Source organism: Ranitomeya variabilis, chromosome 5, assembly GCF_051348905.1.
Source record: "Ranitomeya variabilis isolate aRanVar5 chromosome 5, aRanVar5.hap1, whole genome shotgun sequence".
In the NCBI taxonomy this organism is placed as follows: domain Eukaryota; kingdom Metazoa; phylum Chordata; class Amphibia; order Anura; family Dendrobatidae; genus Ranitomeya; species Ranitomeya variabilis.
Window position 1 is genome coordinate 11,911,089 of NC_135236.1, and position 136,352 is coordinate 12,047,440.

The following is a 136,352-nucleotide window of genomic DNA, read 5'->3' on the forward strand; positions in this document are numbered from 1 at the left end:
CAACAAACGGGTCATGCTGGATGATGCTGCATTGTGCATGGAAGGGTTAACTGTTGTTTGATTTGTGGTTCTCCATCCCTTCAATTCCAACTCAAAATGTTTTTACCACCAAGTGTCAATTGTGATGGACCCTACACCTCATCCTAATCACTTATATGAACACTGTTCCTTGTTCACTTGGAGCTCCAGGCTTCTCTGAAGTTCTGTGCCCATTGGGTTGTAATCAGATCTGGGGGTTATAAAAGCTCTATGTGTGTTACTAAAGCAGGTGTAGATTACTCTAGATATCTAAGTGTTTGCTCCACTCATTGAGTTTGATTTTATGAATATATACTTGGTTGGGATGTATACAGTAGTATTGTTCATCCTTGCAAGATGAGCGCCAATAGATAGGAGGCATTTAGTAGCAGAGGTCACCTGCAAGATGGATCCCAGTCAATAGTTGGGACTGAGTCATCTTGTTTAAAAGGCACCCTTCCAAGGTGCTAAGCAATGCACTAAATCATTAGGTAGTGTGGTAATCTACTAGTGAAGTTGTGAGGTCCCTTGGTCCTGGTGTGGCCAGAGTCCTGAACCCATACTCCCTGGTTCTTGTGCGGCCAGTCCTGATCCAAAAGTCCTTGGTCCCAGTGTGCCGAGTCCAGAACCCTAAGTCCCTGGTCCTGGTGCGGACAGTCCCTGAATCAGTATCCAAGACCTGTGTGTCTGAATTTGTACCTACAGTATGACTCGTAATATAACATATTAGCATAATATAGATTATAATTGCTGTTCTGTTTATACGTAGACATTTTTATGAATCACATATCAATTATAATCAGCCGCTGCCTTTACAAGCTGGATGTTCACTCTGCAGATAAAACATGAAAATCTGAAACACAACATATACAATGAAGCTAAAAGCATTAATGGAGACAATTGGTTAAAGGAAGGAACCAAAGGACTCGCTCAACCAAGCACCTTTGGACCTATCCATGAGAACGGTTCCCATTCACCCATCTTAGGTTGAGCTTTTTTCTTCTTGAGATGCCTTGACACAAAGTTAGAGCTATCAGAAATGTACTGTACCTTGAAAAAGTCTTCATGCCCTGTGAACTTTTACAAGTTTTTTTCACTTTTCACCCACAAGCTTATATGTATTTTATCGGGATGTTCTGTGATACAACGCAAAGTAGCGAGCATTTGTGACGTGTAAACAAAATTATTCAGAGGTTACTAATTATTGTAAAACTATAAATCTGAACAACGTGACGAGACACCTTAAGTACAGTATTCTTCCCCAACAAACACACCCTTTGGTTCTGGTGAATAATCATCTGTGAGCTTATTTTGTAACTCTAATCTATTTCTATGCTTGAGCAGTGGAGGAAACAAGTGGGGAGGCCTTCACCTTCCTCATCTTCACCCAAAGGAAGGCTGCCAGAACCAACAGTCCTGGTCACTTAGTCCAGAAGGCAGCCAGTATGGTAGAGAATTTAATGTTGCTCACCAGATGAGCACTTCATGCCTCTGACTTGGGGTAAGGGTCCCACGCTGGAAAATTCTTGGTCCTAGGAGGTCTCTGGGCAGAGAGGAGGTGAACTTTTTTGCAGTTGGATGCTTTAATCCAGATGATCTTACCTTTTGGCTTGTGTAACCTTGTGTAACCTTCTATGGTCCTTCCCATCAAAGTGGCAGAGATCCAGGTGGAGACAGAGATGCGACAAGGTCAAGGAGTGAAGCAAACACAGTCTTATACCAATCTGTTAGCGTCCAATGTGTCTGCACAAATAATCAGATGCTCGAAACAATAAAGGATATAAAACTGGAGAAAAAGCTGCTGCCCAAAGCGTAGAATTTCAACAAAAGTCAATGTACTATAAAAGAAGATAAAGGAAAACCAGGAAAAATAATGAGTGCAGAGCAGAAAATAAGATCTATTAAAAGTGTCCAAAAGTCTCATCATGAGGATGATAGTCAAAGTCGGGATTTTAAAAGAACTTTGAAGCTGTCAGAATCAGAGATCTTCGTCATTTGCATAAGTAGCAAACATATTCTACAAAACAATACATTACAGTTTACAGATTACTATAGATGATGATTAAGAAATGATTCAAACCTAATTGTTTTGGTTCTCTAAGTTATGGATGTTTGTACAGATCGCCCCTTATTGTGAATACTAGGGTGTAATACTTCCTTTGTGTTACTAGATGTCCCTGTGGTCCTGTTTTGACATAAGACGCTGGCGGCATACTGTAGTGTTGGCTCAGATCTCCGTCTCCTCATTAGTGGTGAGCGCTCGCACTTTATATATCCAGAATTCTGTACTGACTTGTGTAAACTCATCAGCATAAAGTTTACGTGATCCAAAAAACTGCACCGGCATCTAATGCCATGTGATGTGAATCCCAACAATACCACCCTCTAATAGAAAAACACGACATCTCTAAGAACGAACAACTAAGACTCAACAATAAAATAAAATTATTATTATTATTATAAATACTATTCGATTTCACACAAACATTCAGCAAAAGAAAAGCCTTTACTAACACACAGAAGAACCGAACGCTCCACATCATGAGCCCCGACTAGTCTCTCCTCGGGGTCTCCTTACCCTCCCTTGTCTCCTCAGTCCCTCTAATCCCACATTTCCAGAACTCACCCACCATCCACCACCCCATTGTGATCACTGATATCACGATTAGTGTTGAGCATTCCAATGCTGCAAGTATCGGGTATCGGCCGATACTTGCTGTATCGGAATTCCGATACCGGGATTCCGATACTCTTGTGGTATCGGGTATCGGGTATCGCAACAACATTAATGTTAAAATGTGTAAAAGAGAGAATTAAAATAAAAAATATCGCTATACTCACCTCTCCAACGCAGCCGGGACTTCAGCGAGGGAACCGGCAGCGTTGTTTGTTTAAAATTCGCGCTATTACTTGGTTACGTGAATTCCCGGCTTGTGATTGGTCAGGTCGGCCACGTTGCCGGGACGCGGACCAATCACAGCAAGCCGTGACGAAATTACGTCACGGCTTGCTGTGATTGGTCCGCGTCCCGGCAATATGGCCGCCCTGACCAATCACAAGCCGTGACGTCACGGGAGGCTGGACACGCGCCCATTTTAAAATGAGCGCGTCCAGCCTCCCGGCTTGTGATTGGTTGACCGCGGCGCAACCAATCACAAGCCGTGACGTCACGGGAGGCTGGACACGCGCCCATTTTAAAATGAGCGCGTCCAGCCTCCCGGCTTGTGATTGGTTGACCGCGGCGCAACCAATCACAAGCCGTGACGTCACGGGAGGCTGGACACGCGCCCATTTTAAAATGAGCGCGTCCAGCCTCCCGGCTTGTGATTGGTTGACCGCGGCGCAACCAATCACAAGCCGTGACGTCACGGGAGGCTGGACACGCGCCCATTTTAAAATGAGCGCGTGTCCAGCCTCCCGTGACGTCACGGCTTGTGATTGGTCAGGGCGGCCATATTGCCGGGACGCGGACCAATCACAGCAAGCCGTGACGTAATTTCGTCACGGCTTGCTGTGATTGGTCCGCGTCCCGGCAACATGGCCGACCTGACCAATCACAAGCCGGGAATTCACGTAACCAAGTAATAGCGCGAATTTTAAACAAACAACGCTGCCGGTTCCCTCGCTGAAGTCCCGGCTGCGTCGGAGGGTGAGTATAGCGATATTTTTTATTTTAATTCTTTTTTTTACACATTTATATGGTTCCCAGGGCCTGAAGGAGAGTTTCCTCTCCTTCAGACCCTGGGAACCATCAGGAATACCGTCCGATACTTGAGTCCCATTGACTTGTATTGGTATCGGGTATCGGTATCGGATTGGATCCGATATTTTGCCGGTATCGGCCGATACTTTCCGATACCGATACTTTCAAGTATCGGACGGTATCGCTCAACACTAATCACGATACATGATACCACCACTAATACTGAGGGAAAGGAGTGCGTTGAGATACCCACGCCTCCAACAGAGATTAGCGAAAGGTCGCCAATCTCAAATTCGGCATGCACGTAGCATATTCAGATTCGTGCTCACTTTCACGAGCATTTTTACTCAAAGTCAGCAAAATTCGATCACAGTTCGGTAAATCATTGCGTTTCCACTAATGCTTTTGTTTTGACTTCTGCTAGGATATGTATGTAGTGCTGTATGATGAGCGGGTGGATGGGCGGACGTGTTTGATGAGGGGAGGGGATATGTCTAGGTCATGATGCTGCAGAGAGTAATTTATTTTTCTTTTTTTTTCAGTAATAACTTAATGTGAACATTCCGGCAGCCAATCAGGGTGCATAAACCATTCACAACATCATGACACAAGGTCTTCTGTGATTGGCTGTCAAAGTCACATGTCCCTGTCCATATAAAAAGTGGACATCTTGTTTTTCTGGCGCCATATTCTCAGTATAACAACACAGAGAGGGCGCTCCTCCTGCTGCTTCTGCAAGTTAACTTGTCAGTTATCTAGATAGGATCCCATCCTGTGTGAAATTGATCTTCCACCATCTAACTAGATTGTACTAAAACTGTGCTGTTGTCTCAGGAGGCCCGATTTGCTCTTAAAAATTGTTAGGTCTAATATAAGGGTTCAGTGAGGAGGTCCAATTTACTAATACAAATAATTTGTGATAAAACTGTGCTGCTGTGAAGAATCAGGAGGCCACATTTGCTCATCAAAATCTTTTGGTATAACAGTGATGTTCAGGCACACTAAGAAAATAAAAAGTGATTGGACATTTAGTGACAAGTGCCTGACAACTGTGGGCCCAAGGTTGTGAAACAACAGGTTACAAGAGGGGAAGGGTATATACAACATGAGTGGGAAAAAGCGAGGTCATGTTGGAAGGGGGAATAGGCTTGGTGTTCGACGTGTATGTGGGTAAGGTGTTAATGTTAATGAAAGCTCAACCGAACAAACAACATCTCACCCTATGCAAAGACCATGGACACCATCTGTTACTTGACGGTCTACTCCACTCTCTTTCTTTGGCAGCTGCACAGGGGTATGCCTTGTAGATGAGGCTCAAAAAAGCATGTGCTGCAACGGATGACAAGCGCCGCATCAAGTGGCCTCTAGTCTTCCTCCTCCACCTTAACATCATACACAGAACAATCCTCAGACGTCGCACCCCAATCACCCTTGTTTCCTCCCACGTCACAATTTTCCAAACACCCAACTGACTGTGGGGATGTGGAGAACCACAGATGGGCCATTCTTCAGAGCTGTTCACACATTCTATTAAATGGACATCAGAGGTTTGCTCCAAAGATTCACAGAACCCAGAGGAGGAAAGCATCTGCACTGATACCCAAATTTTCTTCATGTTAGATTTGGAGCCGGACAAAGTAGAGTTTGAGCAGATTCTTGACTTTCATCATCAGGCATTAACCACCTGGGTGGATGTGATCCTGATGTGATTCAGATACCAGAGGCGCACGTGGACTGTACTGTGGTGTCAGGGCAAGAAGAGGAAGAGGGTGGCTCTCAGGGTGAGGAGTAGGAGAACAGAAAGGCTGATGATGAGGTTTTAGATCCCAATTGATGTGAACCCAGAGATACTCAGCTGAGTTGCACAGTAGAGGAGGAGGAGAAGTAGGTTGATGAGGAGGTTTGCCAGCTGTTGCCAGGAGTGGTTGTGAGTCTGCAGTTTGAAGGGGCAGCAATGGTTGCCTAGCCTGGGCCTTTTTTGAGACCGCAAAGGATAACCCAACTCATGTTATCTGCCAAATTTGCCAAAAGAAAAACAGAAGAGGCAAAAATTGCAATAATTTGACAACATGCATGAACCGGCACATGCACGATCAACATGTTTTAGTCTGGAAATCTCACCGCGCTAAAATACAGACTAGCAGGCTCGCCAACCACCAGCTGTCCCATCAACCACATCTGCTGCTTCTTCCTCCTCTGTCACCATGCCAAGTGTGGTCACACAGGTCTCTGGCCACAGAAACTCCACTTGTTCACCTCCTACACTTGAGGTGAGTGAGAGCCCATCAGCTGTTTGTAGGTGGACATGCCTAATGTTTTTGTATCACCTAGCACAGCACATCTTTCTCAATCCACCATAACATCTCTGCCTGCACCTTACTCTCAGTCCAGCATTTTGTCCTGTTCACCCTACTCCACCCTCTCTCAGCACAGCAGCCATCCCTCGGTCCCACAGTTGTGGTCACATAAAAGAATGTTTACTCCTACACATGCCAAAGCTAAGAGCTTGAACTCTACCATCTTCAATCTGTTGGCCATGGAAATGCTGCCTTTCCATCTGGTGGATACAAATGGTTTCCAAAAGTTGATTGCTGTCGCAGTCCCACCGTACCAGTTGCTCAGTCACCATTACTTCTCTAAGAAAGCTATGCCTCCACTGCACCAGCATGTAGCAGACAGAAACACCCATTCCTTGTAAAAATCTACCAGCGCATCTCACAAAATTAGAATATCATCAAAAAGTTAATTTATTTCAGTTCTTCAATACAAAAAGTGAAACTCATATATTATATAGAGTCATAGCAACCAGAGTGATCTACTTCACGTGTTTATTTCTGTTAATGTTGTTGATTATGGCTTACAGCCAATGAAAACCCAAAAGTCATTATCTCAGTAAATTAGAATACTTTATAAGACCAGCATGAAAAATGATTTTAAAATCTGAAATGTTGGCCTATTGAAATGTATGTTCAGTAAATGCACTCAGTACTTGGTCGGGACTCCTTTTGCATCAATTACTGCATCAATGTGATGTGGCATGGAGGTGATCAGCCTGCGGCACTGCTGAGGGGTTATGGAAGCCCAGGTTGCTTTGATAGCAGCCTTCAGCTCTTCTGCATTGTTGGGCCTGGTGTCTCTCATCTTACTCTTTACAATACTCCATAGATTATCTGTGGAGATAAGGTCAGACGAGTTTGCTGGCCAATCAAGTACAGTGATACTGTTGTTTGTAAACCAGGTATTGGTACTTTTGGCAGTGTGGACAGGTGCCAAGTCCTCCTGGAGAATGAAATTTCCATCTCCAAAAAGCTTGCCAGCAGAGGGAAGCATGAAGTGCTCTAAAATTTCCTGGTAGACGGCTGCGCTGACTCTGGTCCTGATAAAACACAGTGGACCAGCACCAGATGACATGGCTCCCCAAACCATCACTGATTCTGGAGACTTCACACTAGACCTCCAGCAGCTTGGATTGTGGCCTCTCCACTCTTCCTTCAGACTCTGGGACCTTGATTTTCAAATGAAATGCAAAATTTACTTTCATCTGAAAGCAACACTTTGGACCACTGAGCATCAGTCCAGTTCTTTTTCTCCTTGGTCCAGGTAAGACGCTTCTGGCGTTGTCTATTGGTCATGAGTGGCTTGACACAAGGAATACAAGACTTGCAGCCTATGTCCTGAAGTGTCAGAAACGAATCAGTTTTTTTCTCTCTTCATCATTTTAATCAATGGAGAAGCCAAAGTCACTCTTTCATTCCATTGCTTCTTTTGTTCTGGTCCAGTTGTTGGGATCCAGCATTATCTAAATGGGATTGTGAGGGATCATAGGTGACTTCTGATAGCACTGTCCACATTTCCAACTGTTGTCACAGCGCCTGAGCTTGGTGAAGTCTCCATGCTGTTTGTTTTTATATGGTAGTAATGGACTCTGGTTTGGCTTTAAGCTCCTTTCGCCTTGGCTTTGTGACCAGACTTGCCATGAGATGTTCTCTTTACATCTGTACATAGGCAGAGCTACTAGCCCCATACCTTATACATTCTTCATCATTCCCAGGCATGTTTATATTATAGGGGAGATGAGCTGCCACCAGAAACATTGATTAACCACTCATCTCTTGATAAAGCAAATGACAAGATTATCCATGACATATAGGAATTCTTATGAATAGCTTTCTTTATGATGTCCCCAGGCGTTTCCTCCTATAATCAGCTCTTTGTTTCCTCATTTGATTACACTATAATCTCCTATTGATGCCACATTATATGTATATGAATAAGCCAAGCCTCACCCCAGAAAGATAAATAACATGACAATGATTTATTAAAATGTCAAATGTTGTTGCAAAAGATTAGAAAATTAATGTGAAGAAATAATGAGGCGCGAGGCTCCAAACTGTCCTACATAAATGAGGAAATGTTTCATCCACAGAGGAAATGACTCACTGGGATTAACATAGGGTGTAAATAAAAACAACTTAATCTGTGTCCATCAGGGAAAAGAGCCCCCAGTGTGAACAGGACTTACTCCACTAGTTGCCTCAGTCTGAACAGTGAGGGGCAGCGCTCACCGTATGTGTTGGGGGACACTCTCTTGGCAACGGAATTAAGGCACACAGGAGCAGGTTCTCATTGAAGCAGTCTATTCAGTTTATTTACACACCATAAAACGCATAACGTAAAGTCCAGTCCAGTACACCAACGAAACATATTATGACCACCAGTCTGTGCATGTAGCAGATAAACCTCTCTGCCTTTCTTACAAACCCCTAGTCTGAGGATACCTTCCAGGAGCTCTGCTCCCCACACTGACTTCTTGTCAGTCCCTGCTTCTAGGGAAGCTGCCATACTAGGATCACTGTCCCGTATGATGACTTGCTCAACAAGGTCCCACCCGACAGTTCCAGACCCTTAGAAGGTAGGTAGCTTCCCCAGCACAGTTAACCATCACAGGCATTGCAGGTACATGGTCTCAGCCTGTGCTTTTCAGGAATCTGGTCCACTCGCAGGCCTTCCAACACACAGAGACCTGTCCTCTTTCAGGACCTTACAACACAGCCCATGTGACCAAGAAACAGTCACAGTATGTAGCTGAAACCACCCCCATAGGTGGGAGGTGTGTGTGGCTAGCCAGTTCTGCCCAGCTCTCCGACTAACCATGTAAGCCCAGCCCCTTAGGAACTAAACAAAGCTCGTAGAACTACAGGTCCCAGAGCAGCATTTCAGGCTTACAGCGCAGAGGACCTCATCCAGCCATTTACAACAATGCCGGTCACTGTCTCACAAAAGGAAAAGTTAGTCTACATGTGCTTTTAGAGTCAAACTAGTTACTTCACTAGTGCTTCTTGTCTGAACAGGACTAGTTAATTCACTGGTACCACTAGTACAAGCAGGAGTAGTTACTTCACCGGTACCTCTAGCGTGACCAGGACTAGACACTTCACCTGTACCCGTAGCATGAACAGGACTAGTTACTTCGCCGGTACCCCATAACGTGAACAGGACTAGTTACTTCACCGGTACCTCTAGCGTGAACAGGACTAGTTACGTCACTGGTACCTCTAACGTGAACAGGACTAGTTACTTCACCGGTACCTCTAGCGTGAACAGGACTAGTTACTTAACCGGTACCTCTAGCGTGAACAGGACTAGTTACACCACTGATGCTTCTTGTCTGAAAAGGACTAATTATTACTAGTAATGAGTGATGACCGAATTGTGAAATATTCATATTAGGGAATTAAGGTCCACAGTTCATTTTTGCCACCGGATCCCAATGGAGCCACTGTCATAGCGGGTGAAGCCACTGCAAGGTGGATATAATACAGGAGTTGGGGGGCTGTATGATCAATGTCAGGAAATTGGATTCTACCAGACACCAAAAGCTTTAGAATTAAATTCTGAATACAGTGTAACAAGCGAGGGCCAGTATTGTGGTCAGTTAGTCAGGCCTGAAACTCATGTCAGGAGCACGTACAAGCCTCATTTTCCTTGGAAGCAGCCTCCTCAAGGGAAAGAGCCAGGAGTGCCATTGACCAATCTGCACAAGACCAAGCACTTCTTCTGGAAACTACCCAACCAGGCAGAATGTAACTTTTGCATGGTTTTGAGCAACAATGGAGTTTACAGGATCTGTCCCTGAGAGTGTCGAGGTCTGTGGAGTGTATTACTCTGGTGACAGCAGTGCTACAGAGCTCAGGTAAAGGCCTTATCGTGGCATTGACCATGTTCCAATATGTGTAAGGCTGCAGCCTGAATAGGTCTGTGGAACGTATTAACCCAGTCTCTTAGACGTGCTTAAAATATTCACAAACAGAAAGAAAATGGTTTTGGGGCTAAAAGCCCTAGCCATCTCACCAACTCCGGCCACAGGTGTACGGGACTTCGTCCGGACTCGACGTGAAACAGAAGTAAATGAAGATAGATGTCCCAGCTCCTTAAATGATTTTTTTTTATTGTGGAAGCATTAAAACATGAAGTACGGCTTGATCCTCACAGCGTGGAAGTGCACATAACCACCGACAATTCAGCAACACGTTTTGATGTAGCTGGAAAAAGATCTTTTAGATCGAAACGCATTGCTGAATTGTCGGTGGTTATGTGCACTTCCACGCTGTGAGGATCAAGCCGTACTTCATGTTTTAATGCTTCCACAATAAAAAAAAATCATTTAAGGAGCTGGGACATCTATCTTCATTTAGTGCTGAAAGTATAAATAAACTTGCCAATACCCCACCACCATTTTTTGTAAAGCACAAAATTTAGAAGATGTAAGGGAAGCAACAGTTTAATAGAGACACAAGTATCATTTAGGAGCCTGGAAAAGTCGGCAATGGTCTTTGTCCAGCAGCGGACAATATAAATTGCTAACGAATATGTATGCCCTATCTAACTAACAATTTTTGAACAGATATGTACTTTATGCTGACAAGGGACATCTGAAAGCTGCGCTTGGACAATGAACTGGATGTGGTTGCTGACTGGTGTGTCTGTGCAACTGCAGCTTATGGACAGGAGGCATCAGCCCTTCCTTCCTGGACAGGAGAGTGGGAATGAAGTAACACAGGGGAAGGGCCAATGGTTTCACAGTCAGACACAGATTTAGTAGCCAGTAGTGATGGCGAGCACTAAAATGTTTGGGTGCTCGTTGCTCGGGTCGAGCAAATTGGAATACTCGGGTACTCGACCCAAGCAACGAGCCCAATGTAAGTCTATGGTAGACCTGAGCATTTTTTCGGCGGCTCCCCGCAGTCTGCAGAGGGACTAGAAATTGCGGAAATCGATGGGAACAATGCTCAAATGACATGGTAACAGCACGGGGAAGACCACTGGAAGCATTTATGACTCCCAGGTCACTGCTGTGATCAATGTTCTCAGAGTCTTGCGCCACTTTTACATATTCACAATAAAACATACAAAAACTGAACCAAAATGGAGTTTCCTGGGAAATATGTTCAGGAACATCATTTCAAGGGTAGTGACTTGTATACAAGGCCAAAAAATAACCAAAACCAAAAATATTCCTCCAAACCTTGAGCTATGTTCACACGCAGCGTTTTTGATTCATTTTTGAACTTTAACATTGTTTTCAACCAAGACAAATGCATTCACTGGAAAATGTCATTGTAACATTTTACACCCTTATCTGACCATGTGGTGTGTGACACATAAGGCTTACTGATGAGCGAACGTGCTCGCCACTACTCATTACTCGCCCAAGTATCACTATTCTCGGCGTACTCGGCGAGCACTGAGCATTTCCGATATTACTAGGTGGTAGCTGCAGTCTCCACCCAGCAGTTTTGGCGGACTTTAGAGACCCAATCACGGTGCAGGGATTGTCTGCCAGGCCATGAAACGCCGCAGCCATCTTTGTTGTGGTCGTGCAGTGATTGGCTTGGCCGCACAGCATCATCCCGAGTATAAGAGACCTGACGCCACCCTGCTCGCCTCATTCTGTTTCAGCGAGAGGAGGGAGAGCTGCTGCCGAGATAGGGTCAGAATCTTGGTTTTTGAGTTAGTGCAGGTCTGCAACTCTTACATCTACAGCTCCGCAGAAATCAAAATTCCTTTTTAGGGCTAATTCGTGGGTCCCGATATTGCAGCGCTAGGTAGGCAGGGCACAGCATATCCACATCAGTGCAAGGCCTGCAGGCACTGCATGTGCGTCCATTGCTCCCACTGCATCTTTCCTAAAGCTCCATAACTGCCTGCTGCTGCAGCTTATTTACTGTCTATATACCTATTTTTTTTCCAACCCCCCCCTCCAAAAAAAAAGACAGTCTGTTCTGTAAGACTGAGGCCTGTTGAAAAGTGATAGTTTGTCAGGCATACGTAGCATAGTTGTGTGTGCTACCCTTGTGCCCTTTTTTTTTTTGGTGTTTTAAATTCACGGAAAAGGGCCTCATGTATCTGCGTGCTCCAAGTTCGGTCACTGGAGGCCGGTGTACTTATTTTTTGGCTGTCTGATACTCAAATTTTATACAGCACTATTTAGCATTAAAAAAAATTCAAAGGCCACAGATTTGCCAGTGAGGTATTTCTGTGAGAGCCCTCATATATCTCTGCTCTAAGTTTGGGCATTGTAGGCAGGCGTACTTATTTTTTGGCTGTGTGATACTCAAATTCTATACAGCGCTATTTTGCATAAATTAGTTAAAAAAAATAATATTGAATACAGTCTGTTAGGTCAGGCTGAGGCCTGCCTGATGATTGGGTTTGAAAAATCGTAGATTTGCAGGCATACTGATCACATATTATTCCGCTACTAATAAAGACATTTGTGTTGAGCATTTGAAATAGTGCAGTAGTTCATTTAAAATGGTTAAGGCAAGGGGCAAGGGACGGGGAATTGGACATGATGCTGATGGTGCATCCAGAGGCTGAGGCCGTGGCCAAGGTGAAAGTGGGAAACAACAAAGACCCACATCTTCTCTCTCGACCTTCCTCTCCCAGTTTCTAGGGGACCGTAACACACCACTATTGAAGCCAGAACAGTGTGAAACGGTTGTTGGTTGGATAGCGGATAATGCTTCCAGTCACTTAGCCACCACCACCACCTTGTCTTCCACACGGTCAAGTCTGAGTAGCCGTGAGTGTGGCCACAATATTCCTCACCCTGATCATCCTTCCTCCCACCATGCCAAATGCCCTGAGACAACTGATCACACACTTGGACACTCTGAAGAGCTGTTCAGTTTTCCATTTCAAGATTCAGAAATCTCTGCCGGTTAACTTGAAGTGGGGAAAAATGATATCGCATGTAGAGCTGCCCAAAGCTTTGACCAGCCCCGGTCACATGAAGGTGATGGTGGGAAAGTGTCACACGAGGTGGACGATAATGAGACACAATTGCCAGAAAGTCAGGAGGAGGAGCAGGGTGTGGATGTGGAAGATGAGGTGGTGGATGACATAGTGACTGACCCAACCTGGCAGGAGGACATGCATAGCGAGGACAGCAGCACAAATGGGGAAGGAGGCATATCCCCAACAGGCAGGAAGAAGCAGTGTGGTGGCCACAGAGAGAAGGCGTGCATCCGTTCCCCGTAACACCAACATGAGTGAAGTTGCCATTCCACCTGTGAGATCTTCCCGAGTCTGGTTTTTTTTTAAAGACTCTGCCGATAACCCCAAACAGGCCATTTGCAGCACCTGCCATGCCCTCATCAGCAGGGGTAGCAAAATAACCAGCCTGACCACCACCAGCATGATCAGGCACATGCAAGCAAAGCACCCAACTCTGTGGGCCGAACCCCAGGCTCCAGGACCACTGCCTGCTGGTCACACCATTACTTCTTCCACTGTTTTGCGTAGAAGCCAATCCATAGTACACCGTGCATGTGAAGATGCCTCTAGCCCTACACCTGTTGTGGCCCACAGTCAAGCAGCTCCATAAGCAAGCCTGTCCACGTCCTTGTCCCAGCACAGAGTTCAGTTGTCTATAACCCAGTCTTTGGAACTCAAGCGGAAATATCCAGCCAATGCCTCACAGGCCACAGTCCTAAATTCTAATATTCCTCTTCTGCTTGCACTAGAAATGCTGCCTTTTAGGCTTGTTGAGACAGAAGCTTTCCGCAACCTCATTGTGGCAGCCATCCCAAGGTACTCAGTCTACAGTCACCACTATTTCTTCCAGTGTGCCGTACTGGCATTACACCAACATGTGTACCACAACACTACCCATGCCCTCAACAATGCTGTTACTGGGAAAGTCCACCTAACCACGGACATGTGGACAAGTACTTGTGGGCAGGGACGGTACATCTCAATGACGGCACACTGAGTTAACATAGTGGAAGCTGGGACCCAGTGGGACCTTGGGATGGAACACATCCTCCCCACGCCGAGGATTGCTGGCCCTACGTCAATCAGGGTTGCCCCCACAGTCTACAGCTCCTGCACCTCCTCTTCATTCTCCATCTCTGAAATAAACACATCAGTCAGAAGCAGGAAGCACTGCAGCACTGCCTCAGCCAAGTGGCAACAGGCTGTACTGAAGCTAATCTGTATAGGTGACAAACCACAAAATGCAGAAGAGTTGTGCACAGCCCTGAAAGAGCAGTCAGATGTTTGGATGACACCGCTGAACCTACCGCCAGGCATGGTCATGTGTGACAATGGCCATAACCTGGTGGCGGCTCTGAGGCAAGGTGAGCTCACACACATACCTTGCTTGGCCCATGTGTTTAACCTCGTGGTTCAACGTTTTCTGAAAAGCTACCTGGAGCTTCCAGATCTGCTAGTGAAAGAACGCCGTCTGTCTGCCCATTGTAGAAAGTCAGCTACAGCTTCTGCCACCCTTGCCGTACTTCTGCAGCGTTTTCAACTTCCAGCTCACCACCTGTTGCGTGATGTTCCTACGCACTGGAACTCTACGCTGCATATGTTGGAAAGGATTTGTGAGCAGAAGAGGGCCATTGTTGACTACCAACATTAACAAGGCCGTCGAATTTCAGATCAGACTCTACACATAAGACCTCAGGAGTGGACATGGATGTCAGACATATGTAACATCCTCCAAAACTTTGAGGACGGCAACAAGATGGTGAGCGGTGATGACGCCATAATTAGCATCACCATCCATGCTTCTCATCATTCTGAAAAACTATCTGCTCACAATCAAAGAGGATGCATTGCAGGCGCAGCACGAGGACATGGAGCAAGGAAACATACAGGGGGATTACACTCAGCCCAGCCTCATGTCTTCTCAACGTGGATTGGAAGGCAATGAGGAGGAAGAACGGGAGCTACCGTATATACTCGAGTATAAGCCGACCCGAGTATAAGCCGACCCCCCTAATTTTGCCACAAAAAACTGGGAAAACTTATTGACTCGAGTATAAGCCTAGGGTGGAAAATGCAGCAGCTACCGGTGAATTTCAAAAATAAAAATAGATGCTCCATACCATTCATTATTGCCCCATAGATGCTCCATATAAAGCTGTGCCACATATACAATGCTCTGCACTGTTCATTATGGCCCCATAGATGCTCCACATAAAGCTGTGCCATATACAATGCTCTGCACCGTTCATTATGGCCCTATAGATGCTCCACATAAAGCTGTGCCATATATAATGCTCTGCACCGTTCATTATGGCCCTATAGATGCTCCATATAAAGCTGTACCATATATGCTCTGCACCGTTCATTATGGCCCCATTGATGCTCCTTATAAAGCTGTGCCATATATGCTCTGCACTGTTCATTATGGCCCCATAGATGCTCCATATAAAGCTGTGCCCTATATGCTCTGCACCGTTCATTATGGCCCCATAGATGCTCCACATAAAGCTGTGCCATATATGCTCTGCACCGTTCATTATGGCCCCATAGATGCTCCACATAAAGCTGTGCCATATATAACGCTGCTGCTGCTGCTGCTATAAAAATAATAAAACACATACTCACCTCTTGCTTGCAGCTCCCCAGCGTCCGGTCCCAGCGTCTCTCTGCACTGGCTGATCAGGCAGAGGGCGGCGCGCACACTATATGCGTCACCGCGCCCTCTGACCTGAACAGTCAGAGCGGAGAGACGCCAGGAAGACAGAGCGGCGCCCGGCGTGTGGATCATGGACAGGTGAATATGCGATACTTACCTGCTCCCGGCGTCCCGCTCCTTCCCCCGGACAGCTGGTCTCCGGGTGCCGCAGCCTCTTCCTCTATCAGCGGTCACCGGCACCACTGATTAGAGAAATGAATATGGGGCTCCACCCCTATGGGAGTAGAGTACATATTCAGAAGTTTAATGAGCGGTCCCACGTGACCACTGTACAGGGGAAGAGCTGCGGCACCCGAAGACAGTGTGACGGGCAGGGGGAGCGTCAGGATCGCCGGGACTAGGTAAGTATGCCTCAGCGCTCTCTCCCCCTCACTCGCCGACCCTGCCACAGACCGTGACTCGAGTATAAGCCAAGAGGGGCACTTTCAGCCCAAAAATTTGGGCTGAAAATCTCGGCTTATACTCGAGTATATACGGTACTTTCATGCACTATAGACGGTACTACAAACACATCTGTATTAGTGTCTGCTCAGCAGGGATGGCCTGAGGACAGGGAGGAGGAGGATGATAATGAGGAGTAGGAGGACAGCATGGTTAGTTGTCCTGTTGGTGGTGAGGACACGGAAGTCTTGCCTGTTAGCAGTCTTACATGCATGGCTGACTTTATTTTGCGCTGCATTTCACGTGACCCTCGGATTATCAAAATTTTGGGTGACACTCATTACTGCATTACTGGTTGGTGACACTTCTAGACACACACTACAAGGAGAACTTTCAATCTCTTCTGCCTAAGGCAAAGAGGTGTACAAAAATCTTGCAGTACCACAGGGCCTTTGTAGCGGAATTAGTTAGAACATTCTCATGTGAGAACGCTGGCAGCAGACATCAGAGTTTGTTGTACAACCAAAGACTCCAAGCGAGAGAGACAGAAGTACAATCCAGCTCAGACAGGGGAACAATGGCCAATTTCTGAGACAGTTTTCTCAGACCCTCCCATTGTGGCGGCACAGAGGCAAGGGGTGCTGTCATAAGAAGTGCAATGTTTGGGAAGATGGTGAGGGAGTACCTTGCAGATCGTACAAACGTCCTCTGTGATTCCTCTGTGCCTTTTAATTATTGGGTATCCAAGCTGGACACGTGGCATAAACTGGCTCTCTACGCCTTGGAGGTCCTGGCCTGCCCTGCTGGTAGCATTCTGTTAGAGCGGGTTTTTAGTGCCGCTGGTGGAATTATAACAGATAAGCGCATCCGCCTGTCAAATGAAAATGCTGTCAGGCTGAATCTTATCAAAATGAACAAGGCCTGGATTGGGAAAGACTTCTGTACACCATCAAGTGAAACCAGCGAAACATAACCTGAAATACATTCTCTGTTTTGGGGAGGTGTATTCTCATGCACCTCTTCACAAACACACATGAGTATACGCTTCCAGATTTGGTCTGTTTGTTGGTCTCCTCCTCCTTATCCTCATCCTCATCATCCAGAAACACTAGATGACCAGGTGAACGTGCTCTGTACTGTTATAGGCCGGTGAGTTTTGGGCACAGGGGCTGTGAAGGCACTATTTAATTTTGTAAAAACAGGACCCCACATTAGGGAATTGGGCATTACATTACATTGGGCCTACTTCTTAAGTCTATAAGCACAAGGATGACTGACCTCGGGGAGATCAAAACATCCAACACCGCGGAGACACCATCACGTGTTTCTCAACGCAGTGATCCAGAACACTGCCCCCATCCCTTATGGGAAATATGCAAATGCATGTAGAAAAGCCGTGGAGACACCATCACGTGTTTCTCAACGCATGCAGTGAATAGCCAGGTCTTTCACCGGGAAGGAACAACCACGGGAAGGGCAGCATCCAATAAAGGAAAACCACCTATGCCAAAGCATGGTATCCATCCACAGACAGCTGTTTCAGGGTATTTGCCCCTCATCAGTGTGGAGTAGGAAACTGGCTATTAGGAGCAGTGCCTACTGAAAGGACTATAAACATAAGGATGAATGACCTCGGGGAGACTTCTTAAGTCTGTCTCTTGCAGTGTGTCCTTTAACTGCCACTAGATGACTAGGGTGCACGTGCTTAGTACTGTTATAAGCCGGTGATTTTTGGGCACGGGGGCTGTGAAGGCACTCTTTTATTTTTTTCAGAAAAAGGACAACACATTGGTGAATTGGGCATGATATTACATTGGGCCTACTTCTTAACTCGGTCTCATGCAATCTGTCCTTTAACTGTCACTAGATCACCAGGGTGAACATGCTCTGTACTGTTATAGGCCGGTTAATTTTGGGCCGGTGATTTTGGGGCAAGGGGCCTGCGATGGCACTAGAATATTTTGAAAAAAAGGTACCCCACATTGGTGAAACGGGAGTACAAAATGCATACTGTGAAGTGGATTTTCCTGGGCCCATCCAGTATGTGGGTTCCAAGGCCTAATGGGGTGCATATGACTATGCAGCAGGGCTGACCTTGCTGCCAATGTATAAAACAAAGGAGTACAGAGTACAAAATGCATATTGTGAAGTGGATTTTAATGGGCCCATCCAGTATGTGGGTTCCAAGGCGTAAAGGGGGTGCATATGAATTGGTAGTAGGTCAGGCTTTGCAGTCAATCAATCCAATAAGTAACCACTTGTATGTAAAATGATTGTGTCATGCACCAATAGATACATAAATCATATCAAATAAAAAGTGCAACTAAAGACGTGTTAAAATTATTTTTATTGAAAATATTATAACATAAAAAAATATAATATAAACAAAATATAGCTGATAAAATTGAGCCCAATATAATGGTATGATAGGACACCAACCAAAATATATCATTAGCCACCACCCATATGTGACATATCCCTGCACTATTTATCCCTTGCGCAAAAATTACTAAATATAAATATAATTAATTAAATGGTGCAAAATAATAACAAATAATATATATATGTTATGTGCAAAATTAGAAAAAAGTATATATATATATACACTCACCGGCCACTTTATTAGGTACACCATGCTAGTAACGGGTTGGACCCCCTTTTGCCTTCAGAACTGCCTCAATTCTTCGTGGCATAGATTCAACAAGGTGCTGGAAGCATTCCTCAGAGATTTTGGTCCATATTGACATGATGGCATCACACAGTTGCCGCAGATTTGTCGGCTGCACATCCCAAAGATGCTCCATACAAGGCAGGATGGATCCATGCTTTCATGTTGTTTACGCCAAATTCTGACCCTACCATCCGAATGTCGCAGCAGAAATCGAGACTCATCAGACCAAGCAACGTTTTTCCAATCTTCTACTGTCCAATTTCGATGAGCTTGTACAAATTGTAGCCTCAGTTTCCTGTTCTTAGCTGAAAGGAGTGGTACCCGGTGTGGTCTTCTGCTGCTGTAGCCCATCTGCCTCAAAGTTCGACGCACTGTGCGTTCAGAGATGCTCTTAGGCCTACCTTGGTTGTAACGGGTGGCGATTTGAGTCACTGTTGCCTTTCTATCAGCTCGAACCAGTCTGCCCATTCTCCTCTGACCTCTGGCATCAACAAGGCATTTCCGCCCACAGAACTGCCGCTCACTGGATTTTTTTTCTTTTTCGGACCATTCTCTGTAAACCCTAGAGATGGTTGTGCGTGAAAATCCCAGTAGATCAGCAGTTTCTGAAATACTCAGACCAGCCCTTCTGGCACCAACAACCATGCCACGTTCAAAGGCACTCAAATCACCTTTCTTCCCCATACTGATGCTCGGTTTGAACTGCAGGAGATTGTCTTGACCATGTCTACATGCCTAAATGCACTGAGTTGCCGCCATGTGATTGGCTGATTAGAAATTAAGTGTTAACAAGAAGTTGGACAGGTGTACCTAATAAAGTGGCCGGTGAGTGTATATATGCAATTCATCCGAAAAAAACTTTACAAGTGCAATAATTAATATATATAGAAAAATGTGTAATAAATGCAAAACAAATCGCAATGGTGCTATTAAAAGTGCAAAAAATTAAGAACATTTATAATGACACCAAGAAACTAATATTGCACAATATATATTGCAGCAAACCCTAACCACCAAAAATATAAAGTGCTAATAGTGCTGTAAAAAATCTTTATATGCAAAATACCAAACAAGGCTATAAAGTGCAAAATATCAATAAAACACCAGCATTATTGCACAATATCAACAATAAATATGCACTCAAGCCCATAAAAACAAAATAATAGTACAACTGTGTGCTTGTAAATAAGATTGTAGAGTGCTAAAAATACTGGTAATTATCTTATATTAATATTGCACAGTGTATGTAGATATATTGCACATAAGCCCAAGATATAATGGTGCAGATAGTGCTGTAATGAACAATGCCACAATAAGGCAACAAGGTGCAGAAAGTACAAGTACTGAATAAAAGGCTGGTATATAATCACAATGGCGTGGATGACATAAATAAAATCAAACAACCTCAGAGGCTCCACATACCTAGAAGTGCTCAGACTCTACGCGCGTTTCGGCGCTTGCCTTCTTCCGGGGGGCGTAGTCAATGCAACATTTTTCAGGAGTCCCCCCTGGACATCTTATGACAGGGGTATTGTGCTGTGTCGTAATTCTTGGCAGCCCATCCACTCACAGCATAGGCTACAACAGCTTAGGAGACCCACTGTTTAATAATGGCCCTTTAAGAAAATTAATGCACCTGATGCACCAGTAAATATAGTCTCTGTGACTTTAAGAGTCCCTCCTTCGTACATTAAACAAGATGGGTCTGCTTATGTGTCACCCACCACATGGCCAGCTCGGGGGGTTACATGTTACAGTGACATTTCCCAGTGAATGCATTTGTAGTGGTTGAAAGCAATGTTAAAGTTGAAAAAACGTTTCCAAAATGCTGCGTCTGAACTAAGCCCAAGTGGGGGAGGAAATTTTCAGTCTTGGGTGAAATATTTGGCCTTACAGGCAAGTCATTAACCTACAAAGGATGGACCTTAACATATTTCCAAGCAAAATCCGTTTTGGTTTAGTTTTCATGTGTTTTTTGTGGCACCGGGAAAAATGGCATGAATCTCGGAAGCAAATGATAAGGCTGTGATCTCGGAGTCAGTTGTAAATAAGCCCCTGTAATTGGTGGCACCCCCACCTCATTGTAGATTGTAAGCTCTGAAGAGCAGGGTCATCATTGTTTTTGCTTTGTTTGATTGTCTTAAACTTGGTAACTTTTGACTGTTTTATATGTAATGCTGGCTCGTAAAGCTATGCGGAATGTGTTTGTGATCTATAAATAAAGTTTATTATTATTAGTAGATTGAGGATGGTGAAATTCAAGCTGTTAACTATGCATGTGTAGGAGTGAAGAATCTTTTATGTGAGCACAACTGCACAAACGAGGGTTTGCTGCTGTGCCGACACAGGGTGCAGTAGGGTGAATACGACAAGCCACTGGACTGTGAGAGGTGCAGGCGGGGATGTTATGGTGGATCGAGAAAGTTGGGGTGTGCTTGGTATATAAGATCAGTCCAAAACAGCAGGCATGTCCAATTCTGTATCAGCTGACAGGCTCTCAATCACCCCAACTGTAGGGAGTAAATAAGTGGAGGTTCTTCGGCCGGAGACCTTTGTGACAACAGTTGCCATGGTGAGGGAGGAGGAAGAAACAGATGTGGGTCATGGAGTGGACGGTGGTTGGCGAGACAAGGTAGTCTGAATTTTAGCACAATGACATTCCCAGATTGACGCATGCTGACCGCGCATGTGCCAGGTCATGCATGTAGTACTGAAATGATCTCATTTTTTTTTACTCTACTAGGTTGCTTTTAAAAAAGTTGTCAGAAAACATGATTTTTTAGATTTTTGCCGGTCTGAAAAAAGACCCAAGCTAGGCAACTGCAGAACCGGGAACACTTCTGTCCACTGCCAGAGTTGGGCCTAAGGATGCATTGGTTGTCGTGGTTGCATAACTCTGTACCTATGTAACCTCCTTGCCTTCCTCCTCCTGTTCTGAGCTACTCTGCTGTATGCCTCTGGGTTTATACCAAGTGTGATCTACTACCTCATGTTCTCCCACTGTGTGATGTTAAGGTGGAAGAAGAGGAGCAGAGGCCATTGATACAGCGCTTGCCATCTACTGGAGCACATGTTCTTTCTGGCCCTCATCTACAAAGTGTACTGATGCACGGCTGCCAAAGAAAAGGAGCAGAGTTGCCCATCCTGTAACAGAAGCTGTAAAAATGCTGCTCAAATTCTGACTGCAGCAAAACAAACCAACTTCTCATCCCTCATATCATAACTGCCTCACAACCCTAAACAGCTATTCAGTACTTTCAATTCTTTCCTGCGCCCACCAGTTCCCTCTCCCTCTCCTCTCATCTCAGCTGAATACTTTGCCTCACCACCTGTGAACTTGACACAATACCGTCCCACCTCATTCCAAGCTTTACCACAGTCTTCATCACATGCATAACCCACCTCTTTAACTTTTCACTAACAACTGGTGTCTTCCATCCAGATTGAAACAAACCTCGATCACAACCATCCTCAAAAAGCCCACCCTTGACCCATACTCTGTGTCTACCTATCGCCCCATATCATTTCTCCCCTATGCCTCCAAACTACTGGAACAACACATCCATTTTGAACTGTCCTCCCAACTCTCCTCTTGCTCCCTCTTTGACCACTTACATTCTGACTTCAGACCACACCGTTCCACTGAAACTGCTCTGCTCAAAGTCTCCAACGACCTACTAACCGCCAAATGAAAGCCATTTGTCCTCCTCCTTCTTCTGGACCTGGCATCTGTCTTTGACACAGTGGACCATTCCCTCTTACTACAAACTTTCTAATCTGTTGACATTACAGACTTGGCCATTTGTTGGATCTGCTCGTATCTAACACACAGGACATTCAGTGTCTCCCACTCACACACCACCTCCTCATCTCACCCCTTATGTGTCGTTGTCCACCGAGGTTCAGTTGTACGACCAGGAACTATGCTTAGAATGCGAACCTGTGCGCTCACTCACTCTTAAAGGGATCACCTGCAGCAACCTAAGGTATTTCCAACCTATAGCTGGGCGACACCTTCTATTTAAGGCTTTTCTTCCAATATGGAGGTGCCTGAACTACGTTGTTAGTTTTCCTTGCATGTTAGCTAGTTGTCAGGTTCCCCAGGTTCGCCTGTCTGCTTGTCTACCCAGTTTCTGTCTTCTCTTACCTGTCTGTGCCCATCTGCTCGTACCTGCCTGTGCTCTTCTGTCCATCTGCCGGTCCAGATCGCACCTGCCATCACCCATCTGTCTAACATTCGGTCCGGCCCATACCTGCCAGTGCTTTTCTGTTCCTCAGCCGTTCCCATCTGCACCCGTGATTCCAGAGTCCCTACAGTGCCTGCCTGCATTTTTCATCCATCCTTTGGGCCGTAGCTGCTAATCCACTGTAGGGGGTCAGCTGCCACATTCTGTAGGTCAGCCATGGAGTAGCACCTAGTGCCACCTCTTTCTACCTCCTTGGGTTGCAGTTTTTGCCTTCTTCCACTTGTCCGAGTAGGGATTTGATAGGCCACCTAGTTATGCCCCTTCCAGGCTTTTAGAGGGATATGGAACAGTGATTCCAACACCTTACCCATTACAGTCTCCATCTGCTGGGTTGGTTGCAGTGGAAAAGGTGTCGGTCCCTGCTATACTAATTCTACTTTGCTGCAATTGTTGCCACTTTGTTGGAGTCTTCCACTAATATTTGGAAATGTGTAGACTCCTGGTTGGGTGTCCTTAATGCGTGTTGCCTGTAGCAGTAGGCCTCCGACACCCTCAGGCCTCCACTTCCTTGGACTCAACTACCCTTGTTACTATCCTTAGATTTTTCTGACAATGGTTGTCTACAAAACTGATATTTGTGCCACCTGAGTGTGGCTCAGCATGAAAGCAGGTAGAGGTGTTGCATGTGGTATCAGGGCTCCCAGTACAGGAGGCCTACACCGATCCCTCACCAACCTCATCTTTCTGTGATGTTCAATTGAAAGCTGTAAATGCTATCCTAGACCTCATGCCTGGCTGATTGCTGCGGTTCCATGCTAAAATCTGCACTGTGGGTGAATTGAGGCCACTTCCTGTTGTCTGTCCCTCATCTGATGTGTTTTGGCAGCATTTGGGGCCATTATAAAGTGTTGTGCATGCGTTTGTTTTTGCCTCCCATTGAGATGAAAGGCATTTGGTAATGTTCGGTGAATACTTGACAAGTTAATTGGCGAATATGGTACATTGGGCGAATGTAATCCAAACCGAACATCGAAATATTTGCTTATCTCTACCAATAATGCCAAGAGGCAGAAAAAAGTGTGAAAAACTGTGCTCTGCAATAAACAATACAAACTACTGGTTTAATAATCTTCAGAATATATAGCTATGTATCTGTCAGGAGTTAAAGGGGATAGAGTGATGTTCTGAAGATGTTTAGAGTTGAGTGGTGTAATAATTTGCTAAATATTGGTCAAGGTTTGATGGCTTTATACATATTAGATTATTATATTATTCAATGTCCTTCATTATACCTATTGAGCTGAGGTATGAGAAGCATTGGGGATGATCTTGACGCTCCATTATCATCCAGCTCGCTCCATCTGTATTTTTAAATATTTATCTTAGTGGAATCTCATGTGACTGTGAAGTTCCTCAGGAACATTGTCCAACTTTGAGATGTAATATGCCCTTCAAATGCATCTGAGTATAAAAGTAAAATTCTTTGGGCATTGAATGGAAACCAGGTTTGGGCATCTTGTTGTCATAGTAGTGGTGAGGAATGTTGTCTCCTTCCAGATCTTCGGAAAATGGCCAAAACCCATAAAGAGTGATCTTCTTACAGAGCTCAATAGCTGCACTGACCAGCATGAGCCCAGACGACAAGCGCTTTACCTTCAGTCCTTTCTTCCTCCAGTGCATTGAGATATTTTTTAGGTATTCTGGATGAAAAAAGATCACTTTGTTTGGCAAATCAAAGTCTTGTACCGTATGTAAAACACGGAAAGAGACATCCATGTTTTGCGTGTATGAAAAGGCTGGTAAGAGGATCATGGCGGAGCTATAGTTCTTCAAAAGGTCAATGAATGGTCTCCTTCTCTCATGGAGCTTCTGAAACCTGGAAAGAAATACATAAAAAAATATGTTACCGTAAGTGAATAGCAAAAAAATAAAACATCATCTATATAGTGGAAACATGGATAAAAGTGACAAGAAACCAGGGATTGAAGCTTGAGGAGGATAATTTGCATATTCCAGGTGCCTTCTGGGAAATAGCGAAGAGTCTCCCTCAGCAAGAAGATCGTTGGGTACAGCCGGGACCAGCTGCTTGGAAAGCATCACCAAACCTTACGGCACGCAAATTTTTGCCTGTAGGACATTATTGCAAGAAAGCTTGGCTGAGTAGATTACACAAGAAGGAAAACACACAGCAAGTCAGCAGGATCTAGGAGCAACATGGCAGATGTGACAACCTACATGGTGAACTGCAGCATGTGCTACATGTTCACAGATCAACCAGAAGAAGAATCCAATTTCACCTGTCAGAAGTGTAGACTAGTGGCCCTTTTAGAAGAAAAGGTGCGGGGTCTGGAAGAAAGAATAGCAACTTTGAAACTCATCAAAGAGAATGAAGACTTCCTAGACAGAAGCATCTCTACTGGTCACAGAACTAAGAGAACTAAGTAATGTAATAGATAAACCATTATTTCTTATTTTTAGGGACTCTATAGCGACGGGGTCTGTTCCGCAGGACTGGCGCATAGCAAATGTGGTGCCAATATTCAAAAAGGGCTCTAAAAGTGAACCTGGAAATTATAGGCAAGTAAGTCTAACCTCTACTGTTGGTAAAATATTTGAAGGGTTTCTGAACGATGTTATTCTGGATTATCTCAATGAGAATAACTATTTAACTAGCAAGTGGTAGAAAAAGAACGCAGCACTCACCGGCACCGTGGTCAGAAGTCTTCTTTATTGCAGCATGAAGGGGTACAACTTCACGGCACGGGGGAGTTACAGAGTGAGGAGCATGTGAGGCGGGACGACGGCCATTTCGCGCTGAACGATATCGCTTCTACGGAGAAGCGCTATCGTTCAGCGCGAAACGGCCGTCGTCCCACCTCACATGCTCCTCACTCTGTAACTCCCCGTGCCGTGAAGTTGTACCCCTTCATGCTGCAATAAAGAAGACTTCAGACCACGGTGCCGGTGAGTGCTGCGTTCTTTTTCTACCACTTGCTATTTAAGACTGTTTCCATTCCAAACGCAAGCACCTCCGTTCAATCACGTCTGGATTTTATTTCCTACACACCCTCTATATCCTCTGACAGGGAGTTGTGCCACTTACTTGTTTTTCCTTGTGACTTGGTTATAACTATTTAACTCCATATCAGCATGGGTTTATGAGAAATCGCTCCTGTCAAACCAATCTAATCAGTTTTTATGAAGAGGTAAGCTATAGGCTGGACCACGGTGAGTCATTGGACGTGGTATATCTCGATTTTTCCAAAGCATTTGATACCGTACCGCACAAGAGGTTGGTACACAAAATGAGAATGCTTGGTCTGGGGGAAAATGTGTGTAAATGGGTAAGTAACTGGCTTAGTGATAGAAAGCAGAGGGTGGTTGTAAATGGTATAGTCTCTAACTGGGTCGCTGTGACCAGTGGGGTACCGCAGGGGTCGGTATTGGGACCTGTTCTCTTCAACATATTCATTAATGATCTGGTAGAAGGTTTACACGGTAAAATATTGATATTTGCAGATGATACAAAACTATGTAAAGCAGTTAATACAAGAGAAGATAGTATTCTGCTACAGATGGATCTGGATAAGTTGGAAACTTGGGCTGAAAGGTGGCAGATGAGGTTTAACAATGATAAATGTAAGGTTATACACATGGGAAGAAGGAATCAATATCACCATTACACACTGAACGGGAAACCACTGGGTAAATCTCACATGGAGAAGGACTTGGGGATCCTAGTTAATGATAAACTTACCTGGAGCAGCCAGTGCCAGGCAGCAGCTGCCAAGGCAAACAGGATCATGGGGTGCATTAAAAGAGGTCTGGATACACATGATGAGAGCATTATACTGCCTCTGTACAAATCCCTAGTTAGACCGCACATGGAGTACTGTGTCCAGTTTTGGGCACCGGTGCTCAGGAAGGATATAATGGAACTAGAGAGAGTACAAAGGAGGGCAACAAAATTAATAAAGGGGATGGGAGAACTACAATACCCAGATAGATTAGCGAAATTAGGATTATTTAGTCTAGAAAAAAGACGACTGAGGGGCGATCTAATAACCATGTATAAGTATATAAGGGGACAATATAAATATCTCGCTGAGGATCTGTTTATACCAAGGAAGGTGACGGGCACAAGGGGGCATTCTTTGCGTCTGGAGGAGAGAAGGTTTTTCCACCAACATAGAAGAGGATTCTTTACTGTTAGGGCAGTGAGAATCTGGAATTGCTTGCCTGAGGAGGTGGTGATGGCGAACTCAGTCGAGGGGTTCAAGAGAGGCCTGGATGTCTTCCTGGAGCAGAACAATATTGTATCATACAATTATTAGGTTCTGTAGAATGACGTAGATCTGGGGATTTATTATGATGGAATACAGGCTGAACTGGATGGACAAATGGCTTTTTTCAGCCTTACTAACTATGTTACTATGTTACTATGTAAATTGAGAAGCAGCTTTAACATGAGTTGAATGAGGTGACTTTATGGCTGCATCAGACACCCGAGACTGGATGATTGCAGAAGACCACACATAGATATCGCAGCCATAATACGTAACTAAACATGGGCAGATGTCACAGACTGCATGACTTGGGGTCTAATTTGTTCTGAGTATGCCTTTGATTGGTAGGAAGTAGGCAGAGGTAGAAGGGAGACAGACTTTGGTTCTCGTACATCTGGAGCTGAAGCTGCCAATGGGCTCATTTTTCTTTATGTTGTGACCATATTTGCCAAGAAGATAAAATGTGAGAAATTAATTTTACAATATCCTAGTCACTTTAATTCTACACATCTCAACAACAAGATTGTAATTCAAAAAAAAGTGTCCATCTCACCTTTGCATTAAGATACTCGGATTTGCACTGACAATATCGGACTTGGTGCCGATATCATTGGCTATGGTCATGGGTGGCAAATTAAACCTGTAACAGAAGGAATGTACGAGTGAAGAGATGATCCGAATCAGGTCATGGATTGATTTCCCAATGAAGTGTGCAGAGCTTCTTTAATTGTGGGAACATTATAAGAAGACATCGGGTAGGAGAGAGATGATGAGAAAGAGGCTGAAGACAGGAGATTGACTGATGGCAAAGACTTGACACAAGGGAGTACTAGTGCTCATAAAGACAAAAAAGCCTGAAAGTGGTTGTCCCAACTAGACAGCCACTCAATATGCTTTAGTCCGGAAATTGGACAAAATGAGTCCCTCTACTCAAGGCTACCCTGTTAGCTGCGAGTGCAACCTCTAGAGGACAATGCAGTCAGTAATGCTACAGTTCCATTGCAACATCCACTCACTGGGGGCGTTTTCTAGTGTTCATTTGGTTCTCTTGGTTGTAGTCCATTTCATGGTCTCACCAACGCTACACCTGTATTTAAGCCTTGTAATATTCTTTCCACACCCACTATTGACCTACTTCTGTAAGTCAGAGTAGAGCACTCATGTAGTGCAACATATCTGTCTGGTGGTGGCTTACAATGGCAAATTCAGTTGTTTGTCAGGGGTTTACATGAGCTGGGGTCATCATTGACAGTGCGAAAGCAGTTAACTCTTATAACTCAATCTCTTCAAAAGGCATTGTACCCAACTGAACTAAACCTGCATTGTAGCTGCGCCAGAATGCATTGAGCTGCTGAAGTCCGCAGGGAGTGACCCCATACATAGGACATGTAGCATTGCAACGTGCACTTTAATTGATTGAACAGATCCATGCTTGGTGGGCATGTGGGAGGTTGGATGATCAGAAGCTACATTTCAGTCTACTGAGTACAATACATACAATCATCACTTCTTTACCTGAACACAAAATCGTTTTTGTCAATTTCATCCCCACAAAAGCAGTTTAGTAAAATTCCTCCATTTCCAACGATGGCACACGTGTCTAAAGGTTTAGTGGTGAGTGGTGAAACCTAAAATAAAATGGGCAATCATACGTCAGTGTCATTATATCAAGAGCAGGGACGAGTACATACTTCTCATGAGACCTTGGGAGTAAGGGACTTTTGTTTGTGTTTTTCCCCAATCTAATTTGTTTCTGGACTGGTTTTATTGTCTCTGAACTGAACAAATCTCATAACGTTTTCCTTAGGTCAGGTGTTTGCTATGTGAAACATTTCATATGAATTCACCTATCATGGAATGAGCATTCCTTCTGCTAAATACATTTTCATGCCTCATTAGGTGGCAATCTCTCCTCCTTTGTATTCATGGATGAACGCAAGTCAAAGAGGAAAAAGGAACAAAATAACTTACTAATTGGGATTCCCCCAGTATTTTGCTAGGTCAATGGTTTCCAACCATGAGCAAGCCACTCTTAGTTCCCAACCAAGAAGGATCCCCATAAATGGTGTTCTCGTCTAGGAGATCCCCTGCAACTCACTCAATCTCGTAGTAAAAATCAAGTTTGTTTTTTTTTTGTGAAATCTATACTTAGCATTCCTATAACTATGATAGGAAACACCGCTCTTAAATTAGCCAATAAATATGAGTGAAGTGTATGTTCCTGGTCTTGCAGGTCGTATATCCTGCTTTCTCCGGGTAGAACTTAGTTCACCAACTAGAGAGATAAACTTCTACTGCCTCTTGATTTATGTCAGTAGTAGTGAAATCTTAGTAGTCAAATCTATGAGTCAAGAGAGAGATATGTGACATTGCAACTTGTACAGTGGTAGATCCAGGCAGACAAGGAGCTGACCCTCCTTTATGCTGAGAAAAACAGCTGCAGCTCCCTGTAGGAAAAATTCAATGTAATGAATAATAAATCCACAATTTAATTTGTCATGTAATTACCCATTAAGGCTATACTTTCTGATTAATCTATGATATAGACCCATGTAGAACCAACAATAAAGTCACTTCCTGCCCCTAGTCTCTTCAAGTTGCCACTGCACCCTGAAAACATTGGTCCCCATGACATATTCAGCTCCTCAGCTTGCCTATGAATGAAGATACCGCAAGGTTCAGTTCTAGGGCCCCTGCTCTTCTCCATTTACACCTTTGGCCTGGGACAGCTCATAGAATCTCATGGTTTTCAGTATCATCTCTATGCTGATGACACACAGATCTACATCTCTGGACCAGATATCACCTCCCTACTGACCAGAATCCCTCAATGTCTGTCCACTATTTCATCCTTCTTATCCGCTAGATTTCTAAAACGTAACATGGACAAAACAGAATTCATCATCTTTCCCTCATCTCACGCGACCCCCCCAAAAAACCTATCCATTACAGTACATGGCTGCCCACTCTCCCCAGTCCCACAAGCTCGCTGTCTCTGGGTAATCCTTGACACTGATCTCTCCTTCAAACCGAATATCCAAGTCCTTTCCACTTCCTGCCGCCGCCTTCAACTCAAAAATATTTCACGGATCTGTACATTCCTAAACCAAGAATCTGCAAAAACCCTAGTCCGTGCCCTCATCATCTCCCGCCTTGACTACTGTAACCTCCTGCTCTGTGGCCTCCCCTCCAACACTCTCACACCCCTCCAATCTATTCTAAACTCTGCTGCCCAACTAATCCACCTGTCCCCCCGCTATTCCCCAGCCTCTCCCCTCTGTCAATCCCTTCACTGGCTCCCCATTACCCAGAGACTCCAGTACAAAAGCCTAACCATGACATACAAAGCTATCCACAATCTGTCTCCTCCATACATCTGTGACCTCGTCTCCCGGTACTTTCCTGCACGCAACCTTCGATCCTCACAAGATCTCCTTCTCTACTCCCCTCTTATCTCCTCTTCCCACAATCGCATACAAGATTTCTCTCGCGCATCGCCCCTACTCTGGAACCCTCTACCACAACATATCAGACTCTCGCCTACCATCGGAACCTTCAAAAAGAGCCTGAAGACCCACCTCTTCCGACAAGCCTACAACCTGCAGTAACCACCGATCGACCAAACCACTGCACGATCACCTACTGTATCTTCACCCATCCCTTGTAGATTGTGAGCCCTCGCGGGCAGGGCCCTCTCTCCTCCTGTACCAGTTGTGACTTGTATTGTTCAAGATTATTGTACCTGTTTTTATTATGTATACCAGTCCTCCCATGTAAAGCGCCATGGAATAAATGGCGCTATAATAATAAATAATAATAATAATAAAGATACCTTGACTTGGACCCTGATCTAGAACGTTGCTTCTAGTTTCTGTCTGTATCATATTCTTTTGAATTTGTCAATCTGTACGTATCACTGAACATTTTTTTTTCATTACTGGCCCTTCTAGTATTTATAGTTCTTTATGTAATTCTCCAGTTTGTTGCATTCTATCCATTCCTCTGGTGATGACTCATCGCTTAGTCCTTGAGTTCTCCTCAGCTCCATATGTTGCGAACATCGTAGTTTTTGCTACTTGGTGACTATTCTGTTCTCCGAGCTGGAGAATCTCTGGATCTCACTTCAGAGATGGCCATACTGGGTATGGTCCATGGATCCACACTTCCAGTGAGAATCCTATTAGTTGTGACCTGAACTTTAATGAGGGGATTTACACATTGCCTGTGGCACTTACCTTTGGAAGCATTTGGAAGATTTTTTCATTGATAGTCACTTTCTTGGAGTTCGTCTCATATTTAATTTGGAGTCCGAGAGGAGAGTTTTCCTGAGTGACTATCAACATGCGACCTGCATCACAACAGCTTCCAAACTGTAGTCTGTAAGTCAATCATAAAAAGAAAAAAAAATTAAAAAACCTCCTGGATGGAAACATGGCCCAATGAGGAGGAATTTATAGGCCTTGCTCCGCATTAGTCACACATTGAACCCTTCTCTTCTCTGTCTAAGTAGGTTTGATGTAGAGAGCTCAACCTTTGCCCTGGATGAAGGAAAACGTACTTAATTGCAAGGAGTGTGTATCTGTCTCCCGCAGCCAGGAGAATTGTGAATGTAGCTCTGGATTTATCAGCATTGCAGCTCAAATAAACAGATTTCACCATATGATCAAAAGGCATGTGGCTAACCTACAGTCTTATGCATTTAGGCCTCTAAATTATATGCATTTAGGAATGATATTTTTGGATTATTTCTCTCTTAATGAATTGGCTTCTGAACTTTTTGATAAATTTGTGTCCTCACCTCAGCAGATCATGCTCTGTTTGATTGTATTTCCAGGGACATTTCTGGAGATCATTCAAATATTTCATGAAGGTATTGGCTTTTATCCTGCAGAGAGATGGAACAAACATAACACACAATTCTTTGGTAGTCACAATCCTTCACAATATGACAATGGCAGTGTGAAGCTGAACCTCCGTTATTAGCCTCTGTCCAGACTGATTATTAGGGTGATTTATTGATCCATCCCTAAAATCCCAGGAATTCAGAATACGAAAAACTAGCTTCATTTCAACTTATCATGTTTACTACATTTTAGTCTGACACTTTAGGGTACAGCGATGGGTCCTCCTTGAGGCCAATCCTCATGTGGGAGCAATGGTGATTAATGATGAGCGAATATACTCGTTACTCAAGATTTCCCGAGCACGCTCGGGTGTGCTCTGAGTATTTTTTAGTGCTCGGAAATTAAGTTTTTATTACCGCAGCTGAATGATTTACATCTGTTAGCCAGCAGAAGTAAATGTGGGGGTTGCCTGGTTGCTAGGGAATCCCCACATGGATGGTGCTTCGTGGACATTAATATCGAAGTAACACCAGGAAATAATATTGTTACAGACATATTTCGTAAACCAACAGCTGGGAATTCGATCTTGCATGCGGAGTCTTCACACTTGGTGTCTACAATTTGCGGGATTCCTGATGGTCAGTATTTACATGCGAAAAGAATCTGTTCTACTGATGAAGTGTTTGAAAGACTGGCCACAGAGCACTATCAGAGATTCATAGAAAGAGGCTATGGGCATAGACAGATGTGACGAGGCTATAGAAAGGCCAAAGATGTATCCATAAATCAACTGCTGTTCAGTGATCTATAGAGATGAGCGAACCTTTCAAGGTTCGGTTTGATTCGCAGAACGTTTCAACGAACGTACCCGAACCCCATTAGATTCAATAGGAGGCCAAACCGGACATATACACAACACCATAAGGGGTGAAAAAAAGCTTCTCAAACAGCTAAAATTAGGGGCAGACACCATGAAAAATGGCATCAATGGATCCACAGTAGAAATTTGCAAATGGCACAGCAACGGTCAGCCATGGGCCATGAATGAGGTATCAGGGTGTAGCCCAGCATTTAGAGTGAGGAATTTAAGTTTCAATTAAGATATGGTGGTTAAGAGAGCAGTGTAAGCCTTCTTAGATGATGATACCTCATGCAACACCTCCATTTTTTTCAGCCACGCTCAGATGGCACAAACATCAATTTCATACAACACAGTTTTATCACAAACAATTTGGAGTAGGTAATTGCGCCTCCTGGCTACAGCCCAATATTAGGCCTAACGATTTTTAAGTGGAAATTTGGCCTTCTGGTTTTTCTCCAAAACACAGTTTTATAACAAATGATTTGGGTTAGCAAATGGGGCTTCCGGACACTGCCACACAGTTTTAGCACAATCTAGTTAGATAATGGAAGATCGATTTCACACAGAACAGGATCCTATCAAGCTAACCGACAAGATCACTTGCAGCACTATCAGAAGCGGCTTCTCTGCACTGTGACACTGAGAAAATGGCATCAGCAAAACAAGATGTCCACTTTTTATATAGCCATGGACATGTGATTTCAGCAGCCAATCACATAAACCTTTTATCATGATGTTGTGGATGGTTTCTGCACACTGATTGGTTGCCGGAATCAACACACATAAAGTTAAAGAAAGAAAAAAAAGGGTGCAACGCTTCTCTAACCTCTCCACAAGCCTCTCATCAAACTCGTTCCCCCATCACTCCCGCTCATTATACAGCAGCACTCTACTAGCCAAATTAATAACAAAAGCATTAGTGGAAACGCGATGGCAGACTGAACTGTGACCGACTTTGAGTAAAAATGCTCATGAAAGTGAACACGAATCCGAATGTGCTACATTCGTGCTGAATTTGAACGTTTTCCAAACAAGTTTTCTCATCTCTATTGCTGTATTAATTCTTGAGCTTTTGGAGGATTTTTAGTCTTTGCTATTAAGTTTAGCGTTAGGACTTGCAAGTGTAAGGGCGCTTGATGCAGGTTGCAAACTTGGCCAAAATATCGAACAATACCTCATATATTTAATATATATATATATATAGAGAGAGAGAGAGAGACAGATATTTTTTTGCACTTCATTTCTCAGGATGAAGCCAAACTCAGCATTTTTGGCCTTTAAACTAGGGTGTCTGTTCTCATGGGATGCACTTAGTGCTGGGTAGCCCACCTAATCTAATAATATGTGCGTCACTAGCAGGCTATAAGTCATATACTGTGCATTACCTGTGTGTTCAGTGCCTTATACAAGCCTAGTTTGTGCATTCTAATACTAAGCAATCACCCCCTCCATGAGTTGTGAGTGTTTGTCTCCTCAGTAATTTTGAGGTCGAAAGCCAGATGTAAGCTGTAAAGAGGAAGTGGGAGGCATGGTTGGAGGACAATTCAATAAGGACGTGTTGTTCCAGTAGATTTGAGGCATAGAGGAAAAATTATATGGGGGATAGCTAGATACAGAGGATGGCTCAAAGGAGGGATTTTTGAAAATGAGCGTGATCGAGGCATGTTTGAAGTGATAGGTTGAAGAGATGGTTTAAGATTGAGATGAAGACTGTGGTGAGGTTTGGGACAAGGTGGGATGGGTTTAGGTCGAGTGCACAGGTAGTGAGATGTGATTCTGAGAGTAGAGGGTAAAGTTGATCTTCTGTAATGGTGGAGAAGCTGATTTTAGAGGAGGAGGACTATGTATTTATGAGGAGAGGCTGTGGGGGCTCAAGGTCAAAGCTTTCTCTGATGTTATCATTCTTCTGCTTGAAGAATGAAGGAAAGTCTTCAGCTGAGATGAGATGAGAGGGAGGAGGTGCTGGAGGAGGGAGGAGAGAATTGAAAGTGTTGAATAGCTGTTTAGGGTTGTGAGACAGGAAAAATACAAGGGATAATAAGTATGTATGTTTTTCTGCAGTGAGCGCTAACTTGAAAGTAGTGAGGGACTCTTTGAATGTGATAAAGTGCTTGTCGTAGTGCGATCTTTCCATCTCCGCTCAGCAACCCTGGAAGCTCACTCGAGTTTTCTAGTCAGGCTGGTGTTCCAGGGTTGACTGTTAATTCTGCAAACATTAGTATGTGTGAGGGGGTGGCTGATTCGAGAGCTGCAGCTGTTGCGGTGTTATATAAAGTTATAGAAACATCAGCATTGTGCAAGGAACTTATGTTTGCGAGAGGGAGAAAGGGACTCAGAAAGTGAGTGTATATCAAGGTGTTTGAGATTTCTGCGAGGTTGTGCAAGATTGTGGAGTGGGGATTGTGCACCTGGAGAGGAGAGGGAAGAGAACGTGAATAGGTTATGGTCAGACAGAGGGAGATGTGAATTAGAGAGGTAAGGTAGGGAACAGAGGTGGGTGAAGTTGAGTTTCAGTGTGTGGATGTCTGTGTAAGTGGCTGCAGAAGACCATTGAGCAAGGCCAAAGAAGAAAGTGAGAGATAGAAGCTTAGAGATGGCTGAGTGGGAAGTGTCATTTGGGATGTTGAAGTCACCCATAATGATAATGGGGATGTAAGCAGAAAGGACATAAAGCATACAGGTTGTGAAGTGGTCAAAAAGATGGTGGCTGGTCCTGGGTTCAGTCAATAACAGTCAATTGGAGGTTGGAGGAGGAGTCGATGTGCACTGAGTGCACTTCAAAAGAAGGGAAAGTAGCAGAGGGTAGAAATGGGTAAAGGGGCAGTTATCTGATAAGAGAAACCCATCTCCTCCACCATGCTTGCTGCTGGGGTGGAGGATGCTGAGAAAGATGGCATCTCACATAAGAAAGTGCAGCTGGAGAGGCTGTGTCAGAGTGGGTAAGTCGGGTTTAAGTGATTCTGAGGAAGGAAAGTTTGCTAGTGAAACAAAGGCTGGACAGACAGGTCTGAGATGGTTTAGTGACTCCTGCATTGAGCAGGGGGTTCTACACGATGACCCTGATGACCACTTCCAACTCTACCATTCTACCATTCTATGATTTCTTCCTACATGTTTTAGTTGTTGTGAAAACTTGAAATTAATTGGATATACAAGCTTAACACTCTCGCCACATATGTGCTTAATGAGATCACTGAGATTGTTGCCCCTGTCCATTCCACATCGAGTTCCCATCTCCACCAACTGCTACCCCAAAATCCCCAAAGTCCCCAGTGGGATGAATTGTTCATTACAATAGACATCGATCACAGCCGAGCACAACCAGTTCCCAATGTCAGTCTGTATGTTTCCAGTATGTTTAAAACCATGCATTTCCCTGACCATTCCCAATCCACTGTATGTGCCCAACTTACTACTCCCTTCTTGGGACGAGCTTGTTAGCACTAACGAAATGCACACCAGTGCACCATTAAGCCGACTCTATTCTAATCCTCTGTTGGTCACAGTCTCCAGTTCCACCTGAATATTATTACTGATTAAGAGTGAGAATAATTCTGCATCGTATAATTTTTGTATCAGATAAATAAAAATGTTTACTCGAAAAGATTGGTTCAGCACCTAAAATGTATTTTTTAAATATTTATCTTTATGTCATAACTACTTTTGTAATTGGCTTCATTAATGCCCTACACTTCTTCCTATCTAGTTAACTCCTAAAAGTGTTCTTTGTTACTTCACTTCCTGTGATGTTTTATTTGAAAGGAGTCTGAAATCTGATGTCACAGGATGCTGGGACTGCACTCACTTCTCCACACTGTCTATTGCCCCTTCTGTAATAGGGTGCCAGCAAGGGGAAGCGCTGCAGTTACTCAGTAGTTTCTTGCATTGCCTCCCTCTAAAGATGTCTTGCATCCAAGGTGATAGTCGCTGCAGAAGATGTGAGTGCAGCGCTGGCACTCTGCTTCTATCGCGGCCACCACTGTAGCTTCTGTGAAAGTAGACATTATCAGGGGATGGAGATAGATGCAATGAGTGACACCAGAACCAGCCTACAGCTTCTAACCCTTCCCTCAAATGAATCGTCACAAGGGGGCAGTGCTGGTGACACTTCGTTTGAGGGTTGTGCTAGAAGCTATGAAGAGGCAATGGTGGCACTCACTGCTTCTATCATCTGCTCCCTGACAATGTCTTCTTTCAGTTAGATGTTATGGTGATGGTGGATGTAGAAGCAGAATACTGGCCCTGCACTCACATCTCCCACAAAGTCCATCACCATGGATCCAAAAAGTCTTCATTGGGCGGCAATGCAAAAAACTAGTAAGTACGGTTCTGCCCCGACATGTGACACATTTTTCCAGGAGGGGCAATATACTCTGCTGGGAGTTAGTGCAGCCCCAGCCTCCTGTGACCTCCTGTGTGTGAGCAAAACATCACAAGTAGTCAAGTAATGTCCAAGGCTGTAAACCTGTTACATCTCGCTGTCAATCTCCGATAGTGAGATTTAACATGCACCAGTGGGCCATGCATCATTCCACGTCCCCATTGGTGGGCCAGTGATGTGACCGTGGGACCATGATTGATTGTCATGACATCCAGGAGTCTGCAGAAGACTCTCGTGCCTGTCATTATCATACTCCTGTTTACGCTGGCTTGTGGCCGGCATTCGTAAGAAATCATGAATTCTGCTTTACAAAGCACTGATGAAGCCCTGTCATGTATAGCACAGGAGATCGGACGATCGCTGCATCAAGTCTCCTAAAAAAAACTATTTAAGAAATTTAAAAAGTAAAAGTTTTTAAAAAATATGAAAAAAATAAAAAAATAATTTCATTAAAATAATACAAAAAACCAACAAAAATACGTATTTGACATAGCTGCATTTACAAATGTCCGATCTATCAATACATAAACTAAAAGAATCCGATCGGTAAACGGCGTAACGAGAAAAAAAATCTAAATTCTAGAATTTTGTTTCTTTTTGGTTGCCCCAACATTGTAATAAAATGCAATAATAAGCCATCAAAACATCGTATCTACCCCAAAATGGTATAAAAAAACCCCATCACCTCAAGGTGCAAAAAATAAGCCCTCACCCAGCCCCAGATCATGAAAAATGGAAACGTTTCCGGTCTGGTCTAGAAAGATGGCTACAAAAGCAAAAACTTTTTTTCAAACAAATGTCTTTTTTTTTCTTTTCACCACTTAAATAAAAAGGAACCTATACATGTTTGGTGTCAGCGTACTCGGACAAACCTGGGGAATCATAATGGCAGGTCAGTTTTACCATATAGTGAACACGTTAAGTAGAAAAAAAAAAAAACAATTGTGGAATTGTACTTTTTTTGCAATTTTACCACATTTGCAATTTTGTTCCCGTTTTCCAGTACACCATATGGAAAAACCAATGGTGACATTTAAAGGTCCAACTTATCCTGTAAAAGAAAAGCTCTAATATGGCATTTTGATGAGAAAATAAAAAAACTTATGGCTCTTGGAAGAAGGGAGGAAGAATGGAAAACAAAAAAAATAATGGAAAATGGTTCGGAGGTGACGAGGTTAACAACTACAATGCCGATCTCACTGCATTATTAAAATAGACTAATGATTATAATTTTTTCATTTTTTACTTAATTTTTTTATTAGATCCATGCAGAAAAACTACTTGCACATAAATGAATGTAAACTATGTAAACGGTTAATTAAATCAATGACCTATTAGGCTACTTAGTTACTGACTGACAGTGTAGAGAGAAGGATCGCGCATAACGTAGAAACACATAAATGAATGGCGCAGATAAAAGGGTCAGCAGGGGCGAGTCCTCGGGAAGCTGTGAGGAAAGAGTAACAACCGACCACTGCTATCGATAATGTCCATTCTTCACCCAACTTCTGCTCCGAAGCCGCTCAGGACTTAATAATAGAAGTCAATGGGTCAGCTCAAAAGACACAAGGAAGACTCCCCGGCATCTCTTCCTGCATTTTGCCAATGTTTTTGTTTCATTGTTGAATAAAGTAAAAAGAAAATACAGGAAATACCAAAAATGGCGCCACAAAAATGCTGGAAAAACGCTCGGCGGCCAAACACCTTCAAAAAACTGCTAAGGAGGTGGTCGAAGGGCTCTGGAAATGACTGTAAAATATGTCACAAGACGCTAGAAAAATGTTTGTAAAACATGACCAAATCCAGTTTTGCAGATGGGTTTAGACGTAAGCCCTGACGGGGCCACTGAATGTAAATGTAATGTGACATCACTCTTGGGTCTAGAGAACTCCTGCCCAAGGCATCCATTGTCTTTCTCTTTGATTGCATTCAATGGGATTTTTTACACTCTGCGGGTGTATATTACACAATGTGTGGCTATAACACTATGCTTTCTTATTATTGATGAGCGAGCGCTAAAATGCTCGGGTGCTCGTTGCTCGGGTCGAGCATATTGGAATACTCGGGTACTCGACCCGAGCAACGAGCCCAATGTAAGTCCATGGGAGACACAAGTATTTTTGCCGCGATCCCCCGGGGGTTATTTTAGGGTCTGAAATCGATGGAAACACTGCTCAAATGACACAGGAACATCATGGGGAAGACCCTTGGAAGCATTCCTGACTCTCAGGTCACTGCTGAGACAGTGTTGTCAGAGTGTCACACCACTTTTACAGACTCACAATAAGGCTACTTTCACATTAGCATCGTGCACTGCACATCGCAATGCGACGTTGCGGCGCACCGACGCATACTGTGGAAGCGCTGCAAAACGGGGGCAGCGGATGCTGTTTTTCAACGCATCCGTTGCCCCACTGTGAGGTGCGGGGAGGCGGGAGCGGAGTTCCGGCCATGCATGCGCGGTCGGAAATGCTGCAGATGATGCACCAAAAAACATTACATGTAACGTTTTTTGGTGGCGACGGTCCGACGCAACACGACGCAACCGTCGCACGACGGTTGCAACGTGTGGCAATGCATCGCACTGCGTCGCTAATAAAAGTTTAAGGAGAAAAAACGCATCCTGCAAGCAATTTTGCAGGATGCGTTTTTTCTGTAAAATGACGCATAGCGACGTGCAGTGCGCGACGCTCGTGTGAAAGTAGCCTAAAATATGCAAAATCAAAACCAAAATGGATTTTCCTGTGAAATATGTTAAGGAACATCCTTTCCAGGGTAATGACTTGTATATAAAGCAAAATAACTAGCCCAATACAAAAATGTTCCTCCACACCTTGGGCTTTGTTCACATGTAGCGTTTTTGATGCATTTTTGAACTTTACCATTGTTTTCAACCAAAACAAATGCATTCACTTGGAAATGTCATTGTACCATTTTGCAACCTTATCTGGCCATGTGGTGTGTGACAAATCATCGGACACATCCTGTTTCATTTATGATGGAGGGACTCTGAAAGTCACAGAACCTTTTTTTTAAAGGGCCAGCAGTCAGCCTTTACTATTCTTAGAGAGCCATCAGCTGACTATGCTTTGTTGTTCCCATTATTATTATTATTATGCATGTAGTGAGTGGCAGGGCTGCCCAAAATTTGGACGCACCACAACAACCCATTCAACAGACGTCATGGATGACCACATGCAAACAAAGTTCCCAGTATTAATTTGGTACTCCCACACTGTTTGCTTATGCATTGAATGCAAGGCCTGCCCTGCTCCAAAGGTACACGCATCACAATAAGCCTTTGGACCCATGTACTGGATGACCACATGAAAACTAAGGTCCCATTATTAGTCATTTGGTACTGCCATAAAGTTTGCCCATGAAATGAATGCAAGGCCTGCCCCAAATTTGCTTGGACCCCAATCCCCCTTGGAATAAATGTGGACGATGGAATCCCCAAATTTTTTTCCCAGTTTAAAAGAGCGGTTCTCCTATACTTGTAATGCCTATGCTGTAAGTGTATTGGCTGACAAACATTTCCCCCTGGGGGGTACACCTTAACACACTGTGTAAACATTTTTTTTATGGGAATCATAAACTCCCTTTAACACAATATCGTGGCTGTTACATGACGGAACACGTACACCCTGGTGATCTAGTAGTGGTGTTTAGGAGACGTGGAGCATGGCATCCTAAAAATTATTTTCCCAATTTAAAGGAGTGTGTCTCCTCTACTTGTAATGCCCATGCAGTAAGTGTATGGTCTGCCAAACATTTCCCTCTTAGGGGTACACATCAACATAATGTGTAAAAAGTTTTTTTACGGGCATTAAAAACACCATTTAACACAATAACATAGATGTTGCATCACGGACCACGGTCCCCCTGGTGATCTAGAGGTGATGGATGATGAGGATGAGGAGAAGGAAGAGGATAGCAGCAAATAGGCAAAATCAGGAAGTGTACACTAGGGTTGAGCGACTTTTACTTTTTTAGGATCGAGTCGGGTTTCGCAAAACCCGACTTTTGTCGGGTCGAGTGAAATCGGCCGATTATCGTGAAAAGTTGGGGATCGACCAAAACACGAAACCCAATGTAAGTCAATGGGGAATCAAAGTCGGCAGTGAGTGGAGGACAGGAAAACACATACAGTGCCCATTTTAATGTCAAAAACATCAATTCTTGTCACTTAAGCTTGTGAATCTTAATTTACCTTATAATAATAGGAATTGAAAATTGGGGGTCATTTGGCAAAAGTTGTGGGGGGTAGGGCTGGCTCAAGTTTTTTGTGGGCCCAGGAAACGCGGACTACTTCACGGTGGTAGAGCCGGGAGAGGTAAGTATTAAAACTTTGCAAGTGCTGTGATCCCGAGCAAGCAGGGGGGCCCACTCATTCGCATTGGCACTGGCACAGGGCCCCTCAAAGTACGGCGGTGTGTTTGACGGTGGGGTCGCCTCCCACCAGCAGAGACACTTTTGCGTACTATGAGGGGCCCTGTGCCAGTGACGTCGCCAACGAGTATGCCCCCCACCTCATGAAGGAACCTGCACTTTTATTTGCACCTTCCTTTGTCCCCGTGTAAGGTGGTATAGTATGCGGGAAAGGGAACCTGACTTTCAGCAGGGCCAGATTCTGGCTGTGTAGAGTGCAAGGGGAATGTAGTGGTCTGGGTCAATGTACGAGCAGACTCATCTAGCAGTGGCTGGGCAATGGGCAGGATGAGGAGGAAACACAGATATAGGCCCAAAATAATAAAGTAGGCTAAATGCAGTTCAAAATTGGTAACAGGAGTAAACAGGCGACACTGCTTTGTTCAGTGGAGGAGAACACCAAGGAGTGGCAGACACCGTTAGTAGGCCCAACCAAACACGTAGCCCAAATGCAGTTTCATATTGTAAATATAGGCCGAAAGCCTGAAGATTGAAGCACAGGAGAAAAGCACAGGAGAACACCAAGGAGCGCAGACACCGTTGGTAGGCCCAACCAAACTAGTAGGCCAAATGCAGTTTAAAATTTCCTATAGGCCAAAAGCCTGAAGATTGAAGCTCAGCTTTGTTCAGTGGAGGAGAAAAGCAAGGAGCGGCAGACACCTTTACTAGGGCCCAACCAAACTAGTAGGCCAAATGCAGTTTAAAATTTCCTATAGGCCGAAAGCCTGAAGATTGAAGCTCAGCTTTGTTCAGTGGAGGAGAAAAGCAAGGAGCAGCAGACACCGTTACTAGGGCCCAACCAAACTAGTAGGCCAAATGCAGTTTACAATTTTCTATAGGCCGAAAGCCTGAAGATTGAAGCTCAGCTTTGTTCAGTTGAGGAGAACACCAAGGAGCAGCAGACACCGTTAGTAGGCCCAACGAAACAAGTAGCCCAAACGCAGTTTCATGTTTTAAATATAGGCCGAAAGTCTGAAGAATGAAGCACAGGAGAAAAGCACAGAAGAACACTAAGGAGCGGCAGACACCGTTAGTAGGCCCAACCAAACTAGTAGGCCAAATGCAGTTTACAATTTCCTATAGGCCGAAAGCCTGAAGACTGAAGCTCAGCTTTGTTCAGTGGAGGAGAACACCAAGGAGCAGCAGACACCGTTAGTAGGCACAACCAAACAAGTAGGCCAAATGCAGTTTAATATCTGACATCGGATGAAAACTGAGGCTCAGCTTTGTTGAGTGGAGGACAACTGTAATGGGAGGCAGACAGTTAGTAGGCATAAATAAGAACGTAGGCAAAATGCAGTTCAAAATTGGTTAGTGGAGTACACAGGCGGCATAGCTATGTTCAGCGGAGGACAACGGTAATAAGTGGCTCAGACAGAGTAGGCCTACAATTAAAAAAGGTGGCTAATTGCAGTTCAAAATTTGTAATAGGAGTACACAATTGGCATAGCGTGGTTCAGCGGAGGAGGACAAGTGTAATTAGTGGCTCAGACACACTGAGTAGGTGTAAAATAAAAAAGAAGGTTATATACAGTTCACAATTGGTAAGAGGAGTACACAGGAGGCCTTGCTGGGTTCAGCGGTGGAGGACAACTGTTATGAGAGGCTGACACAGTTAGTAGGCACAAATAAGTAAGTAGGCTACATGCAGTTTACAATCGGTAACAGGAGTACAGAGGTGGCATAGCTTTGTTCAGCGGAGGTCAACTGTTAGAAGTGGCTGACACAGTTAGTAGGCCAAAATACTAAAGTGGGCTAAATGTCAGCCAAGGAATTGGTCCTAAATAAACTGGTGGCATAGCGAGGTACAAGGGTGGGCTCCTCTGCAGAGTTGCAGAGAGGGGTAGTTGGCGCAAAGTATTAAGGGGTCTAAATGGAGGCCAAGGCCCCTGTATATTTTTACTATCATCTATCATTGCAACAAATTTGTTATGACAGTGCCATTTAAGGATTTAACAGCACAGACTACACAGTGGTGGGGCAGGGAGAGGTAAGTTTTGCAAGTGGTAGAGCACAGTTCGAGCTGGGGGCAACACTCTCTCGTGGGTGGCGGTACTGGCCCCGGGCCCCTCATATTAAAACAATGTGTCTGACGTTGGTTGTGCACCACCACCGTCAGAGACACTTCATTGTACTATGAGGGACCCTGTGCCAATGCCATGGCCGAAGAGTGGGCACACCCACCTGTCCAGGCAAACGGCACTCGCACGGGTGCTTGCGCCACGTTGTGACCACGGCCCTGTGGGGGGAGTTAGCCCATTTAGGGAGGTATACAAATGGCCTATGGTGGACATTCGGCACCTGCAAATGGCGGAATTGGAGCAGTCAGTAAGAGGAGGCCAAAAACAAGAAATTTTTCTGGCAAGCTACGTGTCAGCAGGGGAAGGTGGGGCAAAATAATTCGAAATCCATGATTGGTTCATTTTAATGAAGGTTAGATCATCAACATTTCGGGGAGCCAGACGTGTCCTTTTTTCGGTCAGTATTGAACCAGCAGCACTGAAGACTCTTTCTGAGAGCACACTAGCAGCTGGGCAAGCAAGCTCCTGTAATGCATATTCTGCCAATTCGGGCCAGGTGTCTAGTTTAGATGCCCAGTAATCAAAGGGGAATGATGTGTGAGGGAGAACATCGATATTGGCGGAAAAATAGTTGGTAGCCATACTGGACAAATGCTGTCTCCTGTCACTTTGAATCGATGCAGCAGTACCTGTCGTGTCTGCAGTCATTGCAAAATCACTCCACAACCTGGTGAGAAATTCCCTCTGTCCAATGCCACTTCAGCTTTGTGCACCTCTAGCACCTCTGCCATGTTGCCCCCTACAGCTCGTGTGAGAACCATCAGCGCCGCTGTGTGCTGGGAATGCCTGAACCAAAGGGTCTACAAGAGTTGCTTGTTTGATAGCCAATATTTGCTCAAGGTTCTCATGTGGCATGATATTTTGTCATTTGCCTTTGTATCGTGGATCCAGGAGGCAGGCCAACCAGTAATCATCATTGGTCATCATTTTGATAATGTGGGGGTCCCGTTTTAGGATACGCAAGGCATACTTTGCCATGTGGGCCAAAGTTCCAGGTGTCAATTCACTGCTTGTGCTGGGTTGAGGAGCACTTTCTTGAAAATCTACCTCACTTGTGGCCCGCAAAAACCCTGTACCTGACCTTGCAATGCCACCAGTTTCTATTGCCCCCTGAGAAGCATCCTCCTCTCATAAATATTCAGCCCCATCATCCTCCTCCTCCTCCTCTTCATCCTCCACCTCGTCCCGGAGAATTCCCTGACCAGACAATGGCTGACTGTCATCAAGGCTTCCCTCCTTCTGGGCCGCAGACGCCTGCTTCTTGATGTGCGTCAAACTTTGCATCAGCAGACGCATTAGTGGGATGCTCATGCTTATGATGGCGTCGTCCGCACTGACCAGCCGTGTGCATTCCTCAAAACACTGAAGGACTTGACAGAGGTCTTGGAGCTTCGACCACTGAACACCAGACAACTCCATGTCTGCCATCCAACTGCCTGCCTGTGTATGTGTATCCTCCTACAAATACATGACAGCACGCCTCTGTTCGCACAGCCTCTGAAGCATGTGCAGTGTAGAGTTTCACCTTGTTGCAATGTCTATTATTAGGCGGTGCTGGGGAAGATTCAGCGATCACTGATGGTTAAGCATACGGCTGGAGTGTACGGGCGACCGGCGGATGTGCGAGCAAAGTCTGCGCACCTTCAGGAGCAGGGCTTGTAAATCAGGGTAATTCTTGAGGAAGCACTGCACCACAAGGTTCAAGGTGTGAGCCAGGCAAGGTATGTGTTTCATTTCGGAAAGGGCTATGGCAGCCATAAAATTCCTTCCGTTATCACTGACTACCTTGCCTGCCTCAAGATGTACACTGCCCAGCCATGACTGAGTATCTTGCTGCAAGTTCTCGGCCAGTACTTCCGCGGTGTGTCTGTTGTCGCCCAAACACTTCATTTGCAGCACAGCCTGCTGACACTTACCACTAGCTGTTCTATAATGGGACACCACGGGTGCAACACTGGCAGCTGCGGATGAAGTGTTCGTGGGACTGAGCTCTGTGGATGAGCTTTCGCTTCTGGAGGAGGAGGAGGTGTAAAAGCCTACAGCCAACTGTTTCCTAGACCATGGGCTAGGCAGAACTGTGCCACTATGATTGTCCCCTGTTGAACCTGCATCCACCACATTAGCCCAGTGTGCCATGATGGACACGTAACATCCCTGGCCATGCCTACTGGTCCATGCATCAGTTGTGAGGTGCGCCTTTCTACTGACCAATTTCCTCAGTGCATGGACAATGCGTTCTTTGGCATGTTGGTGGAGTGCTGGGATGGCTTTTCTCGCAAAGAAGTGTCGACTGGGTAGGTCATAGCGTGGTACTATGTAGGCCATCAGGGCTTTGAAAGCTTCGCTTTCAACCAACCGGTAGGGCATCATCTCTAATGAGATTAGTCGAGCAATGTGGGCGTTCAAACCCAGTGTACGTGGATGAGAGGAAGGGTACTTTGTTTTCCTATCGAGAGTCTCTTGTAGGCTGAGCTGGATTGGAGAGCTGCATATGGTGGAACTAGCGGGGGTGGTGGTGGGCATGGCAGATTGAGAGAGGCTTGGTGATGGTATTCTTGATGTGGGCCTACCTACAGTGTTTCCAACCAAGAACCTTGTGATTCCCTGACTGCTTTGGCCTTGCGACAATGCCTCCACATTTGTTACTGGTGGTGTCATAACCGGTGGGGTTCCATTAAGGGAAGCAATGTTGCATTGCTGACTAACTTCAATATGAGCAGGTGCATCAAATGTACGGGAAGTTTGGTAGTTAGTCCATGCTTCCAAGTGCCTGCTGGTTAGATGTCTACGCATGCACGTTGTATTTAAACTTTGTAGATTCTTCACTCTGCTAAAGGTCTTGGAGCATTTCTTACATATAACTTTGGACTGATCATTTGGATCTTGATTAAAAAATTGCCACACTGCACTCGTCCTACTATGGAATACCTTTTCAGGCTTTGCACGCCGTGCTACTGTCACCGGATTGCAACACTGTCCTACACCTGTTGTGGTTTTTGACACACGTTTTGGGCCTGATGCGGGCCTGCCAGATGAAAGCTGTTGCCATGTTGATGCCTGCTGTGGCTCATCCTCCTCCACTTCAAAGCTAACGTCCAGCAGCACCCTGTTCCCCCCAATGGCTGCCAATTGGGGTCAACGACTGGGTCATCTTTCACCTCCTCTTCAATGTCCTGTGCACCTTCCTCTGTGTCACCCTGTAAGGTGCTATAGCGTTCGGGATGGGGAACCATAATCTCATCAGGGTCAGATTCTGGCTCAGTACACTGCAAGGGCAATGTTGTGATCTTAGTCAATGGAACAGCATAATAATCTAGCTGTGGCTGTGCATCTGTGCACTCCATGTCTGATTCATCTTGTAGTGGGCTGTGAACTATTTCCCTTTTTAACCCTGGTACGGTATGTGTAAAGAGTTCCATTGAGTAAACTGTAGTGTCGCCTGCCACATCCTTCACTTTTACTTTGGGTGAAGGACACAAGGAAGCGACTTGTTCCTGACCGTGAGCATCCACTGAGGACTTGCAGCTTTTAAATTTGGAACTTTCGGAAGAGGAGGCGAAAGAGCTAGAGGCTGAGTCAGCAAGGAAAGCCAAAACTTTTTCCTGCTGCTCCGGCTTTAAAAGCGGTTTTCCTACTCCCAGAAAAGGGAGCCTTCGAGGCCTTGTGTAGCCAGACATTGACGCTGGCTCAACAACTCGAGCCTTAGGTGCTATTTTGCCTTTCCCACTACCACCAGATGCTCCACCACCACCATCATTACCAGCTGGCAATGACCGCCCACGGCCACGACCTCTTCCACCAGACTTCCTCATTCTTGGGAAAATGTAACCAAACTAACAACCGTTATATGGTCCTGTAAAACAAGGTAGAAGGTGTATGTAAACTTCTTGTGAATTTAAATCTCCCTTTCTATATGTGTGGGAGACTGCTGCAAAAATCAGGCCCACAGTATTACACTACACAGTATAAGTGGCAGAAAGTGGCTGGCAGATATACGCCAAACAGGACTGACGCAGATGCACTTAGTGGCAATATAAGGGTATGTGCACACGTCAGGATTTCTTGCAGAATTTTCCTGAAGAAAACCGGAAATTTTCTGCAAGAAATCTGCATTTTTTTTTTTGCATTTTTTCCCTGGTTTTTTCGCGGTTTTTTTAGCATTTTGCAAGCATAATTAGCTAGCAGAATGCTAAAGTTTTCCAAGCGATCTGTAGCATCGCTTGGAAAACTGACAGGTTGGTAACACTTGTCAAACATAGTGTTTGACAAGTGTGACCAACTTTTTACTATAGATGCAGCCTATGCTGCATCAATAGTAAAAGATAGAATGTTTAAAAATAATTAAAAAAATTAAAAAAATGGTTACACTCACCTGCAGACAGACGATCTCCTCAGCGGCTTCCGTTCCTATAGATGGTGTGTGTCTGCAGGACTTCCGATGATGTCGAGGTCACGTGACCGCGACGACATCGCGGTCATGTGACCGCGATGTCATCGCAGGTCCTTCACAGACACCATCTATAGGAATGGAAGCGGCAGCATGCACCGCTGAGAGGCGGGAAGACTCCGGGGGCCATCGAAGGTGAGTGTATGACTATTTTTTATTTTAATTCTTTTTTTTTTACCAATTATATGGTGCCCAGTCCATGGAGGAGAGTCTCCTCTCCTCCACCCTGGGTACCAACCACACATGATCTGCTTACTTCCCGCATGGTGGGCATAGCCACATGCGGAAAGTAAGCAGATCAATGCATTCCTAGTTGTGTGGAATCCCCGCAATTCCGCAAATTTAATGAACATGTTGCTTTTTTTTCCGCGATGCGATTTTTTTTGTGGAAAAAAATGCAACATTTGCACAAGAAATGCGGAATACACTGAAAATAATGGGAGGCATATGTAAGCGTTTTTTTCGCGTTTTCATCACGTTTTTATAGCGAAAAAACACGAAAAAACACGAATAATACTGAACGTGTGCACATGGCCTAAATCTCCCTTTTTATGTGTGGGACACTGCAGCAAAAAAAAAACAGGCCCACTGTATTACACTACACAGTATAAGTGGCAGAAAGTGGCTGGCAGATATACGCCACACAGGACTGATGCAGATGCACTTAGTGGCAATATAAATCTCCCTTTTTATGTGTGGGAGACTGCAGAAAAAATCTGGCCCACTGTATTACACTACACAGTTTCAGTGGCAGACAGTGGCTAGCAGATATTTATATATATATATATATATATATATATATATATATATATATATATATATATATATATGTATGTATATATATATATATGTATATATATATATATATATATATATATATATATATATATATATATATTTATATATATATATATATATGCAGCGCCCCAGAGTCCTGGTCGTTGCAGTACTGATGCTCCGCCGCTAAGGGGGGCTATGGTACGTCTGATGGCACTGAAGGAGTTCATCTAACCAGGTATCACAGACACCACTACACTTCACAGTCTGGCCTCCAGGGGGAGCTAAGGGTTCTATGTATTAGGCCACTCCTCACAATCTGGTAAAACTGGGGGTTGGATAGGAACTTAGACAGAAAGCTGACTGAGGATCGAACAGGCAACATCCCGTGGCAGGGGGTGTTGCGGGGAAAGATTCAGGGGGGTCCCTGTCAGGGGTGGGATCCTGACAGAGGCCTAGCGAACTGAGAGAACGTTACGGGACCGCGCCTGCACGATATAGCGGCGGTACCCCAAGAAAGGACAAGAAGCGAGGTATATTGTGCTCAGTGAGAAACGAGATCAACGCAACAAGGAGAATACCAGTAGGAGTCATGCTGTAAGACGAGGCAACATCCTACTGAGGCGCATAACCGGTGGCCGGAACGCCGAGGAAGTATAGAGCTCCAGGCCAAACTTCAAACCTACGGCAGGACAGTCAGTTATAGGCGGGCTGTCTCACTCAAATCACCTAGGAAGACACAGGGAGGGCAACAACAGGAGAGGGGCGACGCTAGAGCCCAGGAAGAACCTCCGAACCTCCCCGTCATACGCGTGCGTCCTTACCATAGCATCTGGGGGATGTAGAAGAACATCAGAATCGAGTTGTGAGGGAACACGAGAAACAGACACAATGTTGTGGGGACTATCCCGTAAGCACAGCAGGGGAGGACCACAGCACACAAGCGCTAGAAGGTAGGCGCAGATTTCCACCTGCAAAGGGAACTCTGGAGGTGCCATTGGACCGGCCGGACTTGCGCAGCCCGGTTAACCGTATTCCGGACTGAGGACCCAGAAGCCTTCAGTAAAGAGGTAAAGAGACTGCAACCTGGTGTCCTCGTTATTTACTGCAACTGGCACTTCACCGCACCAAAACATCATCCCATATCTCCACCTTCACCACCACCATCCACACCTTCATTGTACGCCCCTCAGCAGGGTCACGGACCGGGTCTAGCCACCGTGACAACCCCAGAACAGAGACTCAGAGGCCAGGTACCGGGTACCCCTCGGCCCTGCGGCAGTGGGGGCGCTACAACTTGGCGTCACGAACAGGATCTACTTAAGCCTGAAGAATCAGGTCATGTGTGCCTTGGAATTGTGATTTATTGTGCTTGGACTGTGACTTATTGCAAGGACTGTGTATTGCCACTTGCCGCGAAAAAGTTCCCGCCAAAATCCGTCGCCATTGCAGCGCCACAGAGAGCGCAGAGGAAGAAGGAGGGCGTACCATGGGAGGAGACTACCAAAGCGGCGCCAACAGTAGCAACCGCCCCCTCCGACTTCTGCTACGAGATGACGACCTGCCCAGTAGCAGAGGAGAGCCACCCCCTGATTTGCAACGGTGGGAACGAGGTGAAGAGGGAGCTCGACCTTGGAGAAATGGCGGAGCCAGGTGCATGCGTTGCCGCCGAATGCCGGACAGCGATGACGATCAGCAAGTGCCCGAACGATGGCGAAGAGATCCCGGCTTGCCCTCACCCACCAGAGGCGGACCCGCAGCCACCGCTGCGGAAGGATCTGAACTCCTTGGAGCCGCCGGCGGAGGAGCCGAGCTTACCTATCCCGACCACGGAGCCATGGAGAGCGGAGCCACATCGGGAGGCCGACTTGGAGGAGCCGCGGTCCGGGCTGCAGCCGATTCCAGTGTCCTCGTCAGCGGAACGGATCGACATCGGTGGAATCACATCAGGCGCAGGTATGGAAGGCGCCCCTATTCCCCCGGCCGATTCCGCTCCCCCGACCGATCCCGCTCCCGCGACCGCTCCTCACCCCAACAATAACCGTTTCTTCTCGGTGGAGCGGGTGATCCTCACCCTCGACACAATGGGGAAGCTGGTCCCTCCACTACCGACCGAGATGGGAGAACCCATAGATGTGAGCTCAGACGGGGTGATCCTCCGGTGGGACACCCCCTAGATCGGGCCGGATGGAGCTCGGGAGGAAGGCCTCACTCTTGCTGTGCTCACTTGGGAACAATATAAACAATGCCTGATCCTACATTGGAAAAACCGAGAAGACACAGAACAAATTAATGCGCCAAAAGTACAATGCCAGAAGCCTGCGCGCGGCAGGAAAGACGTGGTAAAGCGGGGAACTGTGCTGGCCTTTCACCCAAAGAGGGGTTGGGGCTCCATACAGGAACCGGGACTGCCGACTGACGTCTTCGTTACCAGTTACAATGTGAAGACTCCCTGCTGCAACCAATATGGTGATCCATTGCAAAGGGGGGATCAGGTGACCTACACCCGCCACCGGAGTGCACAAGGATGGTGCGCTCGGAACGTCCAACGATGTGGGCCTGAGGGGGCGTCACCTGTTGCCCCGATCATGACTGATTCGGACTTGACAGATCTTGTTACTATCACCACCGTACGCCTTGTAGCGGCTACTGAGCTTGCAAGCAGGGTTAGCCTTCGAATCCAGACACCGGGTGATCTGACTGCACCCGAGAAACCAACCACCGGTGCTGATACCGCATCAGCCGGGGACCAAGGACCGAAGCAGCCAGAAACTGAGTAAGCAAGAATGCTTTATAAAGTGTAAATAGTTATCTGTTTGTTTTCTTGCTGCTACAACCCGATCAGGGTCAACTCTTAAAGGGATCCCTTTGTTTACCCTGGATCCCTTCGTCTGCTGTTTGTTTTATGTTTTTACATAGTTATTAAGTAGGGTTGAGCGAAACGGGTCGATCATTTTCAAAAGTCGCCGACTTTTGGCTAAGTCGGCGTCTCATGAAACCCGATCCGACCCCTGTGCTTGTCGGCCATGCGGTACGCGACTTTCGCGCCAAAGTCGCGTTTCAATGACGCGAAAAGCGCCATTTCTCAGCCAATGAAGGTGAACGCAGAGTGTGGGCAGCGTGATGACATAGATCCTGGTCCCCACCATCTTAGAGAAGGGCATTGCAGTGATTGGCTTGCTGTCTGCGGCGTCACAGGGGCTATAAAGGGGCGTTCCCGCCGACCGCCATCTTACTGCTGCTGATCTGAGCTTAGGGACAGGTTGCTGCCGCTTCATCAGAAGCAGGGAGAGCGTTAGGCAGGGTCCACTAACCACCAAACCGCTTGTGCTGCAGCGATTTCCACTGTCCAACACCACCTTCGGTGTGCAGGAACAGTGGAAGCTATTTTTTTTTTTTTTTCCCCTCAGCGCTGTAGCTCATTGGGCTGCCCTAGAAGGCTCCGTGATAGCTGTATTGCTGTGTGTACGCCACTGTGGAAACCAACTGCTTTTTTCAAAGCACATATCCTCTTGTTCCTTCCTTTCTGCACAGCTATCTTTTTTGTTTGTCCACACTTTTTATTTAATTTGTGCATCAGTCCACTCCTATTGCTGCCTGCCATACCTGGCTTACATTACTGCAGGGAGATAGTAATTGTAGGACAGTTTTTTTTTTTTTTTTGTTTTTTTTTTGTGGGAGATTAAGATTGGCATTTCTGCTACAGTGCCATCCCTGTGTGTGCCATCTCTCACTGAGTGGGCCATAGAAAGCCTATTTATTTTTTCCGTGATTTGTGTTCTAAAATCTACCTCAACACAGAAACACTACATCAATCAGTGGGAGAAAAATATTGGCCTCAGTCAGGGCTTGTGTGCCACTGCTGTGTGTGCGCTATCTCTCATTCAGTGGGCTATAGCAAGCCTATATTTTTTTTTTTATTTTTTTTTTTTAATATTATTTGGTTTCAAAAGTCTCCCTGAAAAAAAAAAAAAACCTAAAAAAACAGTGGGAGAGTAATATTGCCCTTTCAGCTTGTGTGCCAGTCTTGACTCCTGGGTGTGCCACCTCTCTCCCTCTCATTCAGTGGGCCATAGAAAGCCTATTTATTTTTTTTTTTAAATATTATTGGGTTTCTAAAGTCTCCCTGAAAAAAACAAAAAATACATAAAAAAACAGTGGGAGAGTAATATTGCCCTTTCAGCTTGTGTGCCAGTCTTGACTCCTGGGTGTGCCACCTCTCTCCCTTTCATTCAGTGGGCCATAGAAAGCCTATTTATTTATTTTTTTAAATATTATTGGGTTTCTAAAGTCTCCCTGAAAAAACAAAAAAAACCTAAAAAAACAGTGGGAGAGTAATATTGCCCTTTCAGCTTGTGTGCCAGTCTTGACTCCTGGGTGTGCCACCTCTCTCCCTCTCATTCAGTGGGCCATAGAAAGCCTATTTATTTTTTTTTTTAAATATTATTGGGTTTCTAAAGTCTCCCTGAAAAAAACAAAAAATACATAAAAAAACAGTGGGAGAGTAATATTGCCCTTTCAGCTTGTGTGCCAGTCTTGACTCCTGGTTGTGCCACCTCTCTCTCTCTAATTGTGGGCCATAGAAAGCCTTTTTTTTTTTTTAAAATATTATTGGGTTTCTAAAGTCTCCCTGAAAAAACAAAAAAAACCTAAAAAAACAGTGGGAGAGTAATATTGCCCTTTCAGCTTGTGTGCCAGTCTTGACTCCTGGGTGTGCCACCTCTCTCCCTCTCATTCAGTGGGCCATAGAAAGCCTATTTATTTTTTTTTTTAAATATTATTGGGTTTCTAAAGTCTCCCTGAAAAAAAAAAAAAACCTAAAAAAACAGTGGGAGAGTAATATTGCCCTTTCAGCTTGTGTGCCAGTCTTGACTCCTGGGTGTGCCACCTCTCTCCCTCTCATTCAGTGGGCCATAGAAAGCCTATTTATTTTTTTTTTTAAATATTATTGGGTTTCTAAAGTCTCCCTGAAAAAACAAAAAATACATAAAAAAACAGTGGGAGAGTAATATTGCCCTTTCAGCTTGTGTGCCAGTCTTGACTCCTGGGTGTGCCACCTCTCTCCCTTTCATTCAGTGGGCCATAGAAAGCCTATTTTTTTTTTTTTTAATATTATTTGGTTTCTAATTCTCCCTGAAAAAAAAAAAAAAACCTAAAAAAACAGTGGGAGAGTAATATTGCCCTTTCAGCTTGTGTGCCAGTCTTGACTCCTGGGTGTGCCACCTCTCTCCCTCTCATTCAGTGGGCCATAGAAAGCCTATTTATTTTTTTTTTTAAATATTATTGGGTTTCTAAAGTCTCCCTGAAAAAACAAAAAATACATAAAAAAACAGTGGGAGAGTAATATTGCCCTTTCAGCTTGTGTGCCAGTCTTGACTCCTGGGTGTGCCACCTCTCTCCCTTTCATTCAGTGGGCCATAGAAAGCCTATTTTTTTTTTTTTTAATATTATTTGGTTTCTAATTCTCCCTGAAAAAAAAAAAAAAACCTAAAAAAACAGTGGGAGAGTAATATTGCCCTTTCAGCTTGTGTGCCAGTCTTGACTCCTGGGTGTGCCACCTCTCTCCCTCTCATTCAGTGGGCCATAGAAAGCCTATTTATTTTTTTTTTTAAATATTATTGGGTTTCTAAAGTCTCCCTGAAAAAACAAAAAATACATAAAAAAACAGTGGGAGAGTAATATTGCCCTTTCAGCTTGTGTGCCAGTCTTGACTCCTGGGTGTGCCACCTCTCTCCCTTTCATTCAGTGGGCCATAGAAAGCCTATTTTTTTTTTTTTTTAATATTATTTGGTTTCTAATTCTCCCTGAAAAAAAAAAAAAAACCTAAAAAAACAATGGGAGAGTAATATTGCCCTTTCAGCTTGTGTGCCAGTCTTGACTCCTGGGTGTGTCACCTCTCTCCCTCTCATTCAGTGGGCCATAGAAAGCCTATTTATTTTTTTTTTTAAATATTATTGGGTTTCTAAAGTCTCCCTGAAAAAACAAAAAATACATAAAAAAACAGTGGGAGAGTAATATTGCCCTTTCAGCTTGTGTGCCAGTCTTGACTCCTGGGTGTGCCACCTCTCTCCCTCTCATTCAGTGGGCCATAGAAAGCCTTTTTTTTTTTTGGTTTTTTTAATATTATTTGGTTTCTAAAGTCTCCCTGAAAAAAACAAAAAAAACATAAAAAACAGTGGGAGAGTAATATTGCCCTTTCAGCTTGTGCGCCAGTCTTGACTCCTGGTTGTGCCACCTCTCTCTCTCTAATTGTGGGCCATAGAAAGCCTTTTTTTTTTTTTTTTTTAATATTATTTGGTTTCTAAAGTCTCCCTGAGAAAAAAAAATAAATAAATTAGGTGGGAGATTAATATTGACATTAGTGCTTGAGTGACAGTCCTGCGTGTGTGTCATCTCTGTGATTTTGTGCCACAGAAAACAGAGTGTGTAACATTGTGCCTGATTTTCCTTGTGGTCTCACCAACCTGTTAAGGGATATTGAAATCATACTGAAGTTATAGCTCACCGTGTAAGTTGTTTGATAGCAACAAATAAAGTTACTTTGGTTAAGATTTTAAAACAATGAGGAAGTCTGGTGCAAGAGGTCGTCGTGGGCGTTCATTGTCAGCTGGTAATGATGGTAGTGGTAGTGGAGCATCAGGTGGTCGTGGGGATAAAAATATTCCACCTAAGTCTGGAGCTGTGGAGCCAGTTTCGTCGTCAGGCTACACAAGGCCTCGAACGCTCTCTTTTCTGGGAGTAGGAAAACCGCTTTTAAAGGCGGAGCAGCAACAGCAAGTTTTGGCTTACATTGCAGACTCAGCCTCTAGCTCTTTTGCCTCCTCTTCCGAAACTGGTAAATGTAAAAGCAGCGCGTCGCTTGTGGATGTTCACGGTCAGGGACAAGTCGCTTCCTTGTCCTCCTCAGCAAAAACTACAACAAGAGAGAAGGATGCAGCAGGCGACACAACGGGTCACTCCATGGAGCTCTTTACACATACCGTCCCTGGCTTAGAAAGTGAAACATTTAACAGGCCATGCCCATTACAAGTATATTCTGACATGGAGTGCACTGATGCACAGCCACAGCCAGAGTACTATGCTGCTCCTTTGACTCAGACCACCACATTGCCCTCTCAGGGTACAGATCCACAATCAGACCCTGATGAGACTATGTTGCCCCGCCACGAACGCTATACCACCGACCGACACAGTGACACAGACGAAGTTGCACACGAGCTCGAAGAGGAGGTAATAGATGACCCAGTTATTGACCCCGATTGGCAGCCATTGGGGGAACAGGGTGCAGGCGGCAGTAGTTCAGAAGCGGAGGTGGAGGAGGGGCCGCAGCAGGCATCAACATCGCAACAGGTTCCATCTGCCGGGCCCGTATCTGGACCAAAACGCGTGTCAAAGCCAAAACCTGTTGGAGCACAGCGTTGCCATCCGGTTAAAGCTCAGTCTGCAATCCCTGAAAAGGGATCAGAGTCTAGGAAGAGTGCAGTCTGGCATTTTTTTAAACAACATCCAACTGATCAGCGCAAAGTCATCTGTCAAAAATGTTCAACTAGCTTAAGCAGAGGTCAGAATCTGAAAAGTCTAAATACTAGTTGCATGCATAGACACTTAACCACCATGCATTCTCAAGCCTGGACTAACTACCAAACGTCCCTCAAGGTTGTAGCACCCTCGGCCAATGAAGCTAGTCAGCAACGCAACATCCCTTCCGTCACTGTAAGGCCACCATTTTCCGCACCACCGGCAGTATCTGTGCAGGTTTCTTTGCCAGCCAAAAGCAGTCAGGGTCAGGGAATCACCAGTTTTGTAGGAGGAAATATTGCATGTAGGGCACCGGCGGAAACAATACCGTCTCCAACCGTCTCTCAGTCTGCCATGTCCACCGGCACACCCGAAAGTTCCACGATCTACAGCTCTCCAGTCCAGCTCACCCTACATGAGACTCTGGTTAGAAAAAGGAAGTACTTATCCTCGCATCCGCGTACACAGGGTTTTAACGGCCACATAGCTAGACTAATCTCGTTAGAGATGATGCCCTACCGGTTAGTTGAAAGCGAAGCTTTCAAAGCCCTGATGGAGTACGCTGAACCACGATACGAGCTACCCAGTCGACACTTTTTTTCCAGAAAAGCCATCCCAGCCCTGCACCAGCATGTTAAACAGCGCATCGTCCATGCACTCAGGCAATCTGTGAGTACAAAGGTGCACCTGACTACAGATGCATGGACCAGTAGGCATGGCCAGGGACGTTATGTGTCCATCACGGCACACTGGGTGAATGTGGTGGATGCAGGGTCCACAGGCGACATCAATTTAGGGACAGTTGTGCCTAGCCCACGGTCTAGGAAACAGTTGGCTGTAGGCGTTCGCACCCCCTCCTCCTCCTCCTCGTCCTCCTGCAGAAGCTACAGCTCTTCCACAGAACGCAGTCGGCCAACCACTCCATCGGCAGATGACACTGTTGCACACCAGTTGTCCCATTATGGGCCAGCTACTGCCAAGCGTCAGCAGGCTGTATTGGCTATGAAGTGTTTGGGCGACAACAGACACACCGCGGAAGTTCTGTCCGAGTTCTTGCAACAAGAAACGCAGTCGTGGCTGGGCACAGTAGATCTTGAGGCAGGCAAGGTAGTGAGTGATAACGGAAGGAATTTCATGGCTGCCATCTCCCTTTCCCAACTGAAACACATTCCTTGCCTGGCTCACACCTTAAACCTGGTGGTGCAGTGCTTATTGAAAACTTATCCTGGGTTCTCCGACCTGCTCCTCAAAGTGCGTGCACTTTGCTCACATATCCGACGTTCGCCTGTACACGCCAGCCGTATGCAGACCTATCAGCGGTCTTTGAACCTTCCCCAGCATCGCCTAATCATAGACGTTGCAACAAGGTGGAACTCAACACTGCACATGCTTCAGAGACTGTGCGAACAGAGGCGTGCTGTTATTTATTTGTGGGAGGATACACGGGCAGGCAGTAGGATGGCAGACATGGAGTTGTCAGGTGTGCAGTGGTCGAAGATACAAGACATGTGTCAAGTCCTTCAGTGTTTTGAGGAATGCACACGGCTGGTTAGTGCAGACAACGCCGTAATAAGCATGAGCATCCCCCTAATGCGTCTGCTGATGCAAAGTTTGACGCACATAAAGGAGCAGGCGTCTGCACCAGAGGAAGAGGGAAGCCTTGATGACAGTCAGCCATTGTCTGGTCAGGGCAGTGTACAGGACGAGGTAGCGGGCGAAGAGGAGGTGGAGGACGAGGAGGATGATGGGGATGAGTATATTTTTAATGCGGAAACTTTCACGGGGGCACAGGAAATTGGTTGCGTGTCACGGCCGGGTTCTGGTTTTTTGAGGGACACAAGTGACGTAGATTTGCCTGCAACTGCCCCTCAACCAATCACAACCGGAGATTTGACAAGTGGAACTTTGGCCCACATGGCGGATTATGCCTTACGTATCCTACAAAGGGACACACGCATTACGAAAATGATGAACGATGACGATTACTGGTTGGCCTGCCTCCTTGATCCACGCTATAAAGGCAAATTGCAAAATATTATGCCACATGAGAACTTGGAACTAATATTAGCAACCAAACAATCAACTCTTGTTGACCGTTTGCTTCAGGCATTCCCAGCACACAGCGCACGTGATCGTTCTCACACGAGCTCCAGGGGGCAGCAGACTAGGAGTGTTAGGGGTGCACACATCAGAAGTGGCGTTGGACAGAGGGGTTTTCTGACCAGGTTGTGGAGTGATTTTGCTATGACCGCAGACAGGACAGGTACTGCTGCATCAATTGAAAGTGACAGGAGACAACATTTGTCCAGTATGGTTACTAACTATTTTTCATCCCTTATCGATGTTCTCCCTCAACCGTCATTCCCATTTGATTACTGGGCCTCCAAATTAGACACCTGGCCAGAATTGGCAGAATATGCATTGCAGGAGCTTGCTTGCCCGGCAGCAAGTGTCCTATCAGAAAGAGTATTCAGTGCTGCAGGGTCAATATTAACCGAAAAAAGGACTCGTCTGGCTACCCAAAATGTTGACGATCTAACATTCATTAAAATGAACCACAACTGGATTTCAAAATCTTTTGCCCCACCTTGCCCGGCCGACACCTAGCTTTCCTATGAAAAGCTCTTGCCTGTGAATTACTTTTCTAATGTCTAATTTGCTGCTGCAGATTGTACAGCATACGACATGTTTACACCTCCCTAAATGGCCAAACTCCCCACACGGGGCCGTGGTATCGCGACTTGGCGCAAGCACCCGTGAGACTGCTGTTTGTCTGAAGAGGTGGGTGTGCTCGCTTTTGGTTGACGGCATTGCTACTGGGTCCCTCATAGTACAATGTAGTGTCTCTGGCGGTGGTGGTGCGCACCCAACGTCAGACACACCGTTGTAACATGAGTGGCCCTGGGGCGGTCCCGCCGGCCTCAAGAGAGTTCCCCCCTACCCCAGCTCAAACTGGGCTCTACTACGTGCAAAATTATGTCGCACAGCTCCACCAATCTTTAGTCTATTCGCTGACATCATTCAATGTCTGGCACTGACAATACAAATTTGTAGACATCTATGATGCAACTTAAAGTAGTCTGTGTCTGTGTCCTATATTGGCACCATTAAATAGTTACTGCCAAATTACTATGTCAGAAACACAGCAGATGAGCCCACCCCTGTACCTAAGTATGCCATCTTTTTTTTTGTTTTGGTTGTTTTGCGAGACATTAACATCTATTTATATTTTGGGAGTACTGGGACAGACACTCCTTGCACTACTCCTCCACTCAGCACCAAGCTGCCTGCCCGTGTATCCATGTAACCGCTGTAAAACTGCCATGAGCCTATTGTTTGTTATTTTAGGCCTTTGATAGCCTGTCTGCGGTCCCTACTCCTCCACTGACCACCAAGCTGCCTGCCCGTGTATCCATGTAACCGCTGTAAAACTGCCATGAGCCTATTGTTTGTTATTTTAGGCCTTTGAAGCCTTTCTGCGCTCCCTCCTTCCACTAGTCCTCCACTGACCAGACCACTGCTGCCCGTGTACCCCTGGAACCAATTTTAAAGTGCCTACAGCCAGCCCATTTTATTGTGTTAGGCCTTCGAAGCCTGTCTGCGGTCCATACTTCCACTAGTCCTCCACTGACCAGACCACTGCTGCCCGTGTACCCCTGGAACCAATTTTAAAGTGCCTACAGCCAGCCCATTTTATTGTGTTAGGCCTTCGAAGCCTGTCTGCGGTCCATACTTCCACTAGGCCTCCACTGACCAGACCACTGCTGCCCGTGTACCCCTGGAACCAATTTTAAAGTGCCTACAGCCAGCCCATTTTATTGTGTTAGGCCTTCGAAGCCTGTCTGCGGTCCCTCCTTCCACTAGGCCTCCACTGACCAGACCACTGCTGCCCGTGTACCCCTGGAACCAATTTTAAAGTGCCTACAGCCAGCCCATTTTATTGTGTTAGGCCTTCGAAGCCTGTCTGCGGTCCATACTTCCACTAGTCCTCCACTGACCAGACCACTGCTGCCCGTGTACCCCTGGAACCAATTTTAAAGTGCCTACAGCCAGCCCATTTTATTGTGTTAGGCCTTCGAAGCCTGTCTGCGGTCCATACTTCCACTAGGCCTCCACTGACCAGACCACTGCTGCCCGTGTACCCCTGGAACCAATTTTAAAGTGCCTACAGCCAGCCCATTTTATTGTGTTAGGCCTTCGAAGCCTGTCTGCGGTCCATACTTCCACTAGTCCTCCACTGACCAGACCACTGCTGCCCGTGTACCCCTGGAACCAATTTTAAAGTGCCTACAGCCAGCCCATTTTATTGTGTTAGGCCTTCGAAGCCTGTCTGCGGTCCATACTTCCACTAGGCCTCCACTGACCAGACCACTGCTGCCCGTGTACCCCTGGAACCAATTTTAAAGTGCCTACAGCCAGCCCATTTTATTGTGTTAGGCCTTCGAAGCCTGTCTGCGGTCCATACTTCCACTAGTCCTCCACTGACCAGACCACTGCTGCCCGTGTACCCCTGGAACCAATTTTAAAGTGCCTACAGCCAGCCCATTTTATTGTGTTAGGCCTTCGAAGCCTGTCTGCGGTCCATACTTCCACTAGGCCTCCACTGACCAGACCACTGCTGCCCGTGTACCCCTGGAACCAATTTTAAAGTGCCTACAGCCAGCCCATTTTATTGTGTTAGGCCTTCGAAGCCTGTCTGCGGTCCATACTTCCACTAGGCCTCCACTGACCAGACCACTGCTGCCCGTGTACCCCTGGAACCAATTTTAAAGTGCCTACAGCCAGCCCATTTTATTGTGTTAGGCCTTCGAAGCCTGTCTGCGGTCCATACTTTAAATACTCCTCCACTCACCACCAAGCTGCCTGCCCGTGTATCCATGTAACCGCTGTAAAACTGCCATGAGCCTATTGTTTGTTATGTTAGGCCTTTGATAGCCTGTCTGCGGTCCTTACTTTAAATACTCCTCCACTCACCACCTAGCTGCCTGTGTATCCATGTAACCGATGTAAAACTGCCATGACTGCCTACTGTTTGTTATTTTAGGCCTTTGATAGCCTGTCTGCGGCCCCTACTTGCAATACTCCTCCACTGACCACAATGCTGCCTGGAGTGCCTGCCTGTGTATCCATGTAACCGATGTAAAACTGCCATGACTGCCTACTGTTTGTTATTTTAGGCCTTTGATAGCCTGTCTGCGGCCCCTACTTGCAATACTCCTCCACTGAGCACAATGCTGCCTGGAGTGCCTGCCTGTGTATCCATGTAACCGATGTAAAACTGCCATGACTGCCTACTGTTTGTTATTTTAGGCCTTTGATAGCCTGTCTGCAGCCCCTACTTGCAATACTCCTCCACTGACCACACCAATGCTGCCCGTGTACCCCTGGAACCTATTTAAAAGTTCATAGAGCCTAGTTATATATTTTATTTACTATTAATAAGGCCATGATGGACTACGCTGTACCACGCTACAAGCTAACCAGTCGACACTTCTTTTGCGAGAAAAGCCATCCCAACCCTCCACCAGCATGTAGAAGACCGCATTGTCCATGCACTCTGGCAATCTGTGAGTACAAAGGTGCACCTGACAACAGACGCATGGACCTGTAGGCATGGCCACGGAAGATTACGTGTCCATTACGGCGCAATGGGTTAATGTGGTGGATGCATGGTCCACAGGGGACAGCCTACTAAGTCTGTCTGCAGTCCCTAATTCAAATTGTCCTCCACTGTCTAAATCGGAACTTCCACCTTCTGGCTTTCGGCCTATAGTATCAGAAATTAAACTGCATTTGGCCTTCAACTTTGGTTAGGGCCTACTAACGGCTTCTGCCCCTCCCTGGTGTTGCCCTCAACTAAATAAAGCTGAGCTTCAACCTTCCGGCTCTCATTATGTGGTTTTAAAAAAAAAAATGGTGGTTAGGGCCTACTAACGGCTTCTGCCCCTCCCTGGTGTTGCCCTCAACTAAATAAAGCTGAGCTTCAACCTTCCGGCTCTCATTATGTGGTTTTAAAAAAAAAAATGGTGGTTAGGGCCTACTAACGGCTTCTGCCCCTCCCTGGTGTTGTCCTCAACTAAATAAAGCTGAGCTTCAACCTTCCGGCTCTCATTATGTGGTTTTAAAAAAAAAAATGGTGGTTAGGGCCTACTAACGGCTTCTGCCCCTCCCTGGTGTTGTCCTCAACTAAATAAAGCTGAGCTTCAACCTTCCGGCTCTCATTATGTGGTTTTAAAAAAAAAAATGGTGGTTAGGGCCTACTAACGGCTTCTGCCCCTCCCTGGTGTTGTCCTCAACTAAATAAAGCTGAGCTTCAACCTTCCGGCTCTCATTAAGTGGTTTTAAAAAAAAAATGGTGGTTAGGGCCTACTAACGGCTTCTGCCCCTCCCTGGTGTTGTCCTCAACTAAATAAAGCTGAGCTTCAACCTTCCGGCTCTCATTATGTGGTTTTAAAAAAAAAAATGGTGGTTAGGGCCTACTAACGGCTTCTGCCCCTCCCTGGTGTTGTCCTCAACTAAATAAAGCTGAGCTTCAACCTTCCGGCTCTCATTATGTGGTTTTAAAAAAAAAAATGGTGGTTAGGGCCTACTAACGGCTTCTGCCCCTCCCTGGTGTTGTCCTCAACTAAATAAAGCTGAGCTTCAACCTTCCGGCTCTCATTATGTGGTTTTAAAAAAAAAAAAAATGGTGGTTAGGGCCTACTAACGGCTTCTGCCCCTCCCTGGTGTTGTCCTCAACTAAATAAAGCTGAGCTTCAACCTTCCGGCTCTCATTAAGTGGTTTTAAAAAAAAAATGGTGGTTAGGGCCTACTAACGGCTTCTGCCCCTCCCTGGTGTTGTCCTCAACTAAATAAAGCTGAGCTTCAACCTTCCGGCTCTCATTATGTGGTTTTAAAAAAAAAATGGTGGTTAGGGCCTACTAACGGCTTCTGCCCCTCCCTGGTGTTGTCCTCAACTAAATAAAGCTGAGCTTCAACCTTCCGGCTCTCATTATGTGGTTTTAAAAAAAAAAATGGTGGTTAGGGCCTACTAACGGCTTCTGCCCCTCCCTGGTGTTGTCCTCAACTAAATAAAGCTGAGCTTCAACCTTCCGGCTCTCATTATGTGGTTTTAAAAAAAAAAAAAATGGTGGTTAGGGCCTACTAACGGCTTCTGCCCCTCCCTGGTGTTGTCCTCAACTAAATAAAGCTGAGCTTCAACCTTCCGGCTCTCATTAAGTGGTTTTAAAAAAAAAATGGTGGTTAGGGCCTACTAACGGCTTCTGCCCCTCCCTGGTGTTGTCCTCAACTAAATAAAGCTGAGCTTCAACCTTCCGGCTCTCATTATGTGGTTTTAAAAAAAAAATGGTGGTTAGGGCCTACTAACGGCTTCTGCCCCTCCCTGGTGTTGTCCTCAACTAAATAAAGCTGAGCTTCAACCTTCCGGCTCTCATTAAGTGGTTTTAAAAAAAAAAAAAATGGTGGTTAGGGCCTACTAACGGCTTCTGCCCCTCCCTGGTGTTGCCCTCAACTAAATAAAGCTGAGCTTCAACCTTCTGCTCCAAATTACCATTTTAAAAAATGCAATAGGCTTTTCCGGCCTACTAAAGGTGTCTGCCCCTCCCTGGTGTTGTCCTCAACTGAACAAAGCTGAGCTTCCACATTCTGGCTTTCGCCCTATACTATCAGATATTAAACTGCATTTGGCCTACTAGTGTGGTTAGGCCCTTGAAACAGTGTCTGCTGCTCTTGGGTTTGCTACTCCACTGAACAAAGCAATGCCGCCTGTTTAGTCCTGTTACCAATTTTGAACTGCATGTAGCCTACTTTATTCTTTGGCCCTATATCTGTTTCCTCCTCATCCTGCCCATTGCCCAGCCACTGCTAAATGAGTCTGCTGGTACATTGACCTAGACCACTACATTCCCCTTGTACTCTACACAGCCAGAATCTGTCCCTGCTGAAAGTAAGGTTCCCCTTCCCGCATGTTATACCACCTTACACAGGGACAAAGAGGAAGGTGCAGATGAAAGTGCAGGTTCCTTCATCAGGTGGGGGGGCATACTCGTTGGCGACGTCACTGGCACAGGGCCCCTCAGAGTACGCAAAAGTGTCGCTGCTGGTGGGAGGCGCCCCCGCCATGCAAACACACCGCCGTACTTTGAGGGGCCCTGTGCCAGTGGCAATGCGAACGAGTGGGCCCCCCCTGCTTGCTCAGGATCACAGCACTTGCAACTTTTAAATACTTACCTTTCCCTGCAACACCGCCGTGACGTAGTCCGCATTTCCTGGGCCCACGAAAAACTTGAGCCAGCCCTACTCCCCCCACAACTTTCCCCCAATTCCCTATGCCCAACTATTATTATACAGTTAATTAAGATTGGCAAGCTTCAGAAACAAGAATGGATGTTTTTGGCATTAAAATGGGCACTGTAGGTGTTTTCCTGGCCTCCACTCACTGCCGACTATGCTTCCCCATTGACTTGCATTGGGTTTCGTGTTTCGGTCGATCCCCGACTTTTAGCGATAATCGGCCGACTGCACTCGACTCGACTCTGGACAAAATCGGGTTTCCCAAAACCCTACTCGATCTTAAAAAAATGAAAGTCGCTCAACCCTATTATTAAGGTTGAAGGAAGACTGTAAGTCCATCTAGTTCAACCCATAGCCTAACCTAACATGCCCTAACATGTTGATCCAGAGGAAGGCAAAAAAAACCCATGTGGCAAAGAGTAACTCCACCATGGGGAAAAAAATTCCTTCCCGACTCCACATACGGCAATCAGACTAGTTCCCTGGATCAACGCCTTATCAAGTAATCTAGTGTATATACCCTGTAACATTATACTTTTCGAGAAAGGTATCCAGTCCCCTCTTAAATTTAAGTAATGAATCACTCATTACAACATCATACGGCAGAGAGTTCCATAGTCTCACTGCTCTTACAGTAAAGAATCCGCGTCTGTTATTATGCTTAAACCTTCTTTCCTTCAGACGTAGAGGATGCCCCCTTGTCCCTGTCTCAGGTCTATGATTAAAAAGATCATCAGAAAGGTCTTTGTACTGTCCCCTCATATATTTATAAATTAAAATAAGATCACCCCTTAGTCTTCGTTTTTCCAAACTAAATAGCCCCAAGTGTAATAACCTATCTTGGTATTGCAGACCCCCCAGTCCTCTAATAACCTTGGTCGCTCTTCTCTGCACCCGCTCCAGTTCAGCTATGTCTTTCTTATACACCGGAGACCAGAACTGTGCACAGTATTCTAAGTGTGGTCGCACTAGTGACTTGTATAGAGGTAAAATTATGTTCTCCTCATGAGCATCTATGCCTCTTTTAATACATCCCATTATTTTATTTGCCTTTGTAGCAGCTGCCTGACACTGGCCACTGAATATGAGTTTGTCATCCACCCATACACCCAGGTCTTTTTCATTGACGGTTTTGCCCAGAGTTTTAGAATTAAGCACATAGTTATACATCTTATTACTTCTACCCAAGTGCATGACCTTACATTTATCCCCATTAAAGCTCATTTGCCATTTATCAGCCCAAGCTTCTAGTTTACATAAATCATCCTGTAATATAAAATTGTCCTCCCCTGTATTGATAACCCTGCAGAGTTTAGTGTCATCTGCAAATATTGAAATTCTACTCTGAATGCCCCCTACAAGGTCATTAATAAATATGTTAAAAAGAAGAGGGCCCAATACTGACCCCTGTGGTACCCCACTGCTAACCGCGACCCAGTCCGAGTGTGCTCCTTTAATAACCACCCTTTGTTTCCTATCCTTGAGCCAGCTCTCAACCCACTTACACATATTTTCCCCTATCCCCATTACTCTCATTTTATGTAACAACCTTTTGTGTGGCACCGTATCAAAAGCTTTGGAAAAGTCCATATATACTACATCCACTGGGTTCCCTTGGTCCAGTCCGGAACTTACCTCTTCATAGAAGCTGATCAAATTAGTCTGACATGAACGGTCCCTAGTAAACCCGTGCTGATACTGGGTCATGAGGTTTTTGCTTGTGTTCATCATTGTTATCAAGAGACTGCCGAATCATGGACGGTGAATGATTCACAAACTGATGCTGTAAATAGTTCGCACCTTCTTAAAGGTGCCCTCTACTGGTTTTACACAAAGAAAGGACTCTTTGCGAAGAAACTGTTTTTGGAAACAGCACCGGAGTCCTTATTGTAAACAGACTTGCAGCTTGAGAAGTTGCACTACCTCATAGAGACTTGGTCCCCTGTTGTGAATCTGCTTTTGGGCTCCTTCTGGTGGTGGCTGGTGGTACTGGTGACTTGGGTGTGTTTTCTGTCTCAGTTCACCTGTTTCCATCAGTAGTGGGAGTTCCTATTTAAACCTGCTCTTCAGTCATTGCCTTGCCGGCCATCAATGTAACCAGAGCCTTTCTGTTGCATGTTCCTGCTCCTAGTCTACTGATCAGTTAAGTTGGACTCTTAGTCCTAAGTTTGTTTGCATTTTTGTTCCAGTTCACAGTTATGTTATTCTCTGTAGCTGGAAGCTCTTGTGGGCTGAAATTACCACTCCGGTGTCATGAGTTGACACATGAGTCTAAAAGTAATTTCAGGATGGTATTTTAAAAGGGTTTTCAGCTGACCGTGAAGTTCCCTTTTGTATCTTTCTACTGTCTGGTAAGCGGACCTCGCTTTGCTGAACCTACCTTCATACTGCGTGTGTCTTTTCCTCTGGACTCGCCGTCAATATATGTGGTAGGTTTAGCTCACGGTCAGCTTGAGATTCCATCACCCAAGAGCTCGTCCGTTATTTATGTTACCTGACGTTTCCCTGCCATTGGGAACCATGACAGTATGGCCGGCCAAGTGTTAAATCTGTTGGCAGAAGAAAGGAGAGAAAAAGAAGTCTGTAGATTTTTTTTTTTTTCCTCTGAGCTTGCTCTGTAGTTGAGTCAGTTGCATTTCAGCTCTAATTGCAGCCTTTGTCTCTCTCTCCTTCTAATCCTTGAATGGCTCTGATCTCACCTGCTTAAAATGGATCCTCAGAGTTTGGCTACAGGTTTGAATAATCTTGCCACTAAAGTTCAAGATTTACAGGATTTTGTTATACATGCTCCTATATCTGAACCTAGAATTCCTACACCAGAGTTTTTTTCCGGAGATAGATCTCGTTTTCTGAATTTCAAATATAATTGTAAATTATGTAAAAGCAAATGGGTTCGCGCTACAGTGTACAATAACTAAGGATATGCACCTAATACTGTGCTTAGGTTGTGCATAATGTGCCAGTAGAATAAATGCCAGATAAATGGGTGCTGCAAAGCCCAGCACAACAAGGAGCCACTATAGACTAGCTACCGATGGTTAGAATTGCGACCTGGTGAGCCTGGGAAAGCCTGTGAGCGAATTGTGCACTCACCGTTCTGTTGCAGTGGTCCGGTGTACGATAATGGCTGTAGGTCCAGTCGGGAAGTGGTGTTCGTCAGGCAAGTGTGCGGGCAGGCGGGCGGTGAAGCAGGGAGAGGCGACCCGCAGAGTAGCGTGCCTAGCGGGAGCTCCGTAGAGCCAGGGATCGCTCCGGCCGGTAGCGTCCCTGGATACGAGCGGGAACCAGTGGAGGGAGGAGCTCGCTGGCGCAGGGCTCAGCGCGTGACGTCACTGAGCTCAGGGAAGAGTACGGGGTACCGCAGGGATCAACCGACGCGTTTCGAAGGAGTGGCGTCCTTCTTCCTCAGGGTTGCCGATCACAGAGGATGCCCCGGTATTTAACCCTCCAAGGTTGTCGCTCAAAGTGCCCAGGCCCGCCCTAGCTGACAACATTTTATACAGACTCAAAGAAAGGGAAAAAGAGATCATTGACAAGAAAATTAGGAAATTCCAAAGGGATGGAATCCCGGAGGAACTATACTTGAACCAACATCCAGATACAGCTTTGGGTGACACATTTAACAACGATATACAAAAATCTGATGAACTCGTAGTAATAGATGAATATAATCTATCCACTGAGCAGGATTTGTTAAATGTCTCACTGGTATTCTCTACATATGCGGACTCCAACTCAACACAGTACACACCTGTGTCAATCAGGAACAAGCTCCCCTCGGAATCTGTAGAGGCCAGGACTCATACCCATGACAACACTTTGGAGGTTTCGGTGTACCCCACCACACCCACCTATGAGAATCCCAATGTATATGATGCGATTCATTCACGGCCTAATACTCCCGTATATACTTCCAACAGATTTTCCCCACTATTACTAAGTGGAGGAGATGTACACTCTGGCAGTTTACAGAACGATACACAAGAGGGCGAACTTCAACGCACCTCCCAACAGGCCACCCATCGAATCACATCTACTCAAACTAGACCCACGGAGAAACAATCTGTGGGCCCAACTTCAACATCCAGGGGCAATTTGTCCGGTAATCCATCTTCTGGACCCTCCAGGAACACCCTCAGGAATGAACATAAGTCCACCCTATCTAATAGAAGCAAGGGGACCAGTTCAACATTGAAACATCCCGCGAAGTCTAAGACCCGCCCACCGGTAAATCAGGATTTTTTCCGGGTAAGGTCCACAAAACTAAAAGGGGCAGGAGGGGGAGGAAACTCGCCAAAACTAAAATAAATCCAACTGTTAAGAATCCCCAAAGAATATTCAATTTAAGTTCATACAAACTGACCAATAATGAAACATCCCTTTTACAGAAAGGGTTGAAATATGCACCTACTTCCGTCGGAAAACCATTTTCGCTCTACATAAGTATGAAGAAATACTTAAGGAACCTAGCTATAAAGAAATTTTTTCTCAAAAAAGATAAATTATCCACAGGAAATACTACCCCTAATCCGAATAAGTATATCCATACCACACTGGCTAATCCCTCTTCCTTTAACCCCATACATGAACATTCTGAGGCATTCTCAACCTTTGACAAACTGGTCACAAATGACATCAGGAAATTACAAAGAGTGAAATCCAGGTTTATTCCCTGCAATTTGACCAATGCTGAGAAAAAAGCGATCAAAGACATACAGAACAATAACAATATTATTATCCGCCCTGCGGACAAGGGAGGTGGTATCGTGATTATGGATCAAACAATGTACCATGAGGAATCTATCCGTCTTCTCAGCGACACTACCACCTACAGGAAACTTAGAAGTGACCCCACACCGCAGTTTATCAACAAACTTAATTCTCTGTGTATAAAAGGCCAATCTCTGGGTATATTAAACAAGAAGGAATTAGGCTTTGTTCTCAATAAAGATCCAAGTCTGGCCATCTTCTACCATATCCCCAAAATGCACAAAAATGACACATGCCCTCCAGGTAGGCCGATTATCTCGGGGATCAACAGCTTAACAGCAAATCTGTCCCGATATGTGGACATGCACTTACAGAAGTGCATGCAACTCATACCGGCCTACCTCAAAGATACGGGCCATATCCTTCGTATCCTGGAAAAAGTCAAATGGGAATCTCACTACTTTTTAGGCACCCTGGATATAAAATCACTCTATACAGTGATCGATCAAAAAATGGGATGCCAAATTGCAGGGCAGTACCTTCAAACCCTGGGTACGTATCCAAATACCCAGGTCACCTTTATTGAGGAGTGCATTCAATTCATCTTACAGCACAACTATTTTTTGTATGAAGGCGACTTCTTCCTGCAAACCTGTGGCACCGCTATGGGCACACGGTTTGCCCCCGCGTATGCCAATCTCTTCGTGGCCAAGTGGGAGGAGTCCTGCATTTTTCCAGCTGGCAACCTCCGTACAGGTTTGGTTCTTTGGCGTCGTTTCATCGACGACGTGTTCTTTGTTTGGAATGGCCCCAAGGCTGAGCTGGATTCCTTCATATCTGGTTTAAACAACAATATCTTTGGGTTGGAGTTCACATCCACAATCAGCGTAACAAGTATAAACTTTCTGGACCTTAATATTTATGTAGAGAACAACCAGATATTGACCAAATGTTACCGCAAGAAGGTGGATTCCAATAGTTTCATCGGTATGACAAGCTGCCACCTTCCAGTTTGGCTTACAAACGTCCCTAAGGGCCAGTACACAAGAATAAGACGGAATTGCACCACCTTGGAAGACTTCAAGAAGGACTCCACTGTTCTCACCCAACAATTTTTAGATAAGGGTTACCCCAGTGAATTACTGGAACGGGCCAAGAACGCCATCATGGAGACACCCAGGGAGTCTTTACTCCACAGAGTAAAATCCACCAACCAGCCAATAAATATTCAGGACCAGATCCATCAGTTACCGTTCATCACCCAATTCCACGCTGGGCATACTAAATTTAAGTCCATCATCCACAAACACTGGACTATACTTCAAGGGGACAAAACTATAGGGGAATTTCTGCCACCTTCACCAAGATTTGTATTTAAGAAGGCCAAATCTCTGGGCAGTATTATAGCTCCCACTACAAAACAAGTCTCCAAGCATAGATACACCACGGAAGCTCCCACCGGCAGCAAGATTGGTTTCACACCATGCGGATTTTGTTATGGGTGCCGGCATTCATCCTTCCATAAAACATGCCGCTCCACCTTCACAGATTCGGATGACAGAAATGAATACACCATCAGAGACCACATCACGTGCGCTACCTCAAGAGTCATATATGCTATTGAATGTCCGTGCAGAAAACTCTACGTTGGTCGCACTAAGAGGCCCATGATGGTCCGGATAAAAGAACATTTCATTAACATCCAAAAAGGCTTCATGGGCCACCCTCTTTCTCGGCACTTCAAAGAGAGACATGGCAATTCCACCAGGGGTATTACATTTTGGGGAATTCAAAAAGTGAAACAAAATTTAAGAGGGGGCAATGTAATTAAAGCCATGTCCAGGGCCGAATCTCAATGGATCTTCTCCCTAAACAGTCTTGCACCAAAAGGCCTTAACCATGGACTGGAAATATTTGCCTTTTAGGCCACGAGCTCCCCTCCCTCTTTTGCTTTTTTCTTTTTTCTTTTATTTTATCTTTCTTGTTTTCCTTGGGGCCACGGTACACTGGGTGAAGTTTAGTATCACCCGGTCCATCACCTTGGTCTCTGATTGGTTTTATTGAACATGGACTAAACTTTTATTAGGGTTGGCCTAGACATCCCCACTCTTTCCCTTTCCAATTTTACTCATTCTATGTATTTGTTTTTATCCGTTTTTTATCTGTTCTTAATTAGTACCCATCAACAAAATTATTTATTACCCATTTTTATTCTAAGTATATATTAAAGTGTTAGTGTCTACCCTTTACAATTATTTATCTCCTATTTTTAACTAAATTTATATTAAAGATGTGTTTTTATTAAATTTCACCCATTTTCTGTGACAGCACTGTCCCATTAACTGAACCATAAAGAGAAACAGAGTCCGGTAGTTCCCATACGTTTTTTCATGACATTCACTATTCCACTGAACAACTGGTTGCTCATATTGCCAGCACTCATATCCGATTTGTTTCAGCAGTGTGCTAAATGGGCGGGCCTGGGCACTTTGAGCGACAACCTTGGAGGGTTAAATACCGGGGCATCCTCTGTGATCGGCAACCCTGAGGAAGAAGGACGCCACTCCTTCGAAACGCGTCGGTTGATCCCTGCGGTACCCCGTACTCTTCCCTGAGCTCAGTGACGTCACGCGCTGAGCCCTGCGCCAGCGAGCTCCTCCCTCCACTGGTTCCCGCTCGTATCCAGGGACGCTACCGGCCGGAGCGATCCCTGGCTCTACGGAGCTCCCGCTAGGCACGCTACTCTGCGGGTCGCCTCTCCCTGCTTCACCGCCCGCCTGCCCGCACACTTGCCTGACGAACACCACTTCCCGACTGGACCTACAGCCATTATCGTACACCGGACCACTGCAACAGAACGGTGAGTGCACAATTCGCTCACAGGCTTTCCCAGGCTCACCAGGTCGCAATTCTAACCATCGGTAGCTAGTCTATAGTGGCTCCTTGTTGTGCTGGGCTTTGCAGCACCCATTTATCTGGCATTTATTCTACTGGCACATTATGCACAACCTAAGCACAGTATTAGGTGCATATCCTTAGTTATTGTACACTGTAGCGCGAACCCATTTGCTTTTACATTGTTTTCCACTCACTAATTGACAGCTGAAACCCCTTTCTGTCTCGGTTCTTGCAGCTCAGTGTCCTTGTGGGGAGCGCTGGTGTATTACTTTATATCTATAATTGTAAATTATTTCTTTCTCTGAGACCTCGCTCCGCTGGAGATTCCGCACAGCAGGTTAAGATTGTAATTTCCTTGCTGCGGGGTGACCCTCAAGATTGGGCATTTGCATTGGCACCAGGGGATCCTGCGTTGCTCAATGTGGATGCGTTTTTTCTGGCTTTGGGGTTGCTTTATGAGGAACCTAATTTAGAGATTCAGGCTGAAAAAGCCTTGATGGCCCTATCTCAAGGGCAAGATGAAGCTGAAATATACTGCCAAAAATTTCGTAAATGGTCTGTGCTTACTCAGTGGAATGAGTGTGCCCTGGCGGCGAATTTCAGAGAGGGTCTCTCTGATGCCATTAAAGATGTTATGGTGGGGTTCCCTGCGCCTACAGGTCTGAATGAGTCCATGACAATGGCTATTCAGATTGATCGGCGTTTGCGGGAGCGTAAACCTGTGCACCATTTGGCGGTGTCTTCTGAGAAGGCGCCAGAGAATATGCAATGTGATAGAATTCTGTCCAGAAGCGAACGGCAGAATTTTAGGCGAAAAAATGGGTTGTGCTTCTATTGTGGTGATTCAACTCATGTTATATCAGCATGCTCTAGACGCACAAAGAAGGTTGATAAGTCTATTTCAATTGGCACTTTACAGTCTAAGTTTATTCTATCTGTGACCTTGATTTGTTCATTATCGTCAATTACCGCGGACGCCTATGTCGACTCTGGCGCCGCTTTGAGTCTTATGGATTGGTCCTTTGCCAGGCGCTGTGGGTTTAATCTAGAGCCTCTGGAAGTCCCTATACCTCTGAAGGGTATTGACTCTACGCCATTGGCTAGTAATAAACCACAATACTGGACACAAGTGACTATGCGTATGAATCCAGACCATCAGGAGGTGATTCGCTTCCTTGTGTTGTATAATCTACATGATGTTTTGGTGCTCGGATTGCCATGGTTACAATCTCATAACCCAGTCCTTGACTGGAAAGCAATGTCTGTGTTAAGCTGGGGATGTCAGGGGGCTCATGGGGATGTACCTTTGGTTTCCATTTCGTCATCTATTCCCTCTGAGATTCCGGTATTTTTGTCTGATTATCGTGATGTTTTTGAGGAGCCTAAGCTTCGTTCACTCCCTCCTCACAGAGATTGCGATTGTTCCATAGATCTGATTCCGGGCAGTAAATTTCCAAAGGGTCGTTTATTTAATCTATCTGTACCTGAACATGCTGCTATGCGAGAGTATATTAAGGAGTCCCTGGAAAAGGGACATATTCATCCTTCTTCATCTCCCTTAGGAGCCGGTTTTTTCTTTGTATCTAAAAAAGATGGCTCTTTGAGGCCGTGTATTGATTATCGACTCTTGAATAAAATTACAGTCAAATATCAGTATCCTTTGCCACTGCTGACTGATTTGTTTGCTCGAATAAAGGGGGCTAAGTGGTTCTCTAAGATTGATCTTCGTGGGGCGTATAAGTTGGTGCGAATTAAGCAGGGGGATGAGTGGAAGACCGCATTTAATACGCCCGAGGGCCATTTTGAGTATTTAGTAATGCCTTTTGGTCTTTCAAATGCCCCTTCAGTCTTTCAGTCCTTTATGCATAACATTTTCCGTGAATATTTGGATAAATTTATGATTGTGTATCTGGATGATATTTTGATTTTTTCGGATGACTGGGACTCTCATGTCCAACAGGTCAGGAGGGTTTTTCAGGTTTTGCGGGCTAATTCCTTGTGTGTGAAGGGTTCTAAGTGTATTTTTGGGGTTCAAAAGATTTCTTTTTTGGGGTACATTTTTTCCCCCTCTTCCATTGAGATGGATCCTGTCAAGGTTCGGGCTTTTTGTGATTGGACGCAACCTACTTCTCTTAAGAGCCTTCAGAAATTCTTGGGCTTTGCTAATTTTTATCGTCGATTTATAACTGGTTTTTCTGATGTTGCTAAACCTTTGACTGATTTGACTAAAAAGGGTGCTGATGTTGCTGATTGGTCCCCTGCTGCTGTGGAAGCCTTTCGGGAGCTTAAGCGCCGCTTTTCTTCCGCCCCTGTGTTGCGTCAGCCTGATGTTACTCTTCCTTTTCAGGTTGAGGTCGACGCTTCCGAGATCGGAGCTGGGGCGGTTTTGTCGCAGAAAAGTTCCGACTGCTCCGTGATGAGACCTTGTGCGTTCTTTTCTCGAAAATTTTCGCCCGCCGAGCGAAATTATGATATTGGTAATCGGGAGCTTTTGGCTATGAAGTGGGCTTTTGAGGAGTGGCGTCATTGGCTTAAGGGGGCTAGACATCAGGTGGTGGTATTGACCGATCACAAGAATTTGATTTATCTTGAGTCTGCCAGGCGCCTGAATCCTAGACAGGCGCGCTGGTCGTTGTTTTTCTCTCGGTTTAATTTTGTGGTCTCATACCTACCAGGTTCTAAAAATGTGAAGGCAGATGCCCTTTCTAGGAGTTTTGAGCCTGATTCCCCTGGTGATTCTGAACCTACAGGTATCCTTAAGGATGGGGTGATATTATCTGCTGTTTCCCCAGACCTGCGACGGGCTTTGCAGGAGTTTCAGGCGGATAGACCTGATCGTTGCCCGCCTGGTAGACTTTTTGTTCCTGATGATTGGACCAGTAGAGTCATCTCGGAGGTTCATTCTTCTGCGTTGGCAGGTCATCCTGGAATCTTTGGTACCAGGGATTTGGTGGCTAGGTCCTTCTGGTGGCCTTCCCTGTCTTGAGATGTACGAGTTTTTGTGCAGTCTTGTGATGTTTGTGCTCGGGCCAAGCCTTGTTGTTCTCGGGCTAGCGGATTGTTGTTATCCTTGCCTATTCCGAAGAGGCCTTGGACTCACATCTCTATGGATTTTATTTCTGATCTCCCTGTTTCTCAGAAAATGTCTGTCATCTGGGTGGTGTGTGACCGTTTTTCAAAGATGGTTCATTTGGTACCCTTGCCTAAGTTGCCTTCCTCATCCGAATTGGTTCCTCTGTTTTTTCGAAATGTGGTTCGCTTGCATGGTATTCCAGAAAATATCTTTTCTGACAGGGGGACCCAGTTCGTGTCTAGATTTTGGCGGGCATTCTGTGCTAGGATGGGCATTGATTTGTCTTTTTCGTCTGCGTTCCATCCTCAGACTAATGGCCAGACTGAGCGAACTAATCAGACCTTGGAGACTTATTTGAGGTGTTTTGTGTCTGCGGATCAGGATGACTGGGTTGCCTTTTTGCCGTTGGCAGAGTTTGCCCTCAATAATCGGGCTAGTTCTGCCACTTTGGTTTCTCCTTTCTTTTGCAATTCGGGGTTTCATCCTCGTTTTTCTTCCGGTCAGGTGGAATCTTCGGATTGTCCTGGAGTGGATACTATGGTGGATAGGTTGCATCGGATTTGGGGACAGGTGGTGGACAATTTGAAGTTGTCCCAGGAGAAGACTCAGCATTTTGCTAACCGCCGTCGTCGTGTTGGTCCTCGTCTTCGTGTTGGGGACTTGGTGTGGTTGTCTTCTCGTTTTGTCCCTATGAGGGTTTCTTCTCCTAAGTTTAAGCCTCGGTTCATCGGTCCGTATAAGATTTTGGAGATTCTTAACCCTGTGTCCTCTCGTTTAGACCTTCCGGCATCTTTCGCTATCCATAATGTCTTCCATCGGTCGTTGTTGCGGAGGTATGAGGTGCCGGTTGTTCCTTCTACTGAGCCTCCTGCTCCTGTGCTGGTTGAGGGTGAATTGGAGTATGTTGTAGAGAAGATCTTGGACTCCCGTATTTCCAGACGGAGACTTCAGTATCTGGTTAAGTGGAAGGGCTATGGTCAAGAAGATAATTCTTGGGTAACTGCTTCTGATGTTCACGCCTTTGATTTGGTTCGTGCCTTTCATAGGGCTCATCCTGATCGCCCTAGTGGTTCTTGTGAGGGTTCGGTGCCCCCTCCTTGAGGGGGGGGGGTACTGTTGTGAATCTGCTTTTGGGCTCCTTCTGGTGGTGGCTGGTGGTACTGGTGACTTGGGTGTGTTTTCTGTCTCAGTTCACCTGTTTCCATCAGTAGTGGGAGTTCCTATTTAAACCTGCTCTTCAGTCATTGCCTTGCCGGCCATCAATGTAACCAGAGCCTTTCTGTTGCATGTTCCTGCTCCTAGTCTACTGATCAGGTAAGTTGGACTCTTAGTCCTAAGTTTGTTTGCATTTTTGTTCCAGTTCACAGTTATGTTATTCTCTGTAGCTGGAAGCTCTTGTGGGCTGAAATTACCACTCCGGTGTCATGAGTTGACACATGAGTCTTAAAGTAATTTCAGGATGGTATTTTAAAAGGGTTTTCAGCTGACCGTGAAGTTCCCTTTTGTATCTTTCTACTGTCTGGTAAGCGGACCTCGCTTTGCTGAACCTACCTTCATACTGCGTGTGTCTTTTCCTCTGGACTCGCTGTCAATATATGTGGTAGGTTTAGCTCACGGTCAGCTTGAGATTCCATCACCCAAGAGCTCGTCCGTTATTTATGTTACCTGACGTTTCCCTGCCATTGGGAACCATGACAGTCCCCTCTTAAAGGGGATGTTCACATGTTGCACTTATAAACAGTGTTGCCTTAAGCTGGTTACATGGCAATAATGTCTTGAAAGAAGGAGTAATAATGCTAATATGTAGAAGTTATACCGTGTTTCCCCGAAAGTAAGACCCTGTCTTACATTAATTTTACCCCAAAAAGTCCCACCCTGTCTTACTTTCGGGGGAGGTCTTACATTAGCTGCAGAAATACGTTACCAACGTGTGGTGTCCTCCCCCAGATCTTGCGTAGTTTTCCGTTGGTGGCGTAGTGGTGTGCGCATGTCCAAGGTCCCAAATCCTCTGCCAGGGGATTGAAAATTGCAGCGATGTCCGTTATTCCTGCGGTGTTCGGTGGGCGCGGCCATCTTGCTTTGGCCGCGCGTGCGCAGAAGCGGCGCTCTGCTGGCCGCGGCTTCAGGAAAATGGCCGCGGGCATCCGCGCGTGCGCAGATGGCTGTCGCGGCGGCCATTTTCCTGAAGCCGCGGCCAGCAGAGCGCCGCTTCTGCGCACGCGCGGCCAAAGCAAGATGGCCGCGCCCACCGAACACCGCAGGAATAACGGACATCGCTGCAATTTTCAATCCCCTGGCAGAGGATTTGGGGGATAGCGGCGGCCCAAAGGTAAGGGCCTTATATTTCACAGCGGCCCCCCAACCCTGCCTTACATTCGGGGGAGGCCTTACATTGAAGGACCCCCCCGTAACCCCCACCCTGTCTTACTTTCGGGGGGGTCCTACTTTCGGGGAAACACGGTATGTAGCTAACTAGTTAATTGTAAGAAATGTTTAATGATGTTGATAGAAGAATGAGGACAGGAAGTAAACCCAGACGGGGTTAGTCAATGAGTCCTCCTAAGAGCCATACAGAGATGGCTCGGTGAACCTGAACTGAGAGATGGATGAATGATATGTTCTATACTGTGTATAGTCGCAGAAAGGCAGTAGGCCCGGGCAGAAAGGGGCGGTCCTGTAACAGAAAGGAGAGGCAGTAGGCCTGGAGCAGATAAGACAGGCGGTCCTGCAGATGTAAAGATGGAAAATGAAGAAAAGTTGATTATCCTTATAGTGTTTTATAAGAAGGTCTTTAGTGGATTAAGAGTGTACATCCTTAAAGGCAATGTTAAATTATTGTTCCGAAATTTGCACTTAGTAGAATACCCGGTTGGGTAAGCAAAGTTATTTATAGTATGTTATTTAAAATATTTAACCATGTTTGTAACGTTTAGGTGTCCTCACCTCCCATAAAGGGAAGCTCTGTTCAAACTTACTTGTTATTTGCATTTTCAAAATTGTATGTCTTTTTGCTGACATGTTTTCTTCCCAGTCCAGGAGTACTGGATTTAACCGGGGGGGAGTGCAGCGCCCCAGAGTCTTGGTCGTTGCAGTACTGATGCTCCACCGCTAAGGGGGGCTATGGTACATCTGATGGCACTGAAGGAGTTCATCTGACCAGGTATCACAGACACCAATACACTTCACAGTCTGGCCTCCAGGGGGAGCTAAGGGTTCTATGTATTAGGCCACTCCTCACAATCTGGTAAAACTGGGGGTTGGATAGGAAGTTAGACAGAAAGCTGACTGAGGATCAAACAGGCAACATCCCGTGGCAGGGGGTGTTGCGGGGAGAGATTCAGGGGGGTCCCTGTCAGGGGTGGGATCCTGACAGAGGCCTAGCGAACTGAGAAAACGTTATGGGACCGCGCCTGCATGGTATAGCGGCGGTACCCCAAGAAAGGACAAGAAGCGAGGTATATTGTGCTGAGTGAGAAACGAGATCAACACAACAAGAATACCAGTAGGAGTCGTGCTGTAAGACGAGGCAACATCCTACTGAGGCGCATAACCGGTAGCCGGAACGCCGAGGAAGTATAGAGCTCCAGGCCAAACTTCAAACCTACGGCAGGACAGTCAGTTATAGGTGGGCTGTCTCACTCAAATCACCTAGGAAGACACAGGGAGGGCAACAACAGGAGAGGGGCGACGCTAGAGCCCAGGAAGAACCTCTGAACCTCCCCGTCATACAGGTGCGTCCTTACCATAGCATCTGGGGGATGTAGAAGAACATCAGAATTGAGTTGTGAGGGAACACGGGAAACAAACACAACAGTTGTGGGGACTATCCCGTAAGCACAGCAGGGGAGGACCACAACACACAAGCGCTAGAAGGTAGGCACAGATTTCCACCTGCAAAGGGAACTCTGGAGGTGCCATTGGACCGGCCGGACTTGCGCAGCCCGGTTAACCGTATTCCGGACTGAGGACCCAGAAGCCTTCAGTAAAGAGGCAAAGAGACTGCAACCTGGTGTCCTCGTTATTTACTGCAACTGGCACTTCACCGCACCATAACATCATCCCATATCTCCACCTTCACCACCACCATCCACACCTTCATTGTACGCCCCTCAGCAGGGTCACGGACCGGGTCTAGCCTCCGTGACAACCCCAGAACAGAGACTCAGAGGCCCGGTACCAGGTACCCCTTGGCCCTGCGGCAGTGGGGGCGCTACATATACAGTATATATATATATATATATATATATATATATATATATATATATATATATATATATATATATATATAAAGGGACTGTACTACAATAACAATCTCCCTACAATGATCTCAGGACAAGTATGGCAGCCAGCAATACAAAGGACTGCTGCACACAAAAGTGGGGACAAATAAACAATAGAACTGTGCAGAAAGGAGCAACAGGACTTTTGCTTTTAAAAAAGCAGTTGGTTTGCACAGCGGCGTATAAACAGCAATGCAGCTATCAGGGAGCCTTATAAGCTACAGAGCTGATGCACAGAAATCTAGCCTCCACTGTCCCTGCAAAGAAAAGGTGGTGTTGGACAGTGGTAATCGTTACAGCACAAGCGGTTTAGGGGTTAATCTTTCCTCCCTAACAATATCCCTGCTTCTGACGAAGCTGCAGCAACCTCTCCCTATGCTACGATCGGCAGAAGTAAGATGGCGGTCGGCGTGCACGCCCCTTTATAGCCCCTGTTACACCGCAGAAAGCAAGCCAATCACTGTCATGCCCTTCTCTAAGATGGTGGGGACCGAGACCTATGTCATCACGCTGCTCACACTCTGCGTCCACCTTCATTGGCTGAGAAATGGTGCTGAAAGCGTCATACGAAACGTGACATTGGCGCGAAGATCGCCGACCGCATGGCCGATCCCACACTGAGATCGGGTCGGGTTTCACAAAACCCAACTTTGCTGAAAGTCAGCGATTTTTGAAAATATCCGACCCGTTTCGCTCAACCCTAGTGTATACCCATGTGTGGGTGTGAAGAGGTACATTGGAATAGAGATACCAAAAAAAGACACTGGATTTGAGTTTATGTTTCGCTGTTTTCATCCGGTGGTATAGAGAAGTCGTTCCCAAAGCAGCCCTTGTTCTTTTTTATAAGAGTCAGCCTGTCAGCATTTTCAGTTGACAGGCGGATGAGCTTATCAGTTATAATTCCACCAGTGGCACTAAAAACTCGCTCTGACAAAACGCTATAGCAGTAGGGCAGGCCAGGACCTCTAAGGCTGCCGTCACACTAGCAGTATTTGGTCAGTATTTTACATCAGCATTTGTAAGCCAAAACCAGGAGTGGGTGATAAATACAGAAGTGGTGCATATGTTTCTAATATGCTTTTACTCTATTTGTTCCACTCCTGGTTTTGGCTTACAAATACTGATGTAAAATACTGACCAAATACTGCTAGCATGACGGCAGCCTAAGGCGTAGAGAGCCAGTTCATGCCACGTGTCCAGCTTGGATACTCAGTAATTATAAGGCATGGAGAACGTTGGTACGGTCAGCAAGGTGCTCCCTCAGCATCTTCCAAAACTTTGCACTCATTGTGAGAGTACCCCACGCCTCAGGGCCAGTGCACTGGGAAGGTCTGAGAAAACTGTTCCCCTGCCTCTGCTGGATTGGAGTTGTGTCTTTCTTGCCTGTACTCCTTGGTTGTCCAATGAACTGTGACCTCTGCCACCAGCATTTTCAGATAGGAATTTTTTTAATAATTCCTATCTGACTCTGAAAGAAGAGATTGCAATTTCTTCTTGTAGCATAGGTCTAGAAGTGTCACCAACCAGTAACGACTGTCAACCAAAATTTGGAGAATACGAGGGTCACGGGAAAGGCAGCGCAACATAAAGTCGGCCATGCATGCCAGACTGGATGACAGACCAATCTCTCCTCCTCCCTGTCCTCAGGCCACCCATGCTGAAAAGACAGTATGAGAGTGGTGCTTGTAGTACCGTCTATAGTGCATGAAAGTAGCTCCTGTTCTTCCTCCTACTCCTCTTCCTCATTGTCAACCAATCCACTTTGTGATAACATGAGGCTTTGCTGAGTGTAATCACCCTGTATGGTTCCTTGCTCCATCTCATCATGCTCCACCTGCAATGCATCCTTATTCTTTGTGAGCAGAGAGCTTTTCAGAATACAGAGAAGCGGGATGATGATGCTAATTATGGCGTAATTGCTGCTCACCATCTTGGTGGACTCCTCAAAGTTTTGTAGGATAGTATATTTGTCTGACATCCATGTACACTCCTGAGGTCATGTGTGGAGTTTGAACTGAATATTGATGACCTTGTTAATGCTGGTAGTCAACAGTTAACCTCTTCTGCTCACAAATCGTTTCCAACATATGCAGGGCAGACACGAAAATATGCAATGTAGAGTTCCAACGTGTGGGGAAATCACACACCAGTCAGTGAGCTGGAAGCAGCAAGCGCTGCTGAAGCACGGAAAGGGCGACGGAAGCTGTGGCTGACTTTCCAAAATGGGCACACAGGCAACATACTTTTGCAAGAAGATCTGGCAGTTCCAGATAGCTTTTGAGAAAGCACTGAACAACGAGGTTAAGCACATGGGCCAGGCATGGTATGTGTGTGAGTTCGCCTTGCCTGAGAGCCGCCACCAGGATCCAGCCATTGTCACACATGACCATGCCAGGCTGTAGATTCAGCGGTGTCAGCCACAGATCTGCCTACTCTTTCAGAGCTGTCCACAATTCTTCAGTATTATTCGTTTTGTCACCTAAGCATATTAGCTTCAGCTGAAGCAGTGCTGAAGTGCTTCCAGTTGGTGACTGATGTGGTGATTTCAGAGATGGAGGCTGAAGAGGAGGAGGTGCAGGAGCTGTAGACTGTGGGGGCAACTCTGATTGACCAAGGGCCCGCAATCCTCGGCTTTTGACTGGGTCCTGGCTTCCACTATGTTAACCCAGTGTGCCGACAGTGAGATGTACCATCCCCACCCACAAACACTTGTCCACATGTCCATGGTGATGTGGACTTTCCCAGTGACAGCATTGTTGAGGGCACGGCTAATGTATTGGGACACGTGCTTGTGTAATGCCAGAACTGCACACTAGGAGAAATAGTGCCAGCTGGGGACCGAGTACCTTGGTATGACTGCCAACATCAGGTTGCGGAAAGCTTCCGTCTCCACAAGCCTGAAAAGCAACATTTCGAGTGCAAGCAGACGAGAAATGTGTGAATTTGGTATTGTTTCCTGTGTGGCGTTGGCTTCATATTTATGCTTTCGTTCCAAGGACTTGGGTATGTTCAACTGAACGTTGCACTGGGACAAGGACGTAGACGTGCTTGATGATGATGATAGTTGACTGTGTGCAAAGATAGGTGCAGGACAGTAGTCATCTTCGCAGGCACCATGGTCAGGGGTTTGACTTCGACACACAACAGCGGAAGAAGCAATGGTGTCACCTGCAGACAAGCAACCAGACTCGGGAAGACCTAACAGTTGGACTGGTAACTTCCGTCATGTTGGTGTTACAGAGAACAGTTGCCCGCCTTCTGTCTATGGCCAACACACTGCTTTTTCCTGACTGTTGGGGTGCTACACCTCCCTCCCCCTGTGTGCTGCTGTCCTCGCTCTGCATGTCCTCCTGCCAGGTTGGATCAGTTACTATATCATCCTCCACCTCGTCTTCCACATCCGCACCCTGCTCCTCCTCCTGACTTTCTGGCAATTGTCTCATCATCGTCCACCTCTTGTGACACTTTCCCACCATCGCCGTTGTGTGACCGTAATTTCAGAAAAAATCACTGCACCAACCAATCATCCATTTTGTCTTTCCTATTTGTGTGACCATGGCTGCTCAAGTATTTTGGCATCGCTACATGCAATCTCATCTTGCCCCACTTCAAGTGGACCGAGCGAGAGGGCCGAATCTATAAATGGAAAAGTGAACAGCTCTTTGGAGTTTCCAAGTGTAGTATCAGTTGTCTCTGGGCACTCGGCATGGTGGAAGGAAGGACGATCAGGGTAATATGCGGTCCAGACTCATGGCTACTCAGACTTGATCTGTGGAAGACAGGTTGGTGGTGGTGGCAAAGTGACTGGAATCATTATCCGCTATCCAACCAACAACTATTTGACACTGCTCTGGCTTCAATAGTCGTTTGCTGTGGTCCCCTAGTAATTCGGCCAGGAAAGTTGGGTGAGAAGATGTGGGTGTTTGTGGCACAATTTCAACTTGCCCACGACCTCGACCTCTGCATGCACCATCACCATCACGTCCATTTCCCCCATTTCCTGCCATGGATCTTGCCCACTTTAAATAAACTACAATATTTTCAGCGTTCACTACAAATGGCTGAATTTGGAGCAAACTTATATGTGATCCGTGTGCAGGAAAAACACAGTCTAGTATATCTGGCCAGTATTTTTATTTTTTTACAGGAAAATGGTGTCAAGAACTAGGGTAGCACACAGCAAAAATAGTTCAATGTAGGCCTGAAATGCCACAACTTGTAGCCCACAGAGAGATGAGGCATCTGATGGAGATAGCCCACTTTCAAATATCTGGCCTGTATTTTGTTTTCTGGCCAGCAAAATTGTGTCAAGGAGAAGGCTAAAACACAACAAAAACAATTCTATGGAGGCCTCAAATGGCACAATTTTGACTGGAATGATATGTGATCTGTGTGGCCGTCAAAACCCAGTGTAAAATTTCTGCCCTGGAGCTAAATATATTTTTGGCAGCAAACTGGTGTCCAGAAATTATAAAAGACACTCAAAATGTTTTTTACAGTACCACAAATATGGCAGCATTTTTCTGCTCAGTCATTTGTGATCGTTGGCATGGGTAAACCATTTTAAAATAGCTGGATTTTCACGCTGTACTATAAAAGGGATCTGGCTGTATTCTGCAATCCCAACAAGCAAATGGAGAAAAAAACATGGGCTCCGGATTGCTTTGGAATTAAATAATCAGGATTAACCCCTTAACGACCGCCGATACGCCTTTTAACGGCGGCCGCTAAGGGTACTTAATCCACAGCGCCGTTAATTAACGGCGCTGTGGAAAAAGTGAATAGCGCCCCCCAGAGTCGGATTTTCTCTGGGGTCTCGGTTGCCGAGGGTAGCCGAGACCCCAGAGAACATGATTCGGGGGGTTTTTACCGACCCCCGAGTTGCGATCGCCGGTAATTAACCGTTTACCGGCGGTCGCAACAAAAAAAAACAAAACGCGATTTGCCGTTTAATTTCTCTGTCCTCCGATGTGATCGCACATCGGAGGACAGAGAAATGTGGTCCCTGATGGCCCCCAATAGCCCCCCAATACTTACCTACCTCCCCCGGTGCTCCTCGTGTCTCCCCATGGGCGCCGCCATCTTTTTTCCGGGAAAAAATGGCGGGCGCACGCGCAGTGCGCCCGCCGCCCGGCACCCGGATGTTCTTTGGGGTCTCGGCTGCCGGGGGTAGCCGAGACCCCAAAGAACATGATCGGGGTCGGTTTGCACTGACCCCTGCTTTGCGATCGCCGGTAATTAACAGTTTACCGGCGACCGCAAAAAAAAAAAAAAAAAAAGCGATCAGTTATTTCTCTGTCCTCTGATGTGATCACACATCAGAGGACAGAGAAATAGGGGGATTCAGGGACCCTATCATACTCACCCGGGGTCCCTGGGTCCTCTTCTGCCTTCTCCTGCCAGCCGGCTTTTTCATCATGGCGGGCGCATGCGCAGTGCGCCCGCCATCTGCTGCCATCTGCCGGCCGGCAGGAGAAGACAAGTTGGGGCTAAAATTAGGGTTAGGGTTAGGGTTAGGGTTAGGGTTAGAGTTAGGGTTAGGGTTAGAGTTAGGGTTAGGGTTAGAGTTAGGGTTAGGGTTAGGGTTAGAGTTAGGGTTAGGGTTAGGGTTAGAGTTAGGGTTAGAGTTAGGGTTAGGGTTGGGGCTAAATTTAGGGTTAGGGCTAGGGCTAGGGTTAGGGTTAGGCTACTTTCACACTAGCGTTTTTTGGCTTCCGTCGCAATGCGTCGTTGGAGAAAAAACGCATCCTGCAAAAGTGCTTGCAGGATGCGTTTTTTCTCCATTGGCTTGCATTAGCGACGCATTGCGACGGATTGCCACATGTCGCATCCATCGTGCGACGGATGCGTCGTGCTTCGGCGGACCGTCGACACAAAAAAAACTACATGTAACTTTTTTGTGCGACGTGTCCGCCATTTCCGACCGCGCATGCGTGGCCGGAACTCCGCCCCCGCCTCCCCGCACCTCACAATGGGGCAGCGGATGCGTTGAAAAAACAGCATCCGCTGCACCCGTTGTGCGGCACTTACAACGCTAGCCTCGGTACGTCGGCCCGACACACTGCGATGGGCCGAGTACGACGCTAGTGTGAAAGTAGCCTTAGGCTTCTTTCACACTTGCGTCGGTACGGGGCGGTCGCAATGCGTCGGCCCGATGTACCGACGCACGTTGTGAAAATTGTGCACAACGTGGGCAGCGGATGCAGTTTTTCAACGCATCCGCTGCCCAGTCTATGTCCTGGGGAGGAGGGGGCAGAGTTACGGCCACGCATCCGCGGAAATGGCGGACGCGACGTACAAAAAAAAGGTTACATTGAACTTTTTTTGTGACGACGGGGGCTAAAGTTATGGTTAGGGTTGGGGCTAAAGTTAGGGTTGGGGCTAAAGTTAGGGTTAGAGTCGGGATTAGGGTTAGGGTTTGGATTAGGGTTGGGATTAGTGTTACGTTTGGGATTAGGGTTGGGATTAGGGTTAGGGTTGGGATTAGGGTTAGGGGTGTGTTGGATTTAGGGTTTTGATTAGGGTTATGGTTAGGGTTGAGATTAGGGCTGTTTTGGGGTTAGGGTTGTGATTATCGTTAGGGTTGTGATTAGGATTATGGATCGGGTTGAGATTAGGGTTAGGCTGTGTTGGGGTTAGGGTTGGAGTTAGAATTGGGGGGTTTCCACTGTTTAGGTACATCAGGGGGTCTCCAAACACGACAGCCAATTTTGCGCTAAAAAAGTCAAATGGTACTCCCTCCCTTCTGAGCTCTGCCGTGCGCCCAAACAGTGGTTTACCCCCACATATGGGGCATCAGCGTACTCGGGATAAATTGGACAACAACTTTTGGGGTCCAATTTCTCCTGTTACCCTTGTGAAAATAAAAACTTGGGGGCTAAAAATCTTTTTTGTTGGAAAAAAATATATTTTTTTATTTTCACTACTCTGCATTATAAATTTCTGTGAAGCACTTGAGCTTTCAAAGTTCTCACCACATATCTAGATAAGTTCCTTGGGGGGTCTATTTTCCAAAATGGGGTCACTTGTTGGGGGTTTCTACTGTTTAGGTACATTAGTGGTCTGCAAACGCAACATAACGCCCGCAGACAATTCTATCAAAGTCTGCATTCCAAAATGGCACTCCTTCCCTTCCGAGCTCTGCCGTGCGCCCAAACAGTGGTTTACCCCCACATATGGGGTACCAGCATACTCAGGACAAATTGGACAACAACTTTTGGGGTCCAATTTCTCTTGTTACCCTTGTGAAAATAAAAACTTGGGGGCTAAAAAATCTTTATTGTTAAAAAATATATATTTTTTATTTTCACGACTCTGCATTATAAACTTCTGTGATGCACTTGGGCATTCAAAGTTCTCACCACATATCTAGATAAGTTCCTTGGGGGGTCTATTTTCCAAAATGGGGTCACTTGTTGGGGGTTTCTACTGTTTAGGTACATTAGGGGTCTGCAAAGGCAACATAACGCCCGCAGACAATTCTATCAAAGTCTGCATTCCAAAATGGCACTCCTTCCCTTCCGAGCTCTGCCGTGCGCCCAAACAGTGGTTTACCCCCACATATGGGGTACCAGCATACTCAGGACAAATTGGACAACAACTTTTGGGGTCCAATTTCTCTTGTTACCCTTGTGAAAATAAAAACTTGGGGGCTAAAAAATCTTTATTGTTAAAAAATATATATTTTTTATTTTCACGACTCTGCATTATAAACTTCTGTGATGCACTTGGGCATTCAAAGTTCTCACTACACATCTAGATAAGTTCCATGGGGGGTCTAGTTTCCAAAATGGGGTCACTTTTGGGGGGTTTCTGCTGTTTAGGCACATCAGGGGCTCTCCAAACGCGACATGGCGTCCAATCTCAATTCCAGTCAATTTTGCATTGAAAAGTCAAATGGCGCTCCTTTGCTTCCGAGCTCAGCCATGCGCCCAAACAGTGGTTTACCCCCACATATGGAGTGTCGGCGTACTCAAGACAAATTGTACAACGGCTTCTGGGGTCAATTTTCTCCTGTTACCCTTGGTAAAATAAAAATTTGGAGGCAAAAAGATCATTTTTGTAGAAAAAATGCGATTTTTTTATTTTCACGGCTCTACGTTATAAACTTCTGTGAAGCACCTGGGGGTTTAAAGTGCTCACCACACATCTAGATAAGTTCCTTAAGGGGTCTAGTTTCCAAAATGGTGTCATATGTGGGGGGTCTCTACTGTTTAGGCACATCAGCGGCTCTCCAAACGTGACATGGCGTCCGATCTCAATTCCAGCCAATTCTACATTGAAAAAGTAAAACGACACTCCTTCTCTTCCAAGCTCTGCGGTGCGCCCAAACAGTGGTTTACCCCCATATATGGGGTATCAACGTACTCAGGAGAAATTGTACAACAACTTTTGTGGTCTAATTTCTCCTGTTACCCTTGTGAAAATAAAAATTTGGGGGCAAAAAGATCATTTTTGTAGAAAAAATGAGATTTTTTATTTTCACGGCTCTACGTTATAAACTTCTGTGAAGCACTTGGGGGTTCAAAGTGCTCACCACACATCTAGATAAGTTCCTTAAGGGGTCTAGTTTCCAAAATGGTATCACATGTGGGGGGTTTCCACTGTTTAGGCACATCAGGGACTCTCCAAACGCGACATGGCATCCGATCTCAATTCCAGCCAATTCTGCATTGAAAAAGTCAAATGGTGCTCCTTCACTTCCAAGCTCTGCGGTGCGCTCAAACAGTGGTTTACCTCCACATATGGGGTATCGGCGTACTCAGGAAAAATTGCACAACACAATTTGTGGTTAAATTTCTGTTTTTACACTTGAGAAAATTAAAAAAAATGGTTCTGAAGTAAAATGTTTGCAAAAAAAAGTAAAATGTTCATTTTTTTCTTCCACATTGTTTTAGTTCCTGTGAAGTACGTAAAGGGTTAATAAACTTCTTGAATGTGGTTTTGAGCAGCTTGAGGGGTGCAGTTTTTAGAATGGTGTCACACTTGGTTATTTTCTATCATATAGACCCTTCAAAATCACTTCAAAGGTGATGTGGTCCCTAAAAAAAACATGGTGTTGTAAAAATGAGAAATTGCTGGTCAACTTTTAACCCTTATAACTCCCTAACAAAAAAAAAAATTGTTTCTAAAATTGTGCTGATGTAAAGTAGACATGTGAGAAATGTTATTTATTAACTATTTTTTGTGACATATCTCTCTGATTTAAGGGCATAAAAATACAAAGTATGAAAATTGCAAAATTTTAAAAATTTTCGCCATATTTCCATTTTTTTCATAAATAATCGCAAGTAATATCGAAGAAATGTTACCACTATCTTGAAGTACAACATATCACGAAAAAACAATCTCAGAATCAGTGGGATCCGATAAAGCGTTCCAGAGTTATAACCTCATAAAGTGACACTGGTCAGAATTGTAAAAATTGGCTCGGTCATTAAGTACCAAATTGGCTCTGTCACTAAGGGGTTAAGATGCAAAAAAAAAAAAAATTCTTGGCCACGGATACCTGGGACTATGTATATACGGTCAATATCTGTAATAGGCAGCAGACAGTAATGGACCCTCTTTATGTATGCAATGACGTATGCCACATACACTGCCTGCTAATGCTATCTATATACCCACATACACTCCATGCCTAGCACTGCAATCTACTGTATATACCCTGTAATTAGTCCTTAGAAGGACTGTTGGTTTAGCTGGATTTGTGTATTCAATAATGGCAGACCCACAGTAACTAATACATTTCACATCTCTCCCTACACTCGCTGAGTCCGGCGCAGACTGTGACGAGCAGGGCGGCGCCAGGTCTCTTACAGTCCCGATGACGCTGTGCGGCCAGCCAATCACTAATGCCACAACCAAGATGGCTGCAGCATTACAGTGTGTGGCAGACAATCCCTGCATGCTGATTGGTGCTCTAAAGAGCGCCAAACATGCAGGGTGGGGACCTGAGCTCCTGCCGAATAATTCCAGAAATACTCGGCACTCGCAGAGCACCGCAAGTACAGTGACGCTCGAGCGAGTAACGAGCATTACTGAGTATGGTCTCTCATCACTAGTGCTTATTACTAGTGTTGAGCATTCCGATACCGCAAGTATCGGGTATCAGCTGATATTTGCGGTATCGGAATTCCAATACCGAGTTCCGATATTTTTGCGATATCGGGACTCGGGATCGGAATGCATATTCATGTGTAAAATAAAGAATAAAAATAAAAAATAGAGATATACTCACACTCTGACGCGCCCTGGTGGTAACCGCTGCAACCGGCAGCCTCCGTTCCTAAGAATGAGAGAGTGAAGGACCTGCGATGACATCGCGGTCTTGTGATTAGTCGCGTGAGCGGTCACATAAGGGGTCACGCGACCAATCACAAGACGCCATGTCATCGAAGGTCCTTCACTCGCTCATTCTTAGGAACGGAGGCTGCCGGTTGCAGCGGTTACCACCAGGGCGCGTCAGAGGGTGAGTATATCCCTATTTTTTATTTTTATTCTTTATTTTACACATGAATATGGATCCCAGGGCCCAAAGGAGAGTTTCCTCTACTTCAGACCCTGGGAACCATCCAGGATCACTTCCGATATTTGTGTCCCATTGACTTGTATTGGTATCGGGTATCGGTATTGGCGATATCCGATATTTTTCGGATATCGGCCGATACAATCCGATACCGATACTTTCAAATATCGGAAGGTATCGCTCAACACTACTTATTACACTATATGTGGTTATTATATTACGCGTGGTTATTACACTGTGTGTATTACGCTCTGTGGGTGTTAATTACACTATGTGTGTGTATTATACTATATGGGAGTTTATTACACTATGTGTATTACATTATATGTGTTTATTACACTATGTGCGGTTATTACACTACAGAGGTGTGTATTACACTATGTGTGGGTATTACATTATACAGGTGTGTATTACACTATGTGTGGTTATTACACTATACAGGTGTGTATTACACTATGTGTGGTTATTACACTATACAGTTGTGTATTACACTATGTGTGGTTATTACACTATACAGTTGTGTATTACACTATGTGTGGTTATTACACTATACAGGTGTGTATTACAGTATATGTGGTTATTACACTATACAGGTGTGTATTACAGTATATGTGGTTATTACACTATACAGGTGTGTATTACACTATGTGGTTATTACACTTGTGGCATAGCGACTGGTCGTGTGATTAATGGACGGTAGGTATTGCAGAGGTGGGAGGCCCTGTGATGGAAGCCTGGGTATGTTTTGCTCAAGCAGATCTACTGCTGAGGGATTTGTTTACATTGGGAAGGCTTCCAGGTGATTGGAGAGATGGGTGGGTTCAGTCACCTACAAACCCTCTCAAAGAGGCGTGTCTGAACACGTAAGATGGTTTTGTGTGTGAGGACCTGTGGTAATATCACGCTCACCTGACTGGCCATGTGACAGGTACCTGGGTGTGGTTACACCTATGTAAGGAGGTGTGTGTAGCACATGGAGTGAGTGTGTGGGTGTGTGTCAGGGTGGACACGCTTCCATGTGTCCTGGCTGGACACTGCAGAGTGGCCTGTGTGTTTGGACAGTTCCACGTGGGGACAGACGTCCTGAACAACACACAGAGACCATTTCAGGCTGGAGAGCCTGCATGCTGGACATAGCACGACCTATGTGCCTACAGGTCTGAGAGAGAGCGGAGCTCTACTATGGACATTGAGGATTAATCTGTCTGACGTAAGACTGTTTACCTGTTGTTCCTGTTGCAATGTGGTTTATGGAGCAATAAACCCTGTGAACTTTTAAGGAAACGTGTCTCCTGAGTGTCATCCGCCGCACCTAAGCGAGTGTCCCCTAGACCCGTAGCGGGTGAAATGCTACAATTAAAAATCAATAGCTATGAGTGGCGCTACAACACACCAGGCGATTCCCCTGCTGCGGATATAACAATCACCACCAGGGATTGAAAAAAACGAAATTACAATAAATGAATAGATGATTGCACAGAATATGCTTTCATCAATATCCGCGCTAGTGAATATTCCTATCCTCTTAGATTCAGATGATTATAATCAGTGAACAAAGTTTTCTGGGCTGAACACTTAGAGGATTAATGCCCAATAGTCATAATGGGTGAGAAAACAATCTCAAAGCAAAAGATTGTATCTGCAGACTGCGGCTCAGATTACTGCGGTCAGCACAAGATTGTGCAGATAGTGAACCAAATCTCCTAAAAATGGTGAACCAGATCTCCCAAAAATAACCACCTAGGAGCTTAATGTCTCATATACCATATTCATGATCAGCGTTGAAACCGTTTCCATATAAATAGAAATTCTTACCCCTGTTTGGGGTCCACAGGGAGAGCGGTGGAGAGGCGTAGATGAAGTCTGCTATGCTGTTTCGCTGCTTGAACAGATGGCAGCTCGTTGCTCCAAGGTAAACTGAACGTAACAGTGTCTCGACGAGAAGTATAATCCCCCCTAGTGCATGCGGTACGAGCGGCGCCTGTACAGGACCTGTGTGCCGGGGTGAGCAGCGTGACCGCGCACGTGACAAGGGATATAGTACGGATAGCGGTAGGGACCAAAAAAAGAATGAACAACGCGTTTCGGAGACGTCTGTCTCCTTCCTCAGGTATGGTCCCCATCTCCGCATGTCGGTCCCTATATACCCGCCACCCGTGACGTAAATTACTGAAAACCAAATAGTTCTACCCCACAGTTTAACCCCTCGGGGATAGTAGTGTCCAGAATGAAGATCCATCTCGTTTCTGCTCTTGACATTGTCTTTATAAAATTTCCTCCTCTCCAATGTGGATATATTCTCTCAATTCCTGTGATCTTCATACACATGAATTTGAGTTTATTAATATTGGGCACCCCAGGTTGGCTGTATTTTATCATCTACCCAAGATACATAAAGACATGAACAACCCACCTGGGAGGCCTATTGTATCAGGAATTCAGTGCTTAACAGCCAATCTGTCTAAATTAGTGGATTGCCATCTCCAAAAAATGGTACCACATTTACCAGCCTATCTTAAAGACAGTGCCCATATTTTAAAACTTCTGGAAGCAATTAAATGGCAAGATCACTATATTCTCGGTACTTTAGACATAACCTCCCTTTATACTGTGATCGATCATAACAAAGGCTGTGAAGCTGCAAAATATTTTTTAAGTAAACATTCGGAGGTTCCAAGCGAACAAATTGAGTTTTTAGGTGATTGTATGTTTTTCATTTTAACCCACAACTATTTCCGGTACCAGGAGGACTACTACTCCCAGCAGTGGGTTACTGCTATGGGGACCAGGTTCGCGCCCAGTTATGCCAACCTCTAGGTGGGCAGATGGGAGGAATCCTCCGTGTATCCGAGGGGCGTCCTGGGCGCGGGCCTGGTCCTCTGGCAGCGTTTTATTGATGATGTGATTTTTATTTGGTCGGGCGGCCAAGAAGCTCTTAACCAGTTTTTAACTAATTTAAATAAAAATGATTTCTTTTTAAACTTCACAGCTAACACTAGCACACATCAAATTAATTTTTTGGATTTGAATATTTTTATTGAAGGGGGCACTATTCAAACCCGTACTTTTAACAAACTGACTGATACCAATAGTTTTATCCCATGAAATAGTTGCCATCTTCCACAGTGGCTGCTGAACATCCCCAAAAGCCAATACACGAGATTACACAGAAATTGTTCTAGGCCGCAAGATTTTGAAAAAGAGTCAGAAGTTTTAACTAAGAAATTCTTAGAGAAGGGGTATAATATAGATATGTTGGGGGAATCTAAAAATGCTGCCCTTTTAAAACCACATCAGGAACTTATCAATCCTATTTCCAAATCTAAAAGTAATTTGGATTGCATTCCAATAATCTCGCAATTCAACACAAACTCAAATATCCTGCGGAGAATAGTGAGAAAACATTGGCATGTACTGAAAAAGGACAAAATCTTGGGGGACAGTATCACCAAACTACCCCGTTTTATATATAGAAAAAGTCGTAATCTAGGTACTTATATTGCCCCCACTGTACAAAATAAATTGGTTTCTAGACAAACTACCCTTCTACAAAATACTCTGAGAGGGTTTTTTCCGTGTAAAAAATGCAATATGTGCAAAAAAGCTCAAACACATAATCAATTGAAGATTGGTGATACTGAACTCACGATCAAATAATTTATTACATGCTCCTCCACAGGGGTTATTTATACCATAACATGCCCCTGCAATAAATTATACGTTGGGTGCACTAAGAGACCCCTAAAGGTGAGAATCAACGAACATATGCGAAATATTAATAACAATGGGGCACCCACTTTCCAAACACTTTATAGAGCATCATAATGGAAAGATACAGTGTATGAAGATCACAGGAATTGAGAGAATATATCCACATTGGAGAGGAGGAAATTTTATAAAGACAATGTCAAGAGCAGAAACGAGATGGATCTTCATTCTGGACACTACTATCCCCGAGGGGTTAAACTGTGGGGTAGAACTATTTGGTTTTCAGTAATTTACGTCACGGGTGGCGGGTATATAGGGACCGACATGCGGAGATGGGGACCATACCTGAGGAAGGAGACAGACGTCTCCGAAACGCGTTGTTCATTCTTTTTTTGGTCCCTACCGCTATCCGTACTATATCCCTTGTCACGTGCGCGGTCACGCTGCTCACCCCGGCACACAGGTCCTGTACAGGCGCCGCTCGTACCGCATGCACTAGGGGGGATTATACTTCTCGTCGAGACACTGTTACGTTCAGTTTACCTTGGAGCAACGAGCTGCCATCTGTTCAAGCAGCGAAACAGCATAGCAGACTTCATCAACGCCTCTCCACCGCTCTCCCTGTGGACCCCAAACAGGGGTAAGAATTTCTATTTATATTGAAACGGTTTCAACGCTGATCATGAATATGGTATATGAGACATTAAGCTCCTAGGTGGTTATTTTTGGGAGATCTGGTTCACCATTTTTAGGAGATTTGGTTCACTATCTGCACAATCTTGTGCTGACCGCAGTAATCTGAGCCGCAGTCTGCAGATACAATCTTTTGCTTTGAGATTGTTTTCTCACCCATTATGACTATTGGGCATTAATCCTCTAAGTGTTCAGCCCAGAAAACTTTGTTCACTGATTATAATCATCTGAATATAAGCGGATAGGCATATTCACTAGCGCGGATATTGATGAAATGCTACAATTGGTGTTTTGAATGTGGGCAGTGATCCAAGGAACACAGGTTGCAGCGCTGGCTGGTCTGAGCCAGAAGAGTGGACGGTGTTGACAACCGTGAGTAAATACTGACCGGGGTCAGTGAGAACTGCTGTTTATGGGATACCTCTGAGGAGAAGAGGGTTCCGGGAACCTGTGTGGCAATGACAGGTGACGGATGGAGATCCGTGGTGTACTGACCGGGGTCAGATTGGAAGGAAAAGGATACCTCTGAGGAGAAGAGGGATCCGGGAACCTGTGTGGCGATGACAGGGAACGGTTGGAGATCCGTGGTGTACTGACCGGGGTCAGAGTGGAAGGAAAAGAGAGACATTGTGTCTGGGCACCTCTGAGGCTGAGGGGTGTCCAGGAACCTGTAAAAGTTGCCAACGGGTAACGGTCTGAAAACCGTGTATTATGCTGGTCGGGATCAGTGAGAAATTGTGTTTGGGCTGTAAAGCCGGGTGTGTAGCGGTCTGAAAACCGTGTATTATACTGACCGGCGTCAGTGAGAAATTGTGTTTGGGCTGTAAAGCCGGGTGTGTAACAGACCGGAGTCTGTGTTATTCTGATCTGGGTCAGTAAGAGACTGTGTTTTCCTATAAAGCACGTGTGCAGGTGCTTGCTGTGGACTGGCGAGTCCATGTATTTCTTTTTTTTCTTCTTTGATCAACTTGCTGTGGCTCGGCGGGGCCACGAAGACTGAAGGCGTCTGGCGGTAACTCGGCGGGGTTACGAAGTTTGCTGTGGATCGGCGGGTCCACGAAGTCTGCGGTTGAGCCATGCAGTGTGGTTGCAGTGAGAGGTTCCGCGGCAGCGTGAGCTGCAGTGGCGGCAGTAGCTGTTTGTGATCGGCACCCGGAGGTGCCAGTGATTTGGGACTGCAGCAGGAGCTGTAGCAGTGCCAGCAGGAGCTGAAGGATTGGAAAAAAAAAAAATTGTGCTCCAGGTCGTGCAGACTCTTAAAGGGCCAGTGCCAACCTAAAGAGATATATGCTGTGGAGCTGTTGGGGCTTGTGAGTGCTGTGGGGGGGGGGTCCACAAGGGGTGTCCCTAAAAGGGGTGGTGTCCATAAAAGTGGGCAGTGACCCAAAAAGGGGTGGTAACCCTAAAGGGGTTGGTGTCCCTAAAGGGGGCGGTAACCCGGGGAACGCCAGTCTCTAAAAAGGGGTGGAGTTCCGCCGAATGGTGGTTTCCAAAAAAAAGGGGTGGAGTCCCAAAAGGGGGGTGGTAACCCAAAAGGTAGTAGTTGCCCAAAAAGGGGAGGAGTTCTGCCGAATGGTGGTTTCCAAAAAAAGGGGCGGGGTCCCAAAAGGGGGGCGGTAACCCAAAAGGTAGTAGTTGCCCCAAAAGGGGGTGGAGTCCCGCGGGATGGTGGTTTCCCAAAAGGGGGCGGAGGGTCCCAAAAGCGTGACTCAGTCAGACTGTTGTCCCGGGCAAATGAATTATTGTGTGTGAAAGTTAATGCAGAGAATGCACCCCCTATAGTTGACAGTCCTAAATCAGGCGTGACCAAGGAAAATGGTGGAGGGTCCCAACTTACGGACATGACGTCACCTAATGTATGCCACAATATGACTGTTAGTGATGTGGTAGATAAAACGTGTGGAGCTGACACCCAGAAAGAGTGTGACTTTGGGGTTCACCATACTGTGGGGTATGACACAGACTATGCTGGTGACTGTGACTCTGAAGAAGTAATGGAGTACAGTAAAGAAGAGCCCCACCAGAAGGAAAAGTCCTCCCGTCACCAGAGACGTAAAGGATGCAAAGAAGTGGTATCAGTTGCACATTGTGAAGAGCTGGAGGAGGCCACCAAAGGAGTGGGGCCTGAAGTAGGTACCACCTCGAGTGATGAAAGCTCAGCCAATCCAGAGGATGGAGGGAGCGAGCTAAGCATGGTCCAAGAGGCTGTGGATACTCGTTGGAAGCAAGAGGAGCTTCGGAGACAGGCCACTGAGTGTCGCGTGAGTGCCTTGGAGAAAGAGGTGGCGGAGCTCAGAGGTCGCCTGAAAGAAAGCCAGTCAATGACAGCTGAAGAGAAGGAGAATTCCTTGTTCAAATGTATGATAGACATACCTGAAGACCTGAGAGAGGCCTGTGCCAGGGAGTCTATGCATGAAGAGTTCAAGAAGGCTGTGGGGGCATGTAAGGTGAATTGGTCCCCAGAAACTAATCAGTTGGTGATGCTGTCCACAACTGATGTCACAGCTAAGAGGGTAGCTACCCTGAGTGACTTGCGTGGGAGACCCGGTAGCGGACATGTTGACAAAGAGTCAGTCCAGACAGGTTGTATGGGTGCAAGGAGATTGCGACGCCAGATTGACCATGTTGCCCAAATCCGACTGAGACGAAATGACAAGGGGTCGTCTTTATCAAAGGGTGTGACGGAAATGGTTGACGAATGCCGACGAAAGGGTTCAGTAACAGGTCCTGGCATTGACAGACGGTTTGACTGTCAGGGACGACAGAGAAGGATCTCTGGTCGGGTAATAGAAAGTGCCAAGCCCCACGGCTTTAGGCAGAGGGGGGGAATATGTGGCATAGCGACTGGTCGTGTGATTAATGGACGGTATGTATCGCAGAGGTGGGAGGCCCTGTGATGGAAGCCTGGGTATGTTTAGCTCAAGCAGATCTACTGCTGAGGGATTTGTTTACAATATATGTGTGTATTACACTATACAGGTGTGTATTACACTATGTGTGGGTATTACACTATACAGGTGTGTATTACACTATGTGTGGGTATTACACTATACAGGTGTGTATTACACTATGTGCGGTTATTACACTATGCAGGTGTGTGTTACACTATGTGTGGGTATTACACTATACAGGTGTGTATTACACTATGTGTGGGTATTACACTATACAGGTGTGTATTACACTATGTGTGGTTATTACACTATACAGGTGTGTATTACAGTATATGTGTGGTTATTACAATGTACAGGTGTGTATTACACTTTGTGTAGTTATTATTACACTATACAGGTGTGTATTGCACTATGTGTAGGTATTACACTGTACAAGTCTGTATTACACTATGCGTGCTTATTACACTAAACAGGTGTGTATTATAGTATATGTGTGTATTACACTATACAGGTGTGTATTACACTATGTGCGGTTATTACACTATACAGGTGTGTACTACGCTCTGTGGGTGTTTATTACACCATGTGTGTATTAAGCTCTGTGGATGATTATTACAATCTGTGGGTGTTAATGACACATAGGTGTGTGTATTACACAATACATGTGTGTATTACACTATATTTGTGGTTATTACACTCTGTGGGTGTGTGTTACACTATGCGTGTATTACACTATATTTGTGGTTATTACACTATATGTATATTACACTCTGTTGGTGTTTATTACACTATATGTGTGGTTATTACACTCTGTGGGTGCTTTTTACGCTATATATGGTTATTACACTATGTGTGTGGTTATTACACTATATTTGTGGTCATTACACTCTGTGGGTGTGTGTTACACTATGCGTGTATTACACTATATTTGTGGTTATTACACTATATGTATATTACACTCTGTTGGTGTTTATTACACTATATGTGTGGTTATTACACCATGTGTGTATTACACTATATGTGTGGTTATTACACTATGTGTGTGGTTATTACACTATATTTGTGGTCATTACACTCTGTGGGTGTTAATGACACTATGCGTGTATTTGTGGTTATTACACTATGTGTGTGGTTATTACACCATGTACTATATATATTTACCTCTTCAGGGGTTTCTGCAGGATGGCGTCTCGGATTTCCGCACACTGTGAGGGCGGCAGCTGCTTGTGCTTTTCCTGATTCCTGAAGAAAGACGACCAGAGGGATTTATCTACAATTCTTCGGCTGCTCCTAGAGGCCCCAATAGACGGATTCTAGGAGATAGTCGGATGTTTTTACCTGAGATAGATTTCTATCCTCCTCTGCAGGTGACTGTAGAATCCATGTAGGACAATCAGCATGAAGATGGCGAGACACCAACCCAACCGCATGGCTCAGCCTGACTGAGTCACACAAGGCTACAGTTACTGCACCTCGGGATGTTTCCTCCTCCTCCTCTTCATCATCCGGAGTCTCCGGGAAGAACTTAACTCATTTGTCAATAATAATAAATGTGAAAAGATCTGACAGACTTGTAGCCGTGCCCAGTTCTCGTACTCTGCACAGGTCACAGTTCAGAGCCTCATGTAGACCAGATCTGACAGGAACCATTCTGCCCATCCCTCCATCACAGGCGCGGTCCTCCTTCCCCACTGCATCTCGCTCACTCAACAAGGGGAGGAAAATACCTGTCAATCTGCTGCCGAAAAATCCATAATGTCGGCTTCATTCTTTAAAATCGTTTATTCTGAAGAGGTTTCGCCGTCACCGTGTTTCACGGTCACACAGGACCCTTCTTCAGGACAAAAACCGCATGTGTGTCAACTCAGATCAATGCTGGTGTTTTAGAAAAAAATACTAAACTGGGCAGATGCCAAATCAAAACAACACTTAGAATGGCGTGATTAATAACTGCAAAAGTGCAGAATGAAGGATCATGATGATAAAATGCTCATTTGGTGATGAAATAGTAAATATAGAACTGAACAAAAGTTGACCTCTAAACATATTTTTAAAATAACTGTGTGTCTTTACTTTATTGTTCTCCATGTCTAGAACCTAAGTTGAACGGGTGAAGGTAGAGCAAACTACAGTGAGTTTGCGGGAAGTGTCACCAGGTGGATCAGTGATTGGTAGGAACGGTGGAAATTTACCAGGGGAGCGAGGACCTGTTACTGAAAAAAACATTAATACGGAGGGGTCAGAGAATGAGGCTTGGGCTGTGAAAGTGGGGAAAACATGCGGGACAGGAGGAGGTAAATGATGGGGCAGAAATGTATACATACTAGATGGTGGCCCGATTCTAACGCATCGGGTATTCTAGAATATTATGACTGATAGAATGTGTTCAGTAAAAGTGACTGAACTATGTCACACTGTGACTGACAGAACTTACTCAGTAAACATGACTGAACTATGTCGCACTGTGACTGACAGAACTTGTTCAGTAAACGTGACTGAACTACGTGGAACTGTGACTGTTAGAACTTGTTCAGTAGATGTGACTGAACTACGTGGCACTGCGACTAACAGAACTTGTTCAGTAAACGTGACTGAACTACGGCCGGACTGAGCCTGTCGCTGATTAGTCGTGGGCGGCTGGCGCGACCATTCAGCGATGCAGGATTTCTGTTACAAACAGACAGAATTAGACAATTATATAGTAGACTAGATGGTAGCCCGATTCTAACGCATCGGGTATTCTAGAATATGTATGTATGTACAGTATGTACGTGGCGCTTAGCACAGCCTCATAGTATATAGCACAGCCACGTAATATATAACAGACAGCCACATAGTATATACCACAGCCACATAGTGTATAGCAGCCAGATAGTATATAGCAGCCACCTACTATATAGCACAGCCCACGTAACACAGACAGCCACGTAGTATATAGCAGCCACATGGTATATAGCACAGCCCACATAATATATTGCACAGCCAACGCAGTATATAACACAGGCCACATGGTATATAACACAGCCCACGCAGTATATAACACTGCCCATGTAGTATATAGCAGCCAGGCAGTATATAACACAGCCCACATAATATATAGCACAGCCCACATAGTATATAACACGCATCGTGTATTCTAGAATATGTATGCATGTATGTACGTCGTGCTTAGCACAGCCACATAGTATATAGCATAGCCGCATGGTATATAGCAGCCACATAGTATATAGCAGCCACGTAGTATATAGCACAGCCCACGTAATATATAGCACAGCCCACCCAGTATATAACACAGGCCGCATAGAATATAACACAGCCCACAAACTAGAAGTACAAGACATAGAAGTTTAGAGAGTAAGATTCCCCCTGTAGAGTGCAGAGTAAACTCAGAAAGACCACAGCAGATGGAGAACCCGAAGAGGTCATTCTTACCATCACATATGGGGATTTTATTACCTTTATAGGAGTTAGTACAAGAAACTTTCAACCTACCAGGTGCTAACATATTATTAATGGAGGAGGCCCAGCGAGAGGTCAAGGGTGGTTTCTGGGGTCATTTAACAATGCCAATGATCTTGTAGGATCTTCCATATATCTCTATGATGGCCATAACAAGTAGTGAGAACACAGAATTCATGACTAGTATCAACTGTCCTGCTGACGTTTCTAGTAAGGAGGGTTCCCTGGTCACAGATTTTATGTATTGTTGTACGTCCAGCTGACAAGGTCTTCTGGATATTTCAGTTCAAGGAATCTTTGTTTTGAAATGTGGCCTGGTCAATAAAATCTGAGTCTAAAGAGCAGTTTTTCTTTATTCTTCTAAATTGGTTTCCATGAATATTCTTAAGCCATTTGGAGTGATGGCCGCTATTAAAATGAATATAGCTGTTGACATTCTCTTTGTTAAAAAGGTTTCAGTGCAGATATGGTTGTCTTTAAGGAAAATGGTGAGATCAAGAAAGTTGGTAGATTCATGGCTAATATTGGGGGTGAAAGAGATGCCCCAATCATTTCAGTTTAACTTTGGTAAAAACCCCAGCGCTAATCTTGGAACTATCCCAAATTATGAAGCGATCATCTGTGAACTTTATTTTTATTTAATGTTATGGATTTTTTATAAGGGTCCTTACAGATGAGTATATTTTCAAAAATACCCATAAATAAATTGGCATAAGTGGGAGAGACTTTTGACCCCATTGCCGTTCCTTTAGTTTGGTGATAATTTAAAAAAAAAAAAAACATGAAAAAATTACTTTTCAAAATAAAAGAAAGGCCTAAAATAAATTCCTTGTGTGGTGGAGAGCCTGGAGTCAATCGTTAAATATTTTTTGATACATAAAAGATCTAGATCATGAGGGATATTTGAGTACAACAATGTCACCTCTAACGTTAGGAACACGAAGGAAGAATTTCATCTAATGTTCTGGAGCAGGAAAATAAGAGAAGAGGAATCTCCTAGATGTAATGATGACACCTAATTGTAGGATGTATTCCGCTGGCTTGCTGGTTACAGCGCCAACACCAGAAATGATCTGTCTACCTGGGGGGTTGGTGAGGTCCTTATGAATTTTAGGAAGGTGGTAGAGAAATGGAGTGGTGGAATATTTAGCAAGGAGAAATTTCCTTTCTTGTTGATTGAGTATTCCATTTTCAAAGGCTTTTTGGAAGAATTGGTGGTATTTTGGTGTTATATCAGGGAAAGGATCAGATTGAATTTTCCCATAATAAATGGGATCGGAAGTATTCTTTCTGCTTCATTGATTTTGAATGACATGACCTCCTCCTTGGTGACTGTTTCTCCATCATCACGTAGAGCGTGTTGGGATTCTCTCGCTAATGGTTATGTTTATGGATATGGGAACTGGTTCTGCTTAGTTTTGGTGATTGAGCTGAAATTAGCCAATATTAGATAGTTGAAGGTTTGTATATAATGACCTTTGGATTCTGTGGGATAACAATGGGATCATTCTAGACACAGAGAGCAATAAGTTAAAGACACACAATAATTTTAAAAACATTTTTAATGGTCAACTTTTCAACTTTTATTCAGTGTTCTATTTACTATTCCATCATCAAATTTGCATTTTATTAATAGGTTCTTCATTCTGCACCTTTTCTTTTATTATTCACTTGATTCTAAATGCCATTATGATTGAATTTTAGCCTGACATCTGCCTTGTTTGTCCTATTTTTTCTAAAACATCGCCTATTAAACAAGTATTGATCTCACTTGACACCGTGACAGAGTCACTGGTGAAGTGATGGAGGGGGGATATGTGTCACTGCGCATGATGGCATCAGTGATGTAAAACCAGGGTAGCTTCTTCCAGCACACTTCGAATTGAGAGGATTGAAGGAGCGTTATGTTATGGGCTGGTTTTAGTAGACCCCCATATAGCGGGTGGGAGGGGGTCCACCATATCTCCACCTGCAGCGTCCTGACAGGACAGGGTCATGTGAACATCATATGAAGGAGGAGTCACAAGGTCTGGGCTGAATTGGCTGAAGGTCAGAGCTTTCAGTATTCAGTGTGGGACTGGAGAAGGAGCTTTCAGGAAAGTGCTGCATGGACTTGTGAAGCCGAACAGTGTGTGTTCTGCCAGCCGTGAGCAGTAGGAATCCCACTCACAGGGGGACTGTGTTTGTTCTGCCCATTATGTTTTGTTTTCCTTTTTTGCCCAGAGGGCTGTATTTTCTTTACCACATCTTGGTTTATGCTGCCTAAAAGGAGCCAAAGGAACTTCTTAAAGCTTCAGTGTACCCATGTCCACCTCCCAGTGCAGCCGAGTGAGCCGATCTACCACAACACACATAAGTTTTTTGTCCTGAAGAACGGGTCCTGTGTGACCTTGAAAAGCATTGACTGCAAAACTTGTTCACAATAAATGATTTTAAAGAAATAAGCCAACATCCAGGATCTTTCTGCAGCACAGGTTTGATACGTATTTTCCTCCACTTGTTGAATCTCTTCCTCGGTCCACGGACCCATCTTCTGCCGCAGCTGATTTATGTTGTTGTCCATGTTGCTAGTCTGCAATCCCATCAGGTGAGTTAGCACCTCATTGGTTTCTCACTGTTTTTACCACTTAAGACCCTATTGCATTTGTGTTTGCTCCCCAGTTTTCTGCGCTACTACTTTGAACCAGTCACGGAAGAAGAATTGATCAGTCTCCTTGTATCTTCTCGCCCTATTACTTGCGCCTGTGACCCTATTCCCTCCAATCTCCTCCAGTCCCTTTCCCCTGCTGTCACCACTCGCCTAACAAAAATGTTCGACCTTTCTCTCTCATCTTGTATCTTTCCTTCCTCATTTAACCTCTTAATGACCACCAATACGCCTTTTAACGGCAGCAGTTAAGGGTAGTTATTCCTCATCAACGCTTTTTAACAGCTCTGAAAAATAAGAATATATCACACCCCAGTGTTAGAAAATCTCCGGCATCTCAGCTACTGGATGAGGGGGTAGCTCAGACCCTAGATAACATGAATATCTGATATTTTTGGGCACAAAATACTAAGTCTCCTGAACAACAACTATATCCTCCTTATAAAGAAGCTTGGAGAACTCTTATTAAAATCAACAAATCTTTATTGAACACAATGATTAATAAAACATATAAATTTTAAGGTAGCACATGATTAGACCATACATGGTACATTCAAGTAGGAAGTGGTATTGATAGACAATTCTTTAAAAATACATGATTGTTCTTAAACATCCGTCCTCATTGTATGGGAATCCGGAACTGTATTCACTATATATCCAGATGGATTTATTTATCATAATATTCTCATAAATGAGAGTGAAAAGAACTGCAGTCACAGATCTCCGCAAATCCTTTCCATAAAATCAAGGTAAAGAATGCATCGGAGGATTATATCTATTTCTTTATTATTATTATACTGCCCTCTGGTGAGATAGAAAGAATGACATCCTATTGGTGATATAAAACCCGTATCATGCTGCAGATTTCCCTACAGTTCCTTCTATGCATTTTGCAGAGTGTGACAAGCGCCATATAATAATTACATATATCTTTATAAATCTGCATTAAAAAAACAGCAAAATGCATAAACAGAAAAGTGCAAAGTGCGATATGGCGGAATTATATTGGCGCAAAACAATCCTCATAGCAGATATACATATAACCCTTAGAGTAACGTATCACAAAATCTAGGACCACGTGTGACCAATTTACTTGTGTTCCGATCATGAATCCGAACGTGCCATATTCGTGCTGAATTTATAATGTTTGGTGATCATTTTCCGAATAAATTCGCTCATCTCTAGTGCACACCATTCTTAGGCTATGTGCACACGTTCAGGATTTTTCACATTTTTTTTCACGTTTTTTCGCTATAAAAACACGATAAAAACGCGAAAAAAATGCTCACATTAAGCATCCTATTATTAGAATGCAATCTGCAATTTTTGTGCACATGTTGCGTTTTTTTTCTGCGGGGAATCGCATTCTGGAAAAAAACGCAGCATCTTCATTCCTTGTGCAGAATCGCGGGGATTCCACACACATGCATTGATCCACTTACTTTCCACACGGGGCTGTGCACACCATGCGAGAAGTAAGCGGATCATGTGTGGTTGGTACCCAGGGTGGAGGAGAGGAGACTCTTCTCCAGGCCCTGGGAACCATATCATTGTAAAAACAAAAAAGATTTAAAATAATAAATCGTGATTTTCCCACCTTCTGGCATCCCTCGCAGAGTTCCCGCTCCTCGCAATGCTTCCGTTGCCAGGGATGCTTTGCGGCAATGACCTGTGATGATGTGGGTCTCGCGAGACCGCTACGTCATCTGAGGTCATTGCCGTGAGGCATTACTGGGAACGGAAGCATCGCGAGGAGCGGGAAGACTGCCGGAGACGCCGGAAGGTGAGAAAATCACAATTTATTATTTTTTTTAATTATTTTTAACATTAGATCTTTTTACTATTGATGCTGAATAGGCAGCATCAATAGTAAAATGTTGGTTACACTTGTCAAGCACTATGTTTGACAAGTGTGACCAACCTGTCAATCCGTTTTCCAAGTGATGCTACAGACCGCTTGGAAAATGCTGCGCTAGCATTCTGCAAGTTAATTACGCTTGCAAAACGCTAGTGTTTAGTGGGAAAACGCATGCCAATTCCGCATGCGTTTTACCCGCGGCACAGTTGCGGAATTGCCGCGGAAATTTACGCGGCAATTCTGGACGTGTGCACATAGCCTAAATGGGTCAGGACCGTCCTGACTGAACTAATAAAAGATGCCTTCAAATGAACATCCCACCTGGAACACAGGGACCTCCGGAGAAGAGTTACTGTCAAGACAGACCCCCCAACAATAAGGAAACTGAATTAGGAAAATAAAGAACAGTTTAATAACTAACTATAACCAATCACACAAAACCATAAGAGAAGTCATGTCCAATGTCCAATTATTGGGTTGTCCTTACAGATCATCCGATAGGTTCAGGTAATATTACATCTTGACCCAACATCGTATTCAGGAGGAACATGAATTTATAAAATCACATAGCCCCCAACAGGGTGCTGCTACTGAGACCACAAGACTCTCATCTGTACAGATCATCAATCGCTAACAATAACTCAGGATCCCACTCGTGCAAATCTAGAAATTGCTTGTGCTAGGGACCTGGAACTCACCATTAATGACCAGACATCCATCGACACCCCAAATAAAATGCAGAAATGTATTAATAGGGAATCCTATTGGATTATCAAATTGGCATTGCTAAGATCCGAGGGTTTGAATGCATACAATGACAACACAAGGTCACTTTGAATCCATGGACCAAGCACTTAGAATCCTAGCTGGCCACGTGGCCACCAAACATCACCATGGGGCCACCGGGGGTTCACACAATGCATTGTGTGCCAGAACAAATTAATACGTTCTTTTTAAGGGATTTTTTGGGACATATGTTATATAATAAAACCTGTTGTGAAATTGGATTTTGGGCTCCCCCGGTGGCCACTGGTGGAATTGAACTTGTGTGCATCATCCCCTCTGTTCACCTGTTCCCATCAGGATGTGGGAGTCGCTATTTAACCTTGCTCCTCTGTCACTTCCATGCCGGTCAACATTGTAATCAGAAGCCTTTCTGTGCATGTTCCTGCTACCAGACAACTTCCAGCTAAGTCGGACTTTTGTCCTTGTTTGTTTTTTGCATTTTGTTCCAGTTCACAGCTGCAGTTTCGTTTCTGTGTCTGGAAAGCTCTTGTGATCTGAAATTGCCACTCTGATGTTATGAGTTAATACTAGAGTCTTAAAGTAATTTCAGGATGGTGTATTGATAGGGTTTTTAGCTGACCATGAAAGTACTCTTTCTGTCTTCCTGCTATCTAGTAAGCGGACCTCGATTTTGCTAAACCTATTTTCATACTACGTTTGTCATTTTCATCTTAAATCACCGCCAATATATGTGGGGGCCTCTGTCTGCCTTTCGGGGAAATTTCTCTAGAGGTGAGCCAGGACTATATTTTCCTCTGCCAGGATTAGTTAGTCCTCCGGCCGGCGCTGGGCGTCTAGGGATAAAACGCAGGCTACGCTACCCGGCTACTGTTAGTTGTGCGGCAGGTTTAGTTCATGGTCAGTATAAGTTTCCATCCTTCCAAGAGCTAGTTCCTATGTATGCTGGGCTATGTTCTCTTGCCATTGAGAACCATAACAGTTTGACCGGCCCGCAAAGGGTTAAATTAATTGGCAGAGAAAGGAGAGAAAAAAGAAGTCTGCTGAAAATTTTTTTTTTTTTTTTTTCCTTCAGTTCTGAGTGTGCTTTCAATTGAATCACTTGCAAGTCTGCCTATATTGCAGCCTTCCTCTCTCTCTCTCCTTCTAATCCTGGAATGGCTCTGTGTTCACCTGTTTAAAATGGATATTCAGAGTTTAGCTGCAGGTTTGAATAATCTCACCACGAAAGTTCAAAATTTACAAGATTTTGTTGTTCATGTTCCTATATCTGAACCTAGAATTCCTTTGCCTGAATTTTTCTCGGGGAATAGATCTTGCTTTCAAAATTTCAAAAATAATTGCAAGTTGTTTTTGTCCCTGAAATCTCGCTCTGCTGGAGATCCTGCTCAGCAGGTCAGGATTGTGATTTCCTTGCTCCGGGGCGACCCTCAAGATTGGGCTTTTGCATTGGCTCCAGGGGATCCTGCGTTGCTCAATGTGGATGCGTTTTTTCTGGCCTTGGGGTTGCTTTATGAGGAACCTCATTTAGAGCTTCAGGCGGAAAAAGCCTTGATGTCCCTATCTCAGGGGCAAGATGAAGTTGAAATATACTGCCAAAAATTCCGTAAATGGTCTGTGCTTACTCAGTGGAATGAGTGCGCCCTGGCGGCGAATTTCAGAGAGGGTCTCTCTGATGCCGTTAAGGATGTTATGGTGGGGTTCCCTGTGCCTGCGGGTCTGAATGAGTCCATGACAATGGCTATCCAGATCGATAGACGTCTGCGGGAGCGCAAACCTGTGCACCATTTGGCGGTGTCTACTGAGAAGACGCCAGAGAATATGCAATGTGATAGAATTCTGTCCAGAAGCGAACGGCAGAATTTTAGACGAAAAAATGGGTTGTGCTTTTATTGTGGTGATTCAACTCATGTTATATCAGCATGCTCTAAGCGTACTAAGAAGCTTGATAAGTCAGTTTCAATTGGCACTTTTCAGTCTAAGTTTATTCTATCTGTGACCCTGATTTGTTCTTTATCATCTATTACCGCGGATGCCTATGTCGACTCTGGCGCCGCTTTGAGTCTTATGGATTGGTCCTTTGCCAAACGCTGTGGGTATGATTTAGAGCCTCTTGAAACTCCTATACCTCTGAAGGGGATTGACTCCACCCCATTGGCTAGTAATAAACCACAATACTGGACACAAGTAACTATGCGAATTAATCCGGATCATCAGGAGATTATTCGCTTTCTTGTGCTGTATAATCTACATGATGTGTTGGTGCTTGGATTGCCATGGCTGCAATCTCATAACCCAGTCCTCGACTGGAACGCTATGTCTGTGTTAAGCTGGGGATGTAAGGGGATGCATGGGGACGTACCTTCGGTTTCCATTTCGTCATCTATTCCCTCTGAGATTCCTGAATTCTTGTCTGATTATCGTGACGTTTTTGAAGAACCTAAGCTTGGTTCATTACCTCCGCACCGGGAGTGCGATTGTGCCATAGATTTGATTCCGGGTAGTAAATACCCTAAGGGTCGTTTATTTAATCTGTCTGTGCCTGAACATGCTGCTATGCGAGAATATATAAAGGAGTCCTTGGAAAAGGGACATATTCGTCCTTCGTCATCTCCCTTAGGAGCCGGTTTTTTCTTTGTGTCTAAGAAAGATGGCTCTTTGAGGCCGTGTATTGATTATCGGCTTTTGAATAAAATCACGGTTAAATATCAATATCCGTTGCCACTGCTGACTGATTTGTTTGCTCGCATAAAGGGGGCCAAGTGGTTCTCTAAGATAGATCTCCGTGGGGCGTATAATTTGGTGCGAATTAAGCAGGGGGATGAGTGGAAAACCGCATTTAATACGCCCGAGGGCCACTTTGAGTATTTGGTGATGCCTTTTGGCCTTTCAAATGCCCCTTCAGTCTTTCAGTCCTTTATGCATGACATTTTCCGTGATTATTTGGATAAATTTATGATCGTGTATCTGGATGATATTCTGATTTTTTCGGATGACTGGGACTCTCATGTCCAGCAGGTCAGGAGGGTTTTTCAGGTTTTGCGGTCTAATTCCTTGTGTGTGAAGGGTTCTAAGTGCGTTTTTGGGGTTCAAAAGATTTCCTTCTTGGGATACATTTTTTCCCCCTCTTCCATCGAGATGGATCCTGTCAAGGTTCGGGCTATTTGTGATTGGACGCAACCCTCTTCTCTTAAGAGTCTTCAGAAATTTTTGGGCTTTGCTAACTTTTATCGTCGATTTATTGCTGGTTTTTCTGATGTTGTTAAACCATTGACTGATTTGACTAAGAAGGGTGCTGATGTTGCTGATTGGTCCCCTGCTGCTGTGGAGGCCTTTCGGGAGCTTAAGCGCCGCTTTTCTTCCGCCCCTGTGTTGCGTCAGCCTGATGTTGCTCTTCCTTTTCAGGTTGAGGTCGACGCTTCTAAAATCGGAGCTGGGGCGGTTTTGTCGCAAAGAAGTTCCGACTGCTCCGTGATGAAACCTTGTGCTTTTTTTTCTCGTAAATTTTCGCCCGCCGAGCGGAATTATGATATTGGGAATCGGGAGCTTTTGGCCATGAAGTGGGCTTTTGAGGAGTGGCGTCATTGGCTTGAGGGGGCTAGACATCAGGTGGTGGTATTGACCGACCACAAAAATTTAATTTATCTTGAGTCCGCCAGACGCCTGAATCCTAGACAGGCGCGCTGGTCGTTGTTTTTCTCTCGGTTTAATTTTGTGGTGTCATACCTACCGGGTTCTAAGAATGTTAAGGCGGATGCCCTTTCTAGGAGTTTTGAGCCTGACTCCCCTGGTAATTCTGAACCTACAGGTATCCTTAAGGATGGAGTGATATTGTCTGCCGTTTCTCCAGACCTGCGGCGGGCCTTGCAGGATTTTCAGGCGGATAGACCTGATCGTTGCCCACCTGGTAGACTGTTTGTTCCTGATGATTGGACCAGTAAAGTCATTTCTGAGGTTCATTCTTCTGCGTTGGCAGGTCATCCTGGAATCTTTGGTACCAGGGATTTGGTGGCAAGGTCCTTCTGGTGGCCTTCCCTGTCACGAGATGTACGAGGCTTTGTGCAGTCTTGTGACGTTTGTGCTCGGGCCAAGCCTTGTTGTTCTCGGGCTAGTGGATTGTTGTTGCCCTTGCCTATCCCGAAGAGGCCTTGGACGCACATCTCGATGGATTTTATTTCGGATCTTCCTGTTTCTCAGAAGATGTCTGTCATCTGGGTGGTGTGTGACCGTTTCTCTAAGATGGTCCATTTGGTTCCCCTGCCTAAGTTGCCTTCTTCTTCCGAGTTGGTTCCTCTGTTTTTTCAAAATGTGGTTCGTTTGCATGGTATTCCGGAGAATATCGTTTCTGACAGAGGAACCCAATTCGTGTCTAGATTTTGGCGGGCATTCTGTGCTAGGATGGGCATAGATTTGTCTTTCTCGTCTGCTTTCCATCCTCAGACTAATGGCCAGACCGAGCGGACGAATCAGACTTTGGAGACATATTTGAGGTGTTTTGTGTCTGCAGATCAGGATGATTGGGTTGCTTTTTTGCCTTTAGCGGAGTTTGCCCTCAATAATCGGGCCAGCTCTGCCACCTTGGTGTCTCCTTTTTTCTGTAATTCGGGGTTTCATCCTCGATTTTCCTCCGGTCAGGTGGAATCTTCGGATTGTCCTGGAGTGGATGCTGTGGTGGAGAGGTTGCATCAGATTTGGGGGCAGGTGGTGGACAATTTGAAGTTGTCCCAGGAGAAGACTCAGCTTTTTGCCAACCGCCGGCGTCGGGTTGGTCCTCGGCTTTGTGTCGGGGACTTGGTGTGGTTGTCTTCTCGTTTTGTCCCTATGAGGGTTTCTTCTCCTAAGTTTAAGCCTCGGTTCATCGGCCCGTACAAGATATTGGAGATTCTTAACCCTGTGTCCTTCCGTTTGGACCTCCCTGCATCTTTTTCTATTCATAATGTTTTTCATCGGTCATTGTTGCGCAGGTATGAGGTACCGGTTGTGCCTTCCGTTGAGCCTCCTGCTCCGGTGTTGGTTGAGGGCGAGTTGGAGTACGTTGTGGAAAAAATCTTGGACTCCCGTGTTTCCAGACGGAAACTCCAGTATCTGGTCAAATGGAAGGGATACGGTCAGGAGGATAATTCTTGGGTGACTGCCTCTGATGTTCATGCCTCCGATCTGGTCCGTGCCTTTCATAGGGCTCATCCTGATCGCCCTGGTGGTTCTGGTGAGGGTTCGGTGCCCCCTCCTTGAGGGGGGGGTACTGTTGTGAAATTGGATTTTGGGCTCCCCCGGTGGCCACTGGTGGAATTGAACTTGTGTGCATCATCCCCTCTGTTCACCTGTTCCCATCAGGATGTGGGAGTCGCTATTTAACCTTGCTCCTCTGTCACTTCCATGCCGGTCAACATTGTAATCAGAAGCCTTTCTGTGCATGTTCCTGCTACCAGACAACTTCCAGCTAAGTCGGACTTTTGTCCTTGTTTGTTTTTTGCATTTTGTTCCAGTTCACAGCTGCAGTTTCGTTTCTGTGTCTGGAAAGCTCTTGTGATCTGAAATTGCCACTCTGATGTTATGAGTTAATACTAGAGTCTTAAAGTAATTTCAGGATGGTGTATTGATAGGGTTTTCAGCTGACCATGAAAGTACTCTTTCTGTCTTCCTGCTATCTAGTAAGCGGACCTCGATTTTGCTAAACCTATTTTCATACTACGTTTGTCATTTTCATCTTAAATCACCGCCAATATATGTGGGGGCCTCTGTCTGCCTTTCGGGGAAATTTCTCTAGAGGTGAGCCAGGACTATATTTTCCTCTGCCAGGATTAGTTAGTCCTCCGGCCGGCGCTGGGCGTCTAGGGATAAAACGCAGGCTACGCTACCCGGCTACTGTTAGTTGTGCGGCAGGTTTAGTTCATGGTCAGTTTAAGTTTCCATCCTTCCAAGAGCTAGTTCCTATGTATGCTGGGCTATGTTCTCTTGCCATTGAGAACCATAACAAAAACCCTTAAGAAGATGTTTACAACATTTTTTGTAGATCATGGCTTCAGGTTCTGTTCCTCTGTGGATCAGGTGAGATGCAGCTGAGGTTAATGAATCCCTGAAAATACTCCTCCCAATTGATGATGTCCCTATATAGTGGGGTTCAGATCGCTGGAATTCATTGTATATTTTTCATTTCTCAACCTCATTGTTCTAGATAGTTCATTTAGTTTTGTAAATTGTAGATTGTTTTAATTCAGTTGGATAAAACACACAAAAAAAAGAAAATACCAAAAAATCCAAAAAAACACTGTCGATATGGTACACATTTATCAGGCTGCCTCTACAGAGTAGAAACCTGATTCCCTGTTACTTGTGTGCATTCTGCAATCCCGCTTGTGGGTTATTTGAGATTGGATGTGTAAGAGGGTCGACAGCATTATAGGTACCTGCGTGACGGGTCCGGAACTACAGAGGCTGCATCCCCTGTTCCCGGGAGGGGGGGGAAGCTTTTGTGAGGTGGACCTTCCCCTTTTGCCTGGGGGAAGTCCTGGGGAGGCCGACCTTCCTGCTGACCGAGGGGGGAGGAGAAAGAAAAGCAGCACACTGAGCAGACCAGAAGGACAGGGTACAGCTGAGCTGAGGGGAGCGGTGTGTCTAGCAACAGCAGCCAGAGAGAGGAGTGCTCCGTCCGGGGAGCACCATCATCATGCAGGCGAGCGTCTGCCATCTCCCACCGCCAGCAGCGAGGATTTGGCTTTGTGCCCACGTTCAGGATTTTTAGCATTTTTTCGGCGGTTTTCCGCTATAAAAACACTTACATTAAGCATCCCATCATTTTAATACAATCCGCAGTTTTTTTGCCCATGCTGCATTTTTTCCGCAAAAAATACGCATCGCAGAAAAAAACGCAGCATTTTCATTAATTTTGCGGAAAATCTGCAGATTTGCCACAATGTTATTGCATTGGGAAGCTCTGGAAAAAATGCAAAAAATACGCAAAAAACGAGCAAAAACGCGATCAAAACGTGGAAAAAAAAGAGTGCAGATTTCCTGCTGAAGGAGTCCGGCTTTGATCAGGAAAATTCTGCGAACAATCCTGAACGTGGGCACATAGCCTTAGGGATGGAGAGTAATGTGCAGTGTGTGCCTGGCGACTACAGAGAGAAGGTGCAGTAACTACCATAATGCAAGGTGCCAAATGCACCATGTCCGTGAGTACAACACTCGTGGCCCATAAGAGTGACTGGGGACATGACAGACCCTTGCACCATGACTGTGCCATTATAGATTTGTGGAGCCACGTTGGACTCATACAGGACTGTGGTCCGTACCCTTGTCAGACACTACAGCAGGGACCAGTGAGTGCTTCAGTCCCAGAGCATCTGTACAGTGTAGGCCTGTGCCATGCACTGCCACCGCTGACAGAGACTGTGAGGAGAGTCGTGCAGGGGCCACATTGGGCTCAGACAGTGCCGTGGCCCACGCTCCTCCTACCACATCAGTTTATGGACTAGGGCTCAGCGGAAGGTACCGGAGACCGACCACTGCCACCAGAAGACGGGCATTGATGCCCACAGGACCTTCCTGCTAAAGATACAGCGCCACCTGTAATAATTATAGGGGATAACTCAGGAGACTCTTTGTGTGGAACAAGACAACTACAGGACACAGTTTTATAAGTGGTAAAGTCTATATTATCACACGGTGATTCAAACAGGTGCAGAGAGAAACTCAAGTCCAAAACACTTGGAGTAAATATCAAATGCAGCTCAGCAGTCTATAGGAAACTTCAGAGGAAAATGCAATCACGCAGAAAGTCTATGAAGCACAATTATTCTTGAGGATACTTGACACAAATAAGTCCTTGCTTAGTCCAAAACACAGATAGAAATGCCTTTAAGGCAGTTCAAATAATATCTTAGCTCAACCAGGGAGGTCTGGGTAATAGTCTCAGGTTCTTGCAGAGCAGAAACAGCTTACATGTCCAGCAAATGCAGATGGAAGTAAACACGAGCAGCAGATGAAGGAGGATTACTGGAAACTGGTGTATGCAGCAGGAACTCAGAGCAGAGTAGCAGGATCACCACACAGGTTCACAGGAGCAGGTATATAGCCAGGGAGTAATCAGAGGTCAGGAGCTGGATGCAAGGCAGAATTGTTATGGTTCTCAATGGCAAGAGAACATAGCCCAGCATACATAGGAACTAGCTCTTGGAAGGATGGAAACTTAAACTGACCATGAACTAAACCTGCCGCACAACTAACAGTAGCCGGGTAGCGTAGCCTGCGTTTTATCCCTAGACGCCCAGCGCCGGCCGGAGGACTAACTAATCCTGGCAGAGGAAAATATAGTCCTGGCTCACCTCTAGAGAAATTTCCCCGAAAGGCAGACAGAGGCCCCCACATATATTGGCGGTGATTTAAGATGAAAATGACAAACGTAGTATGAAAATAGGTTTAGCAAAATCGAGGTCCGCTTACTAGATAGCAGGAAGACAGAAAGAGTACTTTCATGGTCAGCTGAAAACCCTATCAATACACCATCCTGAAATTACTTTAAGACTCTAGTATTAACTCATAACATCAGAGTGGCAATTTCAGATCACAAGAGCTTTCCAGACACAGAAACGAAACTGCAGCTGTGAACTGGAACAAAATGCAAAAAACAAACAAGGACAAAAGTCCGACTTAGCTGGAAGTTGTCTGGTAGCAGGAACATGCACAGAAAGGCTTCTGATTACAATGTTGACCGGCATGGAAGTGACAGAGGAGCAAGGTTAAATAGCGACTCCCACATCCTGATGGGAACAGGTGAACAGAGGGGATGATGCACACAAGTTCAATTCCACCAGTGGCCACCGGGGGAGCCCAAAATCCAATTTCACAACAGTACCCCCCCCTCAAGGAGGGGGCACCGAACCCTCACCAGAACCACCAGGGCGATCAGGATGAGCCCTATGTAAGGCACGGACCAGATCGGAGGCATGAACATCAGAGGCAGTCACCCAAGAATTATCCTCCTGACCGTATCCCTTCCATTTGACCAGATACTGGAGTTTCCGTCTGGAAACACGGGAGTCCAAGATTTTTTCCACAACGTACTCCAACTCGCCCTCAACCAACACCGGAGCAGGAGGCTCAACGGAAGGCACAACCGGTACCTCATACCTGCGCAACAATGACCGATGAAAAACATTATGAATAGAAAAAGATGCAGGGAGGTCCAAACGGAAGGACACAGGGTTAAGAATCTCCAATATCTTGTACGGGCCGATGAACCGAGGCTTAAACTTAGGAGAAGAAACCCTCATAGGGACAAAACGAGAAGACAACCACACCAAGTCCCCGACACAAAGCCGAGGACCAACCCGACGCCGGCGGTTGGCAAAAAGCTGAGTCTTCTCCTGGGACAACTTCAAATTGTCCACCACCTGCCCCCAAATCTGATGCAACCTCTCCACCACAGCATCCACTCCAGGACAATCCGAAGATTCCACCTGACCGGAGGAAAATCGAGGATGAAACCCCGAATTACAGAAAAAAGGAGACACCAAGGTGGCAGAGCTGGCCCGATTATTGAGGGCAAACTCCGCTAAAGGCAAAAAAGCAACCCAATCATCCTGATCTGCAGACACAAAACACCTCAAATATGTCTCCAAAGTCTGATTCGTCCGCTCGGTCTGGCCATTAGTCTGAGGATGGAAAGCAGACGAGAAAGACAAATCTATGCCCATCCTAGCACAGAATGCCCGCCAAAATCTAGACACGAATTGGGTTCCTCTGTCAGAAACGATATTCTCCGGAATACCATGCAAACGAACCACATTTTGAAAAAACAGAGGAACCAACTCGGAAGAAGAAGGCAACTTAGGCAGGGGAACCAAATGGACCATCTTAGAGAAACGGTCACACACCACCCAGATGACAGACATCTTCTGAGAAACAGGAAGATCCGAAATAAAATCCATCGAGATGTGCGTCCAAGGCCTCTTCGGGATAGGCAAGGGCAACAACAATCCACTAGCCCGAGAACAACAAGGCTTGGCCCGAGCACAAACGTCACAAGACTGCACAAAGCCTCGTACATCTCGTGACAGGGAAGGCCACCAGAAGGACCTTGCCACCAAATCCCTGGTACCAAAGATTCCAGGATGACCTGCCAACGCAGAAGAATGAACCTCAGAAATGACTTTACTGGTCCAATCATCAGGAACAAACAGTCTACCAGGTGGGCAACGATCAGGTCTATCCGCCTGAAAATCCTGCAAGGCCCGCCGCAGGTCTGGAGAAACGGCAGACAATATCACTCCATCCTTAAGGATACCTGTAGGTTCAGAATTACCAGGGGAGTCAGGCTCAAAACTCCTAGAAAGGGCATCCGCCTTAACATTCTTAGAACCCGGTAGGTATGACACCACAAAATTAAACCGAGAGAAAAACAACGACCAGCGCGCCTGTCTAGGATTCAGGCGTCTGGCGGACTCAAGATAAATTAAATTTTTGTGGTCGGTCAATACCACCACCTGATGTCTAGCCCCCTCAAGCCAATGACGCCACTCCTCAAAAGCCCACTTCATGGCCAAAAGCTCCCGATTCCCAATATCATAATTCCGCTCGGCGGGCGAAAATTTACGAGAAAAAAAAGCACAAGGTTTCATCACGGAGCAGTCGGAACTTCTTTGCGACAAAACCGCCCCAGCTCCGATTTCAGAAGCGTCGACCTCAACCTGAAAAGGAAGAGCAACATCAGGCTGACGCAACACAGGGGCGGAAGAAAAGCGGCGCTTAAGCTCCCGAAAGGCCTCCACAGCAGCAGGGGACCAATCAGCAACATCAGCACCCTTCTTAGTCAAATCAGTCAATGGTTTAACAACATCAGAAAAACCAGCAATAAATCGACGATAAAAGTTAGCAAAGCCCAAAAATTTCTGAAGACTCTTAAGAGAAGAGGGTTGCGTCCAATCACAAATAGCCCGAACCTTGACAGGATCCATCTCGATGGAAGAGGGGGAAAAAATGTATCCCAAGAAGGAAATCTTTTGAACCCCAAAAACGCACTTAGAACCCTTCACACACAAGGAATTAGACCGCAAAACCTGAAAAACCCTCCTGACCTGCTGGACATGAGAGTCCCAGTCATCCGAAAAAATCAGAATATCATCCAGATACACGATCATAAATTTATCCAAATAATCACGGAAAATGTCATGCATAAAGGACTGAAAGACTGAAGGGGCATTTGAAAGGCCAAAAGGCATCACCAAATACTCAAAGTGGCCCTCGGGCGTATTAAATGCGGTTTTCCACTCATCCCCCTGCTTAATTCGCACCAAATTATACGCCCCACGGAGATCTATCTTAGAGAACCACTTGGCCCCCTTTATGCGAGCAAACAAATCAGTCAGCAGTGGCAACGGATATTGATATTTAACCGTGATTTTATTCAAAAGCCGATAATCAATACACGGCCTCAAAGAGCCATCTTTCTTAGACACAAAGAAAAAACCGGCTCCTAAGGGAGATGACGAAGGACGAATATGTCCCTTTTCCAAGGACTCCTTTATATATTCTCGCATAGCAGCATGTTCAGGCACAGACAGATTAAATAAACGACCCTTAGGGTATTTACTACCCGGAATCAAATCTATGGCACAATCGCACTCCCGGTGCGGAGGTAATGAACCAAGCTTAGGTTCTTCAAAAACGTCACGATAGTCAGACAAGAATTCAGGAATCTCAGAGGGAATAGATGACGAAATGGAAACCGAAGGTACGTCCCCATGCATCCCCTTACATCCCCAGCTTAACACAGACATAGCGTTCCAGTCGAGGACTGGGTTATGAGATTGCAGCCATGGCAATCCAAGCACCAACACATCATGTAGATTATACAGCACAAGAAAGCGAATAATCTCCTGATGATCCGGATTAATTCGCATAGTTACTTGTGTCCAGTATTGTGGTTTATTACTAGCCAATGGGGTGGAGTCAATCCCCTTCAGAGGTATAGGAGTTTCAAGAGGCTCTAAATCATACCCACAGCGTTTGGCAAAGGACCAATCCATAAGACTCAAAGTGGCGCCAGAGTCGACATAGGCATCCGCGGTAATAGATGATAAAGAACAAATCAGGGTCACAGATAGAATAAACTTAGACTGAAAAGTGCCAATTGAAACTGACTTATCAAGCTTCTTAGTACGCTTAGAGCATGCTGATATAACATGAGTTGAATCACCACAATAAAAGCACAACCCATTTTTTCGTCTAAAATTCTGCCGTTCGCTTCTGGACAGAATTCTATCACATTGCATATTCTCTGGCGTCTTCTCAGTAGACACCGCCAAATGGTGCACAGGTTTGCGCTCCCGCAGACGTCTATCGATCTGGATAGCCATTGTCATGGACTCATTCAGACCCGCAGGCACAGGGAACCCCACCATAACATCCTTAACGGCATCAGAGAGACCCTCTCTGAAATTCGCCGCCAGGGCGCACTCATTCCACTGAGTAAGCACAGACCATTTACGGAATTTTTGGCAGTATATTTCAACTTCATCTTGCCCCTGAGATAGGGACATCAAGGCTTTTTCCGCCTGAAGCTCTAAATGAGGTTCCTCATAAAGCAACCCCAAGGCCAGAAAAAACGCATCCACATTGAGCAACGCAGGATCCCCTGGAGCCAATGCAAAAGCCCAATCTTGAGGGTCGCCCCGGAGCAAGGAAATCACAATCCTGACCTGCTGAGCAGGATCTCCAGCAGAGCGAGATTTCAGGGACAAAAACAACTTGCAATTATTTTTGAAATTTTGAAAGCAAGATCTATTCCCCGAGAAAAATTCAGGCAAAGGAATTCTAGGTTCAGATATAGGAACATGAACAACAAAATCTTGTAAATTTTGAACTTTCGTGGTGAGATTATTCAAACCTGCAGCTAAACTCTGAATATCCATTTTAAACAGGTGAACACAGAGCCATTCCAGGATTAGAAGGAGAGAGAGAGAGGAAGGCTGCAATATAGGCAGACTTGCAAGTGATTCAATTGAAAGCACACTCAGAACTGAAGGAAAAAAAAAAAAAAAAATTTCAGCAGACTTCTTTTTTCTCTCCTTTCTCTGCCAATTAATTTAACCCTTTGTGGGCCGGTCAAACTGTTATGGTTCTCAATGGCAAGAGAACATAGCCCAGCATACATAGGAACTAGCTCTTGGAAGGATGGAAACTTAAACTGACCATGAACTAAACCTGCCGCACAACTAACAGTAGCCGGGTAGCGTAGCCTGCGTTTTATCCCTAGACGCCCAGCGCCGGCCGGAGGACTAACTAATCCTGGCAGAGGAAAATATAGTCCTGGCTCACCTCTAGAGAAATTTCCCCGAAAGGCAGACAGAGGCCCCCACATATATTGGCGGTGATTTAAGATGAAAATGACAAACGTAGTATGAAAATAGGTTTAGCAAAATCGAGGTCCGCTTACTAGATAGCAGGAAGACAGAAAGGGCACTTTCATGGTCAGCTGAAAACCCTATCAATACACCATCCTGAAATTACTTTAAGACTCTAGTATTAACTCATAACATCAGAGTGGCAATTTCAGATCACAAGAGCTTTCCAGACACAGAAACGAAACTGCAGCTGTGAACTGGAACAAAATGCAAAAAACAAACAAGGACAAAAGTCCGACTTAGCTGGAAGTTGTCTGGTAGCAGGAACATGCACAGAAAGGCTTCTGATTACAATGTTGACCGGCATGGAAGTGACAGAGGAGCAAGGTTAAATAGCGACTCCCACATCCTGATGGGAACAGGTGAACAGAGGGGATGATGCACACAAGTTCAATTCCACCAGTGGCCACCGGGGGAGCCCAAAATCCAATTTCACAACACAGAATACTCTAGCACAGACTGAAGGCTGGGGTGGAGTTTTATAGCAGGAAGACACAGTGCACATGAGACCAAAGACGCCATCTTGGAAAAGGGCAGTAATGCACAAAAGGTAAAAAATGTTCAGAGTCCTGACATTGCTCCCTCCTTTGAAGCGGCCTCAGGACGATCCTGGACCTGGTTTCTCAGGGAATCTCTGATGAAAACGAGAAATCTTCTGTTGGGAATTGATGTTTTCCACAGGTTCCCAAGAGTCTTCCTCAGGGGGATATCCCTGCCATCTTATCAGATATTGGAGCCGATTCCTGTGAATCCTGGAATCAACAATTTCCTCCACCACAAATTGTTCTTGCCCATCAATCACCACAGGCTGCGGAGGTGGCACAACACATCCCTGGAAGGTATTAGGAGATACAGGCTTTAGTAAAGATACATGAAAAACTGGGTGTACCTTCATAGTCCTAGGCAGCTTCAGCCGGCAGGCCACAGAGCTCACAATACCGTTGATCTTGAAAGGGCCAATTAATTTCTGTCCAAGTTTTTGTGAAGGAACGTTTAACTTCAGATTTTTACTTGCTAACCACACGGAATCTCCTACCTTGAACATGGGTGCAGGTTTACGGAATCTATCAGCCGATCTCTTATAACGTTCTTGAGCTGTAGTCAGGGATTCCTTCAGAACCTCCAGATTTTGCCTCATCGCAGTTAGCCTTTCCTCTACTGACAGAACTGGAGAATTAATTGGAGACCTAGGTAAGATACACGGATGATAACCCAGATTGGCAAAGAAAGGTGAAAATTTAGTGGAGGCGCTCTGAGAATTGTTATATGAAAATTCAGCTAACGGCAGCAACTCCAACCAATCATCCTGGAGATGGCTGATATAGCATCTTAGATATTGTTCCAGCGTCTGGTTGGTACGCTCAGTCTGACCATTTGTCTGGGGATGGTAAGCGGAAGAGAGACAGACATTAATATTGAGTGCAGAGCAAAACCCCTTCCAGAATCTTGAAGTGAACTGCACTCCACGGTCAGAGATGATCTCATCCGGAACCCCATGCAACCGAAAGACATTCTGTATTACCAAGTTCAATGTATCTTTAGCTGAGGGGAGGCCGGTGCACGGAACAAAATGAGCAGCTTTAGTCAGGCGATCAACTACCACCATGATTGTATTCATGCCCCCCGATGTAGGCAGCTCCACTATAAAGTCCATTGATATAGACCCCCAAGGGCGGGATGGAACAGGTAATAGTTGTAGAAGACCCGTAGGTGCCACATGAGGAGTCTTGTAATGAGCACATACCTCGCAAGAGAGAACATAGTCTTTGGTATCCTTCAGGCAAGTTGGCCACCAGAAGAATCGGCTCAGGAACTCTTGTGTCTTCTGTACCCCCCTGTGACCAGCCAACTTGGAGTCATGTACCAACTTGAGGATATGCAGACGGACGACCTCAGGGACGTAGATACGTCGATCTCTGAACCACATGCCACCCTTAAAGACAAGATTAATATCCACAGGTGGGTTGGCCAGAAATACATCACCTTCATAGGCCTCCCTGCACTCCTTCCACAAGTCCTGATCGTGGATAACTCCGATGAAATTGGCATCAGATAGAATGGTCTTGGACAGGGCTCCAGGTACGGAATCCGCAGCATGGATTCGGGATAAAGCATCAGCCTCCCATTACAAGAACCTGGACGGTACGAGATAACAAAGTTAAATTGATTTAAAAATAAGTTCCAACGAGCCTGACGAGGAGAAAGACATCTAGCAGATCTAAGGAACTCTAAATTGTGATGGTCAGTTAGCACTATGATCTGTTGTGCAGCTCCTTGCAGATGATGCCTCCATTCTTTGAAAGCCGCAATAATAGCCAGCAATTCCTTGTCTCCCACGTCGTAATTCTTCTCTGCTGAGGTTAGTCTACGGGAAAAGAAAGCACAAGGATGTAGCAAACCCTTCTCTCCAGTTCTTTGGGAGAGAATAGTCCCCAAAGTATTATCAAAAGCGTCCACCTCCACAATGAAAGAAAGTGTTGGATCTGGGTGTATCAACAGCGGTGCTGATGTGAAATAGATCTTAAGCCGATCAAAAGCTTCTTGAGCCTGTGATGACCACTTTAAGGGCTTTTCTTTCTTTGTCAAGGAAGTAATGGGACGGACAATATCAGAAACATTTCGAATGAAGCGTCTGTAGAAATTTGCAAAACCGATAAAACGTTGGACCTCCTTAACGTTCTTGGGTACCGGCCAGTCAAGGATAGCCTGAATCTTACCAGATTCCATGTTCAGCCCCTGGGGAGAGATGGTATAACCTAAGAACTGTATCTCAGAACGATGGAACTCGCATTTCTCCGGCTTAATATACAGATGGTTCTCTTTCAGACGTCTTAAAACAGTTTTGACATGTTCTTCATGTTCCTGTAGAGAGTCAGAAAATATTAGTATATCGTCCAAATAGATCACTACAAAATGGTCCAACAAATCTCTGAAAATTTATAGAAAAAATGGAGTTCAATACAAAATTTAATAGAAACAATATTTATTATAACACAAAAATATTTAAAAACCAGTGTACAATGTACAATACATAAGAAGCAAGGAGACCCTAGTGGACATACATCCGGATCACATGCACCAAACTATATAACTGTTATATCACCAAGGGTTTGCATATCTGCCACATTTCTCATGATATGTTTAAATGATACCAGTTAGATTATGGACAAGTGTCCACCCTATGTAGACCAATCATGCATCAGAACGGGCAGTCATATATATCAAATATCAAGAGTGAAATCTCTTACCCATGGAGGAGTAAATGGTGCCAGGGACCCTGGATATCCCCCTAACGCGCGTTTCGCGTAGCTTTTTCAAAGAGGGAGTAGAGAAAAGCTTCACATGTCCGGCGTTTTATACCACTGGCCCATCTACCGAATACTCTAAAGTGCGCATGCGCGCCACGATCCCTGCAGGAAGTTGTGCTCACTGCCCGGCATTCACCAGGAGCGCACGTCACGGGGAAATCCCCATCTGACGTCACAGACATGCGCACCTGGGGGAGCTGAAGCCGACACAGAGAGAATTCTCCTGCAGGCGTGGGGCGCATGCGCGGAGATCGGTACTGGGCATTCGTGTGCGCTGTAAAAGCCGGGATTTAGGTAGGCAATGGCTCAATAGCGCACGTCAAGGGGAAATCCCTATCTGACGTCACGGACATGCGCGCCTGGGGAAGCTGAAGCCGAAGTAAAGAGAATTCCCCTGTGGGCATAGGGCGCATGCGTGGAGATCGGCACTAGACATAATAACGAAGGTGCCTGAAACAAAGCACCAAAGTGCTATATACGCTGTAAAAACCAGGATTTAAAGAGGCAGTGGCTCAATACAATACTGAGCCACTAAAGCACAAGTACTTATAAAGGGCAAAAGCGAAACTACACGGGACACTACATATAATACAGTGTAAAGTGATATAAATATAAAAGTGAAATAATAATACATATATATTCCTGGAAAATACATTACAATATATATATATATATAACGCTCTAACATAATGGGACAATGTGAATGCCTGTGAAACGGCGATGCACCAAAAATACATACATATACACTCACCGGCCACTTTATTAGGTACACCATGCTAGTAACGGGTTGGACCCCTTTTGCCTTCAGAACTGCCTCAATTCTTCGTGGCATAGATTCAACAAGGTGCTGGAAGCATTCCTCAGAGATTTTGGTCCATATTGACATGATGGCATCACACAGTTGCCGCAGATTTGTCGGCTGCACATCCCAAAGATGCTCCATACAAGGCAGGATGGATCCATGCTTTCATGTTGTTTACGCCAAATTCTGAACCTACCATCCGAATGTCGCAGCAGAAATCGAGACTCATCAGACCAAGCAACGTTTTTCCAATCTTCTACTGTCCAATTTCGATGAGCTTGTGCTAATTGTAGCCTCAGTTTCCTGTTCTTAGCTGAAAGGAGTGGTACCCGGTGTGGTCTTCTGCTGCTGTAGCCCATCTGCCTCAAAGTTCGACGCACTGTGCGTTCAGAGATGCTCTTAGGCCTACCTTGGTTGTAACGGGTGGCGATTGGAGTCACTGTTGCCTTTCTATCAGCTCGAACCAGTCTGCCCATTCTCCTCTGACCTCTGGCATCAACAAGGCATTTCCGCCCACAGAACTGCCGCTCACTGGATTTTTTTCTTTTTCGGGCCATTCTCTGTAAACCCTAGAGATGGTTGTGCGTGAAAATCCCAGTAGATCAGCAGTTTCTGAAATACTCAGACCAGCCCTTCTGGCACCAACAACCATGCCACGTTCAAAGGCACTCAAATCACCTTTCTTCCCCATACTGATGATCGGTTTGAACTGCAGGAGATTGTCTTGACCATGTCTACATGCCTAAATGCACTGAGTTGCCGCCATGTGATTGGCTGATTAGAAATTAAGTGTTAACAAGAAGTTGGACAGGTGTACCTAATAAAGTGGCCAGTGAGTGTATGTGATACATATAAATATTAAAAAGAAACATATGTTATTGCTGATACAGCAAGTGAAACATCTTCACGTAGTGTCCACTACTGCAGGCTCGCTAATGCTTCTGTCCTCATCCAAATGGCATAGTGGCAAAACACCGGACATTGCGAAGCTAATTCAATCTAGGGATGTAAAGAATAATAAAAATCAATAAAAGACAGAAAAAAACAACAAATAATTTTAAAATGTAATGACAGATTTATTAACTTCCTACCAACGCACGAAGAGTGCATAGTGGAACAGGGCTTTTATAAGAAGGGGGCAAAGCTAATAGTCTCATTAAGTCCCACCGGAGACATGGCATCCAAAGTGACTATCCATTTGCACTCTACCTGTGCGAGTAATCGTTTGATGTTACCTCCTCTATTGCCACAGTGAACCTGATCAATCCCAATAATCTGTAGGCCCGTGGGATCACATCCGTGACATATGTAGAAATGCTTAGGGATAGTCTTTAGGGCTCTTACATCCTCAGTCTTACGTGCATTTATGATGTCCCTTACGTGTTCTCTCACGCGTACACGAAGCTGACGTGACGTAAGCCCAACATATATTTTGGAGCAAGGGCATGTGGCCAGGTACACTACAAAGGTACTGCTGCAGCGGATATGATGACGAATCTGGAACTTCTTTTTGGCACACGACGACGAAAAATGAGTGCCCCTAATAAGATTTTTTTCCCCACATGCTAGACAATCGCCATCTCTGTGTCGGCTTCAGCTCCCCCAGGTGCGCATGTCTGTGACGTCAGATGGGGATTTCCCCGTGACGTGCGCTCCTGGTGAATGCCGGGCAGTGAGCACAACTTCCTGCAGGGATCGTGGCGCGCATGCGCACTTTAGAGTATTCGGTAGATGGGCCAGTGGTATAAAACGCCGGACATGTGAAGCTTTTCTCTACTCCCTCTTTGAAAAAGCTACGCGAAACGCGCGTTAGGGGGATATCCAGGGTCCCTGGCACCATTTACTCCTCCATGGGTAAGAGATTTCACTCTTGATATTTGATATATATGACTGCCCGTTCTGATGCATGATTGGTCTACATAGGGTGGACACTTGTCCATAATCTAACTGGTATCATTTAAACATATCATGAGAAATGTGGCAGATATGCAAACCCTTGGTGATATAACAGTTATATAGTTTGGTGCATGTGATCCGGATGTATGTCCACTAGGGTCTCCTTGCTTCTTATGTATTGTACATTGTACACTGGTTTTTAAATATTTTTGTGTTATAATAAATATTGTTTCTATTAAATTTTGTATTGAACTCCATTTTTTCTATAAATTATTCAGTATCTGGAGTATACATTACTGTCCTTATATATACATGGGTGGAGACTTATTTTCGTCCCCAAGCATACATCTTGCTAAAGTGATCCATGTTATTTCTGTGGGTGTGTTCTCATTATTAAATCTCTGAAAATGTCATTAGCAAGGTGTTGAAACATTGCAGGGGCGTTACAAAGCCCGAAAGGCATCACAAGAGATTCAAAGTGTCCATACTGGCATCTGAATGCTGTCTTCCACTCATCCCCTGGATGAATACGCACCAAATTATAAGCCCCACGAAGATCCAGTTTAGCGAACACCTTAGCATGGCGGACTCTTTCGAGTAATTCGGGAATCAGAGGCGAAGGGTAACGGTTTCGTACTGTTACCTTATTGAGTTCCTGATAGTCAACACAGGGTCTCAGGGTCCCATCCTTCTTCTTTACAAAAAAGATAGGTGCCCCTGCTGGTGAGGAAGAAGGACGTATGAAGCCTTTGGCCAGATTTTCATCAATATACTCCTTTAAGGCTTGAAGCTCAGGTGCCGCCAAAGGGTATACGTTACCAAAAGGAATAGCTGCCCCAGGAAGCAACTCAAAGGGACAGTCATAATGCCTGTGTGGAGGAAGCTGATCTGCATTCTTGTCACAGATGTCAGAGAACTCTTTATATGCTGGAGGTAAAGAAAATACCTGTACATGTGGTTCCGTAGCCGTGGACTCAGGGACAGCTTCTGTTAATGTTGAGTTGCTTCTTGTTGGAAAGATAATCTCCTTGGTCTCCCAGTTGATAATTGGGTTCTGAAAACGCAACCAAGGAATGCCTAAAATCACAGGAAAATGAGGAGAAGAAATTAGCAAGAAAGAAAGTTGCTGCTGCTAATTAGGCTCTAATAAAATTTCAAGGGGTACAGTCTCCTGATCCACAGGCCCAGAGATTAAAGGTGACCCATCCGCTGTTTCCATGGTAATTGGAGAGGCTCTTTGCTGAATTTCAATACCATGTTCCTTGGCAAATGCGATATCCATGTAATTGCCAGCTGCACCAGAGTCAATCATATCTGAACTGGAAATCCACTGTCCTGAACACAGGATCTTAATAGGGAGAGAACAGTGAGAGTTCTTTTCCTTCAGCTCCTTGGGGGGGTGAAGTCATAGAAAGTGAATGGAATACAGCGTTTAAAGGTAGGCTACATTCAGAGATGTCAGATTCATCATCACAGCTGTCATACTCCCATACTGCTGCTAGCACCTTGTTAGGCCATCTGGGACACTTAGGACAATTGATCAAGAATTGGTCAGACTGGCCGCAGTAGAAACATAGACTTTCACGAAGGCGATGCTCCCTTGTGCTCATTGATCTCGCGCCACTGAATGGAATCAACTTGCATGGGCACCTCCTCCACCTCCCGAGATGTTTTACCTGCAGGATCTTTGTAAGGAAGGGAAAAGTTAGAAATATGATTATATGCAGCAAACTTATCCTGCCTACGCTCAGTAAGGTGAATGTCAATGCGCACACAATTGTTGTGAATTCCGTTTTTGGGCTCCATCTGGTGGTTACTGGTGGTACTGGTTGACTGGTGTCTTGTGTGTCCAGTGCACCTGTTTCCATTAGGAAATTGGGAGTCTCCTATTTAGTCTGGCTTCTCAGTCATTGTAGTGCCGGCAATCAATGTTACCAGAGCACCTTGTTGCTTGCTACCTGCTCCAAGTCTGCAATTCAGCTAAGTTGAATCTTTGGCTTTTTTTGTGTTTGTTTTGTCCAGCATGCATTTATATTTCTTGTGCTGCTGGAAGCTCTAGTGATCTGGAATTACTACTCCGGTGTCATGAGTTGACAACGGAGTTAAGGTAATTCCAGGATGGCTGCTTAGGGTTTTGAGGTAACCGCGAAGTCCTCTTTTGTATATTCCGCTATCTAGTCAGAGGGCCTCACTTTGCTGAATCTATATTCATACTGCATTTGTGTTTTCCTCTTACCTAACCGTTATTATACGTGGGGGGCTACTATAACTTTTGGGGGTTTCCCTGGAGGCAAGTCAGGTCTGTGTATTCCTCTAATAGGGGTAGCTAGATCTCCGGCTGGCGCGAGGTGTCTAGAGACAACGTAGGCACACCCCCTGGCTACTTTTAGTTGCGTTTTAGGTTCAGTATCGCGGTTACCTAAGATACCATCTTCCTAGAGCTAGTCCGTTTTTTGCCTGAGTCCCTGCCATTGGGATTCATGACAGTATTGCCGGCCAGATGTATTAAGAGTATTGGCTGAAGAAAGAGAGAAAAAAGAAGTTTCTGACACTTTTTTTTTTTTTTTTTTTTTACTCAGAAGTTCTGTCTAGCCATAATTGCAATCTGCTGGTTTTTTTTTTCTCTCCTCTTAACCCTGAATGGCTCAGATCTCAGAAATGGATATCCAGAGTTTGGCTTCAGACCTGAATGCTCTTGTTTCTAGGGTTCAAAATATCCAAGACTATGTTATACATGCTCCTATGTCTGAACCCAGGATCCCTATACCCGAGTTCTTTTCTGGAGATAGATCTCGTTTTTTGAATTTTAAGCACAATTGTAAATTGTATCTTTCTCTAAGATCTCGCTCCGCTGGAGATCCCGCTCAGCAGGTTAAAATTGTTATTTCCTTGTTGCGGGGTGACCCCCAGAATTGGGCATTTGCATTGGCACCAGGGCATCCTGCGTTGCTCAGTGTGGATTCGTTTTTTCTGGCACTGGGGTTGCTCTATGAGGAACCTAATTTGGAGATTCAGGCTGAAAAGGCCTTGATAGCCCTCTCTCAAGGGCATGATGAAGCTGAAATATATTGTCAAAAATTTCGAACATGGTCTGTGCTTACTCAGTGGAATGAGTGCGCCCTGGCGGCGAATTTCAGAGAAGGTCTTTCTGACACCGTTAAAGATGTCATGGTGGGGTTTCCTACGCCCACAGGTCTGAATGAATCCATGGCTATGGCTATTCAGATTGATCGGCGTTTACGGGAGCGCAAACCTGTGCACCATTTGGCGGTGTCTTCTGAGCAGGCACCAGAGATTATGCAATGTGATAGAATTCTGTCCAGAAGTGAACGGCAGAATTATAGGCGCAAAAATGGGTTGTGCTTCTACTGTGGGGATTCTGCTCATGTTATATCAGCATGCTCTAAACGCACAAAAAAGGTTGATAAATCTTTTTCAATTGGCACCTTACAGTCTAAGTTTATTTTGTCTGTAACTTTGATCTGTTCATTATCATCTATCACTGTGGATGCCTATGTGGATTCTGGCGCTTCCTTGAGTCTTATGGATTGGTCCTTTGCCAGACGCTGTGGGTTTAGCCTAGAGCCTTTGGAAGTTCCTATCCCTCTGAAGGGTATCGACTCCACACCTTTGGCTAGGAATAAACCACAATTCTGGACAAAAGTGACTATGTGTATGACTCCTGACCATCGGGAGGTGATTCGCTTCCTTGTGTTGCATAACTTGCATGATGTCTTAGTGCTTGGATTGCCATGGTTGCAAACTCATAATCCAGTCCTTGACTGGAAAACAATGTCTGTGTTAAGCTGGGGATGTCAGGGGGCTCATGGGGAAGTACCTTTGGTTTCTATTGCTTCATCTACTACCTCTGAAATTCCGGCATTTTTGTCTGATTTTTGTGATGTTTTTGAGGAGCCTAAACTTGGTTCTCTTCCCCCTCACCGGGATTGTGATTGCGCTATAGAATTGATTCCTGGCAGCAAGTTTCCCAAGGGTCGTTTGTTCAATCTGTCTGTGCCTGAGCATGCTGCTATGCGGGAGTATATTAAGGAGTCCTTGGAAAAGGGACATATCCGTCCATCCTCATCCCCTTTAGGAGCAGGTTTTTTTTTCGTGGGTAAAAAAGATGGCTCCCTGAGGCCCTGTATTGATTATCGCCTGTTGAATAAGATTACAGTCAAATATCAGTATCCTTTGCCACTATTGACTGATTTATTTGCTCGTATTAAAGGGGCAAAGTGGTTCTCTAAGGTTGATCTTCGGGGTGCGTATAATTTGGTGCGGATTAAGCAGGGAGATGAGTGGAAAACTGCATTTAATACGCCCGAGGGCCATTTTGAGTATTTGGTAATGCCTTTTGGTCTTTCTAATGCTCCTTCAGTCTTTCAGTCCTTTATGCACGATATTATCCGTAAATACCTGGATAAATTTATGATTGTGTATTTGGATGATATTTTGATTTTTTCGAATGACTGGGAGTCGCATGTTCAACAGGTTAGGAAGGTTTTTCAGGTTTTGCGGTCCAATTCTTTGTTTGTAAAGGGTTCAAAGTGCATTTTTGGGGTTCAGAAGATCTCCTTTTTGGGGTATATTTTTTCCCCTTCTTCTGTTGAGATGGATCCTGTCAAGGTTCGGGCTATTTGTGATTGGACGCAGCCTACTTCTCTGAAGAGTCTTCAGAAGTTCTTGGGCTTTGCTAATTTCTATCGTCGATTTATAACTGGGTTTTCAAGTGTGGCTAAACCTTTGACTGATTTGACTAAGAAGGGTGCTGATGTTGCCAATTGGTCCTCTGCGGCTGTGGAGGCCTTTCGGGAGCTTAAGCGCCGCTTTTCTTCTGCCCCTGTGTTGCGCCAGCCTGATGTTTCGCTCCCTTTTCAGGCTGAGGTTGATGCTTCCGAGATTGGAGCAGAGGCGGTTTTGTCGCAGAAAGGTCCAGATTGCTCGGTGATGAGACCATGTGCATTCTTCTCTCGAAAGTTTTCGCCCGCTGAGCGAAATTATGATGTCGGTAATCGGGAGCTCTTGGCTATGAAGTGGGCATTTGAGGAGTGGCGTCATTGGCTTGAGGGTGCTAGACATCAGGTGGTGGTCTTGACTGATCACAAGAATCTGATTTACCTTGAGTCTGCCAGGCGTCTGAATCCTAGACAGGCGCGCTGGTCTTTGTTTTTCTCCCGGTTTAATTTTGTGGTTTCATACTTGCCGGGCTCGAAAAATGTGAAGGCGGATGCTCTTTCTAGGAGTTTTGAGCCTGACTCCTCTGGTGATTCTGAGCCTACGGGTATCCTTAAGGATGGAGTGATTTTGTCTGCTGTCTCCCCAGACTTGCGACGTGCTTTGCAGGAGTTTCAGACTGATAGGCCTGATCGTTGTCCGCCTGGGAGATTGTTCGTTCCAGATGAGTGGACCAGTAGAGTCATCTCAGAGGTTCATTCTTCTGTGTTGGCAGGCCACCCTGGAATTTTTGGTAACAGAGATTTGGTGGCCAGGTCCTTCTGGTGGCCTTCCCTGTCTCGGGATGTGCGTACCTTTGTGCAGTCTTGTGATGTTTGTGCTCGGGCCAAGCCTTGCTGTTCTCGGGCTAGTGGATTGTTGTTGTCCTTGCCTATTCCGAAGAGGCCGTGGACGCACATCTCTATGGACTTTATCTCGGATCTCCCGGTTTCTCAGAAAATGTCTGTCATTTGGGTGGTGTGTGACCGTTTTTCTAAGATGGTTCATTTGGTACCCTTGCCCAAATTGCCTTCTTCATCGGAGTTGGTTCCTTTTTTTTTTTAGAATGTGGTTCGTTTGCATGGTATCCCGGAAAACATCGTTTCTGACAGGGGATCTCAATTTGTGTCTAGGTTCTGGCGAGCGTTCTGTGCCAGGATGGGCATTGATTTGTCTTTTTCGTCTGCGTTCCATCCCCAGACTAATGGCCAGACGGAGCGAACTAATCAGACCTTGGAGACTTATTTGAGGTGTTTTGTGTCTGCTGATCAGGATGATTGGGTCGCCTTTTTGCCGTTGGCAGAGTTTGCCCTTAATAATCGGGCCAGTTCTGCCACTCTGGTTTCTCCTTTCTTTTGCAATTCAGGGTTTCACCCTCGTTTTTCATCTGGCCAGGTGGAATCTTCGGATTGTCCTGGAGTGGACACTGTGGTGGATAGACTGCACCAGATTTGGAGTCATGTGGTGGACAATTTGAAGTTGTCTCAGGAGAAGACTCAGCAGTTTGCTAATCGTCATCGTCGTGTGGGTCATCATCTCCGTGTTGGGGACTTGGTGTGGTTGTCTTCTCGTTTTGTCCCTATGAAGGTCTCTTCTCCTAAGTTTAAACCTCGGTTCATAGGTCCTTATAAGATTTTGGAGATTCTTAATCCTGTATCTTTTCGTTTGGATCTACCAGCATCTTTCACCATTCATAATGTCTTCCATCGGTCGTTGTTGCGGAAGTACGAGGTGCCGGTTGTTCCTTCTGTTGAGCCTCCTGCTCCTGTGCTGGTGGAGGGTGAATTGGAGTATGTTGTGGAGAAGATTTTGGACTCTCGCATTTCCAGACGGAGACTTCAATATTTGGTTAAATGGAAGGGATACGGTCAGGAGGATAATTCTTGGGTGACTGCCTCTGATGTTCATGCCTCTGAGTTGGTTCGCGCCTTTCATAGGGCGCATCCGGATCGCCCTGGTGGTTCTCATGAGGGTTCGGTGCCCCCTCCTTAAGGGGGGGGGTACTGTTGTGAATTCTGTTTTTGGGCTCCATCTGGTGGTTACTGGTGGTACTGTTGACTGGTGTCCTGTGTGTCCAGTGCACCTGTTTCCATTAGGAAATTGGGAGTCTCCTATTTAGTCTGGCTTCTCAGTCATTGTAGTGCCGGCAATCAATGTTACCAGAGCACCTTGTTGCTTGCTACCTGCTCCAAGTCTGCAACTCAGCTAAGTTGAATCTTTGGCTTTTTTTGTGTTTGTTTTGTCCAGCATGCATTTATATTTCTTGTGCTGCTGGAAGCTCTTGTGATCTGGAATTACTACTCCGGTGTCATGAGTTGACAACGGAGTTAAGGTAATTCCAGGATGGCTGCTTAGGGTTTTGAGGTAACCGCGAAGTCCTCTTTTGTATATTCCGTTATCTAGTCAGAGGGCCTCACTTTGCTGAATCTATATTCATACTGCGTTTGTGTTTTCCTCTTACCTAACCGTTATTATACGTGGGGGGCTACTATAACTTTTGGGGGTTTCCCTGGAGGCAAGTCAGGTCTGTGTATTCCTCTAATAGGGGTAGCTAGATCTCCGGCTGGCGCGAGGTGTCTAGAGACAACGTAGGCACACCCCCTGGCTACTTTTAGTTGCGTGTTAGGTTCAGTATCGCGGTTACCTAAGATACCATCTTCCAAGAGCTAGTCCGTTTTTTGCCTGAGTCCCTGCCATTGGGATTCATGACACACAATGCTGTATAAATGTCTCTAGGTCTTGTGGTGACTCAGAGCGAGTTAGTTCATATTTTACAATAGACAGACCCCTTTTAAAAATAGTCAATTTTGCATAACTGTCCCAATTAGTATCTACTGCTAATCTCCTGAATTCAGTGGCATACTCAATAACAGAACATTTTGCCTGGCGTAAAGACAATAAAGCAGATTCAGCGGTTGCACGGCGATTAGGATCATCAAACATTAATGCCATAGTGACCAAGAAATCATCCAAGTTATTTAACTGTGGGTCATGAGACTCAATCATCGGATTCGCCCAGGCGAGCGCTCGTGCGGTCAGCAGCATTATTACACACAATACTTTGGATCTGTCATTAGGAAAACGGTCAGCGTGCACATCAAAATATAGCATACATTGATTCACAAAGCCACGAAATTTGTCACAATCCCCATTAAATCTGAATTGGGGCAACTTAGGTGGGCTAGCTGGTGGTGGTTGCACTGAGGGAAAAGTCGCTTGTGCAGCTATTTGGGTGCTTATGTCCTGAAAAGCCCATCCATACTGGGACTCTATGCCAGCAAGTTTGTTTTCCTGGGCTGCCATGTGGGTGCTTAAGTCCTGCACAGTCTGTCCAAACACTTGTTGATTGTGTTCAAAGCTTCCAAACTTCTTTTGCAGACCTTCCACATCTTTCTGCAGTGATCTAATTATGGAAAACACCTGCTCTAGTCAGCTTTCTGCAGTCATTGTTCCAGCAGTCTCCTTTTTTTTTAGGCTAGAGTATCCTGTAATAATTATAGGGGATAACTCAGGAGACTCTTTGCATTGAACAAGACAACTACAGGACACAGTTTTATAAATGGTAAAGTCTATATTATCACACGTTGATTCAAAACAGGTGCAGAGAGAAACTCAAGTACACAACACTTGGTGCAAATATCAAATGCAGCTCAGCAGTCTATGGGAAACTTCAGAGGAAAATGCAATCAAGTAGAAAGTCTATGAAGCACAATTATTCTTGAGGATACTTGACACAAATAAGTCCTTGCTTAGTCCAAAACACAGATAAATATGCTTATAAGGCAGTTCAAATAATATCTTAGCTCAACCAGGGAGGTCTGGGTAATAGTCTCAGGTTCTTGCAGAGCAGAAACAGCTTACATGTCCAGCAAATGCAGATGGAAGTAAACACGAGCAGCAGATGAAGGAGGATTACTGGAAACTGGTGTATGCAGCAGGAACTCAGAGCAGAGTAGCAGGATCACCACACAGGTTCACAGGAGCAGGTGTATAGCCAGGGAGTAATCAGAGGTCAGGAGCTGGATGCAAGGCAGAATACTCTAGCACAGACTGAAGGCTGGGGTGAAGTTTTATAACAGGAAGACACAGTGCACATGAGACCAAAGACGCCATCTTGGAAAAGGGCAGTAATGCACAAAAAGGTAATAAAAAATGTTCAGAGTCCTGACACCACCTGTTTTTGGTGCTAACCATCTATTGGACTTAGGAATCATTTACTCTCATCAAAAACTGCCATTTTAAAATGCGCGCGTGTCCTGCATCCCGTGACGTCCCGGCTTGTGATTGGTCGCGTCGCCCATGTGACCGCGATGCGACCAATCACAAGCCAGAACGTAATTTTAAAATCCTGAAGGACCTGAAATTACGTCACGGCTTGCTGTGATTGGTCGCGTCGCGGCCACATGGGCGGCACGTGACCAATCACAAGCCTTCTAGATATGCTAGCCGGATACGTCAAAAAAACGGATCTGTCACATCAGTTTTTCACAATCTGCACTGGATCCAGTTTTTCCAACATTCGCCGGATTGTGCCTGATGCAAAAAACCTGATATGTGAAAGAAGCCTAACACACAGTCTTGATTGTAAAAAATGTAAATTATTTTTCTTGACTGCTCAGTGGTATAAAATTCTGTGATCCACCTGTGATGTCTGTATAATCACTGGACCCCTAGATGAATTTATTGAGAGGTTTACTTTGTAAAATGGGGTCACTTATGGGGGTTCTGCTGTTCTGGCACCTCAAGGGCTCTGCCAATGTAACATGGCACCCTCAAATAAGTACAGCAAAATCTGCACTGTAATATGGCACTACTTCCCTTTGGAGCTTTGCACTGTGCGTCAAAAGTAGTTTTCTACCACATCTGGGGTATCAGTGAACTCAGGAGAAATTGTACAACAAATTTTGGGGTCCATTTTCTCCTGTTATCCTTGTGAAAATATAACATTTGTTGCTAAAAAATAATTTTTGTGGGAAAAATGTGATTTTTTTTTAATTTTCACAGCTCAATGTTATAAACTTCTGTGAAACACTCGGGTGTTCAATGTGCTCACCATTAGTGTTGAGCGATACCTTCCGATACTCAAAGGTATCGGTATCGGATGGTATCGGCCGATATCCAAAAAATATCGGATATCGCCGATACCGATACCCATGCAAGTCAATGGGACACAAGTATCGGAAGGTATCCTGGATGGTTCCCAGGGTCTGAAGGAGAGCAAACTCTCCTTCAGGCCTTGGGATCCATATTCATGTAAAAAATAAAGAATTAAAATAAAAAATATGGATATACTCACCCGTCTGGCGGCCCCTGGACCTTACCGATGTAACCGGCAGCCTCCGTTCCTAAGAATGAGGAGTTTAGGACCTTCGATGACGTCGCGGCTTGTGATTGGTCGCGTGACCGCTCATGTGACCGCTCACGCAATCAATCACAAGCCGCGACGTGATCGCAGGTCCTAAACTCGCTCATTCTTAGGAATGGAGGCTGCCGGTTGCAGCGGTTACAACCAGGGTGCGTCAGAGGGCGAGTATATCCCTATTTTTTATTTTTATTCTTTATTTTACACATGAATATGGATCCCAGGGACTGAAGGAAAGTCTCCTCTCCTCCAGACCCTGGGAACCATACACTGGGAACTTCCAATTCTGATTTCCGATATCACAAAAATATCGGAACTCTCTATCGGAATTCCGATAACGCAAATATCGGCCGATACCCGATACTTGCGGTATTGGAATGCTCAACACTACTCACCATACATCTGTATAAGTTCCCTTAGAGGTCTAGTTTCCAAAATTGTGTCACTTGTCAGGGGTTTCCACTGTTTAGGCACATCAAGGGTTCTCCCAACACGACATGGC

The 136,352-nt window shown here is 45.3% G+C and overlaps 1 protein-coding gene across 1 annotated transcript; it reads right to left on the reverse strand.

Annotated features, from left to right (window-relative positions):
* Window positions 1-24,057: 24,057 nt before the first annotated feature.
* On the reverse strand, window positions 24,058-99,171 carry LOC143773244 (alpha-2,8-sialyltransferase 8F-like). Its single transcript, XM_077260737.1, has 7 exons — window positions 98,994-99,171; window positions 98,817-98,897; window positions 32,040-32,126; window positions 31,477-31,618; window positions 28,757-28,869; window positions 27,795-27,881; window positions 24,058-24,831 (listed from the first exon to the last, which is right to left on the reverse strand). Exons 1-7 carry the CDS (start codon window positions 99,083-99,085, stop codon window positions 24,369-24,371), a joined length of 1,065 nt encoding a protein of 354 aa, XP_077116852.1. The 5' UTR covers window positions 99,086-99,171; the 3' UTR covers window positions 24,058-24,368.
* Between the last annotated feature and the right edge of the window lie 37,181 nt (window positions 99,172-136,352).

Coding starts and splice junctions, on each gene's coding strand:
- LOC143773244 (XM_077260737.1), bottom strand. CDS start 99,085: ATGCGGTTGGGTTGGTGTCTCGCCATCTTCATGCTGATTGTCCTACAT. Junction 31,619..32,039: donor ACAGAGCATGATCTGCTGAG/GTGAGGACACAA, acceptor ATTGACTTACAG/ACTACAGTTTGGAAGCTGTT. Junction 24,832..27,794: donor CCGAGTATCTTAATGCAAAG/GTGAGATGGACA, acceptor ATTTCTTTCCAG/GTTTCAGAAGCTCCATGAGA.